Here is a 101868-nt window from a genome sequence, read left to right on the forward strand (position 1 = left end):
GGGAACAGTGATCATAGTGTCATAAAGTTTAGATAAGTTATGGAAAAGGACAAGGAGCAATCTAGACTAAAAATACTTAATTGGAGGGGGGCCAATTTCAGTGGGTTGAGAACGGATCTGGCCCTGGAATCAAAGATTGGCAGGCAAAACTGTAATTGAACAATGGGCAGCCTTTAAAAAGGAGATGGTTCAGGTACAGTCTAGGTACATTCCCAAGAGGGGGAAAGGTAGGGCAACCAAAGCCAGAGCTCCCTAGATGATGAAAGAGATAGAGAGTAAGATGAAGCAGAAAGAGGGGGTGTATGACAGATGTCAGGTTGATAATACAAGTGAGAACCAGGCTGAATATAGAAAGTACAGAGGAGAGGTAAAAAACTAAATAAGAGGGGCAAAGAGAGAGTATGAGAATAGACTGGCGGCTAACATAAGAGGGAATCCAAAAGTCTTCTATAGGCATATAAATAGTAAATGCGTAGTAAGAGGAGGGGTGGGGCCGATTAGGGACCAAAAAGGAGATCTACTCATGGAGGCAAATGGGACGGCCGAGGTACTAAATGAGTACTTTGCATCTGTTTTTACCAACAAAGAAGATGCTCCCAAAGTCACAGTAAAAGAGGAGGTAGTTGAGATACTGGATGGGCTAAAAATTGATAAAGAGGAGGTACTAGAAAGGCTAACTGTACTTAAAGTAGATAATTCATGGATGGAATGCATTCTAGGTTGCTGAGGGAAGTAAGGGTGGAAATTGCGGAGGTTCTGGCCATAATCTTCCAATCCTCCTTAGATATGGGGGTAGTGCCAGAGGACTGGAGAATTGCAAATGTTACACCTTTGTTCAAAAAAGGGTGTAAGGATAAATCCAGCAACTACAGGCCAGTGGTGGGGAAACTTATAGAAACGACAATCCGGGACAAAACTAATATCACTTGGATAAGTGTGGATTAATAAAGGAAAGCCAGCACGGATTTGTTAAAGGCAAATCGTATTTAACTAACTTGATTGAGTTTTTTGATGAGGTAACTGAGAGGGTTGATGAGGGCAGTGCAGTTGATGTTGTGTATATGGACTTTCAAAAGGCGTTTGATAAAGTGCCACGTAATAGGCTTGTCAACAAAATGGAAGCCCATTGAATAAAAGGGGCAGTGGCAGCATGGATACGAAATTGGCTAAGTGACAGGAAACAAAGAGTAGTGGTGAACGGTTGTTTTTCGGACTGGAGGAAGGAATACAGTGGTGTTCCCCAGGAGTTGGTAATACGACCACTGCTTTTCTTGATATAAATTAATGACTTGGACTTGGGTGTACAGGGCACAATTTCAAAATTTGCAACTGACACAAAACTTGTAAGTGTAGTGAACAGTGAGGAGGATAGTGATAGACTTCAAGAGGATATAGACAGGCTGGTGGAATGGGCAGACACATGGCAGATGAAATTTAACACAGAGAAGTGCGAAGTGATACATTTTGGCAGGAAGAATGAGGAGAGGCAATATAAACTAAATGGTACCATTCTAAAGGGGGTGCAGGAACAGAGAGACCTGGGGGTATATGTGCACAAATCTTTGAAGGTGGCAGGACAGGTTGAGAAAGCAGTTAAAAATGCATATGGGATCCTGGGCTTGATAAATAAAGGCATAGAGTACAAAAGCAAGGAAGCTATGTTGAATCTTTATAAAACACTGGTTTGTCCACAACTGGAGTATTATGTCCAATTCTGGGCACCGCACTTTAGGAAAGATGTGAAGGCCTTAGAGAGGGTGCAGAAAAGATTTACTAGAATGATTCCAGAGATGAGAGACTTCAGTTATGTGAATAGACTGGAGAAGCTGGGGTTGTTTTCCTTAGAGCAGAGAAGGTTAAGAGGAGATTTGATAGAAGTGTTCAAAATCATGATTGGTTTAGATAAAGTAAATGAAGAGAAACTGTTTCCATTGGCGAAAGGATCGAGAACCAGAGGGCACAGGTTTAAGGTGATTGGCAAAAGAACCAAAAGCAACATGAGGAAAAACGTTTTTACGCAGTGAGTTGTTATGATTTGGAATGCGCTGCCTGAAAGGATGGTGGAAGCAGATTCAATCGTGGCTTTCAAAAAGAAATTGGAAAAATACCTGAAGGCTAAACATTTGCAGGGCTACGGGGAAAGAGCGGGGGAATGGGACTAACTGGATTACTCTTACAAGGAGCCAGCTCAATGGGCCGAACAGCCTCCTTCCGTGCTGTAACCATTCTATGATTCAGTGATTCAAATTTTTAGTGGCTGATTGATGTCAGCATCCAAATTTAACATTTCTTCAGAGACCCATAGAGCTTTTATTGTCAGCAGAATGTGCACTGCCCATTTCTGGCACTTTCCAACACTCAAGATATCAAAAGCTGTCAAGCTTGATCAAAACTCAGCTCTAGATCTGTTGGGAAGAAATCATGGCTCCCAGAATGCCTAAACTAGATTCATTCTAGCACTGAGAGATCTTGGGATCCAGATTAGTCAACAGACCAGAGAGCAAAGTACTAATCAGGCGATTTTGGATAAGTGCCTCACTCCTCAGATATATCTGTCACGTTCTGACTGCAGTAGTTCACGTTGTTGGGGAGAATGTGTTGATTGAGGGACTTTGTATTTCACCACGTTCTACAGAACTGATCATTTAGGTGTGACCCAGGGTCCAGGATTGCCTCCAGACTGGCATTAGCCAACAGCTCTGGCCAATTGACCAGGTCACCATTATGTAATCCAGTTTCCATGACTGTGCTGCAAAACAGCATCAACTTACACCAGGCAATGCTTTCGATTCCAACTGAACCAGCTGTCTCAGGCCCTGAGCTGGTGTTGAAACTGGTGGATTCAGATAGTAGGCCACAACATTCGGGTTAGTCAGTATCAGCCAACTGACGACATACTTCGAAGAAACATAACCCTGCTACACCAACCATGCAGCTTCCCATTGGATCCATGTTGATAGTAATGGAAAGCTCGCATAGATTAGAGCATATTAGCAGAATCCTCACACCAGATCACCTCCCCACCATTTTTCTCAGAATGAATGCATGCATGAAGAGGCTAAAAAGTGTCAGACATGTTAGTTAAATTGAATAACTACTGATTAGCTTTTCCATTATGTGTCACTGGAACTGAAAATTCAGATCACAAGGTGCATGCTTTGTTATTATGTTCAAAAGCTTCCATAGAAATAAAAGTTATTGGTAAAATGTAAGCCTATGTTTACTTAAGGATTAATATCTTATGGTTCCTGGACTGGGGGGTAGAGAAGTGTCATGCCATGGAAAGCAATTGATCAATAATGAATAATTGAGGTTGTAAGTTTAGTCAGGTATTCTGGAGCTTTGCTCTATTACTTTTGGGAGAAATGGAAAAAATTACAAGAGTAGATTATAGTTTGTGATAGGGTAATCTGTGGAAGGAAAGGACATGATGGGCTGAATGATGTTTTGTTTTAATAACCTGATATCTCCTTATGTGGCTTGGTGTCAAATTTTGTTTGATAATGCTCCTGTGAAGTGCCTTGGGACATTTTACTACATTAAAGGCGCTATATAAATGAAGTTGTTGTTATATACATTCTCATGTAACAGTATTTTCTAAGCTAGACTAAGGAAGCCTAATTTAATGAAAAGTCCTGGACTACAATTCGTCACAGCCTGGTAATGCAGGGACTGATGACAGAACCAGTAAATATCTAAAGACATTACTTATTTGAATAGGTGCAATAGAAATGAATTAAAATAAAGACTAACCAATAAAAAAAGCCAATTTACTAACATTTTACTTTCATTTTTATTCCAATACTTCCTACTTCATCTCCCTGTCAAAGAAACAAATTAAATTCATCACAGTGAACCAAAATATTATATTCTGATGAACTGGATTGTATTGTCCTTAGAAAATGAGGACTCAGCCTTTACCCTCAGTTTTCAGATCAATCTCCCTGTTCCCAGTTCCCCTGAACAGCACTGGTGATCCACCACTAATATTTGGACAGATATTTTCCATTCCACAATGAAAGTTGTCAGCGCTCCTGAGTTCATTTCTCAGGAGATAAAACCCCTTTGTCTTCAACAGCATGGATTTCCATTTTAGCTTAATGGATATAAACCCCATAAAAGGGCAGCCTTGTAACTTAAGAGCAGGTTTTGACTGATGTCCAAGCTCACTAGGCCTTATTTGGTTTCCAATAGACCTTAGTTGGGCCGTAAGAGGGAGCACTCTGCAGAAACAGTGCGCATTCTGGGACACAAGAAAGCATGAAATGACAAAAAGCCATTTAGCCTATAGATCCTTCCATGGATCATATACCATTTACTTTATCCTGCGCTGTACCCAAAAACAAAATCTCCTGAGGGGAGATTCTGTAAAGTTTCTCCTTACCTCTCCAAAGGTAAATTGTGTGAGTAAAGCTAGTCTGCCCAATGCTGGGAAAGTGCCAAGGAGATTGGGCTCTCCTTCTGGAGGGCTTATATAACCAGACTCCAACCCAGGAACATCATAGGATAAACCTATACAGGGAGGGGCATGTGACATGGGAGGTAAAATGGAAATACAACCATCACCCCCCTCCAGCTGCCATAACAATAGTAATGCACCTTAGACAAGATTGGGCCGTCCCTGAGCAACTCTAACCAACTACCATTCCACTGTTGCCACTGCCAGCAATCGCCTGACCTTCAGATATGCAGGACTGCTACGCGGTACCAGTGTGTATAAACTATGCCAACAGACTATCAATGTGTGCTGCTGCAGATGCCATACAAGCAAAATGTACAAGCAAAAAATGTGACAGCAGGTGGCAGTGAAGCAGGACCTAAAGTTGGAAGATGGAGGGAAATAATCAACAAAAAAACCATAGTCCCCGACAATCAGATACAAACGGCATCAGATACACAACTTCAAGGCTGATCTTCAAGGCCTCCTCCTCCGCCTCTATCAGGACACTATTTGTGGTGGCCCCCCTCCAGTCCTACTCCTCTCCCAGGCATTTTGCGCTCTCTTCTACAAGGGGAGAAAGTACAGACATGTGAGTGAGTGAGGGTGACATGTTCACCCGAAAGATGCATTGCTCTGGGTGAGGCTGCCAATGAAACAGATGTATCAGAGGGTGAGTATCGGACAGATTCATCACATTACATCAGGATTGGGGTGAGTGGGAGTGGTGGGGTCACAAATGGAGAGGTCAAGAAGTGCACAGAAAGTGACGGTAAGTTAACAATGAGACTTAAGTGGGTGTGAGGAGTGATGTGATGGAGCGGGCTTGGCAAAACAGAATGAGGGGGGGCGGGGTGGGGAGGGTGTTGAACACCACAGAATGTAGGTGAATCAGTAACTGCACTCACTTTTCCTGACCTGGTTAGACCATTAAAGCACTTCCTGCACTGCACCCACGATGTTGCCACCGTGCTCCTGCGGCTCAGCTCCTCTGCCACCTCCAGCCAGGCCTTCCTGGTGCAGATGGAAGGTTGTTTCTCCAATTAGCCAATAGCAACTCAAGAGAAGAATCATTAAACCAGGGTGCTGCCTTAGTCCTTTGTTGCTCCATATCTGCAAATTCCTCCTTTCTCCCTCAAAATCCATGTTTGCATTGGCCCTTTAAATACTCCAGTTCCCAGCATATCATTCGGGTGCGCAGTACGCCCGCTGCGCAGCTTGGAGATGCGAAATCTGGAAGTTACATTGAGGGTCTTCAATTGAGTCGCAATCGGTCGAGCCAACGGACCCAAATTTTTTTCCCAGTTTCCCATGCGACCATTCACCATCCCCCCCACCGCCCGCTAAATTCCTGCTGCCATGTTAAAATTATTTGGTTAAAAGCAGCCTAGTGGGCTATGCATGAGATTAAAAACAACAAGATTCCAAAGCAGCTTGTCCTTGAATTGACAAGATTAGAAACTGCACTCCTCAATATGACTGGTGGTTTTATTAAGTGGACTGCCCTGATTACAAATGTTAATGATCACACTCAGATCATCCACAAATAAACAAAACAACTGCAAAAAGTAACTACTGAACTTGTATTTAGATCTATCTCACTAAACAGATTATGGAAACAACCCAACTACACAGCTGAGCAGTTCTGCCTTTGGAGCTTGTGCTCTGAGGAGTTCACTGTAAGTTGAAATACCTTTCAAGGTCTCTTGATATGCCAAAGATTAATATAATATCCACTTACTGGGATGGTTAACCTGGTGTATATTACCTAGGAGTCAGATAGCAGAGCATTCCCTTTGAATAACATTTTGATTTATTGCAAGGTCACTTCAAGAGTGGGTCTTCAGAATATGATGAAAACACATGAGGAGAATGTACATCAAAGCTGATAGATGGAGTGAATTGATATATTGTGTGCCTAGAGCCCAAGATTAAAGTTAGAGGTCTGGAAGTCTCTGTGTATTTGAAAAATACATTCAGAAGCAATCCAACAAAGGCCACATAAAGAATGAGCGATGAACCTTGCTGTTGCTGGCAGCCTGCGCCTAATATCCAACACCTGAACTTACCTGAACTTGCAGGGCCTCAATGTACCTGGTACCATATCCCAGGTGGGTGAAATCTTACAGATTAAATTTTAGTCAGCAGCTAGCTGCATTGGCATGTTAGGGGTGATGGGTGTTATTTGCATCGTGCTCTGATAGCTTGGGCCTCTTTGCCTACATAAAAAAAGTCACTCCACTTCAAAATAATTAATTGTATGTGAAGCGGTGTGAGATGTTTCTGAGAGATATGACAAGGCACTAAAAATGTAAAACATTCTTTCAGAATCATCTACCCATCCGATGCCTAAAATCCTTATTGAAAAGATGAAATGGTAAGGTCCAACCTTAAGGTGCAGACGTTCACAAAGTGTAAGTTGGACCTTGCCACTTTTCCTTTTATAAACCAATATTTTTTTCCAAAGGGTACTTTAACCTTAAGGTGCAGACTTAGAGTATAAATCACCCACTAGCACATTACTATCAATAAGGATTGAGATCAGCAATCCGCACTGCTTGATGGCACTGCTACCCTGAATGACAACAGTTTCCACTAGAAATCATAAAGAAGTTTAAATGTTCCACCCAAACTATGAATGACAAACCTTTTTAAATTCATAAAAAAGCAATGGATCCCTTATTAAATTAATCAGATTTAGTGTGATTTGGCATACACCAAGCCCATCCCACCACCAATCTGGCAGCATTCTCACCAGAAAGGCAATTGCATGCCCACTGGGCTAGAAATTGGGCCGTGTAGCACCAGTTGTTTCGGCGCTACGTAGCCTCCTGAAGTTCCAAAATGGCATCCGGAATGCGCGCACACGTGCGCCGGTGCCATCTTGGTAAAGGGGTTTGCGCAGGGACAGATAATGAACGCCGGCAGCGTGTAAAGTGGGGAGAATATGCATTAGATCAGTGTGCAATGCTGATTTAAAGGGATAGATACCATTTTGGCACTTAACACTGCAGCACCGCGAACCCTGAACCACGAACAGCTGAACATGTCATAGACGGCCTGGAGGACCCCCCACCAGCGCTATTTAAAGGGACCATGCAGGATTTACAGGTTAGTTGCTGGATTATTGTTTCTGGCTGCTGATGCGTTTGTACCTGTTTTTAGAGGACTCTTATACTTGAATACTAGGACTAAGGGACATAGCCTAAAAATTAGAGCCAGGGCGTACAGGAGTGGAGTTAGGAAACGCTTCTACACGAAAAGGGTGGTGGAAGTTTGGAACGCTCTTCTGCAAACAGCAGTTGATGCTAGCTCAATTATTAATTTTATATCTGTGATTGATAGGTTCCTGTGAACAAAGGGTATAGAGGGATATGGGGCTAAGATGGGTACATGGAGTTGGGTCACAGGTCCACCATGATCTCATTGAATGGCGAAATAGGCTTGAGGAGCTAAATGCCACTGCAACTTGCTGCCTCCTGTTATGCGCCACCTTCTCCGGCAAGAAAGCGAGAAGCATGTCGGTGAGTGTCCTGCAGGATGTCTGGGTGATGTGTCTATCATGGTTGAATAGCTGCCAATGTGTGTGACCTGTGAGTTGTGGGTGTGCGGCTTGCAACAGTGGTAATGTGTGAGGGTGAGAGGAAGCATCTGATTGGAAGAGTTGAGTACTGATTGAAAGAGTTTGTTGGTAGGTGGGTGATGGGGGGTGTAGTGCATGGTGCAGTTGGTAGGAGATGCCACTTGACAGTTGACCTCACTCACCTTGACCACTCGTGTCAGAGCATTGAACTTCTTCCTACACTGCATCCATGTTCATGGTGCTATGTGCCTGGCATTGACTTTGTTCCCTACTGTCTCCCACTGCCTCGGCAGCATATGTCTGGATGGCCTCTTTCCCCCCTGCGGATATAGGATGCCCCTCCTTCTGTCCACCTCTTGCACCAAGGCCTCTAGTGCATCATCAGAGAACCTTGGAGCACGCTCTCTCACAGACCTGGTACAAACTCAGATCGGCAGGTTGGTGAGGTCTGGCATGCAGATTGGAGGATGTGGGACTTAGTAGTGCGCAACCTTTATTCAATGTTTTAACATAACAACAGTTTGTAAACAGGGACGGGACCCACATCTGTGTTTTAGGTGTGCAATGTCTGATCTCCGTTCAGACTAAGTGTGGACCCGTATCTTATATTTTGAAAATTAGAGGTGCAGGCTGTCCTTTTAAGACATGCAAGCTGCCTGTAAGAAGTGCAGCCTGCCTTTAAGAGATGTGAGCAAATCACACGATATTTGCCCCCCCTCCCCCCTTTGCTGGTGAGAGGTGCGAACTTGGTGCAAGGCCTGAATGCTGGGCTTCGATGAGGTAAGTGAGGAGACAGCATGAATGTCTCGTGCTGCCTGCATCGGAACCACCGGGCGCAGGTTAATCGCGCACCGCGATGCCCGCACCCGGATTCGGGGGTCAACCAATTTAACCCCCACTGTATCTTAATCCCCACCTCCAGAAGAGAGCCCTCTATCGCACCAGTAAGATGCTGAATTTCTCACGCCAACCATTTTTATGTAGAACCCCTACTAGCCAGCAGAGGGAGACTTCCATCCTGTCAGTATTTCAACCTGACCCCGAGTCCACCTGCCGATCGGTAGGACAATCTAATCCCCCAAAAGCAACAATGTTACAAACTATATTGCAGAACTCAGCCCATGAAAGGTAAATCTGATTTTTACATCACACAATCCCTGCGGGGAGAGGCAGGGAGGATGGAACTATCAATGTCATTGTCACCTTCTAGTCAAGTCTGCTAATGATACTGCATGAGCAACAGGTATGAGGTGTACTTGGAGGGGGCAGCAGGCATTGTTAATGTCCCTTCCTATGAGATGGTTCTGAGGCATCTCAGCAACTGGCCTAAATCTAATCGAACAGGGTGACATACTTACGTGGCTCCCTACCGGTAAGTGCCAGACTCTGCAGTAAATACGCTTCCTACTTAGGTGCTGTGCTATTTTTCTTTCAAAGTGACGCCTAACACCATCTTGTCCTAAAGGCTGTCGCTGTTTAATTCCTGATATTTAAAGGAAACTGGATTACAAAATTCAGACCCCTGGGGTAATTCCCGGTGAACTTCCCACTCCCACCCCACAACAGGTCCAGAGGGCCGACTATTAACAGACACTGCACACCAGCCTGCACTATCTTTTACTTTATGAGGGTATGTTACAATTTTCCTCATTCCCGTCTCAGCAAACGTGCAAACCTTGCAGTGAGAGGACCGAGTAGAGACAGGTGGGAAGAGGGGGGAGCCTAATGAACCTCCACCAATGCTACTCTGAACTGATCCATGTGAAATCACAAGATTGACAGAGATCTGGTAGGTCATTTGGCCCATCTTTTCTCATCCACCAAGACCCTACAGTGCCTCCATCACCCATCTAATTGCTTAAATTATTTCAGGGTTTTTGCCTCCACTACTCTATCCGGAAGTCCATCCCATGTGTTGATCACTCTTTATGTAAAAAACCTACTAATACATGTCCTAAATTTGTCTTTTACTAGTTTGAACCTTTTTTTTTCGTTCATGGGATGTGGGTGTCGCTGGCAAGGCCAGCATTTATTGCCCATCCCTAATTGCCGTTGAGAAGGTGGTGGTGAGCCGCCTTCTTGAACCGCTGCAGTCCGTGTGGTGAAGGTTCTCCCACAGTGCTATTAGGTAGGGAGTTCCAGGATTTTGACCCAGCGACGATAAAGGAACAGCGATATCCCATTATCTCCCTATATCCCATTCTCACAGTTCAGTTTGAAATAATTTTCTGGATCCACCTTTTCCATGTGGTTTACTATATCTTGTGTACTTCTATAACATCACCTCTTAACCACTTCCTTTCAAGGCTGAAAAGCATAAGTTTCTCTAGTTTTTCCTCATGACTCAACTGAAACTGGGAGTCAGCCTGCTCGTTCTTTCCTAAACTGCCTCCAAGTCCTGATTGTCTCCCTTATGTCTGGGTGACTAGAACTGGACACAGTGCTTGAGTTGTGGTCTGACAGAGCACACAGTCTCAGCATGACTTCCTGGGACTTATATTCTGCTGTTTTGGCTTTATCTTTGAACATCCTATTGGATGGCTGCTGCACAGTGGTTGGGCATGATAATGTTGAGTCTACTAAAACTCCATGAACTCTTTCAACTTCATCCTTAGCTATTTCAACAACATTCCTAGAGTACTTATATTCCCCTTTTTTCTTTCTTTGCACTTGTTTTAATTTTCATTTGCCATTGTTCCATCCACATATTTGATCCAAATGGTTTTATATTTCCTGAGCTGGTTCTTTAGAATCAATTGGCCCTACTGGCTTAGTGTCATCTGTAATTTGACCAATTTACATTCGGCTTGACAAATGCCTGGTCTCTAACCACTCTGCATCTCAGCAGCGGATATTGAACCTAAGTCCTTCCATTTGGTTGGTGTGCTAATATATTGTACCCATGGAACTGTACCCCAACAAAAATGCCACCAGGAGAGGAGGGTAATAAAGATGGTTGAAAAGGTGAGGTTCCTGCTCCCTGGGACCACAGGCTCAATCCCCCACCCCAAGTTCCAAATCTCACTATATGGAGGAAGATTTGACTCTAAAATTGCTCACCTCCTATTGATTAGTTCAGAGCAACATTAGTGTTGGTCTAATAAACTGCCAGTCTTGTTGATCACAGAGGAAGAACATTGGGGTGGGGGACGGTTGAATATTCTCAAGATATAAAGTAAAATAACTCAATGATCCTTGTATCATGCGACTACCATTGTAGAATGGTAGAAGGCGAACTAGATGGACCTTGGTCTTTTGTCGTCTAGCAATTCCTTTGTTCCTAAAAGCAAAGTTCATGGATTTCAAAGTTGTGGAAGAGTTTACAACCACTGCACAAGGTGGAAAGGAAGCCATCCTCGAAGGTGTTTTTAAACATCTCTAAGCCTACAACGGTTTCTGATTATCTTAACATTTGTGCAGTGTATTACTCTGAACTAACCGACAGAAGGTGAGCAAGAGTTGCTTAGGGTCAACTTGGCTTCCATATAGTGAAGTTCCCGGCTACTACTCAGTACGTCTCCACTCACCCAGTGACTCGGTTGAGATCTGTTTGGGAAATTGTACATGTGGAGTATGAGTCGCATTGTCAGTACAGCCCTGATTTGTTCAGACCTGGCCTTATTACCTGTTGAGGTGGGGGATTTGAGCAGGTCCAGTATATGTGGTGTCTTTTAATCTATTAATCATTAATTCTTGTCAATTTCTATGCTTGTGGAGCTTGGCCTCAGTATCAGTATCTATGTAGATTTTTCATTACCTTTGTGGAGTTTGCTTAGTGCCTGCTAACTCTTCACTGCCTTTGGTGCTGCACAATGCCTGTAGGCTACTTATTGTCTAAGGTGTTTTCTAAAGCTTTTGGGCCGATTACTGCCTGTGAAATGTGTTTAGATGTTTCAATCCTTATAGGCTTTTCGTCCTGTATGGAACATGCCTATGATTGTAGATTTCCATCCTATATGGAATATACCCAATCCTTGTAGGCTTCTCATAGCATAGCACTTTTCTCAGTGGGTGTGATGTTCCTAGCTTCAAGCCATTACCCATGGTTGCTGGGTCTGTGGTGCTGCTTCGTTGTCACTAACGAAAACACTGTCAGTGCAACAATCCCACAACGCACAGATCCATCTACTACAACATGCGCAAAATAATGGCAAACGGGGAAACATAGAATTACATGGAATTTACAGCGCAGAAACAGATAATTCGGCGCAACAGTTCTAGGCCTGTGTTTATGCTCCACATGAGCCTCCTCCCACCCTACTTCATCTCACCCTATCAGTATATCCTTCTATTCCTTTCTCCCTCATGTGTTTATCTAACTTCCCCTTAAATGCATCTATGCAATTCGCCTCAACTACTCCTTGTGGTAGTGAGTTCCACATTCTTACCACTCTCTGGGTTAAGTTTCTCCTGAATTTCTTATTGGATTTATTAGTGACCATCTTATATATGGCCCCGAGTTCTGGTCCTCCACAAGTTGAAACATATTCTCTACATCTGCCCTATCAAACCCTTTCATTATCTTAAAGACCTACATCAGATCACCCCTCAGTTTTCTCTTTTCTTGAGAAAGGAGCCCCAGCCTGTTCAGCCTTTCCTGACGGTCGCACCCTCTCAATGCTGGTGTCTTCCTTGTAAACCTTTTTTTTGCACTTTCTCCAGCGCCTCCTGACCCTTTTTGTAATGTAGAGTCCAGCGTTGTCCGTGGTTCGATACAAATTTAACAAAACTCCTCTGCTTTTGAATTATGTTCCTCTAGAAATGAAACTCAGAGCTTCGTTTGCACTTTTTACGGAAGAACAATGAGAAACACCCAGAACTTAAGCTACAAAAGCGGCGTTAAACCCAAGTGTGTGCCGGCGAGGGCGGGCCCCTCAGTTGTTGGCTCTTTTGAGTCGGTAACCAAGGAAACTGCAGCGCGGCGTCTCTACGTGCTGCCATGGAAACAGGAGCACGTGGGTTGCGTTCCCCCGGAGTCGCTGGGCGGAGGGGCCGCCATGGGTGTTTCCATGGAGACAGGATCGCAGCGCTGCGCCGCTGCAGCCAATTGCAGGCACCAACACCATCGGTGCCGCTTTGGGGCGGGACGGGGAAGTATATCCGGGTCACGGGCGGCTCCAGGTCGGGCGAACTGTGCAACCATGGCAACCGCGCAGCCCAGTCCTGGGGAGGAACCTCAGCCTTTAAGGGCGTGTGTGGGATGAGACCCACTGCTTTTATAAATAGGTAATGAACACACTCCCTGACCGGTCACACCAGCCCCCAAAATACTGACCATGAATAAATCCCCCGAGGATAAGCTGAAGCTGGAGGTGTCCCCAACATCCCTTCACCGGTGAGCAGAAGGCCAAACTCTGCGGTGATGTAAATCTGAAAGTAAAACAGAGAACGCCCAGCGGGTCGGGCAGCGCCCTGAGACACAACAGCGGGTCAGGCAGCGCCCTGAGAGACAACAGCGGGTCGGGCAGCGCCCTGAGAGACAACAGCGGGTCAGGCAGCGCCCTGAGAGACAACAGCGGGTCAGGCAGCGCCCTGAGAGACAACAGCGGGTCGGGCAGCGCCCTGAGAGACAACAGCGGGTCGGGCAGCGCCCTGAGACACAACAGCGGGTCAGGCAGCGCCCTGAGAGACAACAGCGGGTCGGGCAGCGCCCTGAGAGACAACAGCGGGTCGGGCAGCGCCCTGAGAGACAACAGCGGGTCGGGCAGCGCCCTGAGAGACAACAGCGGGTCGGGCAGCGCCCTGAGAGACAACAGCGGGTCGGGCAGCGCCCTGAGAGACAACAGCGGGTCGGGCAGCGCCCTGAGAGACAACAGCGGGTCAGGCAGCGCCCTGAGAGACAACAGCGGGTCGGGCAGCGCCCTGAGAGACAACAGCGGGTCAGGCAGCGCCCTGAGAGACAACAGCGGGTCGGGCAGCGCCCTGAGAGACAACAGCGGGTCGGGCAGCGCCCTGAGAGACAACAGGCGAGTTAACGGGTCAGGTCTCGACCCTTCCTCAGGAGGCCGATTCTGTTTCACCAGTAAGAGTGACCGACACTGGTCAACACAGGGAAAAAAAATCTGCTTTCCCCAACTTCAGAGACAGGGAGGAGACGGTCACACGTTGGATCAGCTGCCTTATGACAAGTTATTTAAAAAAATACGCGAGGAGGAATTTGCTTTGCATGCTGTAGTTCGTAATGAACTTTCTTTATATGGGGCTGCTCTGTTTCCAATTCCCACAGCGAGACATTCACAACCCATGAAGTCTGAGTTTACTAAATGGTTTGTTACCACGGCTGTCATCTCTGCTGTGTATATACCCCATCCAATGCATCCAAAGTTTTCAAACACAAATATTTCAGTTTAGCCCAAATCCTGAAGATTTTTAAATCCATACCCAACTTGGGAGATGTCGAATGCATGAACCACTCTAGTTAAGTAGTCGTCTTTGACAAAGGAACCATAGAATGCTTACATTTGCTCAATATTTTATTTTATTCCGAATTAACAAAAAAAAAACTTAATTACAGTACTCATGTTATAATCCAGACACACCTGTGTACAATGCCAACGACTCCATATGTTTTATTGGTTTTGTTAACTTGGGTCTTGGGATGGCAGCTGCCATCAATTGGGTACATCACATCATCGCACCAACCCCACACAAACAAGTCAACCAACTGATACACAGTTAAAATGACGCACAGTTTTGCTCTACACCATGCACTACATTGTAGCAAACGGGCTCAGAAAAAATTCCTTCATTTGCTCGGACAATTTGGGGAAAAAAAACAAAAATACTTCAGTGAGGGGACCGCATGACAGTGACCGCATGGGATTTGCAAGGAGTAAAGTTCCGTTACTGTCGAGTGTTTTACTGCAGCCTCCGTTACAAGGGAAACAGCAAATCCATTGTGAGATTTGTTAAACAATCTGTCACAAACAAAATTTGAAAGTCATTCACCATGCAGTTTAAAAAAATTTAAATCAATGTGCAAGGATTTTTTTAAAATAACATTGCTCAACAGAAACCTTCCCTCACCCCTTTGGAAAGGATTAAATCTTGTCCGTGTCAGGATGTTTAAATCTGTACAGTGTAGTACTTGATTGATTGGACTGCACATGAGGGTACACAGTGCTTTGCATTAGGTCATAGAAAGTTTTAATGGAACAATTTACCATGCTACTGTAGTTAACGTCTGTACATTTTGCAAACATTTTCATGCCTTTTCTTTTGGTGAGCGCTCCAGCCATTTGCACTTCACACACTTTTCCCTGTATACCATCAAGCATGTTTTCTAGCACCCGTAGTTTTTAAAAAACTTAAAGTTGCAGTATTCCCTTCCCCAGACCATGGCCCATATGCTATATACAAAGTAAATTTTTGTGACTACCCCCTCCTCCTTCTATCTCCATTGGCATGTCTTCAGCTCTTTTGCTACACTGCCATTGCATCAGCTGCTACAGCCCAGGTCCACTCTGCACAGCTGCTTGCGTATTTTTTTGTATGGCATTTAATAGATTGTCTTAACGAAATCTTTTGGAACAAAGAAACCTAAACTACGCAGTTTTTGTTTTTGTGAATGATGTGCCTGCACAGCCCTCTGTATTTTCTCTTGGATCCCATACATTTCCAACAATTGGTTGTAATAATGTGCACTTTGAGTGTGGCATTTTTGAAGCCTCCAGGGAAACACCGTCTGTGAATAAAAACACTGGTCAGCATCATCCCAGGACACACAACTGCAGCAGAAACACCAAACTACATCTTCTGTAGTTAAGAAGTTACTGGTTCCATTCCAATCAACCTCACCAAACTTTATATATAATTGTACTGCATTTATCTACCTGCTGCTGCTTTACTGCTATAACCTGTGACAGATTATGATGGCACTCAACATCCCTTTGGATAGAGTTCGCCTATTCCTCCTCCCTTCCACCATGTCTGCCCTGACCGTCCGCAGATTGCTCTGGCAGAGTTAAGGGACACGGCCTGGCCAAGACTGATGGTGTGAACAAGAGGGTAACTAAATGCATCAAATAATAGCCAGATGGCTCATCTGGGCCAGTGCCAGGTTTGACCTGTTACAGAGCACATCTGCCCGAGGACACAGAGTTTGAATTTTACGAAAGGAATCTGGAATTGATGGGAATCTCCTGGAAACAAGGCAGTGTGATTTAAACACAGAGGTTGGATTTTAAAAAAACAACACGTACCCAACGGATGGACTGATCGTGAGCAGTTCAGAACCTTGTTTAACTCATTATAGCTTTTCTTTTAAAATATTAACTGCATTTGGCAAATTGGAAATTTTTTTTTTTACAGAAACAAGACGGGAAAAAGGACAACACAGGAAAATCTGGTAATGGAACACATTCTAGGTATTTTATTACAATACAAAAAAATAATATATAAATATACAAAAACATTGTAATTTCAGAACCAAAAAAATCTAGTAAGTTGTAATTCTCTCTGAAACATAAATGGAAATCTAAAATAAATGGATGTAGTAGAGAGTGTTGCCACTGGGTTTAGGGTAAGCCATGGTCACCTGTGTAGCTGCAGTCACAAGTTCACATTCCCAGACTGTGATAGCTCCTCTTTTGCCCAATGTCTCCCCTGTAAAACCTGTAACTCCTCGTCGTCTTGCAGTATGAACTGTGCAGACAGCAGCAGGATTCACCGCACAGCTGCAGAAACACCGGGCACGTGCGAGTTGTTACTCCGAGCACCATCCGAATGCTCTTTCATTACTGGATCTGAACGGGGGAAAAACAAAACCGGGTCAGGTAACTGTTGGCTGTCAACACTGTAGCTCCAGACTGACTACTGCATCCCTGAGCTTAGCAACAGACCAAAGGTCCTAGTTACTGAGACTGTAGGAGGGATTATAATAACGTACTGAATACCCCATCGCTGAATTGCAGTAAAATAACTTGATCCTTGCCACTATGCTAAGAAAATATCACTAATAGCACCTGCAACAAGTAAGGAAGCAATGGCCAGAGATATTCCGAGTCACTTTTAATTCTCATTTGGATCACTGACCTGTGGATCAAGAGACACCAGTTTAAATCTTTCCATCTCAGATGTACAAGGAAAGACAGATCTTTACTGCATTTTTTTTTTTAAAAACCCAGGTGGAGACACTGGGGAAAAGTTAATTAACCGGCTACATGGCCAGGGATATTTGGGAAGTGAATACCCTGTCACTGCAAACAATGTCATGTTTTCGGGGAGGGGGGAGGGGGTGGCAAGAGACTCTCTCTCTCTCTATCTATTTTACTAAGTTTGGCAGTACTTTTGGGAAATGGTAATGTAACCAAATTTTTTAACCTACAAAAGCAGATCACTTCCAGAAATAATTCTCCAGCACAACAAATAGTCATTTTGAGCAAAATGATTATTAAGGCTAGCACATTCCCAAGCACAGGGAGAATTTTTGTAAAGCTCTGGAGGGTCATCCTCTTTCCTCTTGCTCGTACTTACAGAAGTATGGATGTTCCATTGCTTCTTTAGCTGTGAGTCTCTGCTGATGATCATAACGAAGTAGTTTGTCCAACAAATCCAAGGCCTCAGGGCTGACCAGGTGCCGATTCTCACTGTGAATGAACTGCTCCCAGCGCTTCCGAGAATGTCTGAGGAATAGTGGGTGCTTCATTAGAAAAGTGAACATCCCCAGGTAAAGTTAGTGAAAACACTGAACATATCCCAGGAAAATTCAAATAATGGGCAGAACACTACAAAAAAATTAAATGCACTACTCTCCATTAAATTAAGAAAATACATAAATTGCACACAAAATAAATCCATGTTTACTCCAGCCCCATACCAGATATGAATTTAATTATCCATTGAGAAGGAATTGCTTTCGGTTGACAAATAGTATGCTATCCTGAAGATCACCTAGTCTTTCCTAGGACAACTCTCCCCCCATCCACCCCAGGTTGCAGAACCCCGACTTGTAGCTCCTGGTGGCTCTAAACCTTCACCAGGTCAATACTCCATCTAAATTCAGGAGTTGTGCCAAAACATTTTAGCTTTTATGGTTTATCCTGTTGACAGTAGAGACATGTTTCTGAAATTAACTTTGTGGTTGCTCCCTCCCCTTATAAAAAGATAAAGGGTGCGCTTAAAGATCAGCTCGCAGGGAACGAGCATCTCAGATTAGAATTTGTTTCTTAAAAAAAATTCAATTTGATTCTTCTACTCACTGGCCCAGAGTATCATTAAATCGAGGATCCAGTTCAATGTGATATTTCTTGAGGTAGTCGAACAATTCATCAGTTCCTAAAACCTTGGCAATACGAACAAGCTGCAAGAAAAATATAAAAATGTGTCTTAATGTACTGGACAATGACAGGACCACTACGACAGGGGAAGTCCCATCATATACTTTGAGTTTTTAAATAGTATCATTTGAGACTATAATGGTACAGCAGGCAAGTATATCAATAGCTGGCTCCTTCTACACTGCTCCTCAGTACTTCTGCTGAGTAGATTTGGTTTCTGAAAATAATTAGTATTGACATTTTTTTTTAGGACTTTATTATCTGAATTGTGCATAACTACCATCAGTCTGAGCTGGTCCTCCTTGATGCAGAAGTCTGCGGTGAAGGATGATCAGTAATTTTCCATTTTGAGAACTGAATATGAGAAACAATTAAACTTTCCTGGAGAATACAAGCTGCTCCCTGACTTGGTAGCAGAGAAACAACCATCTTCAAAGACAGGAACTGCCTGGCAAGACACCTCTTTGATGCAAAGAAGCCATTCCTTTGAACTAAAGGATTTAGGACAGCAGTCTTACCTTCTTACATAATGAAATCTTAAAATCACCTATTAGTAGTTAGGCCAGCCTTGGGGAAGAGACCAAATAAGTCACTGCAGATGAGCCCACACATTGACACCAAGAGATTTAGGCTTCTCCCATTGGATCTGTTGGTTTCCTGTTCTGGGGCATATAGACACAGGTGTACAAGAATCTTCTTAACCATCAAAGAAAACTCGTTTGCCTGCAGAGGTCTGGCGGTCCGATTGTTTCAATATTTCCTGCTTTTTGAAGGCTATTTTCATGATGCCTTTTAGGTTTTGCAAGTATTTAAATTCCAGAAACTCTAGTAGATTAGTGGAAGCTGCATAATGTGAAATTTATCAGCCAATATGGGGTTAATTTCATAACACAGTATTGGCACCCTGACATACTGGTACTGTCTGACCCTAAAGAGACACCGATGAAAAGCATAAGTGCCCAAGTCCTTGGAACAACTTTTGTAATAACATGTAGCTTATTAACTTTTAATTAAAGAGGGAGGAAAATCTAGCAGGAATACTTTTTTCAAAGTACTCCCCATTTTTATAGAAGAAAATGATAAATTTGCCTTAAACTTATTTCAGATTTTCTTGAAAATGCCCAATTTCTTGTTGACAGAGACCTCAAGTGGGGTCTGCTCCCCCCCCACTAGGCCACTAATCAGTTATTGGATTCAGTAACGTACTGGAGATCTGTAATGATATCAGATGAAGAGAACTGAATTAGAGAGTGTGCCAGCTAATTCTAGATCTGCTTGTTGGTTTCCAAGGAACTGAGGCTTCTTGGAACAGAGGATTTGATACCATGACGACAACTTCTAACGGTGCTTCCAAATAGTGTGCGCCAGCTGTTGACTCAAAGAAAAACAAGCAATCCCTTTTCCTCCAGAGTACAGTAAACTGCACACTGAAGGACCAGGTCTGGAGGAAGATTTATCGTTTAATTCTTCAATCTGATTTTCGAGTTGCCTGTGATTAGGTGCATGGGTTTCAATGTAGTTCAGTTTCCAAAACAATATTGTGTTTCAAACTGAGGTGCTGTGACACCAGCTGTTCCAGATAAATTATCCAATGAAATCCAGAATCCAGGAAAGCTGTCATCAGTTTTACAAAGTTTCACTAAACTGCTCTCTGATTCTGACATGGCTGGTGCTCCCCCATAGCAATGACCGTAAGTTTCCGTCTTTGAGTAACAGTCAACAACACTTCCTTGAAATCCACAGTCCAGTTTCAGTATTTCAGTGACACAATGTCAAGCAGTTCTCCCTTCACAGTGCAGTCAGACACAATATGCACAACCACAGCTAGCCAAGGCTTGTCCTCAATAATGATACTGACCCAACGTGAGACTCAAATATGCTGTGTCTGGATGTCTAAACAGAGTTATAATCCAACATCATTACTTAGGTCTGTGATCTGGTGTTTTACTCTGTTGTGACAGTTATAGATCTGAAATTTACTGGTGATTATCTGGACATAGGATACCTACAATAACACTGGCACACATTTTCAAAAATCACCCTCAGTGTAAGACTTTTTATTTTGCACGGGCAACATTCATGAAACTGGATAGAAGCCAAAGTCACAACCTCAGCTTGTTTAATAAATTTACCGAAAGTGCATTTTTGAAGCTGACTTTAAGACTTAAATTTTAAAGAACAAAGTTCAGGGCCTTTTGGAAAATTCTTGTCAGTATGCATGAGGCTGTGAGACAAGGGCACGCATGTTTCCTGCTAGACTCTACATTGGGCTAGGTCCCACTCCAGCAAAAATAAACAATCTTCATCCTCATACTTTCTATTCCTCGAGTTAAGTCTTATTCACTCAGTTGTACGTTATAGTTTTCAAACACAGCACCTTTTCATCTCACCAACAAGACAAGTAAAGCCCCAAATGGAAGGATTATTATACCCTCCAACTTAAAAAAAACTTGATTTAGCAAAGAAAATACACATTATGAACACTTTTCTCACCTCCACTCCCTCTGGTTATGAAAATTATGAAACAAGTTAGTGGCCCCTAAGAAAACTAAACCTAAACTTTATTTTCAATTGTGTGGCCCACCCTGGGCTCAGACTCCATAAAAGGAGAGATTTAACCTCAGCATCAACATTTTTAAAAACGTGATATGGCACAACTTGGGCCTCAGACTCCATAAAGAGAATTCAATCTTTTAAAAATCCTCAGGCTCATTAAACCTGACCCCCCTCCCCCTCCCCCACCACCATTATCAGCAACAAACTGCTCTTCCAGCTAAAGGCAACTTGGATCCATAACTTTACCACTATGCTGCTCCTCTCTCAAAGCTGTTGTCTGCTGCTCCCATTCAGAGAATTTTGGTTCTGCTCACAAGGCCTCACTCCTGAATCTCTCACCAATGGCACTTCTCAGAACCACAACACCCGTGAGTACAGCTGCCGTGATTCTGGTCACCCATAGAGCCAATGAACCTAATGAAATCTTGCCCACAGGTCGTAGAGCCACATTGGAGGTCCTGAAGAGTGGCATGCAGCTTACAAACCATCACTGACCTAAACCATCGTCCTACAGGCCTTTGAAGCAGATCGTCTAAAAACAAAGCACCTGCCAATGCTAAGGTTCATTCTGCAAGATAGAGTGGGGATGTCAAGTTGAAGGAAAGCCTTGTGTTTTCTCCTTGATCACATGGGACAATAGAGTTCATCTCAAATAGCTGATTCCCACAAGCGAGCAGGACATCCTTCCATGCTAGACAAATCTCTCTGACTTGGAGTTCCTGTGCTCATTAGATGTGGTTTGTAGACCCAAATCTGAGGACTGACTCCCAATAATTGGAAGCACATAAAGAGAAACACCTCACAGAATGATCCAGATAGGGCATAGAAACTTCAATGTGGTCATGTAACTGAGCAATTTTAATTTTAGTAAAATCATTGAAATTGCCCAGTAAGGAGACAATATCAAGACATTTTTGCCTAAATTGAGATGAGATCAAAGTTTCACAAGTTGGAATTGGCTGATTCCCACTGAGAAAGCAACAGCTGATGGTGCTACGAAAGTAAAAGTTGAGAATTTGGTGCAAGAGGTGATCTGATTCTTATACAAAGTAAGAGTTTGCATCACGCTCTAGGAAGATAAACAAATGAAGTAATTACATCTTTGGAAAAAAAAACTTTTTCCTTCAAAAAAGCTTTGGAACAACTGTCCAAATGGCGACACTTAATTAAATCAATGAATTACATTTGACAGTTAATACCTTGATGTGGCCAAGACTTATGTCGGCCAGATGGGTGACCTACTCTTAAGACCTAAAGCAGATAGCAAAACTTGGCAGCTCTAATTCACTGTTCATAACATCAGCTGATTTCCAACCTTCATCGTCTTCCAGCAGTGAGTGCTGGATTACCAAAACCCTACCTGGTCATAGTTGTCATGTCCATGGAAGAAAGGCTCCTTACGGAATATCATACTGGCCAACATACAGCCCAAACTCCACATGTCCAGGCTGTAATCGTACATCTGGAAAAGAAAAGGGAGCAGCTAATGGATCGGTCAGACAAAAACTTGAGGGCATTCAAAACATTTGCACCTGAATGGTTAAACATGTCAATGGAGTAAGAGTACCTCAAAAGAAATTTTTATATGTTTTCCAACTTTAAAAACGACAGTATTTTATCTGCCTTTCATGCACTATTTCCTTGAATTGGGGTGGGGAGGACAAAGAAGGGAGGTCCTTATCCAGCTGAAATACCTGACAATGGGTCAGGAGATGTGAATCCTGAACGTACTTTTTCCTCTCCACATGGAAAGCACCTGATCTCTCCTCAGTTCCTCACCACAAGAGCAAAGACAAGATAAGGAAGCCGCTGTGTGGAGAAACATGGGTGCACAACAGGATGATACAGGCCCAAGGCAAGAGGACTGGTTCACTTTGCTTGGTTCAGAATTGGACTTTGAAAGTCCTGTACCACTTCAACTGGATAGCAGAATGGATTGAGAAAATGAAACATTTGTGCTCCAATGATCATCAACACAGACCTGTTCTCTTCAATCAGTCCTAATCACTATTAAAGCTAGGTTTTGCTACATTTTAATATTTATACAATCTTCTCTTCAAAATTGCACACCTTAAAGTAATTTAGAATACAGTAATGAGGACTGGATTTATTCCCTGAAACAATGTCAAATGCACCTCTTCTCTCAGTGGCCCGCAGTGAAAGGTTAATTTGAGCCCTTTCTCGGGAATCTCTAGAATTGAGTTTTACAGCACGTGAACCCATTAAGTAGAGTGACCTTCACAACTTTTAAAAGGGAAGATGTATTTCAAAACTTTCCCTTCCTGAAGAGCAGCCAAGAATAGCCAGCTCAACACCTGCTACTGACAACCATCAAGAAGTCTACGTAGCACGTCAGGCAACCACACTCAAAGTCCCCATGGACGGAAAGGCCCACTCCAGCCTGCCGTCAAGCTCCACATAGTTGGGCTGCTCACAAAGCAACTGTAAACACGCCAGTCACAAGCTATCACGGGGATCCAAACAGCTTGATTATTCAAAACCAGCCAGGCCAGAGTTCTGAAAATTAAGCAGTAAATATGGTAAAACTCCTTACGCACTTCAAAAACAATTACTTCAGCCTGTAAGCAGACTATTTACATGCAACACTGTGACACTCAGTGGTGGCTCACAGTCTAGCATAGGATTTTTATCATGAGTTGGAGATGTGGGGGTGGTTTAATTTGTGATTTAAGTCCAACTAAATTGTAATCCCAATTATAAAGAAACATTTCCAATTTCACCATACATAATCCACAGCAAACCTTTCCCCAAATTACTTTGTTTCTCGATAATGCTGTGCATATATAAATGGACAACTTTACATTGAAGCAAAGTCTCTCCTCTCCTCCCTCGCCCCGCCTAATGTTCCAGCATCAAATCAACACGTTCTCAAATGGCCCTTTGGTATTCAGACTAGATCTCGTGTCTTAAGATGGCAATGTTTGAAATTCTGATTAGGCAAGTGCATTACACATCAACTCTTACCACCGGGCAATGTTAGGCCCTCATTTGAGAAGGTGTAAAAGACTCTAGTTTGTATCAAGGGTATTTTCTAAAAGGATGTCAGATTGAGAGAGACAGGACGAGGCCATAAAACAAAACGTTTGGTCCAGTTGAGGGGGCGAGTCAGAGCAATAGGGTTCACTTCCTAGAAAATGGTAAGTTAGGGTTGGTAAGGAGGCACTGATCAGAGGTCAGGGAAATCAAAAGGAGAGTCACTGGGACTGCTCTCACACGTGCCCTAACAGTCAGGCTTAGGAGAGACTAGTGGAGACTTCAATCTTCTCAGGGGATTGTTGTGGGGGGCAGGAGGAGATGATATAGGGAGTGGGGAGAGTCAAGACAAAAAAGGGAGAACCTCAGCACAGAAAATTATATACCACCCCCCAAGACATTCTCATCTTTGTAAAGTGTAAGTCAGTAGAAATCCTGTATGTTGCTTGTACCTGGTAGTCAACCAGCAGCTCGGGACCTTTGAAGTACCTGGAGGCCACTCTAACATTGTACTCCTGCTCGGGATGGTAAAACTCAGCCAGTCCCCAGTCAATCAACCGAAGCTGCAGAACAAATTGGGACAGTCAAATATCAGCTGGTAAATTGACACTACATGCAATGCCAAAGTTCAGCTTTTAATACAATTTCTATTCCCACAAGAAATATGCAGAGGACAAACAAATTGTTATTCAGATCTGACACTGGAAATCAGAGAAACAAACAACTGTAAAAAAAATGCATACATAATTATATATAAAAACTGTTATTCTAAACAATGCATGGGCCACATCATTTTTCCATGCAGGAATGATAAGAGTGATAAGAAGGCTCTGTTTATCTAAATATTGCACAAATTGAAAGTAAAGAATCACATAATCATGGGAAAATTCTCACATTATCAGCAACTACAAAACATAAAGAACCTCTGTCTATAGTAGTCATGAGTTCATCGGTCTCCATGTGAGCAGTTTGTTAAGACAATTCCGTGATAGGAAGATAGGAAGCCACGTTTTGGGATTCCCTTGTGCGAATAAGGCGGCATCATGCTGCATAAAGCATCTGTTTTCCACATGAAAAAGGTTTTTGCTTTAGTGTTTTTCTCCCCAAGTCAGTTTGGCAGCCAGAGTGGGTAGGATTTAGGCCATAGACTTGGACTGGGATTCCATTTCCGCTGCGCGCCAAGGAGCAGAAGGCTGCAGATTTGATCTTTCACTCCAATCAGATTCCAATCAGAGAGCTTTATCGGGTCATAGGAAGGAGATGACAATATCTCCCTGGAAAGGGTAAGAAGATCAGTCAATTCACTCCTGTACACCTCTTCGTGGCAATGGAACAGGTTTGGAAGTAAGTTCCAGAGAAAAAGCATTTGACCAAAAATGGAGAGAAAAGGATTGTGTGCACTCTTCAACAGAAAGTAAATATTCTCCAAAAAAAATCTAAAATTAAGTATTTCCAAAGAGCACAGACCCAGGAAGGTGATATTACATGGCCAGCAGCAATCGAGTTACCTGACCTATCACATACATCCCAGTTGCGTCAGCCACCTGATCAACTCACTGCTACAGTACTGGAAACAGCAGCCTCTTCTCACCTACAGTACTGGAAACAGCAGCCTCTTCTCACCTACAGTACTGGAAACAGCAGCCTCTTCTCAGCTCACGGCAACAGCTCTTGCTCATGATTGATTTTCCGTCAAAAGTTGAACTGCTTTTGCCAGATTTACTGAAGCCTGCACAAGGGCCTTCGTATGATGTGGCTTCTGAGAACTACACAGTTCAGTGCCTTGAGTTGCCCAGTTAAATGTTGCTTCACTTTAATGGACAATATCTGATCAGAAACTCAATATAACCTTTATATGGCAGCCTGGTGCTGCAACACTTTAGATAAAAAGAGCCAAACTGAGCAGAATTTAGTCAACACCAAACATTCACCCACTGCCTTGCCCTGAGATGTCATTTAGAATTACCATTTACAGCTCTCGTCTATCATCCTGCAGCCCCCACTCCCCTCCACCCCGATATCCCACCCCCATATCCCTCGAAACAGTATGACCTGCAGCCAGCCCCTCACCTTTTTCTGGGCATGGTCGATCATCACATTATGTGGTTTCACGTCCCTGTGCATGATGCCCATACTGTGGCAGTAATCCAAGGCCTGTGGGAATAAGAATATTGAGTGATTTTCTGTGTATATTTTATTCCACTGTTTTGCTCCCCCCACCCTGCAATGTGGGCAACATGCTCCATGCCTTGAATCGGCCGCCAGCAGTTCGAAAGACAGCAATCCAGAGTGGGCTGATCCTCAGAGCATCCCACTTTCCCATTGGGGAAATTAGCTTCCAAATTATCACAGCAACCTAGATAAGGAAGTTCTGCGTGAATAATAATCCAAATCTTGTTCTGGAGAGTGCTGCAACCTGTCACTGTGCCCCTCACATTTTAAAAAAATGTATATACATTTCCTTGAGGCTAGGTCAGAATGGGCTACTTGGATTAAATCTAACAGTACCACGGAGAATTGACCTCCTTCCAGTATATTGTTGGTCTTAAGTCATCACTGTTAAAATTAGAAGAGGGCCGGTCCCTTTAACATTCCACCAGTAACCATTTAGATTCTAAACATTTTACCCAGTGCGAAAACCAGTGCACTTGTTTACAAAGGTGTGAGGACGATGACTAAAGCAGCATCATCCTACGCTGGCAGAGGGCAGGGAAGAGAGTCATCCGCTCTCGGCCTGACCACCAGATAAAGCTCAAATTGCTTTATCCAGAAGTGAGGGCCTGCCACCACTTGAATCATGTCAATCACTAGTTGGACACCAAGTGATGCAAACATTGGTGCGGGAGAAGCCTGGGGCCCACACCAATCCCTGTACAGAATTATTTCCTGCCAAAGAATCATCTGTGTGTAGTGGTGGTGGGGAGGGCACTGACACCGCAGGGATGACCTAAAAGGGAACAAAAGCAGAAAGAAGCTAAAATCTTGCAAATACGCAATTAGTGAACAGCATTCAAAAGATTAGCTAGTAGAACTTCTGGCTTGTAACTCACCTTCAGGATTTCATACATGTAGAACCGGATGTCATAATCCGTCAAGATCTGATACAGTTGCTAGACAAAGAGAGAGAAAAAAAGGGGGGAAATGGTGGTGGGATGGGGGGGGGGGGGAATTCAGCATGAGTGAGTAAAAGATTGCACATGAGTCTGGACCAAACAGTAATATCAGTAAAATACAATAACTGCGCTGATTAGATGTAGATGTGCGTGCGAGCTCACCTTGAAGTCAGTGTTATCAATGTGCTCGAAAACAAGAGCTGGAGTCCTGGACTGTGGAGAGAACAGGATCATTACGTGAGGTACAGCACAGAGCCAATACGGTAGAAACTGCCTAGGAAACTGAATTTCATTATCTACCACAAATGATCAGCAGGAAATGCTGCAGCCAACAAGACATATCCTGTAACTGTGGCCAGTATGAACCTTTGCAAGGCAGAGGTTAAAAATGCATTTTCACAGTAGACAGCACTCACATTGCTTTTTTAAGTTATATCAGGCATCATTCCTCTTTCCCTTTTTTTGATTGATTGCATCATGAACCATCTCTGCCAGGAGGTGGCGCACCAAACCTACTCCCAGCCTTCTGTCAATACTGCTAGATGCCAAAAAGCAGCCCAAGATAACTCTTTCCCTCCCCCCGTCCTCCTCCTGTAGGAAAATACTGACCTCTGTTTAACACTCTTCCCCCCCCCCATCTCTGCCCCCATGGCTGAGAGTGAGGCTGAAATTATGTTTTTTAAAACATTATGCATGCATTGTACGTTATAAATTCTGGTGTATCGATACTCTGGCACAGAATGGAAAGTTCAGAAGAGAAGACGACAGAAATCACAGATTGGAGAAAACAAAAAGCAGAAAAGGATACCGGAGACAATTTTCTGAGTTTGTTCTGTAGTCTGTGGAACAGTCCATGTGTGTATCACCACTCAATGTCCCTCAATATGAACCATGTTCTGCAACATGGTCAAGGCCTCACTGTAACGGTGCCTCTAGAATAAGAGTGGGGGTGCCATACATGCAAGCTTTTGATCTGGGTCACAAAAGCCTAGCCAGTTCCTTCCTTGTTTGTTTACTTGTGAAGGGACAGTAAAGACATGGGCAGAAGATGGGGGAGGATGGGGAAAGGACACAGCAAGAGGATTGAGATGGCTTGAAGTTTTGTGTATAGAGGTCTAGTTTTTTATGTATAGGAATTGTATTTTTGTAAGGGGGCACATATCTTTGCATAATCAAATGCAGCCCCAGTGTTTCTCAGGTCATACATCATTCGCCAGCCAAAGGAGCAGACCTGTTTAGAGGTCTCCGCCAATGCCACTCTAACTGCCAGCTAGGAGCCATATCAGAATGGCCTGGGGGAGAAACGTGGCTTGTGCAATGAGTATTCCCACCCTGTGTTGAACTATCTGTCCGTTGCTGAACACCTCCCTGAAAACCTGGCCAGGACCATGAGCTCTGTGTGGTGAAATCATTGCTCACAAAGCACCATTACAAAACTAGGGGTTGACAGAGATTGGTCCCAACATTTTATTCTTTAACCTGTCCGATTAAAAGACAGATTAAGTTGTAGTGTCGTATCACCTCAAAGTGCTTCACTTAGTGAATTACTTTGTGATGTCCTTATGTGGGCCAACATGGCAGCCATTTTACAAACAGCAATGACATGAATGATTGGTTAATCTATTTTTTGTGGTGCTAATTGAAAGAGGAATATATATGAGAACAAACCCCTGCTCCTCTTTGATCATTACCATGGACCAATGGGACCTTTAATGCCCATCTGAACTAAAACAGGCACACGGGGCCTCAGTTTAACGTCTCGCACAAAGGACGGCACCTCTCACAATACCCTCAGTACTGCATCGGAGTGTCAGCCTAGATTATGTGCTCAAATGTTGCTGCAAGGCTTAAACCCACAATCTTATGACTCAGGCAAATGTACTACAACTGAGCCAAACTAAGCATGCAACTCTTCAAAGTTGGATGTCGGAGTCTGAATTTGATCCTGATCACATGGGGAAGTTACTCACCACAGGGTCCTTTACCACATCTAGCAGCCTGATGATGTTGGGACCCCCACGGAGGTTTTCTAGTATTTTGATTTCACGCTTTATTTTCTTCTTTTTCACAGGCTGTAAAATTGAGAATATAAAATGTACTTTTTAAAACTATCTAATTCCATCGAGTGCGTAAAAGGGGGGGGTCATGCAAAGCAGGGTGTTACTTGGAGGATTGTGCTGACATTTTTGCACTAAGATAAAATCTATAACATAGCTTACTTCTTTGTAGCTTGTTCAGAGACCAAATTAAGAGGTCTTTACATTCCTCACTTCTGCTTCTCTTGCAATGGGGTGTGGCAGTAGGGCTAAAGCCAGGGGTAGGAAGGTGATCTGCACCATGGCATTTGCCAACACTGCTGTGCAGCCAGCTGCTACATGTTGTGGCAGAGTGGCCCGTTGTGACTTACCCTTCTGTCCCAGGGAAATTGCAAGCCTGGCATGCTGTCCTTCTCAAACAAGGCTTCATAAGTAGTAAAAAAAAAAGCCTTTGAACAGCTGCAAAGCACACAGTGCACTGTTAACGCAAGACCACTGCTGCACTGAAATAAAAACAGAACCCTTCATACAACTGCTTGAATTATCTGTTTAATATCTTGGTGACCATCTAGCTCTCAAACATGGCCCAATCAAAAGCAATCATGGTGCATTAGAGAATAATTAGTAATAAGGATAAAGAAGTGAGGAATGTGCAGAAATTTAAAAACCTCTCAATTTAGTCTCAACAAAAGGTAAGTCATGCTATAGTTTATCTTAGTGCAAAAATGCTAACACAATCCTCGAGAGTAAAATCCTTTTAACCATCATTGGGCTCTGACTATTAGTTGGCACTAACGCACAGCTCTAAGAGCTAGTCTGCTGATACTGCAGTAAGATGAGCAACATTTCCAAGATTGCATGGATTAACCAATTCCATGCAGCTGGTGTGGATCACCTGCTACTTCATCGTGAAGCAGGATTGTAATTATTTGGTTTGGATGACCTGCCAACCCCTAGCAGGCACATGCAAACAGAAGCATTACAATGCTTCGACAATAGTATCGTTATTTAAAACAAAACTAAGCAGAAAAGTGGCATATATATTAATAATACATTACAATATAATTCATATTCTGTGGCTCTCTGGTGAAAGAATAGCACCAACATATTACCTCAACTTGTTGAGTACATTCTCTAGAAAGATGCTGAGGCAACAATGCCAATTGACAATTATTCCACTTCCATCCTCCATAGCAAGGACAGAGGAAGAGCCAGTTCCTAATATGTACAGCAGAGTAGACAGAATAAAAAATTTTTAAAATAAAATTACAATGAGGGAGACATGACAAAGCAAGTGTCCATAGGGCTGCTAACATCTAACTGATGTGAACAAATAATTGGGTTCCTCAAACCTTCCAGCTGCTATGAAGACTCTCCAAAAGGACATTCACAGGGCCCTTCGGAGTTGCATTTGTCAACCACTCCATTTCTGAGCAAATCGGTTCTGAAAATGACTACAAAACACTCAGAATGGGCCAATTTCCACAGCATCTGGCTCCAGCAAACTGCAGTCACAATCCTGCCCAACAACACAGGAGTAGAATATGTACATTGATTTTTTTTTAAGACAAAGTGGTCAATTAAATGGCCCATCTCAGGATCCAGTGATAGGGATCGCGACTTGTGATGATCTCAGTGAATGACCGGACTCATTGTTAAAACTCAAAATATCTAGACTTCTGGACAAGTTGCTGACTCCTGTTCAATCTCGCCAACAAGCATCAGGTACTAACTGATTCCAGCTATAGGGACACATTGCCGTAAAGCATATACGGGGCACATTATTCAGCTGCCCCGCCCACAGTATGTATGGCTGTATAAATTACCTCCAATGATCTGGTATCTCTATTGCAAAGTCTTGAGACCAAAATTGACATTGCAACATTTGAGTTCACCAGATTGATGAAATTAAGAGGGGGTAAAAGTTATTCATTGTTGAACTGTGGTCAGATGGCATTTACTGGATAATAGTTTATCTGGAGGTAATGATAAAAAATCCCCCACTTCAGTGTGAAGCTTCTGTTCCAAGAATTGTTATAACCAGATTGGTAACCCTTCCAGTCCGCTAATTGGGAGTCACCAAGCTAGCATACACTAGCTAAAGAAGTCATGGCCTTTGCTCATTTATCCTTGTCAACCCAGAAAATGCGCAAAAGCTGAACAATTTTTTAAAAACTAACAACTTAAACGCAGCCATAAATATAGGCCCTATAACCAGGGCCAATCCTTTAGGGTGACTAAATAAATTAAATTCTGTTTTTATTTCATGGGTTTCCACAATTTTTGCCAGTGTTTTGGAGCTCACATTTTGAAATTTGTCCCTTTTTTCTGTGAAAACCCTAAGTCAAAGGTCTTGCCTATGACATGTTGGAACAAGTAGTTATGCTGAGACTGCAGTAGGAAATGAGCGTGTCTTATCTTAAATTGCTGGTATACCCAATATCTCATCACTTGCAGTGTAGGGAAAAAATAAAGTACATAAAAGCATGGCTTTTGCAGCAGCAATTTATGAAGAGGGAGCATGAGAAAGATTAATTTCTTGGGCAGGTTTGGGATTTGAGCCATTCCCACTCCCCAGGAATGAGAGATTTTTTAAAAAATGTTTTTTTTAAAAATGCATTTCCACCATTTTGAAGTCTACTACAATGCAGCAATTGAAGCCAAAATGTTTTTTTCTGGACAGGTTATATATATTTTAAATATTAAAATAAAAGTAGCTGTCACAAGTTAAAACGGACTGATTTTTGTAGCATAAGGTATGACACAGCAGGCTCACGTACATACATGTGCCATAGCTGAATTCTCTAATAATGTAAATAATAAGCAGTCTCTGATCTGGCACATGGGCCAGAGGAAGCCCTACTATTGCGTGTCTAGGAGCTCCGTACCACGCAGAAATCTTTCAACACTTGCACGCCATTAGCTTAACTTGCATGGGAGACTTGAAAACTCACCTTCACCCCTGCTTCACCTGTCCTGAAGGACTGTCGCCAGGCATCCATTAGGAAATAAATCAACTATTGGGATAGATTCTCTTGTACCTTCCAATTAATACAGTCTAGATCTCTTTTTCAGCCATGCAAAGCCAAAGTACCCACCAGCACATCCCACTGGTTAGCCCACTATCCAAGAGGGCTAGTCAGGTGCAGTAGGTCCGCAGGCAAGTCCACCACCAATACAACACCATCTATGAAAAGGAGTGCAATTTTTCCAGAAATGCTTGGTACAGACACTGAGGCAATACAATGCCATTCAACACATCATTGATGAATACATCAAATGAGATGGCTGTCAGTGAACAACTTTGCCTCACTCCGAGAGATAGCTTCAGTAGAGTCTCTCCTTCAACATTACATGGAACTAACGTAAATATCCCAGCTAAGATTGGGTCGTTTACGCCATTAGTTTCCGGTTTCTTCACAAGGGTCACAATGTGTTGCAGAGTCTTACGATACTTTGCAATCTCAGTGAACACCACAATAGCCCTACATATTACAAAATGCTGTGTTCCATTCTGATTACACTCCGGGCCTCCAAAGCAAAGGATATACATGCCACGATACTCCTAAGAATCACCTTGAGAGCTGCTGATACCAAATTTCTTCGTTGTTTTGGACTCATTATGATCTGCTTTCTTTTGGTAGAAACCACGAATGGATTCTGGAATACCGAAGATATGAATGTCTCTTTCAGAAACCGACTCACCAGCCTTAGAATGGCAGCTCCAATGGCACTGTGTTCCAAGACTATTGCCTGACTCTGCCCGCTGCCAACTGGAGCCCCAAACACTGATGGTTGGCATGTAAGCAACACCTCTCTGATTATGCATTTTTCCATCACTCTCCAGTATAATTTACAACAATCTCTGTGCATAAAGTTTACATCACAGAACGTGACCAATTCAGCTCATCGTGTCTGTGCCAGCCCTTTGCTACAGCAATGAAAAACTAATCCGAGCGCCCTGTTCTCTCCCCCCATTTTAGGTTACTTAATCTCTCCAATACAATTTACATGACTAATCTCTACAATAGGAAGATTTAAAGTATTTACATGCCACTGGTACCATGTCATCAGGGTCAGCATGGAAATTTCATGATTGCACATGGGCACAAGCTCCATGTATGCCCAGAACTGCAGAGCATTCTAATGTGTCTTCAGAAGCAGGGCCAGAGACAGCATGGGAAGAACTATGTGTCAGAAAACAACACATGGATAAAACTCTACAAACTTTGAAAAGCTGATATGTTACAATTGGGGAAGACAAGCATTCTGCTTGCCCACTTCATTCAGCATGAAAGCAAGGGGGACAGTCGGTTTATCTCTTGATGTTTGGCATGTGTGCAACTACAAAAGGTATACGGCAATCCTTTTACTGCTGCTTAATCCTCTATACTTAATAAACAGCTCAGAATGGCTATCCCAAAATATTCCAATACGACAGATGGCTTTCAGCCCACAAGTATTTTTATGTAGCGCTTCCCCTGCACAGTTACACAGCACAAGGTTGTTACGTCAATGATTAAGAATGGATATGTCTTTGAAATGTTATTTAATTAATGTTGACAGATGGGCATCAAGTTCCCAGATCCACGCCAACAAGTACCTCACCCACAACCTGGAAAACTGCAGGCGCAATTTCTCGATACCCATTAGCGGTGGGCTAGCTACCTTGCCGCTGGCCCGGATTCAGAAATTTACTCACAGGTTGACAGCACAGCATGAACGATTATTTTTGATTTTCTTACCTGCCACCAGGTGCCAATAATAAGTCATAGTGGGACCCATACGATTGCATGCACACACATGCAGGAGAATATTATGGGGCATTCCGGGCCAACCTCAGAAGAGGGGCCAGGGGCAGGGCAGGAAGTACAGATTTTTGTCAGCATTACACAACTCTGAAACACTGACAATTGGCATGCACGTGCACTTATAGGGGGAGGGACACACTACTGGCCCACAGTCAACGTGTAAGCAAAGAGGAGAGCCAGTTAATCTGTGCTTGCAATAATGAGCATGTGAACATATAAGGCATTCTAGCTCTCCCCTGGCATGGATTGCTAAGTATCAACAGTACAGCTACATTGGCGAACCGACTCCAAGGCTCAAATTGTGTTCTCCAGTGCTCGTTAAACGAGAGATGGAAATTTCATCACACTGTGAGGCTGCATTTGCTACAGCAAACAGATCTGTGGAGAAGAGGTCCAAGGAAGTGATACTGATAGACTATGACGCAACAGGGAGGAAAATAGTTTTGCTCACTGTACATATAAAAAGGTAGGCATTAGAAAATGATCAAAGAGGAGCAACAAAGCCAGTGTTGAGTCTTTAAATCAATAAGCTAAGAGGCATAGGGAGAAAAATACTTTCTCATTTAAAAAAGACAAGGAGACTCAGGGAACACCATCCAAATTCATGAAGGGTGAATGTGGAGAAGTTACTTGTGGTGATCTAGAAGAGAATTTGGCAACATGGCAACTGAGGAATTCGCAAGCTAAACATGATTTAGAGGCACGGTCTTCATGAAAAGATGGCTTGGTAAACCATTTTTTGTGTTTGTGGACAACAGCCAGATGAGATAAACGTCATCTCAACAAGCAGACGTCGCTTACGAATGATGCAATGAAAGTTTGACAATTTACAATATTACAAAATCGCTGAATCCCCCACCGTCAACATCCTGGGGGTCACCATTGACCAGAAACTTAACTTAACTGTGGCTTCAAGAGCAGGTCAGAGGCTGGGTATTCTGCAGCGAGTGACTCACCTCCTGACTCCCCAAAGCCTTTCCACCAACTACAAGGCTCAAGTCAGGAGTGTGATGGAATACTCTCCACTTGCCTGGATGAGTGCAGCTCCAACAACACTCAAGAAGCTCGACACCATTCAGGACAAAGCAGCCCACTTGATTGGTACCCCATCCACCACCCTAAACATCCACCCCCTTCACCACCGGTGCACAGTGGCTGCAGTGTGTACCATCCACAGGATGCACTGCAGCAACTCGCCAAGGCTTCTTCGACAGCACCTCCCAAACCTGCGACCTCTACCCCTAGAAGGACAAGAGCAGCAGGTGCATGGGAACACCACCATCTGCACGTTTCCCTTCAAGTCACACACCATCCCGACTTGGAAATATATTGCCATTCCTTCATCGTCACTTGGTCAAAATCCTGGAACTCCCTACCTAACAGCACTGTGGGAGAACCTTCACCACAGGGACTGCAGCGGTTCATGAAGGCTGCTCACCACCACCTTCTCAAGGACAATTGGGGATGGGCAATAAATGCTGGCCTTGCCAGCGACGCCCACATCCTATGAACGAATAAAAAAAAGATCATGCATGTCTGTAAAGAAATGAAAAAAAGCTTTGTCCAATACTCCTTATGGTCACAAAAAAGTAACCACTTAAGAGTGGCTCAGGTGAAGCACCCATAAATTAAAGGGGCTGACTCCAGAATCAACATGGAACAGAAGAGTATGGCATAAAGGCAGGAGGGAGATCAAAATGGTATGAGTAGGTGCTGTGCTTAGAATTAAACAACAGGATGAGCCAGATGGGCTGGACCGCCTTTCTTAGCTTAAAAGTCCCAAACTTTGAGCAAATGGTGCATACTGCTTCATATTCAGTTGAACCTTATCTGTGCTACTTTAACATGTGCTTTGTGTTAAGCATAATATGTTGGCCAGATACATATGAATCCATGCTGTTGGGGAATTATGTGGAAAATGCACAATGTACTACCAGTTTTGAAACAAATTTGGTATCTAGCTAGCAGATCTCCCATGGCCTTGCTCATAGGTAGTCTCGGGTCTGGAGCATAGTTGTGATATTTAGCTGCTAGCCTGGCCGGACTAAGGTCATTGCTTAAATACTGTCTATGGGAATCCAAGCAATGCTGCTGCTTGTAATCTAGTGAGACCAATAAATTACTTTAAATTTCAGGCTCCAGCTCAGAAAGACTCAGCATGAAATGCCTGGCTTTCTCTTTTTATAAAATTATTTTACATCTGTAGAAGCATGGCATCTGGAGTGCAACGGATGTATGCTAGACGCAAGACTTTATACATAGATTAGAGGAAGTCAACTGAGTTTGTAGTTAAAAGTAAATCTGATGTTTAACTTGAAACCTCACCTCTGTTTATGAGTATCGTCATGTATGGTTTCCAGGGTAAAGGGGGCGGATCGAGATTTCATCAAACAGATTTCAGAGTTACACCAGGAATGAAACTAAAACAAAAATTACCATCTTAATTCTTTCTAAAAGTGTGAATTTACCTTAAAATTCCCCCAATCTGAAAGAGAAATCGCTATGGATTATATATGGGTTATATACTTTGAGGAAGGTGGGCAGAAAGTCTGCTGAGACACAAATGTACTGAAAGTCTCAATGTTGAATCATTCATTTCTCCGATAGCCACTAATTCAGGGCAGAATGTGATGGATGAAAGCAGAACTTAACACGTTTGAATTTTAACTTTTCTCTCATTCCAATTTCAAACTGAAGTGAATCATAAATTTGCTTTGTTTTTATAGATTAGTCAGTGGAAATTCACAAACTACAGGGAATTCTCCATATTTATAGGCACTTTAATCCTTGGTAATTCTTCAGTTTGGGTCATGTACCAGCTCCCTGCATATATGTTACAATCAGCTCACTTATCCTTACAGCCTCACATTTTAGAGGATCTCGGATGCCATCGGCATGAGACAGCCAGGTTTATTTACACTATCAAGACCATCAGAGAAATGCCTGCAGTGTAAAGGTGCTGTGCAAGTTTTCACATTTCACTGAAATCTCCAAGTCCAGAGCTTTCACATAACATATCTACAGCACAAAATGGATTTAATTATATAGAATTCTACTGCACAGAAATAGGCCATTCAGCCCAACTGGTCTGTGCCAGTGTTTATGCTCCACACGAGTCTCCTCCCAACTTACTTCATCTTACCCTATCAAAATATCTTGAGTTACATTAGGTTAAACTGGTTTTCACACTGCCCTGAAATTAAACAGGTGACCTGGAGATGATTTGATGGCACACATCACGTTTTGAACCACTCAAAATGGTAATTTCTTATCTTATGTCATTTGTTACTGTGAAAAATGACAGACAGAATCATCTTGATCAGAAACACTGCTGAGTCAGAGTTGTACTGCAGATATGTAACTATATGAACAGAATGACAATTTGAAAATCTCCTAATGGCTACACTGACAATGAATGAATGCTTAAAAATGTCATAGCTCATGAAGTTGCTTACTAAATTATAACTTAACAGTTTGTGTACTTATCAGAAATGTTTGCTGGCCAGCTGGATGTCTGGCGTGCAGAAACCCATTGCCATGATCAACAGTCTCCTAACCAAACTAATGAGAAATCCACACAGGTGTAGTTTCTGTTTGCTTAATACGGACGGGCACACGCTCTCCCTGTAAGGACATATCCCATTTGCCCAACTCCAGAGAATGAACAGCTAAAACCAGGCAGCCTATCAGCAAAGGGCTTTTCACTGCTAGTCCAGGCAGGATCACCCTAGCCGTTAGGGTATGGGCTCACAAGGCTATCTGGAACCAAGTTGGTAGAATCTCAGCTCCCATTAATGAGCCAGGCTGGCTGGTCAGTCAGCAGCAGCATACCGTGGACCTGCCTGGCTCAGGCATTGGATTACCAAGTCTTTGATAGAGTGTGGACTTGGTCCTAACCGTCCATCACCAGGCTTGATAACTTGGAGCCACATCAACCCCAAAGAGACGCTCCTTCCCACTTGCTGGTCATTAAACAGCTGACAAGTGTGGGTTTGAGCCCTCACTAGTATAGGAGTCAGTAAGTACCAAGAACCCTTTACAAGCAGCATGGGGAGCAGCACAATTTACCATAAAATGTGCGAGTCTACTGCCACTATCCTCCTCACTACAGTATTGACACACACCATACCCTATTGAACAGTTGGTCCCATCAGTTGGAGGTTCAGCAGCTGTCTGTTCCACTGCAAACCAATCCCGATCAATACTGAACCTGGATATGAGTGGGATCTCACATCTGGCTTCCAGGTAACCCCTTCCAGGAGCTGTCAGTTCAAGTCTCAAAGTTTCCTCAATAGCTGTACGACGGACATCTGTGTTCGGACTGGTGGAAGGGCATCTTGCGATGTGCTAGCCACCTTGCAATGAAGTTCAATACCAAATATAAGGCTTCCTCAGCACCAACTACCCAGTGTAAAGAGCTTTGGGAAAGAGACATGCCTGTTAAGTAATCAATTTCCCCTCTAGGGCACTCGTTGACAAGCCAGTGTATACCAGACTGCTCTCTTCCTGCACTCATCATCTTTTGCCACAAATCCATAATTATTGGTAATATATCTTACGTTGGCTTAAACCACACTTTGGTGGAAAAATATTAGCTGCAGATTTCCCCTATAAAGCCTGACAGAATGCACTAAAATACTATACATTTCCACTGAACCAGCCCTTGGAATGGTTAGCAAGCTTTTCCATATTTATATGTTAAAACCATCTTTCAACTCCAAAATTAGAAATTAGACAGTGTGGAACATCTGACCGTCCCCCCACCCCCATCCTCACAGTCAACCTTTCAGCCATGGACAGAGTGTGAAGACCATTCAAAAGAAGGGGAGAAATATAAATACCTAAAGAGGGCATCTCACCCTAAAAAGAAACATAGATGTTCACCCGTACATATATTGCTGTGACATTACTCACGGGTAGTCTAGGGTTTAGAGCATTAACCTGGCCTGTCCCTTTAAGGCCATTACTCAGATACTCTATGTGGGGAAGTGGTCTAAATAGGCCTTGAGGTCAATTAAAGTCAAATTATTGTTGTTGGAAGTTTCTCTACATTAGCAAGTTGCTTGGTTCCTCTCATTATTTCAACAACCGGGATAACAGTTGGATTTCGGAGTCCTTTTGTTTTTTTAAAAAATATATTCAGTTGTGATTCATGGTGTTTTATAGAAAGTGTGATGGTGGGATTGTGATGCCTCAAGTGTGATAGATGTTCCCAAAACTTTTAAATAAACAGATGGCTAACATTCTGCCAGCTTTGGTAAAGCATTTAAGTACCTGTCTTAAGCAAAGACAGCATACATCATCAGCATTGCTAAACTGAATCACAGCCTCACAACAGGTTGCCATATAGTTAAGCTACATTTATTGCAGACAGCAGTTATCTAGGAATATTGGAATGAACCCCAATTTTGCTTCATTTTACACAAGTTGCAAGCTTTTCCTGCTGATGTTTCCTTGAAGGCAATAAAACGACAAGCAAGTTTGATAAACAGTCAAAATACAAATAAAATGCTGTCAAAATGCCTCATTTTTCCTCTACATTCTAACTGGGAGATTTGAAGAATTGATTTAATTGGGAAAATGAAAATCCTTCAAATTCTGTAACGAATCCTTCCTTTCTTATCAAGTTCCTTGCCTACACTTGGTATTTTGGTAGTGTTATTGACACATCTCCTGTGGAGCTGCTTCAATTAAATCAGGCACTTTTAAAATTCAAGAGATCACACTACGGCTTCATCACACAGATGAAAAGCCAGAAAATGCCAAGAAAACAAAAATGCAAAGGACACTACACCAATATCAGGTTAGTTCATAATATTCCAACTAATCAAAAAAAACAGCATTACTTTTCCCTATGATCTTTCATTTAATTGTTAACCCAATCACTAGAATCTTTAAATGGTTCAGTGCTTTGCCAATTTACAGGGCTTCCCATGGAGATCTCAATTAACCTGCTATACAACATGCAGTGTTACCCAATGTCGCTCCACATTTGTCCTGCATCCTAGAATCATAGTTTTTTTTTAAAAAACCTCTTCTCCTGAAGGAGTTGACTGTTCACTGTGGGACGGCTCCATGGGTGGCTAACACTCTCCAGTATCCAACTGGCCCTCATTCATGTGAGCCTTCACAGTGACAGTCAACAGGTTCAACACCAAGGGGAGAAGAAAGCATCACAGCCAAGCTCGATCCTGTCCTCACCTAAAGTGCACACAACATGCAATGGAAACTCTGGCAATGTTCCGCCTTTCTCCAACTCAGGACTCGAAAGCCAATGTTGCCCCACTAGCTGAAATCAGCTAATTCAACACCAATAATAGGGAATCAAACTCCAGAAAATGTTAACCTTTTTTTTAAACCTTCTGCTGCCCCCACTTTTTTCATCAATAGCTAGTGGGCAGAAAACCAAGTTAGGGTCTTACTTTTATGAATTTTGAGAGTTTTTACTCTCATCATGGAAAGGAATTCAATACTTTCCATTTCAGACGCCCAGTGTCAGTGTCAACCACTCCCAGGACACGAACAGCATGGTTGTGCAGAGTAAAGCTCCCTTTACTCTGGTCCAACAATATAGCTCAGCCCAAACTTCAAAAGAGCATCCACTACTGATTCAGTGTGTCCTTTTTCTGATCCCCACACCAGCCATCCTTTGGCTTTTGACTTGAGATAACCAATTTAAAATCAATTTGTTCCAAACTGAGAAGTTTTGTACTGTGGGCTGACAGTCAGTGAATTGAATTGCCACTGCCCAAACTCATTCCAAATAAAAACCATACAACCAGGAGATGTTTATCCCATCAGTCTGGATTAAATTTGGACCCAGGCCTGAGTTAAAAACACTCAGCAGCAACCAGTTTCCGAAGCTGGGAATTTTAAGTTCTTGTAGATTGTTAGGTCAAAAAGTCTGAGGGTGGGAAGGAGTTCAACAGCGTTGGGGAAATTGTAAGAGATGGTGAGATAAGTCTCAGTTTGAACAGTAAAGATGCAGGGAGGAGGAGAGAAAAGCACATAGGGCAGTGTTTGGAATTTAGCACAACCAGAATAGCATCGGTTATACCGAGAGGATGGAGTTGAGAGATAGAAGGCTGGAGGAGGTTGCGGGGAAAGGATAGAGTCAGGCTATGGAGGGATTTGAAGGCGAGAAGTTTAAATGTAATACACTTGGGAACAGGGAGCCAGCCCAATCAGCGGGGGTGAGGGGCGAGCGGAACTGGATATGAGCGACAAGTGAGTAGCAACAGATGGAAAATGATCCGTAAGTATTCACACGGAGCATAATACTGACAGTTATGCATTACTGACCCTACATGCAGAGGATAGTATATGAGAAGCTGAACAGAAAAAGCTGATACTCACTTTCAGTATTTTGACTACTGTTTTTTCATTGTTTGTTATGTTAATAGCCTCGAATACTTCACTGTATTTCCCACGGCCAAGTTTTCGCACCAACTGGTAATCATCCTGGTTACTGTGGCAAAGCAAAAGGGTAAACAGGTTTTAGTCTTCGAATGCCTGCAATATGCCGTGCATTTCTGTCAATCCCTGCTCATGATTGATCAGTCAAACCTAACGAAGGTCAGTACTCAGCATCTAATAACCTACATGCATTTTTTTTTTAATAGGCTGCACCATCCATCCCCTAAGTGTGCGACGCATTCTACATCATTGGTACTGCTTCCATTTCCCCAAGGAATGCAATACCAATTACTTAATACCCTGCTCCAAACATGCAAGGCACTCTCTGCAACAGTCTTCTTTCTGCCCCATACAGATGTATACGTTTCACTATAGATACTGTAGTACGGTAAAGCTGGCATTTGCCACAAACCAAATAAAGCACTGATGTGAGGATGGAATAGTTCAGTAAAGATCTGAAGTGTGAGATACATGTATATCATAATGCATATTTGGTTCTACATAGAAATTACAACACGGGAACAGGCTATTTGACCCAACCAGCCCGTGTCGATATTTATCCTCCATTCAAGCAAACAGTTCTAATCACATGTACCTGCCCTGATCCTATAACCCTTTATCCCATTTTTCTTCATCCACCTATCAAATCTAATCTTGAATGTTGACAGTTTCTACCTCAACCATCAGCCCTGGAAGTGAATTCCACAGCCTCACAAAAATCTGTGCGAAGAAGTTTCTCCTGCGCTCTAAACTAAATTTCTTACATTTAAACTTGTATCTATAGCCCCTCAACTACCGGAAACAATCTGCCCAGCCCCATCCATCAACTACATTGTGCTTGAAAGAAAACTTACAACTGGCATTCTCCACCTCTCCCCACCACCTTGGGCAAACTTATGTCCTCCTCATACCAAAGTATTTCTGGTGGAGTTGACGCTTGGATACTTTCGGACTCAAAAGGCACTTGCAATGTGCAATTACTTGAGGACTCAGTCTCAGAAATGTGAAGTATTTCCTGTAGTGTCAATAGGCCACAGCTCCAATGCACTGAGAATGTAGTGCTCATGGATGATGGAGGACCATCACATTCAATAATAAAAAACACATTAATTTTCCCCCGAAACAGTGTCCAGTGCAAGAAGGCCAAAGTCCTCTTTCTTACTGCACCTCTGGTTTTTTGCTGATCCAAGGATGGAGGCACATCTCCTGCACGTATCAAACAACTTGACGCCTGCCTAATGCAGTCGCCAACTTCTGAAAGCTCAGTAGTGCACTGAGATGGCGTGCTGGCGTGTCAAAATGCTCTACCATGCAGTGGGTTTGCATCTGAGCTTCCCCTACAGGTGAGCTCTTGATCTGGACTGGACTTTCACAAGTGCAGGGTTCACAATACTTCACTTCACAGCAGTGAAGGAGAGGAAAAACACGCGAGTTACTCCAGTTGGGTCTCGTGCATTTCTCGTATAGGGAGCAACACAGGTCTCGCAGTACATCACATCCCAGATAGAAAAATAATTAAGGTTTTAAAGTAAAACAGTCTTCCTATTCTTGAAGTAATACCCAGTGATGAAATATTCAGATGCATTAAACCACCAGGAAGCAGATTGCAGTTCTGTTTTGACATTTTGCACAGTAACAGATGGGAACAGTGCTGAGCAAACTCCAGCTTGTATGGATTTGATGTACTAACCTTGTGCCTGTTCCTATTTAAATTTCTCCAAAAACAAGATTTAGTATCAGCCAACATCCTGGAAAGCATGATCTTGAGTGAAGCCATTTTGAGTGGAGAAGGCAGAATATAAACCATACATATAAATACTGTGGCGACAAGAGCAGGTCAAAGGCTGGGTATTCTGTGGCGAGTGACTCACCTCCTGACTCCCCAAAGCCTTTCCATCATCTACAAGGCACAAGTCAGGAGTGTGATGGAATACTCTCCACTTGCCTGGATGAGCGCAGCTCCAACAACACTCAAGAAGCTCAACACCATCCAGGACAAAGCAGCCCGCTTGATTGGCACCCCATCCACCACCCTAAACATTCGCTCCCTTCACCACCAGTGCACTGTGGTTGCACTACAACAACTCGCCAAGGCTTCTTCGACAGCACCTTCCAAACCCACGACCTCTACCACCTAGAAGGACAAGAGCAGCAGGCACATGGGAACAACACCACCTGCACGTTCCCCTCCAAGTCACACACCATCCCAACTTGGAAATATATTGCCGTTCCTTCATCGTTGCTGGGTCAAAATCCTGGAACTCCCTTCCTAACACCACTGTGGGAGAACCTTCACCACACGGACTGCAGCGGTTCAAGAAGGCGGCTCACCACCACCTTCTCAAGGGCAATTAGGGATGGGCAATAAATGCTGGCCTCGCCAGCGACGCCCACATCCCATGAACGAATAAAAAAAAAGCAAGAATGTATGGTCTTAATGTAAATCCAAACACCCATTGTCCATTCCCTTCCCCGCCCCAATGAAAGGGTCCCAGTACATCATCAATAAGCCGGTGTAGAATGGTGCATTTATATGAGGCTGATAGCCGCAGTAATGTTCCCAGTCAGACGGTGCCTCATTTATATTGTCTGGATCCAACTGTAGTTACACCATACACGGAGCTCATCTCCTTACGGAGAGAACAAGGGCAGGAACAACATCATTCAGAGTATCCTCCAACACCTTTCAAACCAGGTGCAGCACCAGACTGAAGTTATACTCCATATGGCATCAAACCCAATTGGTGTGAGGGTACATACCCACTCCAGGAGGGTCTCACACCACTGGCCTCTGGAGTCAGGTCAGGAAAGTGGATCACAGCAGTACTAAAGTGGTAGTAAAAAAACACAAGAGACTCTCCAAGAGCAAATCTCCTCTGATACAGAACAATACATGTTTACTTCAGAGGAGTCTGTACTGTGTCTGTCAGTGCAGATTCCTGAAAGAGTTCATTTGGCTCCTAAAGAAAAATCTGCTTTTAAAGTCCTAAAGATGTTTGTTCAGGTTCCCAAAAATTTGGAGGAAGCTTTTGATCCTTTTTGGCTCCAGACAGCACTGACTGAATCAGTTTTTTTTAAAACATAAAAAGTGTCTGTTCATGTAAATCCATCTATGTTATATATTATTAATAAAAAGAAAAAGAACTTGCATTTATATAGCACCTTTCACAGCCTCAGGACGTCCCAAAGCGCTTTACAGCCAATTAAGTTCTTACACAGCGAGGTCCCATAACAGCAATGTGATAATGACCAGATCATCTGTTTTTAGTGTTGGTTGAGGGATAAATATTGGCCAGAACACCGGGCAGAGCTCCCCTGCTCTTTGAAATTGTGCCATGGGATCTTTTGCGTCCACCTCGGTTTAATGTCTCATCCGGAAGACAGTACCTCCAACAGTATTGCACTGGAATGTCAGTCTAGATTTTGTGCTCAAGGAATTGAACCCACAATCGTCTGACTCAGAAACAGGAATGCCATCACTGAGCCACAGCTGACACCCAATAATAAAAAAAATTGCAATGTCACTTTTGAACCAGCTTATTGGGCAATAGTAAACTTGTGGCCATGACATTCCTTTCAAACAATCTCTCTGGCCAATAGCAATCTTGACCAATACGATTGTTGCGTGTCATTTTGGAGCCCAATTACTGGTCAGCATATTCATGCAACAGGCTTTCTAGCAGCCTCATTGGCTAATAGTAACCATTCTTTGTATCGCTTCCAAGTGATCTCATTGATCACTAGCAATCATGGCTGTTAAGACTGTTCTGTGTTTGACGGACAGAGCTCTGAACCAATACTGATAAAAGGAGCAGGGACTCCAGGTTTTAGTGTAGCTACAGTTGGATCCAGGCAGTATAAATGAGGCACCGTCTGACTGGGAACAATACTGCAGCTCCCAACTTCGTATAAATGCACCATTCTACACCGGCTTATTGATGTAGTGACAACAACCTGTACAAATACCCCCAAATCCAAAACTCAGTAGCTATTAAATTTAGGTCTATAAAAAAACATCAGTATTAATATTGCAAGCTCTAATTCCCTTGGTCAGAGATCCTTATCATTTGAGGTTAACCTGCCAGTCTCCAAGTGTTTCCAGGCAAACAGATACTGTTCCTGCATCAGTACTGGTCTCACTGTGACATCACTACCCTCCAACATGACTTAGGTAGAAAGTGAGCTGGGAATTGTTTCGTTACTTAAGGAGAATACGAAAGAGAAAGTGACCACAGCAGGGATAATAGGAGACTGAGGATAGTCAGATGGATAGGCCTGAACAAGAGTGGGTGTGGAGTATAGCATCAGGCGACAGTACAACCCAGCCATCCTCAGACCTTCAAGCAATGCTGTGGCTGTGCACAAGTGTACTTCATAACAGTAAAATTAAGTAGGTAGAACTTGTTAGCCAAATACAGCAGCTTACAGCATAATGCAACTTTACCTTTTAACGCCCTGATGTTTGAAGCGAGTGCACATCCCTTGCTATACTTACCATGACACTAAAGTTCATCTTTAAATAGAAACCTGAGGGGCTCCTCCGTGCATTAGTGGAAAATCACAGAAGAGCACACCATAAACATTCCACTCATGGACTCGATGCTGGAATGCACTGCCTTCTGGTGCAGTGAGGCAGACATATCAGGTGAGCGCTCAGGCAGCAGTAGGAGCACCACAATTACCACTTATGCCCTTGGGCTAGGTAGGGGAAAAATATCAGCCAGAGACCCACTTCTGATTGTTATTCAGTGACCCCCTGCACAGTCTATAAGTGGATCAGACTGAGATTAAATTTTCTACTGCCCATCAATGCTCACTGTCCAGGCTCAAACATGAATGGCTCCTTGGAGGCAGTACTCTAGAACTGCTGGTACCTAATTACCATAACCCAATACCAGGCAGGGCCTTCAGGAGGAGGGCAGAAAATTATGGGGAACAAAAAGCTGTGGGTTGTGTACAGACTGTTGGTAGTGCTGTCACAATATTAGCTGTTCTTTCGCTTGCAGAGCGTCTGCTCCTTACCATTGGGCACAGTGTGTTCAGAATCATAGATTGATACAGCACAGGAGACAGCCATTTGGCCCATCGTGCCTGTGCCAGCTCTTTGAAAGAGCTATCCAATTACCAATTAGTCTCACACCCCTTCTCTTCCCCTGTAGCAAATAAAATTTTCCCCTAAGTAATTATCCAATTCCCTTTTGAAAGTTATTACTGAATCTGCTTCCGCCACCCTTTCAGGCAGTACATTCCAGGTCATAGCTCGCTGTGTAAAAAGAATTTCCTCATGTCACCTCTGGTTCTTTTGCCAATTACCTTAAATCCATGTCCTCTGGTTACCCACCCTTCTGCCACTGGAAATAATTTCTCCTTATTTACTCTATCAAAACCCCTCATGATTTTGAGCTCCTCCATCAAATCTGCCCTTAACCTTCTCTGCTCTAAGGAGAATAACCCCAGTTTCTCCACATAACTGAAGTCCTTCATCCCTGGTACCATTCTAGTAAATCTCCTCTGCATCCTCTCTAAAGCTGTGACATCCTTCATAAAGCGTGGTACCCAGAATTGAACACAATACTCCAGCTGGGGCCAATCCGATGTTTTATAAAGGTTTAGCATAACTTCCTTGCTTTTGTGCTCTATGGCTCTATTTATAAAGCCAATGATCCCATATGCCTTTTTAACAACCTTATCAACTTGTCCTGCCACCTTCAAAGACTTGGACGTATTTACACCCCCGGGCCTCTCTGTTCCTGCGCCCCCTTTAAAATTGAACCATTTAGTTTATATTCTTCCTACCAAAATGAATCACTTCACACTTCCCTGCGTTAAATTTCATCCAAGTCCAGGTCATTTATGGAAGGAAGCCTGCCGCCCTTACCCGGTCTGGCCTATATGTGACTCCAGACCCACAGCAATGTGGTTGATTCTTAATTGCCCTCTGAAATGGCCTAGCAAGCCACTCAGTTATAAAATCTCGCTACGAAAAGTACTGCAGCGGTTCAAGAAGGCGGGTCACCACCACCTTCTCGAGGGCAATTAGGGATGGGCAATAAATGCCGGCCTTGCCAGCGACGCCCACATCCCGTGAACGAATAAAAAAAATATAGCTGGTGTTCCAAGATGGCTCCTGAGCTGCTTGTTCTCTAGAGAGCTCCATTGATGTACAACTCTATCCTTGAGCATTCGTTGCCATCCTTTGCCCTTTCTTCCCCATCTCCCCTCTTCCACTGTTTAAATTCCACTGCCTCTAATAGTAGGTACATTTTAGCCCTAACTGCAAGTTCAAGCTGCAAGTTTAAAGTTACCTGGGCCCACTGCCCATCCCCCAACCATGCCTGCTCTTTGTTTTCATCAGTGAGCACTGGATCTTTGTTCAAACTTTGCTTCCAAATTCCTGGACTTCTCTGCCATCAAAACTACACTACTCCACTGGACTACACTGCAAGACTCAGCTGCTGTGCCTCTGATCGGCTATTCAGTTGCTTAATTTTTAAGGTAACTTTGTCTAGCCTATAGTCCACCGCTGCTATTACCTGCTGAACTTATGACTGTCCTATTGGTCGTTCAGCTTTATTTTGCTACAGTTTGGTTCCTGGCCAGAAATTCACTCTCCTGGGCCGTAGTCCATTTCTCCACCGCTTCTGGATCTTATAGTGACCTCCACTTCACCACCATTTTTCTACCCCGCGATCAATTCTGCCACTTCCTGGCTCTTCATTCCCATGGAAATACCTCCAGCAGTGCATCCTCCAATACTCTACCCTTCAAATCGCTTCTGGACTCACTCCCCCTCCACACCTGTCTCCGAACTGGGACTTCACTTCCATGCTCCAAGCTGACTCCACCCAATCTATGTCAACTTTATCTCAGCATGGGACCTCTGACTTTAACTTTGGACTCTCTCCTATTGCCTCCTCTCTATTCTGTTTATTACCAGGACATATCTATAGTAATCTTGCTATATAACCACGTCTATGTAACTTGAATTTCCGTGTCCATTCGCGTGCAGGTTTTGGCTGCCACTCCGGACCCGAGCCCATCATTTCTAGTTCCCCTTTTTTCATCTTTACCCCTCCTAGGCCCTTCTCTCCTGTCATCATGCCTCCATTCATTTCTCCCCACCACCAATCACACCTTGGTTTGTCCTCCTACTCCTCTAGCACCAAGCCAAACTTCCCCTACAGTTCCCTGCTGTTAGACTATGCCAATGTGTACTAAAAGTGTAACAAGTGTCAAAGAATTGTTTTAACACAATGTATGCTATCATGAAATACATTGATGTGGAGATGAAATACATTAGTATGTAACCACACATTGTACAAATCATAAGTCTGTATCAGCCACATTTATTCAGTATATTAAAAGGTGGTTAGCTTGGACGATGTGTATTTAAAACCCACAGTTCACTCTTTGTTTGAGACTTAGAAGAATCTAGCATGTCTGGGAAATGTCAGGCTGCATTCCCCAAAAAAGATAAGAGGTCATCAAAATTGGTATGGTTGAGTGTCTTGCCATTGTCTAGCACACGTTAGTGTTACCAGCTCAATCTCCTCATCAATTTTGATGAGGGTTAGTGTCTTGCTATTGTCTCAGAAAGGTGATAATGTCAGGTCGATGCAGTCAGCCGGGATCTTTCAGATGAGACTAAGTCTGGCCTCAGTCAGTGTACCACATAATCTTCAGCTAACAGTGTATAAAGGTAAAGCTCAAACAAAGGTTCAGCGTAGAGGATCCCTCAGAAGCAGCAGACTAGCTCTGTCAAGGCGGACATGCTGGCAGGAGCCCAACGCCCGTGTAATCAGAAGGAGGAAAGAAGTCTGCAGGAGGCAGGATCCATGGGATCCAAAAGGGTGGGGGCCATGAGGACTACAAGAGGCAAGAGGCCAAGGCACGAGCTCTACCAGAATGAAAGTGGGTAATATATTTCCAGTTTCCATTCTGTAAACTGCTGCTTAAATACTGAGTGTATTAAACTGTTCTTTGTAATAAAGTACTTGCCACTGTAACCAATTGGTGTCAATTTGAATCTTTCGGAACTGGGAAGAATGGTGGAGCAGGGGCTCCCTAAGCAGTCGTAGACTGTATAAGAACATAAGACACTCTATCCAGGGGAACATAAGAAATAGGAGCAGGAGTAGGCCATACGGCCCCTCGAGCCTGCTCCTCCATTTAATAAAAGCGTGGTTGATCTTCTACCTCAACTCCATTTTCCTGCCCTATCCCCATGTCCCTTGATTCCCCTAGAGTCCAAAAATCTATTGATCTCAGTCTTGAATATACTCAACGACTGAGCATCCACAGCCCTCTGGGATAGAGAATTCCAAAGATTCACAACCCTATGAGTGAAGAAAGTTTTCCTCATCTCAGTCTTAAATGGCCGACCTCTAATTTTGAGACTATGACCACTAGCTCTAGATTCTCCAGCCATGGGAAACAGCCTCTCAGCATCTACCCTGTCAAGCACTCTAAGAATTTTATACATTTCAACAAAATCACCTCTTATTCTTCTAAACTCCAGAGAATATAGACCCATTTTACTGAATCTCTCCTCATAGGACAACCCTCTCATCCCAGGAATCAATCTAGTGAACCTTCGTTGCACCCCCTCTAAGGCAAGTATATCCTTCCTTAGGTAAGGAGACCAAAACTGTACACAGTACTCCAGGTGTGGTCTCACTAGAGCCCCATATAATTGCAGCAAGACCTCCTTACCCTTTTACTCCAACCCCCTTGCATTAAAGGCTAACATACCATTTGCCTTCCTAATTGCTTGCTGTACCTGCATGTTAACTTTCCATGATTCGTGTACAAGGACACCCAAATACCTCTGACTACAACATTTCATAGTCTCTCACCTTTTAAAAAATATTCTGCTTTTCTATTCTTCCTACCAAAGTGAAGGAAAAGTTTAGGAATGACATGGGGTGAGGCCATGGAAGGATTTAACCAAAAGGAGCATTGCAGGACCAGGAGTCAAAGTAAGTCAGCAACGACAGAGGTGAGCAGGACTTGGTGCAGGATAGGATGGGAGCAGCAGTTTTGAATGAACTGGCTTGTGGAGCATTGAGGATAGGAGGCCAGCCAGGAGAGCATTGGAATAATCAAGTCAGGCGGTGCTAAAGGCATGAATGAGGGTTTCAGCAGTAGATAGGCTAAGGTAGGTGCAGAGGTGGGAGAAGGCAGCGTTTGTGATGGGGGACAAGGGATCTGAAACTCAGCTTGGGGTCAATCAGGCAATCGAGGTTGTGAACAGTCCGGTTCAACCCATGACAGTTGCCAGAGAGGGGTTATGGAGTAAGTGGGGAGGGTACAGTCTGCGTGTTGGGGGCCAGAGATGAAGATTTTGGTCTTCCAAATGTGGAGGAAACTACAACCCATCCTAGGCTGGATGTTGGAGAAACAGTCTAATAACACAGAACAGTGGAGGGGCTGAGAGGAAAGGTAGAACTGAGTATCATAAGCATGTGGAACCTTCCATTCTTTCCCTGTTCCCTCTCCCTGATCTTGGATGTTTTTATAATTTTTAATTTTATCTCAAGTTTCTTCCTCTTCCCTCCCCCCCCCCCCCGCCCCCGCCTCCCTGCTCTACGTATCGACACAGGTATTCAAAATTCAGATATTCATACCTATGCAACATTTGCCTACATTCTGTGAGGCGGTTTTGCCAAAATATTTATGGATCCTCTCACTCAGCTCTTTCCAAGTAGATATTTGCAGACACAAGACCCCTCTAGGTATGTGCACCAATATATTCAACCCTCAGTCACTGTGTCAGGCTAATGTTTGTAGATCTCAACGTACCCTGATGCCAGACAATCTGGATAAGGGGTGTGTATTCTGTGCACGTACAGTTACTGTGTCCAAGGTGCCTGTGGCTACCTAGAACCAAGCCATGTTTCATTGCAACTGGGCGCACTTTTTGACCATATGAGAAGCACTGGCCCTCGTTTCACTTCTGTGGAAAGGGATGCCTGTGGATTTTAAATTTAGAATAGGAGGGAAACAAATGTCAAATACTCCTCACCTGATACAACCCAGCAACACCTTTGATACTTTTAGGTCGTGCAGTCAGACCCTGTACTCAACCTTGTTTGAATTCCTGTCTTTCCCTAGCATTGCTGTTTTTTTTCTCTTGACTGTCACTGGGCCAGAATTTACCGTAGCCGGCGAATGAAAACTTGCCCTTGCCCATTTAATTTCCATGAGTTTTTGCACGGCAAGTTACTGTGAGAGTTGGAACCGGGCGGTGCCCTCTACAGGGCATCTGGGACTTGTGTGAACAGGACAAGCAACTGTGAATCTCCTTCACCAATCAGACTGAAGAATTGTTATTGAACAGCACAGAGTCTGAACCAGGAAGTGTAAGTTAGAATAGTGAATGCAATGTCAAATCAGGTAGAGAGAGTGAAATAAAGAGAGGGAAAGATTGGATTGAGAGAGAGAAAAGAGACAGAAAGAAAACATCTTCAAAAATGTAATTTACATTTTTTTAAAAATCTAACATTTAAAAGCTGAAGGAATGAGACTCCACGCTTGTAAAAGTTAATATTCAGTGCCAGAGGGGTTGTTTGGCAGAAATTAAGACATATTGCACCGTTAAAAAAAGGTGCTTAGGCTGAAACGGACAAGCCCTAACTTTCTGTGGCGAGTTTAACTCGTATCTACCATACAAGTACAAGAACATTGTTCAATGCATTTCAATGGTGAGTCAGACACTATTGGCGGAGCTATCGCCAAAGCTATCAGCGAAGCGGCACATCTCGGACAGCAACTTCCAGATTTTCGCGTTTAACTGCACATCTGCCCTTGCCTGAAGTTGCTGTGCGATTTGCGCATAAATAACGGTGAGCGTCATCAGCCTCACCGTTATTTTGACAGTAAATTCTGGCCCAATGTTACGGCAGTAAGTCATGCCACACATTTTTAAATCACCTGACGGGAACAGCTTGTTCTTATAAAAATTTTGACACTAAAGCAAATGTTCTACACAAAAACAAAAAGAAAGTGTGACCTCACACAAGAGTGAGTGTTAATGAAAAATAAACTTTATCAGGTCGCTAGCAAAATTTCTTTTTGATCAGCTGGATGTCTGCAAAGCATGGAAATCCTGTCACCATGCTTAACAATCTCCAAACCAAAGTTATTTAGAAATTCTCACAAGTAGTTTTGATTTACCCAACATGGGAGTCTATAACCTCTCCCAGTAGAGGCATGTCATGCTTACCTAGGCCCAAGTATTTAGGCAGAGGTTGACAAGAGCCTAATCATAAAGGCCTCAATCTCACAGAGCACTGGTAAACTTTCTGTTTGTCCAGTTAAGGATACCCTATTTGTTGCACCATTGGCTTGCAGGATTATCTGGAGGCACATGGGAAGAATCCCAGTCCTAATGACAGGTCTAATCTCCCAGGTCTCAATAAGCCAAGCAAGCAGGTCAATCATCAACAGTGCTCTGGCTCAGGTTTCACATCGGCGAGTCTGCCAAGAGGATCCACTCGCTTCTAATCTTACATTGGCAGCATTTAGGCGAATAGCCAATCCAGGAAATCAAATGGCATCCCAAATAGCTTGAGCAACAGTCTGTAACCCAAATAGTGGTCTCCTTTTAGAACATGATAAAGTCTGTAGGAAGGTAGTCGTTTGATTCACTTCAATTCCTGCACCATTAACGACTGCAAAAACAAGTGCTGGCACTAATGGACTGATGTGGACTGCTGGTGTGGGACAGTTCATAACAAAGGATTGAAGATCTTGATAGGATACACCATCAGGTTAATTAAGAAATAATCTGCAGTTCATTACTCAAGAGGCTCCAACAATTAGACATTTACATAAATCAGCCAGCAAGAGCCCATTTCTATAGAATATACTTCTACAGATTATTCCGTGTATACTTCTACATGTATCTCTGCATCGACCTACACATTTCTATCTACACCATATATATTCGACATGTCCACCCTACACATTTCTATATATCCACCCTATAGTATTTCCATACTATCTCTCTATTAATCCACCCTATTTATGTCTATCTATCCACCCTATGGATTTCTATATTAACTTTATTACTATAATATATTTGTGTCTCTTACCCCCATTCAGGAACGTGCGACTCGTAGTCCCAGTACTCGCGGGGTTTCAGGCTGTTTACCTCGGCGTACACGCGGGCCCTGCTCCCGGTAGCCGGACCCGGCATGGCAGAGCCAGGGCTCAGCTCTGGGATAAAGGGGCGAAATCCCCGGCGGGAGACCGCGGGAGTGAGAGAGAGGCCGCACCGCCACCGGACACACCGACTATCGGGAGCCAGGCCCGGCCGCAACCCACGCAGTACCGCCCGGGATAAGTTCAGCAACGGGGTCCGGGGAGCCAGTGAGAGCTTCCCCAGGGCGGGGAAGGTGGGGAAAAGGCCCGGGCAACGAGAGCGGGGCCCCGGGCGGGGAGGGTGGGAAAGGCCGGGGCAACGAGAGTTGAGCCTCGGGCGGCGGGGTGTGGGGGGAGGGAGGGTCACACAAGGGAGCGGGCCGGGGGGCTGAAGTCACCAATACCGGGGCTGGGTTCCCAGAAAGAGGCCCGCAGCGGAAGAAAATGCTCCGCCGGGTGCGGAACCAACCCCGAGAAACCGGTCACAAGCCCGGCCTGTCAGCGAGAAGAGACCGAGGGCAGGAGCTGACGGACGCCGGCGGCAGCGGCCCCTAACGGCGCCAAACTGAACCTCGGACACGCCGGCTGCGGACTCCCGCGGCAGCGCCACCTAGCGGTACCTCAATAAAGTGTCGCCGGCAGCGGCCTCTAGCGGCGCCTCACTGAACCTCGGACACGCCGGCTGCAGACTCCAGCGGCAGCGGCCCCTAGCGCTCAGCCTGAAGGACACCGCGCCCCTTCACCTCGAGTTCCCGGCACTTGGGACAGATTCCAACAAAACCGCCCCCTAATGGCACACGACAGGCACCATCTCCAGCATTGCCACCTCCTGCATTGAACCCAGGAGGCTCTTAATACAGCACCACCTAGCATTAATTGCAACAGACACTGGGAACAATACCTCAAGCAGCACTGGAATAGCCAGCCCCTTGCTGCAGCATCTCTTATTCAGCACTAAATACCTCCTAGACAAGTTCCTGCTGCGCCACTCCTTAGCGGGTACTTGAAAATGTGTCCCGCCCACTGATCTTCAAGCAGCACCTGGACTGTCTATCTATATCTATCTATGTCTGTATTTATAACATCACCCGTCTCCGCCCCTGCTTCAGGCCATCTGCTGCTGAAACCTTCATCTCATCGGCTGCTGAAATCCTCATCCATGCCTTTATTACTACCAGACACAGCTATTCCAATGCTTTCTTGGCTGGCCTCCCACCTTTCATCCTCCGTAAACTTCAGTTCATCTAAACGTCTGCTGCCTCTATCCTAACTCACACCAAGTCCCTTTCATCCATCGCCCATGTGCTCTCTGTCCTACATTGGCTCCCAGTCCGGCAATGCCTCAAATTTAAAATTATCATCTTTGTTTTTCAAATCCCTCCATGGCCTCGCCTCTCCCTATCTCTGTAACCTTCTCCAGCCCTATGACCCCCCGGAGATCTCCATGCTCTTCCAATCCTAGCCTCTCGCACATTCCCGATTTCCTTCATCCCACCATTGGCGGCCGTGCCTTCAGCTGCCTAGGCCCTAAGCTCTGGAAATCCCTCCCTAAACCTCTCTGCCTCTCTACCTCGCTCCTTAAAACCTACCTCTAAAATCAAGCTTTTGATCACTGTCTTAATGTCTCCTTATGTGGCTCAGTGTCAAATTTTGTATGATTATGCTCCTGTGAAGCGCTTTGGGATGCTTTACTACGTTAAAGGCACTATATAAATGCAAGTTGTTATCGTTATACTGCATGTACTTCCTACCAACTATTTAATTCAAAATTTCTATGTCCACATTTCCAATGGAAACTGCCTATGTAAACTTTGTCAAGCTGTAATTATACCAATCCCCATGGAGATGCTGCAGCACCATCACTGGTGGGAGGTGTAATTACAATATGGCAAGTTTACATAGGCAGTTTCCATTATAAATGTGGACATAAGAATTTATAATGGAAATATTAAGATAAAGACAGAAAGTGTGACATTAAAATAGGGACTGAATTACATCTGCATGCCCAACTTCTAATCCAGATTCACTTGAAGCCTACACTTGGTGTTGATTCCCCATGTGCAACACCACAGGAGATCAACATAGGAACATAGGAACAGGAGTAGGCCATTCAGCCCTTCGAGCCCGTTCCGCCATTCAATTAGATCATGGCTGATCTGTATCTTAACTCCATCTACCCGCTTTGGTTCTGTAACCCTTTAATACCCTTAACAAAAATCTATCAATCTCAGTTTTGACATTTTCAATTGACCCCCAGCCTCAACAGCTTTTTGGGGGAAGAGTGTTCCAGATTTCCACTACCCTTTGTGTGAAGAAGTGCTTTCTGTCATCACCCCTGAAAGGCCTAGCTCTAATTTTTAAGGTAATGCCACCTTGTTCTGGACTCCCCCACCAGAGGAAATAGTTTCTCTCTATCTACCCTATGAAATCTTTTAATCTTCTTAAATACTCAGTTAGATCACCCCTTCTATATTCAACAGAATACAAGCCTAGTTTATGTAACCTGTCCTCATAACTTAACCCTTTTAGCCCCAGTATCATTCTGGTGAATCTGCGCTGCACTCCCTCCAAGGCCAATATAGCCTTCCTGAGATGCAGTGCCCAGAACTGAATGCAGTACTCCAGATGGGGGTCTAATCAGAGCTCTGTACAGCTGTAACATAACATCCATCTCTTTGTATTCCAGCCCTCTTGAGATAAAGGCCAACATGCCTTTAGCCTTTTAAATTATTTTTTTGTACCTGAGCACTAGCTTTTAGTTATTTCTGTACTTGGACCCCTAAACCTCTCTGCTCATCCTCAGTTCCTAGCTTCTCACCATTTAGAAAATACAATGATCTATTTTTCTTAGCTCCAAAGTGGATGACCTCACACTTCCCCACATCGAATTCCATCTGCCACAGTTTTGTTCACTCACTTAATCTATCAATGTCCCTTTGCAACTTTCTGCTCCCATCTACACTATTTACTGTGCCAGCTAACTTAATGTCATCAGCAAACTTAGATATACGGCTCTCGATTCCTTCATCCAAGTTAATTATAAATATAGTGAAAAGCTGTGGCCCCAGTATCGATCCCTGGGGGACACCACTAGTCACATTCTGCCAATTTGATATTTTCCAATTTTCCTTACTCCCTGTCTAGTATCTCCTAACCAATTCCCTATCCAAGCCAATAGGTTGCCTCCATTTCCATGTGCTCTAATTTTTTGTTTACAGACTCTTATGTGGAACTTTGTTGAATATCTTCTGGAGGTCCATATAAATATCAACAAGTAACTTTTATATATTAAATTTGGTGCGTGCGGTATGCGCTTCAGTGAAAACTCATTATAAGTACCTGCAGCACCTGTTCCTGCGAAATGTGAAGGTATACTGTGTGTCACAGAATAGCTGCAATTTTATAATTCGAATATATTACCCTGAGATTGTGCAATTTGGCCACTGGGTTCCCAAAAACACTCAAACTTTCTAATATCCTATATAAAAAATGACATATCTCACAATAACATGATTGAATTTGTGAATTCATCAATTGAATCAATCTTTTATGTATTTTCATGCTTTCATTAAAGTTTTTACTTGAAGGCCTCAGTCCCTCCCCGAAGCCTGAGCCTAGACCCGATATTTTTGTCCAAAGCAGTGCAACTGTGAGCTGAATTTGGATTGTGCAGTCTGAATACATGCAGTGTAACTGGTTTCCCAGGACACACAGTACCGTTCAGTCAGCTGTCCTAGCACTTTCTGCTCAGTAGATTTTCTTTAAATAATTCTAAAAAACAAGAGGACAAATTTCATAAGCTTCTCTGAGGTAAAGTTTATACTGAGTGTGTTTTTTTAAAGAGTGGTTGTGTGTGTGAAAGAGAGAGAGAGAGAGATGGAGAATGAGAAAAAAAACGACAGTGTTCTGATCACAGACTTGTTGCAGCTTTTGTTTTGTGCTCTTATTGTCAAGGTGTTAGCTTTGGCTCAGTGGTAGCACTCTCATGTACCCCATCACTGCCACTCCCCCTCCCCTTGTCTTGCTGGTTTCTGTTGACCTCCTTCCTTCTAAGGTTCACCACAACAGGTTTTGAGTAAGTATGAGGCACTTACTGGACAGACTTTATTCATATACAGGTGATCAATCTATACCGTATACTGGAGTAGCTTCGGGCCTCTCTCCCTTTTGAGTTCTCCCAACTAACTCTGGAAAAAAAAAACTCTTCTTATACACCTCAGTTTGCCTACTTGAAAGGTGTATTTCACAGATAAGACTTCATGATTTATCTGTTCTTGGATTCTTTCAAGAATAGCTTATTTACGTAAACAGTCTTAGTTGAGTACATTCCATAAACAAGACTTCCTGATCTATCTGTTCTCGCAACCTTTCAAAAACAGTTTATTTTACAGATTATTTATCTAAACATCCGCTCTATACCATGGTTAATTGATCCCTCTACCTATGTTTGTTACACTAGTCCCTAAAATTATTCATTAATCACTCATGGTTGGTGTCATCCCAGTCACTATCTCTTTGCACAGGCATCCCTTGTAGATCGTTATCAGGTCCTTTCTTCTCCCAGTTCCCTTCTGGTTTACTGTTTATCTTAGAAAGTCTGTTATTTCCATGACCAGTTAGTTCAATATTAACCTTTTCGATTATCATTTTTCTATAATTAAAAGCACTGCACTAACAGTATATTTTGTTATATTGGATGGCCAGGTGGTGAAGGATGGAATACCAGAGCCTGGTCTTCCATTGCTTCCAAGCCTTTATTCACAGAGATCCACATTACCCACCCTCCTATAAATGGATACAAGAGAGTCCCCAATTGAAAAGCACCATCTGAATACAATTAATACTAATTGATATAAATCACATGATACAATTAACATATTTGCTGAGGTGGAAGAGGGAGAGAAGGAGATGGAACGAGGGATGGGGGAAAGAGATGGGATTGAATTGAAGATGGTGAGACAGGGGTGAAGGAGATTGGATTCAGGTAGGATGAAGGCTGATAGTCTCCACTGTGGTCTATCTCTATCCCCCAAGTTACTTCCAGACCCAGTCCACCACTTTGCCAGTCTCATATATCCCGCATCTATCTTTCTGCTCAACCCACAGGTGCCAGACACAGCCCCGGACTTAGCTCTCCACCCACCAGGTATGACTGGTCAACAACCACCCCAGTAGCACACTTACAAGATTGACCATATATATACCAGTACACATATTTTAATATATTATTTCACATTAATTTTAAGATGTTAGCCTTGGCGCAGCAGTAGCACTCTCACCTGAGTCAGAAGGTTTTGTGTTCAAGCTCCACTCCAGAGGTTTGAGCACAAAATCCAGGCTGACACTCCAATGCAGTACTGAGGGAGTGCTGCACTGTCGCAGGTGCGATCTTTCATATGAGATGTTAAATTAAGGCCACATTTGCCCTCTCAGGTGAACGTAAAAGATCCCATGGCACTATTTCGAACAAGAGCAGGGGAGTTGGCTGCCGCATTTCCTACAACAGTGACCACACAAAAGTACTTCATTGGCCGTAATGTGCTTTGGGACGTCCCGAGGTCATGAAAGGCGCTGTTTATATGCAAGTTCTTTATTAATTTATTTTAACTCCCATTCCTTTTATTCCCAAACTTTTACAATTAAAATTTAAAAAAACTTTTAATATACAAATTTATCTTATTTTTTAATGAAATTAATTTCAATTTCAACCACCATTTAGTTTGTTACATTCATTTCTTTATTTTTAACTAACTTTTTTACTATTCCCACATCTAAAATATACCAGTACAGTAAAACATTCTCCATTAAACTAAATAATCTTTGTATCAAACAACATATTATGTATGAATATGTACGTAATTATGGAATTCAAGCCCTAAAAGTGTCACTAACACTCCCATAATACTTAATAATAAAAACACAATTTGACTTATTCAGCTACCTTAAATCAATGGCCTTCATATTATATTGTATGTAACATAAGATTGTACAACATATTCTCTGACTCACCCTGAGCGCTGCCAATGATGATCATCTATTATATACAAAAGTTTTGTGTTTAGCATGCAATAGTGATACATTATATGTGTGTGTGTATATATAGGAAATAATGAGTGGCAATAATTACTGAAAAATAAATGAGTAGAGTGCAAGTGCAAGGCTCCCTCTCCAAGACTGACTTTCTACTATTCCAGGATCATTTTGGAAATATGGGATAATGCCAGACTCCTCTTCTCAATGACAAACTGCTTCTTCTAGTCTCTTTCCTGCTTCTTCTACCCTCACCTCTAACATAAAGCGCAAAGACCTTATGGACCTTTTTGTCTCCAAATTGAGACCATTCATGCAGCTACTAAGCCTCCACCTTCTCCTTCCTTTCTACCCTGTGACCAAAACCCTCACAGGCCCTCTTTCATTACATTCTGACCCCTTATCGCTCTATAGTTTCTCTCCATCCATCCTCAGGCCTCTCTAAACAACCCTCATCCGTGAAACCCACCTCCTGCTCTCTCAGTTTCCTCTCCAACTAACTCCAGACTGGTCAACTACCTCTCCTTGCCCCCAAGCCCACCAACATCATAAATGCTTCCCTCTACACAGGCACCATCTCCATCCCTTTCAAAACCCCTTTCATCACCTCCCCATGAAAAAGCCCAGCCTCAACCCTTCCATCTTCACCACCTATCACCCCATCTCTAACTTCTCTTTCCTCGCAAGATCCTTGAACATGTTGTTACCTCCCAACTTCATGCTAACCTCTCCCACAACTTTATTTGAATCCGTCCAATCTGGTTCCTGTCCCACCCACAGCACTGTGAGACCACCCTAGTCAAAGTCACTAAAGACTGTGACCACAGTGCATTATCCCTTTCTGTCCTCTCCACCATGCTCAACACAGTCGATCATGCTATCTTCCTCCAACTTGTGGTCTACTTCCATGGGTCTGCCCTTGCATGGTTCCACTGCAGCCAGCACATCTCCAGAAATGGCTTCTTCTCCTACCCCTACACAGTCATCGCTGGTCTATCCCAAGGCACCATCTTTGGCCTGCCTTTCCCTCATTTGCATGTTGCCCCTTGCTAACATCATCTATAGGCATGGGGTCTTTTTCCATGTATGCTGATGGCACCCATCTCTGAATCGCCATCATTTCCTCAACTTCACAACACTGCAATGTTGTCAGACTGCCTGTCTGACAAAAAGTCATGGATGTGGCAGAATTTCCTCCAATTGAACATTGGAAAGACAGAAGCTATAATTTTCAGCTCCACCATTGAATTCAGTACCCTTATCATTGACTCCACCTCCAACTACTCGCTAAGGCTGTGTGAGACCGTTTGCAACCTCAGTGGCCTGCTCAAGCCCAGAACTGAGTGAGTTTCAAGCCCCAAATCCTGGCCACTACTAAGATCGCTTACTTACTTGCGTCTCTGCAACATAGGAACAGGAGTAGGCCATTCAGCCCCTCAGGCCTGCTCCACCATTCAATTAGATCGCAGCTGATCTGCACCTCAACGCTACTTTCCTTCCTTTGCTCCATATTGTCCACCTCTGCCTCACCTCACTCCCACTACAGCTGAAATCAGTAAAGATTATATAACACCCTTAGCAACCTCAGGATGTCCCAAAACACTTCACTGCCAATTAATTACTTTTGAACATGTTTAATACCTCATCTGAAAGACAGCACCTCCAACAGAGCAGCACTCCCTCAGTACTGCACTGAGATGTTATGTGCTGATTTCTCTGGAGTGGGCCTTGAACCCATGAGCTTCTGACTCAGAGGTGAAAGTGGTACTATTGAGCCAAGGCTGATACCACTATGCATACGTTTGCCACTTGACTTCTCTAGATTCTTCCATGTCGGCCTCTCAAGTTCGACCCTCCATAAACTCCAACTCATCCAAAATTCTAATGCCTGAAGCCTGATTTGCTCTAAGTTCCACTAACCCATCCCACCAATCTTCACTGATCTACATTGGCTCCCTACCCCCAACACAAATTCCTGTCCTCATCTACAAATCTATCCATACCCTTCCCTACCATTCTCCCCTTATGCCCCATCCTGAGCCCTTTGTTCCTCTACCTCTGGCCCCGGTGCATCTTCCTCTCCCTCTGTGGCAGAGCTTTTAGCTCTCTCGGTCCTACTCTCTAGATCTCCTTTACAAAGCCTCTCCACCACTTTTAACCACCTTCTCAAAACCTATCCAATGGACCATGCCTTTCACTCATCTGCAAAGTGCTTTGAGATGTTTTTCAACATTAAAGGCACTATATAAATGTAAGTTTGTTGTTTTGATTTGTCATTGCTATATACAAGCATTGTTTGCTTGGATACAATGGACAACATTAGAATCCAATCTGTTCTATTCAGTTGATTCATGATGATATTGTCCCCGATATGTCACAGGTTTTAGGCCATCTGTGCTAGATCAGAGGAATTTAATCTGCAATGAACCGAGTCTCTATGTATCTATATATAAAATCGTAAAATTACAATCAATCGGTTAATCCCGGGGATGAGGGGGCAGACATATGAGAGGTTGAGTAGATTGGGACTCTACTCATTGGAGTTCAGAAGAATGAGAGGCGATCTTATTGAAACATATAAGATTGTGAAGGGGCTTGATTGGGTGGATGCTGTGAGGATGTTCCCAAGGATGGGTGAAACTAGAACGAGGGGGCATAATCTTAGAATAAGGGGCTGCTCCTTCAAAACTGAGATGAGGGGAAACTTCTTCACTCAGAGGGTAGTAGGTCTGTGGAATTTGCTGCCCCAGGAAGCTGTGGAAGCTACATCATTGAATAAATTTAAAACAGAAATAGACAGTTTCCTAGAAGTGAAGGGAATTAGGGGTTACGGGGAGCGGGCAGGAAATTGGACATGAATTTAGATTTGAGGTTAGCATCAGATTGAATGGCGGAGCAGGCTCGAGGGGCCGAATGGCCCACTCCTGCCCCTATTTCTTATGTTCTTAATCACTGGCTTGACCTACAATCAAAAATAGTGTGGAATTTGCAACATTTTAAAATATAGTGAGGGATATGAGACATTTCCAGACTTAATCCCGTGTTCATTTCTCTTGCTAATCTGGTGAATCTGCGTTGATGGGCAATCCAGATTCCTCACTGAAAGGTTTGCCTGCAGGAGATCCAGTGCACGCAACTCCCTCAGTGAACTGCACCCCACCCCCCCGTCACCAGGCAACGGCCACGCGCTCGACGCCCTGCGCGGGATTTGGAATGGTTTGCGCCTGCGCGCGACGCACGCTCGCGGTTTCTACGGAAACGGGTGAAAACATTTTCCGCCGCCGGAGGAAGATGGCGGACACATTGGAAACGGAGAGCGTTATAAGTGTAGACTTTCACCGGGACGAACATATCGAGGACCTGAACGATGATCAGCTCCTGAATTTACTGGATGAAATCAGGTACCAGCACACTGTCCCGGGACGGCCCAAAAAAAAAACAGCTAAAGACAATCCAATAACGTTAAAAGAACTGAGCGGTCGCTGACGTTGAGGTGGAGCTGGGGCCGAGGCGCTGTTCTGGCGCCGCCCTAGTGGCGTCCTTTGACCATTGCCGGTCGATCCCTCACCATTGCAGTGGACTTTTTGGGAAACTTTTTTCTATTTTTTTTATTGGGGGAGGGGGGTAATTATTTGAAGAACTATAACATTTCTCTTTTTTTTTTCTACTGAGAATCCCATGTGGAAGGGTAAGGCACTACCAAGGATGAAGAATTGTAAACAATTTTACAACACCAAGTTATAGTCCAACAAATTTATTTTAAATTCCACAAGCTTTCGGAGGCTTCCTCCTTCACCTGACGTGTCCACACCGTTCACCTGACGAAGGAGGAAGCCTCCGAAAGCTTGTGGAATTTAAAATAAATTTGTTGGACTAAAACTTGGTGTTGTAAAATTGTTTACAATTGTCAACCCCAGTCCATCACCGGCATCTCCACATCAAGGATGAAGAAGGTAGGAGAGAAACTGTTCCATATATATAGTGTCTTTTCAGCCTTAAAGCACCTCCAACACAATGCACTACTTCAAAGTGTAGTGACTGTATTTATGTGGGCAAATGTGGCAGCCATTTTTCAAGATCCCACAAGCAGCAATGAAATGGGTGGCCAGTTAATTAGTTTTTGATGGAGCAGTATTGGCCAGGACACGGAAGAACAGAAAAACAGACGAGAACTTGGGCTCTTTTTCACAGGAAGGGTAGTGAAAATCTGAAAATCATCCCTCAAAAGGCTGTGGATGCTAGGACAATGGAAGCTTTCAAGACTGAGATAGATTTTTGATAGGTAAGGGTATCAATGGATATGGAGCAGAGGCAGGTAAATGGAGTTGAGGTGCAGATCACCCATGATCTAATTGAATGGTAGAGCAGGGTCCAGGAGTTGAATGGCCTACTCCTGTTCCTAATATTCCTTAGGAGTGGGTATCCTCAAGTGGAAAGCAGAGCCACCCTGCTCACTACCACCTCATTATCACCGGCATCTCCACATCACCTCATTTTGTAACACCTCCATTTCACATCGCTACATCACTTGGTTTCCTGCCTCCACATTTGGTGTGCCAGCCACTGCATATTCCCCAGGCCAGAGTGTTTTCCTCTTTGTAATTTAGTTCATTTTTCATAAAGAAACAGTTGAATTCTGAAGCAAACAATCTTTAATTATACTTTATGATTATCACCTGTTATGTTGATAGTTAGAAAGCGTAAACATTGTAACTGGTAACAGCTGACAGACATTCAAGATACAGAAAGAGAGCAAGACAGTGTTCTTTCCTCATTTAATTTGTTTTTACAAAGAGATGAATTTTGAAAGCTGTAATTATCACCTGTTTTGTTGATTGTAATTAAAATTTTTACTTTTTTGTATCGCTGTGTGTGAGAGAGAGTGAGGATACAGACAGAGAGATACATATCTAGGAACCAAATACAAAACACCAAATTCAATGTTAGAGAGAGCCCTTAGAAAGACATGTACCACTACTGCTAGACATGAGATACCCCTTCCCCCTCATCACAACCAATGCTGTCAGGCCTGCGCCCCGCTGTGTATTATCAGCTTTCAAAATAGTAAGGGATAATAAGTAATTACACAGGTATTATCATTTCACAAGTTTTATAAAATATAAAGGCCATTCATTTATAGTTTTCATAGAATAATGGACAGAGTTGTCAAATTCAACCCCAAAGCACCAGTAAAAATCCCAGAATACATTTTTTAAAAATGGAATTCAACTTACTTAGTCACTGTGAATTAGTGACCTTGATGTTATCCTCTACATGTCATAAACGCTCTCATTGCAATAAAATACTGAATCCTGACTCACCATGAGCAATACTATCAATATAGTAGACAACTTACACATTTGTGCACTTCCTGTCAATTTTTTTCTATTTTAAATACCTATATTCATACTTATAATGGAAACTGTCTATGTAAACTATCATGCTGTGAGTACACTCTCCTGCCAGTGAAGGTGCTGCAAGACACCACTGGCAAGAGGGTGTAATTACAATTCCGCAAGAGATTAACTAGTACATTATGAATATTAGCAGCCTTTGTAATTGCTACCAACATTTTGTCCCCAGTCTTTAAATTTACCATCACCCCTTGTAAGCAGTCCTTTTGGGGTTGATTTCCCACCCTGGCAAGCTCCCAGCATCAGGTCCAAAGGGCCAGGAGCTCGCCCATACTGAGTAAATCAAGCTGACTCTGCAAACATATCGCCCACCTGCGTACAGTGCAGGAGGCGCTCCAATGACCTCAGTAGGTCAGCCAAAGTGAGTACACTTACTCAATCCCCTACACTCCGTCTGCCACATCACCGCCCCCACCCCACATCTCCTTCTGCACTGCCAACACTACGCTGTCACATCACCCCTCAGACCCATTCAAACCTCATCCTCATCCTCATCTTACCTGCACTTAGTCACCTCGCCAGTACTCATCCCGCCACTACCACTCAACCCAATCCTCATACAATCTCATGGCTCTATCTCATACTCACCCTCTCGTGCATCTCTTTCACAGTCAGCCTCACTCAACCTGCCACTGCCTGTGCTGCAGCCACAGGGCATGCATCACATATGTGCAGTAGGCAGCATAAGGCAAACGTGTCGTGAGCATGAAGGGGATGCACAAGGGTGTTTGAGGGTTTGTCATGGTTTTTACTTATATTGAATTTCTGACCAACTCACATTACATATTATATTGGCACCACTACTGCCACGTCTTTGCGAATCTTGTCTGGTTTGTGCAATAATGCCCTTTCCTGAGGATCACAATGAAGACCCACAACTGATGCCACCCATTGTGTCACTGCAGAGTGGGTGTAGGTGTATTTGCAGGGCTCTTTTGTGCAGACGACTGAGAGACGTCGGCGATATCCCCGGTGGCACCTTGGAAGGATGCGGAGGAGAAGTTTTTGAGGGCAGTGGTGACTTTGACAGCGACAGGTAATAAGATGGTGCTCGGGACAACCAGGAGCAGCTCGGCATGAAGGAGGCTGCAGATGTCCACGACTACATGTCGAGTAACTCTGAGCCTCCATGTGCACTGCTGCTCAGAGAGGTCCAGGAAGCTGAGCCTCGGTCTGTGGACCCTGTGGCGAGGATAGTGCCCTCTGCGACGCATCTCTCTCTGCAGTTGCCCTCCCTCCTGCTGTGCAGGTGGATGTGTCACAGCACTCTGTTGTGGAGCTCCACGTGTCAGAGGTGGACGGCGTGGACGGCGAGGCTGATGAGGCTGGTGATGCTGTTCACCCTCCGAGGAGGTCATGACTGCAGCTACGGCGGCCCCCATCCGGAAGATGTACATCTGAGGGGGTCCGCAAGGTAGGTATATGTCTCTGGACCCCGGGGTAAGTGTGCAAGTTGGTGAATTTTCTTGTCAGGAGGAGGGTGTTGGAGGCCAAACTTTGTCCCAAGTGACAGAGTGGCCTCCTGCAATGAGTGAGGGTCTCCCCTCCCCACCTGTCAAATCGACCTTTGCAGCTGCCACAGGCTGACAACTTCATTTGAACTGGGAGTGTTTCCCCCAGTGTGGGAAACAGTCCCAGTTGTCAATAAAATCCCACCCCTCCTCACATATTCACTTAATCAGGTCTGTTAATGATCTGAAATACCAAGGTAAATACTGTTAAGTGGAACCCCGCTGGCTTTAATTGTCTGCGGGAGTCCCACATGCGGGGGCTGCACGTGCACGCCGGCGCATCAGTGGGGAACCCGGAAGTGGGCGGGTTGGAGCTGGGCTCCGGTCCCACTCCGGGATTCCCCGATTTTCGGAGCCCCCCCCGCCAGGAACGCACCCGATAGCGGGTGCTAAAATGAAGCCCAATGAAATTGCTGATATGTTGATAATCTAACATAGTGTAAATCCTGAAATAGTGAAACTCGTGATATTGTGGCATTTATGAGATATTGAAATGTTGTGGTGTACTAGAATTAAGTGTGAGTGGTCCATTTTATATACTTTGAGCAGCTCAGAATTTCTTATCTAATTCAAGCTCTGTCTTATAAGCCCCTCTCGATCTTTGCATATCAGTGATTTTTTTTTCTCTTCAATGTAGTGTTTTCAATGCTGCCCTCAAGATAGAGTCCGCTATGTTTGATAAGTACTACGAACGCTTGGTGCCCAAGGAAATGGCCCAACAAGCCCAAACTGCGGCTCTGGAGCTTTCACAGTTGGTACAGGTAGTACCCAAAGAGCAGCAATAATATTTTCTCATTAGTTTCTGATGTTTAGAGTCTGAAAGAAAGGGACCTGAAATATCTGTAACAAAAGTTTGATATATATAGGTCATAACCTGACTATTGCCAGTATTTTGTTAGAGTGGTGCTTTCAGGTGGCTGAGAAAAAGAGGTAGCTCTGGGGCTACCAAGTGATTCAGCTGTCATGGGATACTGTGTTGGGTGGGTCATAGGACAACAGTCAATGGGTGGGACATAGGACAGCAGTCAATGGGTGGGACATAGGACAACAGTCAATGGGTGGGACATAGGACAGCAGTCAATGAGTGGGACATAGGACAGCAGTCAATGAGTGGGACATAGGACAGCAGTCAATGGGTGGGACATAGGACAGCAGTCAATGGGTGGGACATAGGACAGCAGTCAATGAGTGGGACATAGGACAGCAGTCAATGGGTGGGACATAGGACAGCAGTCAATGAGTGGGACATAGGACAGCAGTCAATGAGTGGGACATAGGACAGCAGTCAATGAGTGGGACATAGGACAGCAGTCAATGGGTGGGACATAGGACAGCAGTCAATGGGTGGGACATAGGACAGCAGTCAATGAGTGGGACATAGGACAGCAGTCAATGGGTGGGACATAGGACAGCAGTCAATGGATGGGACATAGGACAGCAGTCAATGCGTGGGACATAGGACAGCAGTCAATGGGTGGGACATAGGACAACAGTCAATGGGTGGGACATAGGACAGCAGTCAATGGGTGGGACATAGGACAGCAGTCAATGAGTGGGACATAGGACAGCAGTCAATGGGTGGGACATAGGACAACAGTCAATGGGTGGGACATAGGACAGCAGTCAATGAGTGGGACATAGGACAGCAGTCAATGAGTGGGACATAGGACAACAGTCAATGAGTGGGACATAGGACAGCAGTCAATGGGTGGGACATAGGACAGCAGTCAATGGGTGGGACATAGGACAGCAGTCAATGAGTGGGACATAGGACAGCAGTCAATGAGTGGGACATAGCACAGCAGTCAATGAGTGGGACATAGGACAGCAGTCAATGGGTGGGACATAGGACAACAGTCAATGGTATAATGAAGGGGTGTGAGGAATATTATGAAGTTGGGCTCAACTAAGATTAGTTATACTTTGCAACTATTTTCTAAAATGTTATGAATACTCTTAATTCTACCAGGAAAGAGGGTTTAAGCTCTTCAATTATACTGGAAGAGCAGATTGCGGGGGTGGGGGAGTAACTTTTTGATAATGTCATGGCAGCGAGGAACTTCGCTCACAGCCACCACTTATCGGGAAAACAGGTATGCTGCTCTATCAGCTCTTCGTCACCAGTGTGTACTTGGAAAATTACTCTTCCCGACCTCCAAGTATGCTTTCCACGATAAAAGGCTTGTGGTGATGGACTTTATTGATAGCGCGTAAAGCTGGTGACTGTGACTGATTGGGAATGAATTTGCGAAGTGAAGTTTGAGCTGCCAGCAGCCCATGGTGTGTTTGTGCCACACTTTGCTGGGGCATTGGAGTGGTGTGAGCCTTCGTTTCCAGTCATGCTGAGTTCACAGCCTTGGCTGTGCCGTGGGAACAATAGGAAATAATGAGCCGAGACCAAGCAAAGGCTTCCCCAATGGAAGGCAGGAAACATCCAGGATGAGCTGCACCACTTTATGTACAGTCTTAGCCCACTGGCTCAAGAAGCCTGGGAGAAGGTGCCTTGCTGCCTTCTTAGCCAGAGATATGTGGCAGAGGGAAACTTGGAAAAAACAATGATTACAGAAGTTTTATTACAAAATGTGAAATTCAGAACTTAAAGTATTTGTTGATATGTGGTAAATCTTGTAGAGCCGGTCAAGGCATCGATCCAGGACTCGTACGGCAGTTGAGCGTCTTTTCAAATTAACAGCAGATCAGAAGTGCAACATTGCTTATAGAGAACTAGAGGAAACAAAAGAGATATTAGCAAAGCTGCAGCATGAATCAGACCACATAATTCGGAATTTACAGGTAAGAGACAACAACAAGCCACACCATTCAATCTGGAGATATCAGCGACTTGACTCCAGCCAGATACTGCATAGACAGCTAGTACTGAATTTCAAATGTTCAGACCTCTCAAATAGCACCGAGAACCAGATTAGAATCATAGAATGATACAACACAGGAGGAGACCATTTGGCCCATCGTGCCTGTGCCGGCTTTTTGGAAGAGCTACCCAATCATCCCACACCCCTGCTCTTTCCCCATAGCCCTGCAAATTTTTCCCCTTCACGTATTTATCCAATTCATTTTTGAAAGTTGCTATTGAATCTGCTTCCACCACCCTTTCAGGCAGTGCATTCCAGATCATTACTACTCTTTGCGTAAACATTTTTTTCCTCATGTCGCCTCTGGTTCTTTTGCCAATTACCGTAAATCTGTGTCCTCTGGTTACTGACCCTTCTGCAACTTGAAATAGTTTCTCCTTATTTACTCTATCAAAACCCTTCATGATTTTGAACCCTTCTATCAAATCTCCTCTTAACCTTCTCTGCTTTAAGGAGAACAACCCCAGTCTCTCCACATACCTGGTTCCTCATTCCTGTACAATTCTGGTAAATCTCTTCTGCATCCTCTCTCAGGCCTTGACATCCTTCCTAAAGTGTGGTGTCCAGAAGTGAACACACTACTCTAGCTGAGGCCTAATCAGTGTTTTATAAAGGTTTAGCATAATTTCCCCTGTTTTTGTACTCTGTGCCTCCTATTAATAAAGCCTAGGATCCGATATGCTTTTTTAACAGCTTTTTTAACTTCAAAGATATGTGTACATATACCCTCGGGTCTCTCTGTTCCTGCATCCCCTTTAAAATTGTACCATTTAGTTTATATTGTCTCTTCTCATTCTTCCTACCAAAATGTATCACTTCACACTGCTCTGCGTTAAATTTCATCTGCCATGTGTCTGCCCATTTGACCAATCTGTCTATGTCCTCCTGAAGTCTATTACTTTCCTCCTTGTTGTTTATTACTATTTCCGAGTTTCGTGTCATCTGCAAACTTTGAAATTATGCCCTGTATGCCCAAGTCCAGGTCATCAATACATATCATATCTAAGGCTGCTGGTTTGTGTTTTTCACATCCAAATGGATGGAATCGTGGAATATAATCCCAAAATACTGGTAAAAATTCTTGAATTCCATGTAATAGAAATGGGAACGACCTTGTTCTCCTATCACAAACTAGTGGGTCTGAATATTTGGTTGAAGAAGGAGAATTATTCTGGTTACTGTGTCAATCATCATCATAAAATGCCTTGAGAAAGAATGTGGTCAATGGAAATGAAAATCAGGAGAGATATAAAAAGGGCTACCGATTCGCTATTGCCCGTTTTACATTATCGCCCAAAGTCAAAATTACGGTCATTGATTCTCTCCATGGTGTACTAGACTACATTCTCTGGCCTGATACAACAGTCCTTTTCTCTGGCTCTGGCAATGAAGGTGCACCTCACCGTCATCACCCTGGCAAAGTTTGATCAACATGTGTTTACCACACATTATGTTCGGTGGGACCCTGACAGGGAGGCTCCGTCTTTTTTAAAAAAAGGGGTCCTGGGGGTAGAGTTTCTGCTTTGGGCGCAATCGGAAAATTGCATCCTAAATGCGCCCAAAATTGCTCTGGTTAGTTACAATTCAAGTTTCCGATAAAATGCATTTGCATAATTAAACGTTAAGGGCTCAATTTTCAAAGTGACAAACGGGTGGGTTGGGGGCAGGGGGGCATTGAAAATTGCCACCATTTCAGACCCACCTCCAACCCGCCCATTTCTGGTTTTCACTGGGGCAGGCCGAGGGGCGTATGACCAACCCGCTCACAGGTCGGGCCTTAAAACCTTTCAAGGAGGCTTCAGGGCTCCATTTTTCTCCAATTCCCGATTTCAATCCCGGGGGGCCGGGATTCCCAGGCCTTGTGTTTTACGTCTTGTGAAAGGAAGCGAGAAGGCCCGAGACTATCGGGTAGGTGCTTAGAAAGGCACAGCTTGTGGGCCCGGAGGAGCAGGAGTGACCAGCACTGACCACCCCCCCCCCCAACCCCGACGATCGCGGGCCCCCAACCCCCCCCACCCCCAATCGCAGACCCCGTAATGCCCCGATCACAGACCCCCTGACGCCCCGATCGCGGATCCCCAACCCCGATCCCCCGAGCCCGATTCCCCGATCCCGATCCTCCCTCTCCAATCCCCGATCTCCCAACCCCAATCCCCCAACCCCAACCCTGATCCTCCCTCTCTGACCCCGACACCGATCCTCCCCCTCCGACCCAGGAGCCTAATCCCCCCGACTCCCCAATCCTCCCCCCCATTCCGATCGTCCCACCCCTGATCCCAATCCTCTCCCCCACTCCGATCCTCCGATCCCTGACCCTCCTCTTCAACGACCGCGGACCCCCGTGATGACCCCCAATCCCGACACACCCCCCGTGACTGACCCCCGATCCCATCCCCCATGACTCGCGACCCCCATGTCCATCTCTGCCACCGGTGCCCACAGGTCCACCCATGCCACCTGTGCCCCCCCCCCCACCCCTCCCATCGATACAAACAAAGAATTACCTGCAGACTTACCTGAAGATGTTCTCTCCCTGGCTGGTCTCCCGTCCGACTGAGATCAGCCTGTCAATCAGCTGGTCAGTTGGACGGGCGACCGACAAAAAAATAAAAGACGTCCTCACGTCAAAATCATAAGGACGTCTGGGAAACCCGTACTAATGGGTTTCCTTACCTCAATTTGAGCCCCCCGCCCCCTTCCCAGCTCGGTTTTAAAATTGAGCCCTAAATCTTCCATGAACCAGTGCAATTGGGCATAGAACGTCATTGTTTTTCTCTTTCCATTAAAAAATATTCATTGATGTATTTAAAAGTGGTAACCTGGTGCAGTTTTATTAATACAGCTGAAAATGGCTTTATCACAAAACTAAGCATTTTTAATAAGGGTGTTCAGTCCTCCACCTGTGAGTAACTGATTTAAAATCACTGAAAATGACTCAAAAAAACTATACTGAACCATTTGGATGTTTCATTGGTGTACACTAGTCAGATTCTTAGTAAATTAAGTATTTTTTGATATGTAAAAACTTTTAAAACGTGTTCACTAGTGTCTTTGCGCCTAAGAAAATGAGTGCAATTTGAAGAACCTTCCCTAACCTTTGCAATGTCGACCTGGAGGCGTGGCCAGTTCTGTGGGTGAATTGAATCTTAAACCAGCGTTAAAGATCGGGGAAAACCCAAAAGTAAGTGGTTTGGGCGTAACTCGCTTGCGTTTAAAATTCTCCGATCTTTTGCACTGGTTCGGCCGATTGGGGTGGAACCTGGGCGCACAACTCGTGGAAACTCTACCCCTGATATTGAGCGACTCTTTAAAGAGGCTGCACCGTGATTGTAGAGTTGTCCTCATTTGGTCCCGCTGGTTGATTGAAGAAGGTCTTTCTCACCCCATTAGAAATGTACTTGTCGGGAATTTCCTCGGAGCTGCTCCCGCTCCGCCACCAGAACGGGATTTCCGCTGCACTTCCGGTGAAAGTACGGCAGCGAAGCGGGAACAGCTCCAAGGAAATTTCGGCTACTGTCTTTGTGATCGGCTCATAAAGTACAAAGATCGCTAACTCAGTATGTTTGTTTTCCTCTAGGCTACCCTTGAGGAAGCTGAATTTGCGCTGACTGAAACAAAGAAAGCAGCCCATGAGTTTGAACGAGATATCTTGGCCTTCACACGAGGCAAGAAGGGGAGCACAATTGTAACAGACACTCTCTTCAAATATTTCGAGGACAAGATCCATGCAAAAGTGAGTCCCACACCAAGCGAGTCTGCCTCCGTGGAAAGCAAAATCTAGCAATACAACCCAGAACTAGCGAGTGTGAGTAGTAGGTAGACCTGGAATTGACAGAACACACCAACTGAGACAGTGGGCTGATTTTCTGAGTATGTGCTGTCGGTGGGGAGACTCGCTACTGGCCAGACGTGCCAGGAAATTGCAAACGTGCAGTCTGTGATTTTCTATTCATCTGGGCAGTGCAGCCATTGCTTGTTAATATAAAGCCTGGAAATGTAGTATACAAGGAGGAGGATAGTAGCAGACTTCAGGAGGACATGGACAGGCTGGTAAAATGGGCAGACACATGGCAGATGAAATTTAGTGCAGAGAAGTGTGAAGTGATGCATTTTGGAGGGAAAAATGACAAGAGGCAATATAAACTAAATGGTACAATTTTAAATGGGGGTGCAGGAACAGAGAGACCCGGGGGTGCACATACAGAAATCTTTAAAGGTGGCAGAACAAGTTGACAAAGCTGTTAAAAAAAGCATACAGGATGCTTTGCTTTATAAGTAGAGGCATAGAGTACAAACGCAGGGAAGTCATGCTAAATCTTTATAAATCATTGGTTAGACCTCAGCTAGAGTATTGTGTCCAATTCTGGGCACCACACTTTAGGAAGGACGTCAAGGTATTGGAGAGGGTGCAGAGCAGATTTACTAGAATGGTACCAGGGATGAGGAGTTTCAGTTAACTGGAGAGACTAGAGAAGCTGGAATTGTTCTCCTTAGAGCAGAGAAGATTAAGGGACGATTTTACAGAGGTTATAAGATAAAAGATTACTTCTATCCGTTCCTTATCATAAGTTCAGCAGATTACAGAGAGAGAGATAAATGCACGTTACTTTGTCAATTTATGATTGACTTTATTAATGAAGCTGACACTGGTTATACATGGAAAGAAATGACAGTAAATCAACTGTAACTTGGAGAGTGGCACTCAAGACCTCGGTTTGATCAGATCCTCAACCTTGGGAGCTGGCCTGACGTGTCGTCTTCCATTCCTTCTTTACCGGTGTTGGTGTTTTCTAGACATCCCCTGACATCTCCTGTTCTTCACAATCCCTTGATTCTGGGTGCCCACTTAGCTTAGGTGTCATGCCACCTTGATACTTATCTCTGCTTTCATGTCAACATCAAATAAGTTCTGATCAAGAAAGGGATAGATTAAAGTCTTCTGTAGTCATTGTTTTGTCCAATCTATTAGAATAGGTATTGATTTAAAGGCATGGCTTCCCCACACCCATGGGTTTGTTGACTTCCTTCTGATAATTGTCTGAGCCATTATCGTTGTCTGTGGCAGTGACACCAATTTTGCTTTGAGGTCTCAGTTAACTGATGTTACTGATTTTGCTTGGAAATCTCAGCATTTTCTTGTGACCTTGTGACAAGAAGTTTCTGCACATAGCAGACAAGCAGTCCGTCATGCTTTCTGATGTTGCTGAAGGACCAGATTCCCTTCAAAGTGTTCATAATTATGAAGGGATTTGATAGAATAGATAGGGAGAAACTGTTTCCACTGGAAGAGTCAGTAACCAGAGGACACAGATTTAAAATAATTGGCAAAAAGCCAGGTGGAAGATGAGAAATTTTTTCACTCAGCGAGTTGTTATGATCTGGAATGCACTGCCTGAAAGGGTGATGGAAGCAGATTCAATAGTAATTTTCAAAAGGGTATTGGATCTCTACTTAAAGAGGAAACATTTGCAGGGCTATGGGGAAAGAGCTGGGGAATGAGTCTAATTGGACAGCTCTTTCAAAGAACCGGCACAGTGACGATGGGCTGAATGGCCTCCTTCTGTGCTGTACGATTCTATGTGTAGCCTGCAGGTGAGGCTCCTGCGAGATTGGAAAACCGGCCCAAGTGGTATCATAGTTTGATTCAGTACAGAAGGAGGCCATTCGGCCCATCGTGCCTGTGCCGGCTCTTTGAAAGAGCTATCCAATTAGACCCACTCCCCTGTTCTTTCCCCATAGCCCTGTAAATTGTTTCCCTTCAAGTATTTATCTAATTTCCTTTTGAAAGTTATTATTGAATCTGCTTCCACCACCCTTTATGTCACCTCTGGTTCTTTTGCCAATCACCTTAAATCTGTGTCCTCTGGTAATCGACCCTTTTGCTACTGGAAACAGTTTCTCCTTATTTACTCTATCAAAACCCTTCATGATTTTGAACACCTCTATCAAATCTCCTCTTAACCTTTTCTGCTCTAAGGAGAACAACCCCAGCTTCTCCAGTCTCTCCACATAACTGGTGCCTCATCCCTGATACTATTCTAGTAAATCTTTTCTGCACCCTCTCTAAGGCCTTGACATCCTTCCTAAAGTATGGTGTCCAGGATTGAACACAATACTCCAGCTGAGGCCTAACCGGTGTTTTATAAAGGTTTAGCATAACTTCCCTGCTTTTGTACTCTATGCCTCTATTAATAAAGCCCAGGATCCCAAAGGCGTCTTTAACAGCCTTCTCAACTTGTCCTGCCACCATCAAAGATTTGTGTACATACACCCTCAAGTCTCTGTTCCTGCACCCCCTTTAAAATTGTACCATTTAATTTATATTGCCTCTCCTCATTCTTCTGATCAAAATGTACCACTTCACACTTCTCTCCATTAAACTTTGTCTGCCATGGGTCTGCCCATTTCACCAGTCTGTCTATGTCCTCCTGAAGTCTGTTACTATCCTCTACATTATTTACCACATTTCTGAGTTTCGTGTCATCTGCAAACTTTGAAATTATACTCCGTATACCCAAGTTCAGGTCATTCATATATATCAATAAGAGCAGTGGTCCTAATACCGACCCCTGGGGAACACCACTGTATACTTCCCTCCAGTCTGAAAAACAACCATTCACCACTACTCTCTGCTTTCTGTCCCTTAGCCAATTTATACCAATGCTACCACAGTTCCTTTAATCCCATGGGCTTTAATTTTGCTAACAAGTCTATTATTAGGACTGTATCAAATACCTTTTGAAAGTCCATATACACAACATCAACCGCACTACCCTCATCAGCCCTCTCCGTTACTTCATCAAAGAACTCAATCAAGTTAGGCAAAGACGATTTTTCTTTAACAAATCCATGCTGACTTTCATTTATTAATCTATACTTTTCCAAGTGCCAATTAATTTTGTCCCGGATTATTATCTCTAAACCTTTCCGCACCACCGATATTGGGCTGACTGGCCTGTAATTGCTGGGTTTATCCCTCTCTCCTTTTTTGATTAGGGGTGTAACATTTGCAATCCTCCAGTCCTCTGGCACCGCTCCCATATTTAAGGAGAATTGGAAGATTGTGCCAGAGCCTCCGCAATTTGTACCCTTCCCTCATTAACCTAGGATGCATCCCATCTGGATCGGGTGACTTTTCTACTTTGAGTACTGCCAATCTTTTAAGTACCTCCTCTTTATCTATTTTTATCCTATCCAATATCGCTATTACCTCCTTTACTGATACATTGGCAGCATCCTCTTCTCTAGTGAAGACGGATGCAAAGTATTCATTTAGTACCTCAGCCATACCCTCTGCCTCCACAAGAAGATCTTGTTTTTGGCCCTAATCGGCCCCACCCTTCCTTTGACTACTCTTTTACTTTTTATATGTTTATAAGAGACTTTTAGGTTCCCTTTTATGTTAGCCTCTAATCTAGTCGCATAGTCTCTCTTTACCCCTCCTATTCCCTATTTTAGATCTGCTCTGTACTTTCTGTATTTAGCTTGGTTCTCTACTGTATGAACCTTACATTTGTCATAAGCCTTCTCTTTCTGTTTCATCTTAATCTCTATATCTTTAGTCTTCCATGGAGCTCTAGCTTTGGATGCCCTTCCTTTCCCCCTTGTGAGAACATAGCTACTCTGTACTTGACCCAACTCCTCCTTGAAGGCCTCCCATTGTTCAATTACTGTCTTGCCTACCAATTTTTGATTCCAATTCACCAGGGCAAGATCCCTTTTTAACTCACTGAAATTAGCCCTCCTCCAGCTAAGTATTTTTACGCTTGATTGTTCCTTGTCCTTTTCCGTAACTATTCTAAACCTAATGATATTATGATCATTGTGCCCCAAAAGCTCCCCCACAGAAACATACTCCACTTGCCCCACTTCATTCCCCAGAGCTAGATCCAGCACTGCTTCCTTCCTCGTTGGGCTGGAAACATACTGATTAAGAAAGTTCTCTTGTATACATTTCAGGAATTCCTTCCCCTCTTTGATCTTAACACTGTTACTATCCCAGTCTATATTTGGATAATTGAAGTCCCCCCTTATCTATTGTTCTTGCATCTTTCTGTAATTTGCCTGCAAATTTGCTCCTCTATCTCCTTCCCACTATTTGGTGGCCTACAGTATACACCCAGTAGTGTAATAGCTCCTCTATTGTTCCTTAATTCTAGCCAAATAGATTCTGTCTTTGACCCCTCAATTATATCATCCTTTTCCAGTGCTATTATAGTTTATTTGATCAATACTGCCATCCTCTCCTTTCTTTCCTTCCCTATCTTTCCCGAATACTTTGTAGCTGGGGATATTAAGTACCTAATCCTCCCCTTATTTGAGCCAGGTCTCCGTTATTGCCTCTATATCATAGTCCCATGTGGCGACATGTGCCTGCAGCTACGTGCATATACACACATGCACGCCAATCTCGTCTTAGATCACCTCGCATTTTCCCCCTGTTTCATCCCTCCTATTTCTGAACTATTCTTTATTCTAGTGCTATATTTCTCTCCCAGTCCTCTGTGGTCTGAGTGAAGGTGGCTCTGAGACTTACCGTGAGATTATTGCAGGTGTGTGCAGGTAACCCTGAGACTAACTAAATTCACAGGACGCTGACAGGTGAGTGTGAGTGACAGAGACCTTGGGACAGATTAAACATCCCTAGCTCAGATGGTGAGTCTGAGTGACTTGGAACTCACATCCTATACATTTGGTTTACTGAACACCGCCCCCCCCACCGCCTAAGACTGTTGTATTCTTTGATTCTTTTGTTTTTGCAAATGTTCTAAGTAGTTTACTGTTAAAGTATTACAGGAAAAGGAGCGTGCACAGAATCTGTTAGATTCTTGGACTGTTTTTCCCAATGACTGAAAGACCTCCAGCTAATTCCAGTGAAAACATAACCCCTGCGCCCCCCCCCCTTGATAAAGAGTCCAATTGCCATCAATGATCCATGCACTTTATTTTGGTGTAATTTCTAAGACTGTAAATTATTTCTATTATAAACACAGACCCTGACATTGTGTGAGGATTCTTCCAGTTTCCTGCCAGAGCATCCTGAGCAATGGCCTAAGTTGTTGTTTTCGGCCATTGACGCTATTTCTTTGGGGGTTCTGCCATTCTCCCGCCCAAGTTTCAGCCGGAGCCGGTGGAATTTCAGGGCCGTGTATTTATTTCAAATGAAGCCCACCCTGGAGAACCCCCCCCATGTGGGATTTGAAAAAGTATTCTTCTCTTGGATGTAAATTCAGCGACTATTGTTTGAAGTTTTGAAACCAAATAGCTCAGAAGCAACTTACTACCATGTCAAAAATGTTGGGTCCACATTGATACCGTAAATAGGAATTCCTTTAAAACCAAATGGAAAAGCACCATTCCTTTAAAACAGTTAATGCTGATAGCGTAGGGGTAAAGGCACTGGCAGTGCCCTCAGCCATACAGGTCTGAAGATCCCAGGTTTGATTGTTGATCTGCGCTGAGTCAGAGGAGCAATTGAGGCCGCAGCGCTCTTGGGCCATTTTTAATGAGCCCGTGAGTCGGCAGGTTATACAAACATGAGGGCATCACGGCTAGGGTTGCCAACCTTCCCAGATTATCCAGGCAACTCCTGGAATCGGGAACAAAGAACTTTGTCCTTTAAATTTCTCGCCGCAGTAGTACGCCCCCCCCCCCCGCTCCATGATGTCACCGGCTGCCACTGCAGAGATGCCTCTGGCTTGGTGACATCACCGGAATCAGGACCGGCTGGTGTATAAATTCCAAAACATCCAGGAGTTTGGGGGGCATAGGGGGAGAGAGTGACAGAACGGGGAGCTTGGCTGTGTTGGGTGAACAGGGTCTAGGGGACCGATGATTGGGCCTCGGGGTTGAAGTGTGGGTGACTAGGCACTGGGGAGTTTGGGGGATTCAGGCTTGGGGCTGGGGGGGAGGCGTAGAGAGTGATAGTGGTTGATCAGAATAGAAATTTTAGGCTGGCTTAGAGGTAAAAATAAAAGTAGAAAATGCTGGAACTACACAGCTTCTAAAAGAGAAAATCAAGTTAATGTTTTGAGACAAAGGGCATGATTTTTACTCTGAGCCGGGCACTCCATGCGCCTGCAGATATTCGTGTGGGAAACCTGGAAGGGAACTGAGTGCATCGCAATCTGCGATCGCAACTCAAGTGAAGGTAAGTATTTGAGCTTCCGAGTTTCCCACATGTCGGGCAGCCAGGTTGACAGGCTGGCTGCCCATCGCCAGTGAAAGGTGCAGTGATTCAGAGATGGGAGGGAGAGGGAGAAATTGTCAGCGCTGCAAAAAATTGGAGGTGGGGAGGAGGTGTGGGGACATGGATGACTTCGGCGGGGGGTCAGCCAGCATCGGGTGGGGGGGTCCAACCAACACTGAGGATCGGGAGGAGGTCAGCCAGCATCGGCAGGAGGTCAAAACCAGGATCGGTGGGGGGGGTCCAGCATCAGGTTCGTGGAGGTGGGGAGGGGGGTGGCCGATCGCGGGGGTCCAAATGAGCTTGTTGGGCCTTCATGAAGTACTCCTGCTCCTCCGGGCCCATGAGCAGCGTGGTAAAGGCACTCACCTCGTGGATTCGGCCCTTCCCGCCTGCTTTGACCTGACATGAATCGGAAGCAATGGGAAACACAACGGATAAGGATAAATTTATTTAAGTTTTCCAATACACAAAATATTAAGTATCTCAATGAGGTACATTGCCCCTTTAAGTGGGGGCGGGACTTCCTGGTGTCTGCTGTGCACATGCATACAAACCTTCCTGGGTTAAACCAAAAGTGGGCGCATTGGAGCCGGGATGCAGTCCTGCTCCAAATATCTACTATTTTGACTGCCCACCCACCCTCCAACCCACCCGTTCTTGGGGGTTAAAATTACCCCCAAAGTGTCCACTTCAAAAATGTTAACCTGCATTTTCTCTTTACGGTTGTTAATGGACCTGCTGTATATTTCAAACCTTTTCTGTTTTTGTTTCAAATTTACTGTTTTTCATCTTATCTGTAGGGTTGGGAGTTAAAGCTTCCACCTTCGCCACAGTCTCTTGAGCCCTTGGATTGAGGAGCTTCCTCGTCAGCTCAGAACATATCTTCACAAATGAAGATATTGAGTCGGCCTGTAGTTAATGTTCTCAGTAAGCATTTTGATTGCTGTGGGTAGTGACTACTGTTAGCTGTGGAGTTTCTTGCACGTTCACCTCTGCAGTGCCTGATTGTTTTCCTTTCTCTTCTAAGGAGCTGCTGATTGACAAGCTGCAACTGAAGAACCACGCGTGGAAGATGCTGAAGGCAAAACTGCACCAGCAGCTCCGGCAGGTTTGTAAAGGGGAGGGCGGCAGGCTATCGCTGTATCATCTCTGCGATGCTGTCCTCTGTCAATCAATTGTCTCATTATTCTCTCTTTTGAATCTCAGCCTTACCGCTGCAATTTATGACGTAGGTCAGCGAATTGCTTCATTAGAAAGAGAGAAGCAATGCAATGAAGAAAGACTTTTGTTTATTTAACACCTCATTGCATCTCTCAAACGTTTCAAAACACTTGAGTTACTTTAAAGTGCAGTGACTCATGTTGTGTAGACAAATGTGGCAGCCATTTTGTGCACAGCAAAATCCCACAAACATCGTCAACAACAACTTGCATTATACAGTACCTTTAACATAGTAAAACATCCCAAGGCGCTTCACAGGAGCGTTATCAGACAAAATTTGAAACCAAGCCACATAAAGAGCTGTTAGGATAGTTGACCAAAAGCTTGGTCAGAGAGGTAGGTTTTAAGGAGTGTCTAAAAGAATAGAGAGGCGGAGAGGTTTAGGGAGAGAATTCCAGAACTTAGGGTCTAGGTAACTGAAAGCACGGCCGCCAATGCTGCGGCGATGGAAATTGGGGATGCACAAGAGGCCAGAATTGGAGGAATGAAGAGATCTCGTGGTGGGGGGGCGGGGGTGGTGGTTGTAGGGCTGGAGGAGGTTACAGAAATAGGGAGGGGCGAGGCCATGGAGGGATTTGGACACTAGGATGAGAATTTTAAAATCAAGGCGTTCCCGGACTGGGAGCCAATTAGGTCAGTGAGCACAGGGGTTATGGGAGAACGGGACTTGCTGCGAGTTAGATTACGTGCAGCAGGGTTTTGGATGAGCTGAAGTTTACGGAGGGTGGAAAGTGGGAGGCCAGCCAGGAAAGCATTGGAATAATCAAGTCTGGAGGTAACAAAAGCAGGGATGAGGGTTTCAGCAGAGCTGAGGCAGGGGCGGAGATCGATGATGTTACGGAGGTGGATGGAGAGGATATGAGGTTGGAAGCTCAGCTCAGGGTCAAATAGGATGTTGAGGTTGTGGACAATCTGGTTCAGCCTTTAGACAGTGGCTGTGGAGGGGGATGGAGTCGGTGGCTAGGGCACAAAGTTTGTGGTGAGGACCGAAGACAATGGCTTCGGTTTTCCCAATATTTACCCAGTGAGATGAATGACCAGTTAGCCTGTTTTTGTGTGTGTTGGTTGAAGGAAGAATGTTGGTCAGGACACCAAGAGAACTCCTTGCTCTTTGAAAAGTTTCATGGGTTCTTTAATGTCCACCTCGAACCATCAGACCAGGCAGATGGGGCTTGATTTAATGCTGGTAATTTTGGACTTCCGCCCGAAGCCAGTGCCAGGAGGCCCGAACCATTTCAATATAGCCGGTGAGTTGTGGGCACCAGCCACGTGTTCCACTGCAGCTCACAGTTTGTGGGAAATCAGTTGGGTCCCACACTGAGCTGGCCGGCAGGTTGGGCCAGGGAGTAGAGGGAGCGCATCCTGGAGGGGGGCAGTCATGGGCTGCAACCCTATTTTTGTGGAGGCAGGAGAAGCACTGCTGCTCCTCCTAATTCCACAAAAATTGCTCCCAAAAATTTGTTGGCCTTTTGTGGATCGGCCCCAAGCAGTCCCTTTAGGCCGCTCGCCACATGGTACAAATTGGTGGAGTGTGCGTGGCATGCACTTCACCCAGTTGTACCTGAAAATTGCAATTGGGGTCCTACAAAGAGACAACCAGAGGGAAAAAGAGAGAGGTAGAAAAAGAAATGGAAGGAGAGAGTGGCACAGAAGAGGGAGATGATCAGAGAAAGAGAGAGTGAGAGGTACAGAATGATAGAGACACTGAGGAAGGAAGAACAAGAAGTAATGAGATGCCAAGAAAGACAGCAAAAGAGGCACGCTTGGATATGCGGCTCTCTAACCTGCCATCTAAGTCATTAATAAATACAGTGAATAGTTGAGGCCCCAACACAGATCCCACTGGGACACCACTAGTCACATCCTGTTAATTTGAGCAACCTGCCCATTATCCCAACTCGCTGTCTCCTGCCGCTCAGCCAATTTCCTAACTAGATCAATAATTTGCCCTCAATTCCATAAGTTTCAACTTTAGTTAACAGTCTCTTACGAGGGACTTTATCGAATGGCTTCTGGAAGTCCATATAAACAACATCCATAGACATTACCCTCTCCACTACTTTAATCACCTCTTCAAAAAATTCAATCATGTTCGTCAGGCATGACTTTACAAATCCACGCTGGCTATCTCTGATCAGCTGAAAATTTTCAAGGTGTTCAGTCACTCTATCCTTAATTATAAACTCTAGTAATTTCCTGACAACAGATGTTAGGCTGACTAGTCAGTAATTCCCTGGTTTCTCTCTCTCACCTTTCTTAAACAGCAGAGTAACATGTGCAATTTTCCAACCTAAAGGAATGGTTCCTGAATTGAGAGAACTTTGGAAGATTATAGTTAGGGCATCTGCAATGTTCTCACCTACTTCCTTTAAAACCCTGGGATGGAAACCATCTGGTCCTGGGGATTTGTCACTCTTTGGTGCCACTCTAAAACTGTTTCTCTTAACCACAGGCACCCCTCTTGCAGACCTCTAATGACTGATCTTAGAGCAGCATTGCCAGAGCTCGGGGTGAAGGTTGCCTGTCCCCTCTGTCAGTTGTGGTACGATGTGTGGTTTGAGGAATAGGAGAGAAAATATCAATACCAACCAGAAAAAGAAGAGAATATTTTTCTAGCATTTGTTTCTGTCTCTAGAAAGAGGAGGCGGGGGAGATGCTGCGTGAGGTCGATTTCCATCAGCTGAAGATTGAAAACAGTCAGTACTTGAACCAGATTGAACAGTACAATCAGGACCTCCTGGAGCTCAAAGTCATGACAGGGAAAACACAGGGGGTTCTCAACTCCTACAAAGTAAGTTTTGATTGACACACAATTCAGAATATGGTGCTCACACATACGTTGTGGACACTGTTTTACACACATAAGTCAGTGTCAGCTCACTGACATGAGCTGGGAAGGGAGGACTGGATAATGCCCTGGTTTCTCCTTTCACCTTTGATTTTTGAATCTAGTGGTTAAAGGTTCTTCTCTCTGCCTACTTCAAGTCTGATATGAAAACATGTGCTTGGTCCAGTTTCTACCCAGTTCCTACTGGTACAGGCCCACAGTATGAAATTACCCACAACTGGTAGAAAATTGGCAGCTTCACTCATGAGGCTATAACGATACTTGGCACAGTAGAGGGTGATCTTTGGAGATTTTGGGCCTAGTACATTGTTGGGCTGTTGTGGAGGGAGATCCACCCTGCATTTAACGTATGCTACACCTGACCTTGGGAACACTTCATCCTGATTCAAATTAGGGAGGTGTTTAGGACCAAATGGGAGTGAGTGGTTGAGGAAGGTGAATACTGGTTGGAATTATAGCTATTGGGATAGGCGCTAGGTGGGTTATCAGATTGTGGGGAGGTCTGAGCGGGGGAGGAATGCGTGAGGCCGGGAGGATCGAGTCCAGAGATGTTTTGGCTGGAAGTGGGGGTTGCAGATTCGAATGGGGTTGTGGTTGGGTGTAGCGATGAAGCCTGGAAGTGCTGGCTGGGGCAATGGACGACACAGGACTCAATAACAAGAAATAGTAATGCTGAAATGTCTATTATACTTTCTAATCGTGTGATCACTTCCCTCTTCCAGAGGCAGCTGCAGAGAACGTTGGCAGAGACGAAGCAACTTACCAGTGAAGTGAAATCCAGACGTCAAATGCTTCGGAAGATTGAGATTGAGACTACAGAAGTGGAAGAAGTAGGTGGTAAAGAATGTATTTTGCTAGAAATTAGTGATATTTAGTTTTTAATTAAAGAATTACAACAGGATAATGAGAAGGAAATCTAGCACAGTTGCTGCAAGAGGCACGGAATCATGAAGGTCATGGAGTTATACAATTAATTATTTTTCACACACTTAAAGGTTAACATGCTAACTGTGCGAACATAAACAGGTCCATTTAAATGCAGCAATTGAAAACTCGATCATTTTTTCACTTCTCCCCCCCCCCCCCCCCCCACCCCTCCAATTTCTGCCAAATATGTCTACCCCTTCTTCCCCCTTTCCTGAAGGTATTGACTCTTTGCTGAAGTATGATTCCATAATTGTCAGGTTCCTTCCCAGTAAGTTGCCCAAGGAGCCATTCTTCATGTGTGAGCCCAAAGGTTGAGTGTTAGTAAGCTGTTAGAGCATTTCACCACAGAAAGCAGTGCACTTGGGCTCATTCCTAACCTTATGTCATGTCCACACACACACAGTTCCAGGAGGAATCACTGGATATCAATCAGGATCAGAAACCATGGATGATTTCCCCCTTCCCAACCAGAGTGCTGAGGCCAAATTACCATTACTACCACTACCTTGTCTGAGGTCAGCTAACAGTATAGATTGGCAGTGGAACCAGGAACCTTGAATAAAGCCATGGTATCTATCACATTCAGCCGAGAGAGCAGACAGGGCCTGGGTTTAACATCGCATCCGAAAGACAGCACCTCCCACAATGCAGCGCTCCCCCAGTACTGCACTGAAGTGTCTGCCTAGATTATATCTGGAGTGGGACTTGAACAAAAAATCATTTTGACTCCGAGGCGAGAGTGCTACCACTGAACACATATAAATGCAAATTGTTGTTGTTGAGTGACCAGGAAGAGTAACAATTTGTAATCCCATTTAAAACTGTAGAGTTGTCCATATTTTAAAAAGAAACACCCTCCACTCCCCTCCTCTCCTCTGTTCTCTCCTGCAGGCATTGGCTCCTTGCTGGTGGATAGTTCTGTGGGTGTTGTGTGTCTTCTGGTACCTTGTGTAAGTGGCTATTCTTCACGTTTTAAGCCTAGACAAGAGAGTGCAAGCAGGCTATTCCTCCATAGAGAATTCACAATTCAATCTGATCCTGTCCTCTCCCAACATAGGATAGCAATCAGGAGCAAGAAGCTTGGCCAATGTCTCTCTCCCTAACCTATATACCTTGATTTTCAAAAAGCTTTGGACAAGATGCCACATAATGGGCTACTTAATAATGTAGATTCCTGTGATTTAGTGGGCATATTTTGGATTTGATAAGGAATTGCTTGTATTCTCATAGGCAGAAAGTTGTTACTAATGGTGGTGGTTCTGCATGGGAACCAGTTATTAGTGGAGTCCCATAGGGGTTGGTGTTAAGGCCATTGCTGTTCCCCATCTGTATCAGTGATCTGGATGAAGGCTTCAGGGGAACTGTCCTCAAGTTTGCAACTGATTCAACTATTTGTGTGGGTGTTAGGACTTTAAATGAGAAAAATAGATTACAAGCAAAATCTCGATAAGATGGGGGAGTGGTCCCTTGTCTGACAGATGTCATTTAATATAGATAAATTTAGTGTTAGGGCTAATGCCGAGCATGTGTACACTATGCAAGGTTGTCAACTTAAGGCTATTGAATAACAGTCATAACGATTTTTAAAAATCATCCTTTCTTCCTCTCTCTTTCTTTTCTGGAAGGCACATCTCTCTCCGATGAATGGTTCCAGGGTTCTGGCTGTCCTCTAGTACCTTACCCAAGTAACCACTCTTTATTTGTGAGCCTAGATAGCGAGTGCCAGCAGGCTTCTTGATCATGGGAGAACAGGATAGTCGAGCCTGGTCCCGTCCTCACCCTATCTCCACAAGGGTGCACTTTCCAACATAAGTCACTAGATCACAGTCAGGAGCAGGAACCCGGGATGATTTTTGCCTGCCCTAGCCCAAGTTAAGGCCATTTAAAAAAATAATAATTCTGAGATATGGGCGTTGCTTGCCAGACCAGTATTTATCGCCCATTCCTAGTTGTCATTGAGAAGGTGGTGGTGGGCCTTCTTCTTGAACCGCTGCAGTCTGTGTGTTGAAGGTGTTCCCACAGTGCTGTTAGGAAGGGAGTTCCAGAATTTTGCCCCAGCGACCATGAAGGAACAGCGATATATTTCCAAGTTGGGATGGTGTGTGACTTTGAGGGGAATGTGTTCCTATAAACCTGCTGCCCTTGTCCTTCTAGGTGGTAAAGGACGCTGGTTTGGGAGGTGCTGTCGAAGAAGCCTTGGTGAGTTGTTGCAGTGCATCCTGTAGATACACTTTCACCACCTCGCTACCTGAGATCAGCTGACAGCACAGACAGGGAATTGTAGCAAGCTCTAGCTTTACCTAAATGTGCGAAATTTATTCCATATTTGAGCTGGGCGGTTGAATGAAAGTTCCCGGCTTTTGAAGAATCAGAATGAAGACCAGCGGTTATGTACTTTTCAAACTCAGCCACAGCCCACCAGGCCTCCCCTGTGTAGTCCAAAGACAAACTGATCATTCTCCCACTCTGATGTTTTTCCCCCAGGGCTTTCTCCTGGAGATCACTCTACTGAAAAAAAGCCACTATTTACAAGCATCAGTCCTGTACGAAGTATCAGAGCAAAATGTCTGCAAGAATCAAAGTCAGGCTGAGTCTTTATTGTACAGTTTGTTTCTCCCCTTTTTTTGTCTGCAGGACAAAGCCAAAGTAGAGGAGCTAAACAGGAAGTTTCACAACGAGATTTCCAACTACAGAGTGCCAGATGTTCTTGAATACGTGCGTGAGACATGGAATCGCTTCAACCTAGAGAAAAACGTGAAAACCTGGGAACGCAAAGTGGATATTGCAGAAGTGAGTGTCACTCTGTCTGAGTTCATGAAGTGAAAGTGAATGTAATAACTCTTTGTGGGAGATAGTGACAAGTGTGATTATATCTGGGTTACAGACGGGTGTCTTAAATGGCAGAGTTTGGTGCAACAGAATAGTTGAAGGAACATACATGAGAGCGAACTAACATCCATATAAAAGGCCAATATTTTTCCCTGGTACACCGAGCCAATCCTATTTAAGCACTGAGGGTATGAAAAACATTAGCACATCAAACTTCACCCATTAAATATCCTATAGAGGGATCATGTGGCAAATGTCAATGCATCTGTCAAATTGAAAGAAAGAACTTGCACATCTCTCAGAAATATCCCAAAGCACTTCAGCAATGAATTACTTTGAGGTGCAGTCACTGTTGTTATGTAAGCAAATATGGCAGCCAATTTGCACACCGCAAAGATCAACGAGATGTTTGTCAGTTAATCTGTTTTGCAGTTAAAGGAAAAATATAGGCATGGAAACTTTAACATTCTCCTGAACAGACAGATGGTTTGACACCTTATCTGAAAGACAGCACCTGCGACAGTGCAACACTCCCTTAGTACCGTGCTGAATGCTAGCCGAGGCTACGTACTCGGATCCTGGAGTGAGCTTGAACTCACAACCTTCTGACTCAGAGGCAAGACTGGTAGCAAATGAGCAAAGCTGACAGTGATATCCACCAGGTTTCCTCTGAGGACAGTATGAGAAATCTCACGTACCACATTGACATCCATCAGCTATCCTAAATAGGGACACTGTGAGAAATATCCCCTCCTTCCGTGTGAAGCATCATCTAGCTTTCTCTCAACCTCTCTTATTAAATTTCTGATGACAATACAAAACTGGATTCAAACCCCAGGGACATGTTTGGTTCACCAATGTGCTGCAACATTAGGCCGCCACTTTAAAGGACTTTATTGTTAATAAGACAAAAACCTTAATTGTCACAGCGCATTTTTTATTTGCCCATGCCGTTATGTTGGTTGTATTGTCCTTTACAGTGAGGTATCTGTGATGAAAGCAGAACTTTCATCCTGCGCCAAATGAGAAAATAAAATTTTGTGACATCAGATAGGGTAAATGTGATTTTAAAGTTGGTTGCAGATAGCTGTAGGAGTTCATTTATCTTAGTGTCAGGGGACAAAATTAACTGGATTCATCCACGCTTTCAGTGGAAAGTCTGCCAGCATTTTTTTGTTGGTGCCAATGCCTGTGCACAGAAACTAATCAAGTCAAAGTTTGTTTGATGACTGAGCAGTCTCCCTTTAAAGTTTTACTGTATCGGCAGACTGTGGAAATGCCTGACCCATCAAGGCATGTGCTTGGGAGGAAGAATTTTACCCACTCAACCTTAACACGTAGCACAAGAAAGATTTTGTTTTGGCATAAAGACACTGCCCTAGCAGTTCACCTTTAGCTCAATTCGTTTGTGAGGTTGAACTCCGTGAGGTCAACCTGGGAATCATGTCACCCACTGCAGAAAGTCATGGCCTGTTGGTAATGAGACTCACTACACTCATTGTTCTGTTCTCAAGGGCAAAGCAGAGCTTTACAGATCAGGCCTTTGACTGCTATCATTGTACTGAAGCTTCTGCTTTTCTGTATGTCTCCTACTTGTTTAACTTCTGTTAATAAATCTAGCTAATTGATTCAGAGTCTGAGCCCAGCGTGAGGATGGTTTGTTGATAAAACTGATTTCCAAAGTGGCTTGGAGAGAAATAAAGTTCAGTGGGTACTAGTGATCCAGAATTGTGTGAATCCTAAAGGGTACAAGGAGGCAGGAAACTGCAAGGCTGCAGATATTGGTCTGCAGACACAATGTTCGCTTATAGGAAATGCAACAGGACGTAAGAGGGAATGGATTATTAGAATATAATTGCATTACACTAATGGCAGCGACTGGTAAGAGATAGCTATTTCCATCACAAATACATTATACAGAGACTATTTTAATCCCTTGTGGACTGATTCTATCTATTGATTTTTAAAATACTTGTAATATCAGTAATCTGCTGTGGCTTACTGCTTCTGTGTTTTATCTAACTTGGATCTGAGAGTTAGTTTTAGCTTGAATGACAGTGTGTGACTTAGCGCCTTTTTGAGTACACAGGAGAATGTGGTGGGCACACCACGTAATTTCCAGCAGTTAAGGGTATAATTATAAGTTACACTCAGCGCGCATTAGGGTGGAGGTTTCAGTTCATAGGAGTTTGTGTATGGAAGCTGCCTTTATGCCATGAGCACAAGTTAAATGTGCTGAGAGAGCCCAAATCAAACCCCAAAATTAAACCAGGGCTTTATTGATACAAACTGGTAGCTATGTAGTTGCACATATAAGAACCAACAAAAACTTTTAATTGGGCCCTTTAGTACGGTGTGCGAAAGCTAAATTTATCTGACCAGGTGGACTTGTGAGTTTTAAAACTATAAATCAGTCTATCAATCTAAGTCGTTCAAAAATACTAAGTTACCTCTTTTGTCATCTTTATGCAATCAGATTTTCCACGTTATCTAATAGACCGATCATTTTGTGGGAAACAGAAAAGAACCAATAAGCCCTAAGTTAATACTATGTGAAGCTGCCACTGAGTGAGGCCAGCACTGAAACACCAGTAAAGTCAATGTAAAGATGTGAAAAAGTTCAAGAAAGAAAAGGTCACAAGCGAAGAGGGAGGGTAAGGGTCATTGCTGTTTGTTGGTTTATCCTGAGTACAAAACGATCGCTGCAGCTCCTGCGAATTAAATTAACGAATGTACTTACTGCGGGCTCTGTGGCGTCGACTTGCTTGATTTTGAAGTTTTGAACAATTGTGCGCTATCAACCCAGCTTCTGAACAGTGTAAGTCGATGCACATGGAATAGTCGGTGAGAATAGAAGACACACCCACAAATCTGTCAGGAAGAAAAGCACGCCCACAAGCAGGCAAGCAGACTTCATTCATTTAAATTTGCATTTTGGAAATCACTGCAAACAAAAATTTAAAATTTTTTAAAATAAAAAGCCAAATAAATAAATAATTGAAATAAATTAAAGAGCTAGAAGGGAAAAGTAAAAAAAAATTAATAAAATAATTGTATTATCATTTAATTCTTTTTAATGACCAAAAACTATTAAAACAAGGAGTAATATGAGACTCCACATTTTTTAAATGTAATTTTTAGTTGTTTGGCAGTCATAAAGAGTAATCACACTTTTAAAACTTAGTTTAGACCTGGTATTTTTAAGCGTACCTTTTGGTGGTGTAACTAGTTACTTTCCAGTTGGGCAGATGAGCAAGTTTGCGATTTTTTTTTCGTGATTTCAATGATTGCAGTGTGCGATGGCTCTTTTAATTGGCAGCTGTCAAATCGCCAGCGAACCAATAGGAGCAAGTTCACGATTTCTGCATTTCAGTGCGTTTGTGCAAACGTGGGAACTTGCTCCTTCGATTCGCCATAAAAAACAGAGAGTGCTATTGAGCGCCTCCGTTATTTCGGGAGCAATTTCTGCCGCAATAAGTCACCGCACTTCAAAGTAGTTTTTTTTTATTCGTTCTTGGGATGTGGGCATCGCTGGCGAGGCCAGCATTTATTGCCCATCCCTAATGGCCCTTGAGAAGGTAGTGGTGAGCTACCTACTTGAACCGCTGCAGTCCGTGTGGTGAAGGTTCTCCCACAGTGCTGTTAGGAAGGGAGTTCCAGGATTTTGACCCAGCGACGATGAAGGAACGGCGATATATTTCCAAGTTGGGATGGTGTGTGACTTGGAGGGGAACGTGCAGGTGGTGTTGTTCCCATGTGCCTGCTGCTCTTGTCCTTCTAGGTGGTAGAGGTCGTGGGTTTGGGAGGTGCTGTCGAAGAAGCCTTGGCAAGTTGCTGCAGTGCATCCTGTGGATGGTACACAGTGCAGCCACAGTGCGTTGGTGGTGAAGGGAGTGAATGTTTAGGGTGGTAGATGAGATGCCAATTAAGCGGGCTGCATTGTCCTGGATGGTGTCGAACTTCTTGAGTGTTGTTGGAGCTGCACTCATCCAGGCAAGTGGAGAGTATTCCATCACACTCCTGACTTGTGCCTTGTAGATGATGGAAAGGCTTTGGGGAGTCAGGAGGTGAGTCACTCGCTGCAGAATACCCAGTCTCTGACCTGCTCTTGTAGCCACAGTATTTATATGTCTGGTGCAGTTAAGTTCTGGTCAATGGTGACCTCCAGGATGTTGATGGTGGGGTATTCGGCGATGGTAATGCCGTTGAATGTCAAGGGGAGGTGGTTAGACTCTCTCTTGTTGGAGATGGTCATTGCCTGGCACTTGTCTGGAGCGAATGTTACTTGCCACTTATCAGCTCAAGCCTGGATGTTGTCCAGGTCTTGCTGCATGCGGGCTCAGACTGCTTCATTATCTGAGGGGTTGCGAATGGAACACTGTACAATCATCAGCGAACATCCCCATTTCTGACCTTATGATGGAGGGAAGGTCATTGATGAAGCAGCTGAAGATGGTTGGGCCTAGGACACTGCCCTGAGGAACTCTGATGTGGAGATGCTGGTGATGGACTGGGGTGGACAAATGTAAGGAATCTTACAACACCAGGTTATAGTCCAACAGTTTTATTTGAAAATCACAAGCTTTCGGAGGCTTTCTCCTTCATTAGGTGAGTGTGGGATTCCATGAAGGTTACCGCATATATCGTCAGAGAACAATGCCTGGTGATTACAGATAATCTTTCCAACTGCCCGTTGTCAAGGCAATCAGACAGAGAGACATTACATACAGGTGTACTGAATATACAAACGGTCCGAACCCAAAGACAGAGAGAGAGAGAGAGAGAGAGAGAGAGAGAAACATCCGAAAGGAAGAGAAAGAGAGAGAATGACCAGTTGTATTAAAAACAGATAACTCTTTTTTCGCTGGTGGGGTTACGTGTAGCGTGACATGAACCCAAGATCCCGGTTGAGGCCGTCCTCATGGGTGCGGAACTTGGCTATCAATTTCTGCTCGACGATTTTGCGTTGTCGTGTGTCTCGAAGGCCGCCTTGGAGAACGCTTACCCGAAGATCGGTGGCTGAATGTCCTTGACTGCTGAAGTGTTCCCCGACTGGGAGGGAACCCTCCTGTCTGGCGATTGTTGCGCGGTGTCCGTTCATTCGTTGTCGCAGTGTCTGCATGGTCTCGCCAATGTACCATGCTCCGCGGAGGGCATCCTTTCCTGCAACGTATGAGGTAGACAACGTTGGCCGAGTCACAGGAGTATGAACCATGTACCTGGTGAGTGGTGTCCTCTCGTGTGATGGTGGTATCTGTGTCGATGATCTGGCATGTCTTGCAGAGGTTGCCGTGGCAGGGTTGTGTGGTGTCGTGGACGCTGTTCTCCTGAAAGTTGGGTAATTTGCTGCGAACGATGGTCTGTTTGAGGTTGGGTGGCTGTTTGAAGGCGAGTAGTGGAGGTGTGGGGATGGCCTTAGCGAGGTGTTTGTCGTCATCGATGACATGTTGAAGGCTGCGGAGAACATGGCGTAGTTTCTCCGCTCCGGGGAAGTACTGGACGACGAAGGGTACTCTGTTGGTTGCGTCCCGTGTTTGTCTTCTGAGGAGGTCTATGCGATTTTTCGCTGTGGACTGTCGGAACTGTCGATCGACGAGTCGAGCGTCATATCTCTTTCTTACGAGGGCGTTTTTCAGCGTCTGTAGGTGTCCATCGCGTTCCTCCTCGTCTGAGCAGATCCTGTGTATTCGCAGGGCCTGTCCATAGGGGATGGCCTCTTTGACGTGGTTAGGGTGGAAGCTGGAAAAGTGGAGCATCGTGAGGTTGTCCGTGGGCTTGTGGTAGAGTGAGGTGCTGAGGTGCCTGTCTTTGTTGGAGATTCGTGTGTCCAAGAAAGAAACCGATTCTGAGGAGTAGTCCATGGTGAGTTTGATGGTGGGATGGAACTTGTTGATGTTATCGTGTAGTCTCTTCAGTGATTCTTCGCCGTGGGTCCATAGGAAGAAAATGTCGTCGATGTATCTGGTGTATAGCGTTGGTTGGAGGTACTGTGCAAGAACTCCTGCAGCAATGTCCTGGGGCTGAGATGATTGGCCTCCAACAACCACTACCATCTTCCTTTGTGCTAGGTATGACTCCAGCTACTGGAGAGTTTTCCCCCTGATTCCCATTGACTTCAATTTTACTAGGGCTCCTTGGTGCCACTCTTAGTTAAATGCTGCCTTGATGTCAAGGACAGTCACTCTCACCTCACCTCTGGAATTCAGCTCTTTTGTCCATGTTTGGACCAAGGCTGTATTGAGATCTGGAGCCGAGTGGTCCTGATGGAACCCAAACTGAGCATCAGTGAGCAGGTTATTGGTGAGTAAGTGCCGCTTGATAGCACTGTCAACCTTCCATTACTTTTCTGATGATTGAGAGTAGACTGATGGGGCGGTAATTGGCCGGATTGGATTTGTCCTGCTTTTTGTCGACAGGACATACCTGGGCAATTTTCCACATTGTCGGGTAGATGCCAGTGTTGTAGCTGTACTGGAACAGTTTGGCTAGAGGCGCGGCTTGTTCTGGAGCACAAGTCTTCAGCACTACAGCCGGGATGTTGTCGGGGCCCATAGCCTTTGCTGTATCCAGTGCACTCAGCCGTTTCTTGATATCACATGGAGTGAATCGAATTGGCTGAAGACTGGCTTCTGTGTTGGTGGGGATATCAGGAGGAGGCCGAGATGGATCATCCACTCGGCACTTCTGGCTGAAGATGGTTGCAAACGCTTCAGACTTGTCTTTTGCACTCATGTGCTGGACTCCGCCATCATTGAAGATGGGGATGTTTTCAGAGTCTCCTCCTCCTGCTAGTAGTTTAATTGTCCCCCACCATTCATGACTGGATGTGGCAGGACTGCAGAGCTTTGATCTGATCCGTTGGTTGTGGAATCACTTAGCTCTAAGATTGGATAAATTAGTAAAAGGAACACTTGTGAGGTGCACACAGAGTGGGAAACAAACGGTAGAGAGGAGCCGCAGAATGAGAGGCAGTCGGAAAGAGAGAGAAAGTGTTGGAGACAGAGAGATATGGGGGTGAATTTTCACTTTTACTGCCGTGCGGAAAATGTGTTGTAGCAAATCGGCCACCTGTTTTACAACCACCCGATTTTCTCCTTGTTGAAATCACTGGGAGCGAAAATCAGGTGAGGTATAAAACGGCTAGAATCTGTCGTGGTAAAAGTGAAAATTCACCCCACAGAGACAAGAAGACAAAGAGAGAAAGAGAGACTTGAGTGGAAGTCAAAAAAAGCAGAGGGAGACAGAAGAATTATGAAGGGGAGGCAGATAGTTACAGGAAAAGAGGCACAATTTTTTAAACATCAAGTAGTAGTCAACCGGAACTTATTTATTTAAATTTGTCTTGCAGCTATCACATAAAACTTACAGTAAAACCTGGGAGAACATAAAAATGTACAGCGATCAAGATCAGGACTTGAATAAAGCCAGCGCGGAGTGACTGGGTCAAAGAGGGATTCCTGAAACAAGAACTTGTCACAGAAACAGGACAAAAAGGCAACATTCACAGGAATCCTAAGGAAAAAGCTCCCCTAGACGAAGAATGAATTTAACTTAGCTTCAAAAAGCAGTCATGTTTTATGCTGATAGACTGTTTGATTGTATTATTGTTTCAAATAAATAAAGCCAGTCTTTGATACTGTGCACTGTTACCTACTTACAGCCTCTAAATACTGTTGTCACTGTCAAATAAACAGCTGGAATTGTTAACATGATAACATGTCACTATGTTGTAATATGGGGTTCCCTTGAACAAACCCACATCACTACTCTGTAAGAATAGAGGGATCCATCCCATCAAACCCACGTCACTTTACTGTAGGAATATCCTGTAAGTAAGAATGCAGGGTATTATCCCAGCAAAAGCAAGTCACAGTGCAGTAAAAATTGGGATGAGTTTAATCTGTATCCTTGGAGAGCGCACGGAACAGTTACTAAGCAACTGAGTAGCGCTCACAATTACCTAGTTACCCGCTTACTCTTTTAATTGACCAATAAGGAGATACTGGGCGCCCGCAGCTCGGAGTTGCTCTGTTCCATTTAATGTTGGCCCAGAAAAGTTTATACTAACCCACTACATTACCGTGGTCTTTGTTGGGTGCACTTCCTCTAATAGGAAGCAGAGAAGAGCCCAGCGTTAGCTCCGGCGAAGCTAGGATCCTCAACCAATCAGATTGCAGCATTTTTGACCCATTGCGAACAGTTTCTGCAGGCTTGGAACATTAAATCCAGGAAGTGAAAGGTACATCATTAAAATCACTTGTAAAAACAGTTACAGACAGCGAAAAAAGAGAGGAAAAAGAAATAATCAAATTAAATAAGAAGGGAAAAATAAAGAAAAAAATTTTAATTTAATTTTTTTAAAAATGACCCAAAACTATTAAAATAAGGAGTGATGAGACTGCACATTATTAAAAGTTAATTTTTAGTCGTTTGGCAGTCATTAAGACTTACCACGCTGTTAAAAGTTAGTTTAGACCTGGTATTTTTAAGCCTACCTGTTTTGTGACGATAACAGTTACTTTCTAGCTGGGCAGATGAGCAAGTTGGCGCTGGTCCATTGTCTCCACTGATTCCAGCTTGGTGATATCCCTTTAATTTGAAGCTGTCATATCGCTGGCGAACCAGGAGGAACAAGTTCCGGATTTCCGCATTTCACCGCGCATCTGCGAACGCCGGAACTTGCTCCTCCATTCCGCCAGTAACAGCGGTGAACGCTGTTGTGATCACCGTTCTTTTTTAAGCAATTTCTGGGGCAGTTGACTTCAACTTTCCAAAACTCAAGAAAAAACAGAGATAAATAAAACATGATTCAGGCACTTAGCAACTTTCCCAACCTTTTCACTCAGAAGGGTCTGATGATGGAGTCTTATATGTTTAATATTTTATTTAACTGAAATATATTTACATTTCAATCCTTCGCTCACCACCACTGATTCTAGAGTCTAATCCTGGAGTCAAGATCATGCTCCTGTAGAAGAAATTTACTTTCTTGATTTTGCGCAGCCACTAAATGCAGGATGAACAAACCAATACCTTATTCTCTGGACAAGTGACCTATTTGCAGAATATTGATGCGCTATTCTTGAACCTCGTCTGCTTTTTGTTCAGTTGCGTCATGCTACCTGTGTACACCATTATCAATCGCTACTATAACTGCGGCTGAAAATCCTAGTGTTTGTTTCCAGCTTGCTCTTAATTGTAGCAGATTTATATATCAGATGGACTGAACTAACATTAATCCACCTTAGATCCATCTACCGCCCATATGGCCTCCCTGTCTTGAAGTGGAAGCAATTTAATGGATTCTGATCAAGACTGTAAGATAAACTTCAATGTCACTCATTACTGGTTCAACCACCACTACACTTTCTCAGCTGGATGCAATGATGCTATACCTATCCTAGATTGTCATCCCATAATCCAGGCGGACACTGCTGTGCAATGTCAGGTGACATTCTTCAGACAAGATGTTAAACCAAGGCTCCATTCTGGTGGTTCTGGTAGACATTTGAGATCCCATGACACTATTCAAAGAAGTGCAGGTAGTTCTCCTGGTGTACTGGCCTTAACCAATGCCACTAAAACCAGATTAACCAGCAAATATCGGTTTGCTGTTTGTGGGACCTCGCTGTGAGCAAAACAACTGCCACATTTCCCCATCTAAGTCACTGATTGTATGTGTAGCACTTGAAGAAGTGATACGATGCAACATATATTAAAACGGTGAGTTTCCAGCCCAACAAGGAAGGAAACAGAGCTGGGATCTAGTTCTGGGGAATGAAGTGGGGTGGATGGAGCATGTTTCAGTGGGGGAGCATTTGGAGAACAGTGATCATAATATCATTAGATTTAGAATAGTTATGGAAAGGGTCAAGGAACAATCAAATGTGAAAATGCTTAACTGGAGGAGGGCAACTTTCAGTGAGTTACAAGGGGATCTTGCCCAGGGGGATTGGAATTAAAAATTAGCAGGCAAAACAGTAATTGAACAATGGAAGGTCTTCAAGGAGGAGTTGGTTTGGGTACAGAGTAGACATAATCCTCTGGGGGGATAGGAAAGGCATCCAAAGCTAGAGCTCCCTTGATGACTAAAGATATAGAGATTAAAATGAACCAGAAAAAGGAAGCTTATGACAATACAGTAGAGAACCAAGCTAAATACAGAAAGTACAGAGGGGTCTAAAAAAGGGAATATGAGAATAGATTAGTGGCTAACATAAAAAGGGAACCCAAAAGTCTTTTATAAACATATAAACAGTAAAAGGGTAGTCAAAGGAAGGGTGGGGCCGATTAGGGACAAAAAAAGGAGATCTTCTTGTGGAGGCTGAGGGCATAGCTGAGGCACTAAATGAATACTTCACATCCGTCTTCACTAGAGAAGAGGATGCTGCCATTGCAGCAGTAAAGGAGGACGTAGGAGCGATATTGGATAGGATAAAAATAGATAAAGAGGAGGTACTTAAAAGATTGGCAGTACTCAAAGTGGAAAAGTCACCTGGTCCAGATGGGATGCATCCTAGGTTACTGAGGGAAGTAAGGGTGGAAATTGTGGAGGTTCTGGCCACAATCTTCCAATCCTCCTTAGATATGGGGACGGTGCCAGAGGACTGAAGAACTGTAGATGTCACACCCCTGTTCAAAAAAGGGGAGAGGGATAAACCCGGCAACTACAGGCCAGTCAGCGTTGGGGAAACCTTTAGAGACAATTAGAACATAAGAAATAGAAGCAGGAGAAGGCCAAATAGCCACTCAAACCTACTCTGCCATTCAATAAGATCATGGCTGATCTTCATCCTCAACTTCACTTTCTTGCCCGATCCCCATATCCCTTGATTCCCTTAGTGTCCAAAAATCTATCGATCTCAATCTTGAATATACTCAATGACTGAGCATCCACTGCCCTCTGGGGTAGAGAATTCCAAAGATTCACAACTCTCTGAGTGAAGACATTTTTCCTCATCTCGGTCCTAAATGGCCGACCCCTTATCTTGAGACTATGATCCCTAGTTTTAGACTCTCCAGCCAAGGGAAACAGCCTCTCAGCATCTACCCAGTCAAGCCCTCTAAGAATTTTATACGTTTCAATGAGATCACCTCTCATTCTTCTAAACTCCAGAGAATATATGCCCATTTTATTCAATCTCTCCTTATAGGACAACCCTCTCATCCCAGGAATCAATCTAATGAACCTTTGTTGCACCCCCTCTAAGGCAAGTATATCCTTCCTTAGGTAAGGAGACCAAAAATGTACACAATGCTCCAGGTGTGATCTCACCAGAGCCCCATATAACTGCAGCAAGACTTTTACTCCAACCCCCTTGCATTAAAGGCTAACATACCATTTGACTTCCTAATTGCTTGCTGTACGTGCATGTTAACTTTCTGTGATTCGTGTACAAGGTGGTAGTGACGTTGATGTTGTGTATATGGACTTTCAAAAGGCATTTGATAAAGGACCACATAATAGACTTGTTAGCAAAATTAAAGCCCATGGGATTAAAGGGACAGTGGCAGCGTGGATACAAAATTGGCTAAGGGGCAGAAATCAGGGAGTAGTGGTGAACAGTTGTTTTTCAGACTGGAGGGAAGTATACAGTGGTGTTCGCCAGGGGTCAGTATTAGGGACCACTGCTCTTTTTCATATATATTAATGACCTGGACTTGGGTGTACAGGGTATAATTTCAAAGTTTGCAGATGACACAAAATTCGAAATGTAGTAAGCAATGTGTAGGATAGTAACAGACTTCAGGGGGACACAGACAGACTGGTGAAATGGGTAGACACATGGCAGATGAAATTTAACGCAGAGAATTATGAAGTGATTCATTTTGGTAGGAAGAATGAGGAGAGGCAATATAAACTAAATGGTACAATTTTAAAGGGGGTGCAGGTATAGAGAAACCTGGGGGTGCACATAGACAAATCTTTGGAGGTGGCAGGACAAGTTGAGAAGGCTGTTAAAAAACCATATGGGATGCTGGGCTTTATTAATAAAAGCAAGGAGGTTATGCCAAGTGCATTCAAAAGCACTGGTTAGGCCTCAGCTGGTGTATGGTGTTCAATTCTGGGCACCACATTTTAGGAAGGATGTAGAGAGTGCAGAAGAGATTTACTAGAATGATACCAGGGATGAGGGACTTCAGATTTGTGGAGAGACTGGAGAGGCTGGGGTTGTTCTCCTTAGAACAGAGAATGTTAAGAGGAGATTTGATAAAGGTGTTGAAAATTATGAACAGTTTTGATAGAGTAAATAAGGAAAAACTGTTTCCAGTGGCAGAAGGATCAGCAACCAAAGGACACAGTTAAGGTGATCGACAAAAGAGCTAGAGACAAGATGAGAAAACATTTTTTGCTCAGTGAGTTGTTATGATCTGGAATGCACTGCCTGAAAGGGTGGTGGAATCAGATTCAATAATAACTTTCAAAAGGGAACTGGATAAATACTTGAAGGGATAAAATTTACAGGGCTGTGGGGAAAGAGCAGGAGAATGGGGCTAATTGGATAGCTTTTTCAAAGAGCTGATACAGGCATGATGGGCTGAATGGCCTCTTCCTGTGCTGCACCTACTATGATACTATGAAAACCTTTCAATCACCTGTAAGAATAGCTAGTTAACATTGGTTGGGATCAAGCCCCAACTCATTACTTCAAATAAGAATTCTTTGAGACGAGGGGAAGTTTAAGTAACAATCTTTTCAAGGATACCCAAACCCAGTAGATATTACCTGCAAAACCTAATAAAGCCTGGGTGGAATTTGAGATGGACTCAAATGCGAACTGTAGAAAGGATGTGAGCAGAAGACCTTGGACAAACATAGGAAGGAACATAGGAAAATAGGAACAGGAGTAGGCCATTTAGCCTCTCGAGCCTGTTCCGCCATTCAATGAGATCATGGCTGATCTGTGACCTAACTCCATATACCTGCTCCAATTTCCTGGACTATTCAGTCTGGGCTTGCAAGGGAGCTGCAGTGCCTACACCAGAAATGACTGTAAATACCTGTAGAGTATCTGTGGCTTGGGCTTTATGGGAAAAACCCACGGCAGGGCCCTTGACTCGATGTGGAGGATGAGATGTTGACAGCTTCTGGGATGGCAGGATCTAAGAATTTAGGCTTTTCAACAACTACCCTATCTGCTCTCTTCCCTGGTACCTAAAAAGGAGACTTACCTTTGTGGCTGGTGGAGGAGAGGGGAATGAACGGGATAGTCAAACTGTTTCAAATCAGATCTATTTATAAACAAGGAGCAACCAAATGGCTGGGTGGAAGATAAAGCATTGCTTCTTCTTCAGAGATGGTCAAGACTTCATTTGGTTCTGTCACTTCTGCCGAGATCAAAGTGCAGAGGGAAAGCATTTGCATTTCATCCTTTTGGTCAAAAAGTTGGCAAAATAAAAGCTGCCTGTCTGCTCCTAAGATCTAAGTGCTTTGTTCTACGCTGGAACCTCCTTTCTCCAGGGCTGGTTTATGGCATCTGTGGCCACAGGGTGTCTCCATGTGGCAGATGTTAGTGCTGAGTCACTTAAGTTTAATGCAGCTCTGATTAATCTTTTCAATCTTGCTAAATTGCTAAAAGAAGCTGTTTGGGTCAAAGGTGTACCTTATACAGCATTGTCCAGGTGTTCAAGGGATGACGGGATGTCTTATACAATATTGCTCAGCTGTTAGGGGGATGAAGGGATGCCTTATACAGTATTGATCAGCTGTTAGGGGGATGAAGGGGTGTCTTATACAGTATTGATCAGCTGTTAGGGGGATGAAGGGATGCCTTATACAGTATTGATCAGCTGTTAGGGGGATGAAGGGATGTCTTATACAGTATTGATCAGCTATTAGGGGGATGAAGGGGTGTCTTATACAGTATTAATCAGCTGTTAGGGGGATGAAGGGGTGTCTTATACAGTATTGATCAGCTGTTAGGGGGATGAAGGGGTGCCTTATACAGTATTAATCAGCTGTTAGGGGGATGAAGGGGTGTCTTATACAGTATTGATCAGCTGTTAGGGGGATGAAGGGATGCCTTATACAGTATTGATCAGCTGTTAGGGGGATGAAGGGGTGTCTTATACAGTATTAATCAGCTGTTAGGGGGATGAAGGGGTGTCTTATACAGTATTGATCAGCTGTTAGGGGGATGAAGGGGTGTCTTATACAGTATTGATCAGCTGTAAGGGGGATGAAGGGATGCCTTATACAGTATTAATCAGCTGTTAGGGGGATGAAGGGATGTCTTATACAGTATTGATCAGCTGTAAGGGGGATGAAGGGATGCCTTATACAGTATTGATCAGCTGTTAGGGGGATGAAGGGATGTCTTATACAGTATTGATCAGCTGTTAGGGGGATGAAGGGATGTCTTATACAGTATTGATCAGCTGTTAGGGGGATGAAGGGGTGTCTTATACAGTATTGATCAGCTGTAAGGGGGATGAAGGGGTGTCTTATACAGTATTAATCAGCTGTTAGGGGGATGAAGGGATGTCTTATACAGTATTGATCAGCTGTTAGGGGGATGAAGGGGTGTCTTATACAGTATTGATCAGCTGTTAGGGGGATGAAGGGGTGTCTTATACAGTATTGATCAGCTGTTAGGGGGATGAAGGGATGTCTTATACAGTATTGATCAGCTGTTAGGGGGATGAAGGGGTGTCTTA

General features: G+C 44.0%; 3 protein-coding genes across 5 annotated transcripts; 2 read left to right on the plus strand and 1 right to left on the minus strand.

Annotated features, from left to right (window-relative positions):
* Positions 1 to 523: 523 nt before the first annotated feature.
* LOC137333405 (uncharacterized) lies at positions 524 to 33422 on the plus strand. Its single transcript, XM_067997556.1, has 5 exons — positions 524 to 661; positions 11309 to 11469; positions 12781 to 13212; positions 13328 to 16387; positions 32642 to 33422. The coding sequence occupies exons 1-4, from the start codon at positions 524 to 526 to the stop codon at positions 14370 to 14372; spliced, it is 1776 nt and encodes a 591-aa protein (XP_067853657.1). The 3' UTR covers positions 14373 to 16387; positions 32642 to 33422.
* On the minus strand, positions 16370 to 53907 carry LOC137333509 (casein kinase II subunit alpha'). Of its 2 annotated transcripts, none has more exons than XM_067997690.1 (11): positions 53320 to 53907; positions 41165 to 41276; positions 28932 to 29033; positions 27124 to 27174; positions 26899 to 26946; positions 25919 to 26002; positions 24301 to 24411; positions 22215 to 22316; positions 18221 to 18321; positions 17496 to 17644; positions 16370 to 16765 (listed from the first exon to the last, which is right to left on the minus strand). In XM_067997690.1, exons 1-11 carry the CDS (start codon positions 53421 to 53423, stop codon positions 16686 to 16688), a joined length of 1044 nt encoding a protein of 347 aa, XP_067853791.1. In that variant the 5' UTR covers positions 53424 to 53907; the 3' UTR covers positions 16370 to 16685. The 2 variants fall into 2 exon arrangements, with proteins under 2 accessions (XP_067853791.1, XP_067853790.1); XM_067997689.1 differs by having other exon boundaries at positions 26899 to 26958.
* Positions 53908 to 62684: 8777 nt separating this feature from the next.
* Positions 62685 to 94917, plus strand: cfap263 (cilia and flagella associated protein 263). 2 transcript variants are annotated; one of them, XM_067997420.1, is made up of 9 exons: positions 62685 to 62799; positions 66961 to 67084; positions 68955 to 69116; positions 72774 to 72929; positions 80413 to 80493; positions 83242 to 83397; positions 84177 to 84284; positions 87016 to 87171; positions 94559 to 94917. In XM_067997420.1, the coding sequence occupies exons 1-9, from the start codon at positions 62690 to 62692 to the stop codon at positions 94646 to 94648; spliced, it is 1143 nt and encodes a 380-aa protein (XP_067853521.1). In that variant the 5' UTR covers positions 62685 to 62689; the 3' UTR covers positions 94649 to 94917. The 2 variants fall into 2 exon arrangements, with proteins under 2 accessions (XP_067853521.1, XP_067853522.1); XM_067997421.1 differs by lacking the exon at positions 94559 to 94917 and adding an exon at positions 85273 to 85331 and having other exon boundaries at positions 87016 to 87131.
* Positions 94918 to 101868: the final 6951 nt, after the last annotated feature.

The sequence above is a fragment of the Heptranchias perlo genome, chromosome 16, assembly GCF_035084215.1.
Source record: "Heptranchias perlo isolate sHepPer1 chromosome 16, sHepPer1.hap1, whole genome shotgun sequence".
NCBI lineage: Eukaryota > Metazoa > Chordata > Chondrichthyes > Hexanchiformes > Hexanchidae > Heptranchias > Heptranchias perlo.

Excerpts from the sequence above, each read along its gene's own strand:
- LOC137333405 (XM_067997556.1), top strand. The coding sequence starts at position 524 with ATGGAGGCAAATGGGACGGCCGAGGTACTAAATGAGTACTTTGCATCT. Across the intron at positions 662-11,308 it reads TAAAAATTGATAAAGAGGAG|CAAAGTTCATGGATTTCAAA; the intron begins GTACTAGAAAGG and ends TGTTCCTAAAAG. Across the intron at positions 11,470-12,780 it reads TCTGAACTAACCGACAGAAG|AAATGAAACTCAGAGCTTCG; the intron begins GTGAGCAAGAGT and ends ATGTTCCTCTAG.
- LOC137333509 (XM_067997689.1), bottom strand. The coding sequence starts at position 53,423 with ATGCCGGGTCCGGCTACCGGGAGCAGGGCCCGCGTGTACGCCGAGGTA. Across the intron at positions 29,034-41,164 it reads CAGTAGTCAAAATACTGAAA|CCTGTGAAAAAGAAGAAAAT; the intron begins GTGAGTATCAGC and ends TCAATTTTACAG. Across the intron at positions 17,645-18,220 it reads TTTAATGATACTCTGGGCCA|ACATTCTCGGAAGCGCTGGG; the intron begins GTGAGTAGAAGA and ends ACTATTCCTCAG.
- cfap263 (XM_067997420.1), top strand. The coding sequence starts at position 62,690 with ATGGCGGACACATTGGAAACGGAGAGCGTTATAAGTGTAGACTTTCAC. Across the intron at positions 83,398-84,176 it reads GGGTTCTCAACTCCTACAAA|AGGCAGCTGCAGAGAACGTT; the intron begins GTAAGTTTTGAT and ends TCCCTCTTCCAG. Across the intron at positions 84,285-87,015 it reads AGACTACAGAAGTGGAAGAA|GACAAAGCCAAAGTAGAGGA; the intron begins GTAGGTGGTAAA and ends TTTTGTCTGCAG.